Here is a 144,179-nt window from a genome sequence, read left to right on the forward strand (position 1 = left end):
CTTCAGACCGTGATTAGCTTGTTCAGGTGTGTTTGATTAGGGTTGAAGCTCTCCAGGACCGATGTTCGCCACCCCTGCACTACAGTATGAAGAAAACATAAAATTGAAATGGTAACATATAAACAGAAGTTCTTTCACCCAGAAAAGTAGTTACAATTTAGACTGATGCATTTAAAAAGACAAACTTCACAATTTCACTTTGAAACCCTCCACTACACTTGCCCCATACACTTACATTGTGGGTGTATCACGCATTCCTACTTCTACAGACTGAGTCAAAATAATTATCTGCGGTAATTTATGACAGCATGAAGCTTGCCCCAGATTATTCCTTTAATTTAAAATTGTACAATACTTCTTAAATAATTTATGTCATACTCTAATTTTGATTTTGAGCATAATAGGCTTTTCAAAACAACATCATAATAGATTTCTTCATAGGATTTGGAACTTTGGAATGGTTTCTTGACACAACTTACAACAGGAGATTTGTCTTGCGGTTTTTACCACAGTTTTTTTTTTTTATACCACATTTGATTTTCACGTCAGTTTCTCAGGCTGCATACATGTCATCACACACACATACACACTCATCAATGGAACTGCCCTGGAAAGCCACCATCGCAAAGTTTTCTCTCTCAATGGAAACCAGACCACATCGCTAACCATGACAGTGTTTGAAATGTACAAGGATAATATGCTTTCTTAACACTTAGAAGAGCAAACAAACATTGGTGCACAAACAAACAGACGAGTAAACAAATTATCCTCAGGAATGCCGCTCAAGAACGCAGCCACAAAGAAAAAGGATATCTTATTTTCTCTCACAAGCTTTCGCTCGTCCCATCTGTCCATGGCTAGAGGTACTCGTTCACAAACCTGCTGCTTTATGCAGCTTTTTGTGGGAGTCAAAGACATTATAGCATTACATTTTCTGAAAAACAAACTTGAACCCTGTTGTGCCTTCTCCATCTGGAAACGGTAGAGGGCTTGTCCGAAAGATAAAAACGATATGAATCGCTTCTGGCAACGCAAACAGACAATCTGGGATCAATTACAGGGACAGTGTTCTGAAAGTAAAATGGAGGAGGGGGTAGGAACCAAGAACAGACTTAGTGCTGCAGTCTCGTCCAGACACACACACACACACACACACAACTGCTAATGATAGCTGTGACCTGTAGTTTAAATAGTGTGTTTATAGAGTCTTGCTCTGGATTGGTTGTTCTGTGGGTAGTTGCGGACTCTCCCCGCATCACAGATCCTCACAATGATGTTCTGCAGGGAGTTTCAGAGCGAGGCATCACAGGCCAGCTGCATTAGTTTGTGGGATCGTTCTCGCTATTTTTCGGTGTCTCATCATCCATTTTTAATACGCACGTCTATAATTAAAAACACAAATATGTTTCTGTAAACTTGCAGATGTTCAGTGTGTGCGAATGAAAATCATTAATGCTTCATTGAAGCACTCACATTTATGCCTAAAAATCTAGGGAAACACTTACTCGCACTGATATACTTACACTGGTGCCACAAACTGTGAAACATCTGCCAGACAGCCCGGGAGCAGTGCATTCTGGGAGCAGCAGCACTTAATGAAAGGAATATGAATAGCACAAAGTAAAAACAGAGGGAAAAGGAGGAAAAGAAGAAGAAAGGAGGAAGAGAGAGAGAGAGAGAGGGAGACAAAAGAATCTAATGCAGTCCAGATTGTTAGGAGCGCTCCTTCCAGATGAGGCATAAGCGTGAAACCTGGAAACACAGCGACTTAATTTATCACGACAAAGATAGTTTCAAGCACATTTGGCACCTTGATGTTGGTTTGGTGCTGCCATGCTTTTTTAGCCTACTGAACCATAATATAAAAACAACTTATGTGTTTTTCCCTGTGGCATGCAGTGGAGATAAGAGTGACAATTTATAGTTATATAATGTCAAGTTACATAACAAACTTAATCTGGAAAAGTGTCAAGAATATTTTCCAGAAATGTGGCATGTTGCAGCTTAGCACCAGTATTTACAATTACAGTGCATGTTAGTAGCGTTTAATGGGCTGTCGTGGCCTAATGGATAGAGAGTCAGACTTGTAACCCGAAGGTCATGGGCTCGAGCCTCAGGCCTGGCAGGGAGTGAATAATCCACCCTCAATACCACGACTGAGGTGAGACCCTTGAGCAAGGCACCGAACCCCCGACTGCTCCCCGGGTGCCGCATCAATGGCTACCACTTCTCCGTGTGTATGTTCACTACTGTGTGTACACTTGGATGGGTTAAATGCAGAGCACAGATTCTGAGTATGGGTCACCATACTTGGCCACACACCACTTCCCTTTCCCCTTCTTGTTCCGTTTTAGAAAAGTCTTTAGCGCCATCTAGTGATAACATAGTTTACATATAGGACCACATTAATGCACTTATGCCTAAGGGAGTCCAGCTATGTTGGGGAAAATCTGACATATTATTAAGGTGGAAATGCATATTATGTTTGCAGATAATAAGTATCTTTTTATGTGTCTATTTATTAATGCATTTATTCCAGCTTCAATAGAAATACGCCTATTGTCTTGTACTTTATGCAAAATGTTGTGTGATTGTGTGACTGTTGTGTAAAGGCGGTTTATTTTAATTAGCGGTGTATGGCTGACCAAATAATTCATAATAATGAGCAAAATGCTGTTACACCACAAGACTTGATGTCTGAACAACTCCCCATTCGACCGCTCTGGTGTTGGTATACAATCCTATACTATAAATAGTAAAATATACTATAGGTAGTAAAACAGTAATGTTGTCAAATATTATGGCAATTCAAAAGAACTGTTTTCTATTTTAATATATTGTGTCACATTATCATTCAGAAATCATTCTGATATGCTGCTTTGGTGCACATTTCTTATCAATTTTAAAAAACATTAACCTTAATACATTTGTAGAAACTGTGATACAGTAAGTACTTTTTAAAAATAAATGTAATACTTTTATTCAGAAATTAAACAATTACTTTTTTCTTACAAACACACATGGATTCGCTACAGGAGGCCTTTATTTACCCCCCGGAGCCGTGCGAGGCACGTTTTATTACGGATGTGCGCACTTTATTTCACGTCTTCTGGATTTTTGACAAAAAGCACCCTCTTACCCCAATTATTAGGCTTGGAGGGGCCAGGACTATTTTTAATATAGCTCCGATTGAATTCGTCTGAAGGAAGAAAGTCATATACAGCTTTGAGGGTGAGTAAAACACAGGCTAATTTTCATTTTTGGGTGAACTAACCCTTTACGCACCAATAATAACTGATCATGCAAGTCAGCATGGTAAAGATTTCTGTGACACTGAAGTCTTGCGTAATGATGCTGAAAATTCAGAATAAATTACACTTTAAAATATATTCAACTGGAAAACAGTTCTTTTAAATTGTAATAATATTTCACAATATTACTGTATTTTTACCGTATCAAATAAATGCAGCCTTGGTGAGTATAAGAGGCTTTTAAAAACATCAACACATTTATTATTATACATTTTGTCTGGCAGAGTACCTATATATCTCCTGAGTATAATATAATTTGGCAAATTTTTGATAGTCCTAAATAAATGAAATCAAATCCTATGTATTATTCATTAACCAAATAGGCTCAGAAAGCATTATGCTATTCTAGTAAACACTCAAATGTATATGCAGGTAGCAGGACATCTTCCACCTGAAATTCATGAATTATTTAGTGCCTCATTAGCCCTGCAAAACCTTACATTAGCCCAATTAACACTACAGTGCACGAGCGTTAACATGCCAATCAACAGGTAATTTAACCAGAGCCGGACAGAGGTGAAGAACACGAACCACCCATGTGCTGTTCTGCACACCTGCACAGATAACTCATCTTGTTTAGATGTGTGGCGTACATTCTGATGCTGACAGAACTGCAGATGCTTGAAAATGCAGTTTTGCCTTTTATGTGGCAGCGGATGAGAGCAGTAGCGGGCTAATGCGGAGTGCTTTCAGAAATGAGGGTCATTCATGGCGAGGAGCAGGTTAAGATGACTTACAGACACAATGACAGGGGTATTGTTGTCACCACGGAAACCATTAGTTGCCAGGCAACTGACCTATCAAGGCAAGACTGTGAGCGTGTCAACTAATGATGGGATTCCAGCAGCTCAAGAGTGTTAAAATACATCTGCGTGATGTTTGAGTGTGTGTGAGAGCGAGAGAGAAAGAACCAACGAATGCGAGAAAGAAAGAAACAAAGGAAGGTGGGTGGAAAGCTGTGGGAAGAGTAAAGTATTGCTTTAAAAATGTAAAAAGATCAGAGATTGAAGGCATTGAAACTGGAAACATGCACAAAATGTGCTTTCAGTCATTGAGGAGAATGCATTTGAAGTGACTCACTTTGCCTTTAGCAAGTATGTTATGACTAAATGTCCATTAACACCAGTCTTTGTATGAAGTGTACCTGGCCTTGGAAGTGTTCCAGCCTTGAATGAGCCCTCTATCATCAGTGACACGTCCTTCGCTATTTGAGGACAAACTGCGGCGAGTGGCTGCCATTTCTCATTAAAGATACAACCACAGAACAAAGACAGAGTGGCAGATGTGATTAAAGCTCTGTGTGCAAACTGATCTAAACTAAATATTAATGGGGTCTATAGAGTAGACTTCCACAGAATCAACATGAAGTCCAAATGGATGCCATTTACTTTTTTAAATGCATGGATATTCATTTGTTCCCTCATTTTACCTGAACTGACTTCAAAAGAAGTAGTGCCGACGAAAGCTGATTGTGTGATAGGTTGTATTTAGATTTAGATTTAGTATTTTATCTTGCACATTGTGGGAAACTCTGAACTTTCTTTAAAACCAAGTTGGGGGAGTAAACATGTCAGATTCAATGAATGCAGCATCTGTATTGATGGTGAACTTGTTAAAATGTATAGATTTTTAAAATTACAATAAAACTAATTTGCATGTACAAAATAGCATTGTACTGTACAATAGCAATATTTTACGAATCAATTATTATTAATAATATTGCAAAATCTTATCACAGATGAAGTGAATAACATGCAATATTTGTCAACTGCACAGACGTTTCAGAAATGTTTTCATGAGCAACATAAGCACTTTTTATATAGGCCTACTGCTTAATACAGGGCCATCTGTTCAAGAATAAAGTTCAACATAAACGCATACTATTTAAATACCAATAAAGTGGGGGTATATTTATATGCTTTTATCAGTGTTTTTTATTAAATGTGACTCAATATATCATTGCGACTATACAGTAAAAAAGCTTTTACTGTTCTAAAAACAGATTACTGTGAGCAGTATTTTCTTTTTATTATTATTAGGCCTATGCAAAAATTATACAAAGGGTTGTACAAGCATATACAAGTCACAAACAAACATTCATAAGAATATGTAAAGTGAAACTTTCATGCCAAAATTACAACAATTTAAAGTAACAGAAATTTACCGCTTCAAGTCGGACTAATTTTCTAACCAATGGATGTTTTTATTTATTTTTTTATTAATGCTCAAAAATCAAGAATAAAACACATATAATACATATACAATAATACAACCATCAACATGATAAACAATAATAACAAAACAAAGTAGAAACAGATAAAGAACGAAAAAATGAAATAAAATTGAGACTTACATGTTATTAAAGAAAGGAAAAGAGTTACAGATAAAGTTGTTGAGGCTTTTTTGTTCTTAGACAACTGGATTAATGAAAGGTGTTGCTCAAATTCTTGCAACAAAGAGAGGTCTAGAGTTTAAATATTTGCATCTGTGAATGTGAAATCAGATTCACTACATAAAACTGTTTTCTTTCAGATTGTTCATACTCAACAAAACCCAACACTACATCTTTCCAGAACAGAATATATTCATCATAAATGTTACTTTTAATGAAAATTAAAACATCTTGCCAAAATTAGATGAACAACAGTTTCAACAGAGCCATCACAAAAAAAGCAACTGGAGGAAATATCACTTTTGATTTAGTAGAAAAATATGAGGAAGCATCCAGCAGATGTTACCCACAGCATTATTCCAATAAGCAGTCACAACCTAACCAATGGACGGTATTCCTGTTAAAAAAGCTGGTAACTACTTAGGCGTTGTCATTTAGAAAAATGAACAAGATAGAATTTCCCTGAATTTGAACCCTGCCTTTGAAAAGATAAAAAGAAAATGTAATCTTTGGTTATTAAGGGACCTGTCCGTTCTCTAGACTGACCTATATTGCTTCAACTATACATTTAGACAATAAAACTCTATTTAATTTTTTTATGGAAGAATCGTGTGCACTCTATTCATAAATCTGTTAAATCTTAAAAACGGTGGACTTGACTTTTTGGATTTCTCTACTTTAACACTCTCAAAATGAATTGGTTAAAATTTTGTCTGAATAAACCTTCTTTGTGGAATTTTATTCCCAATTTTATTTTTGATCAACTCGGGGGTCTTTCTTTTTTGCTAATGTGTGATTATAAAATTGAGAAATTGCCAGTGAAATGATCTGGCTTTCGTGCTCAAGCTTTGTTGGCTTGGAAACTGATCTACAAGCGCAATATCTCTCCCCAGCGTTATTTTGTTTGGAACAATCGTTGTATTCTGTATAAGCACAAAAGTATTTTTTGGAAAAGCTGGTTTGATAAGGGTGTTGTTTTAGGATCTCATTTGTTAAACACTCAAGGGTATCTTATGACTTATGAGGAGTTTCTGGTACATTTTCCTGTGACTGAATTTTCTCTTGTTCTCTCTGCAATTAATTCTGGTATTATGTCCTTATTCAGAGATGTGATATCGGTTGATATGCCCATAGTTAATCTAGCTGACCAAATATTGTTTTGTTGGGTTGCAGAACTACATAATACATACATAGTTCATAAACATACATAATAACATATAACATAATGGACTATAAACAGTACTAATGGTATTAGTTGATCATATGTTAGTGTTCACGATTCTGAAAACAGACATTAGACAACCAAACAAGTTTCTGACTAAATGTTTATTTAATGTTATAAATGAGTCAATGTAAAAATGTCTAAATTGTTATAAATTAATCTATTTAAAAATATGTATTCAATTAAATAATTAATTAGGCTGGCCTATGTAAAAAATCATTTGAAAAAAATAAATGAAGACATGTTTCGTCCAGAATGATTCAGGCATCAAATACATTTAACAGTCACTGTTTGCCACCTAATGGCATAATGTAACAATCTTTTTTTATTTTTTTTTAAGCGTATCTTTAGTTCCAAAGATTAATTAGGCCACTCGGTTTGATCGCGGCTGCCGCAACATCAGAGTCTATATCCGGATTAAAAACTTTCATCCCAATACTTTCATTATTATTTAATGTTTGCAACACAGAAATGTTTCAAACATAAAGCATATGATGAGCGCTGCTCTCTCTATGTTCTGCTCTGTCGGCACTGGTCAGGCCCTGTTGCAGGCTTTCTGGCCACTTGAGTATGTTGCATTGGCATTGGGTGGTCAGTGAGAGAGACCACTCTGATTGGCTGTTCATCTTAATGAACCAGTGCTGTCTGGAATGAAGAAAATGGAAGACTGATCAATATGTTTCATTCAAAATGGTAAGCAAAACAGTCTTAGTTTCATTTTCCCTATTTAAATTATGAATATATACTACTGCCACCTGTTGGTGTAGAGATATTATTTTTCTCTCATGGCCGTTGGCTGTAGTTTGACGATGAGTTCAACTAGTGCAGAACACACTGAAACTGAGCTGACAGATGCTCAACAAGGCCCAACGTTGGCCGACGGTCACTGCTTTTAGGTATTTTTTGTACTGTCTGATACATTTGAATCATGCCACAATTAAGCAGTTACAGGATTTAAGTCCAGAATATATTTGGTGTTTTTATAGTTACTCTAGAGCAGGGGTGTCCAAACTCGGTCCTGGAGGGCCGGTGTCCTGCAGAGTTTAGCTCCAACCCTAATTAAACACACCTGAAGCAGCTAATCAAGCTCTTACTAGGCATACTAGAAACTTCCATGCAGGTGTGTTGAGGCAAATTGGAGCTAAACTCTGCAGGACACCGGCCCTCCAGGACCGAGTTTGGACAGCCCTGCTCTAGAGCAGTGGTTCCCAAACCTGTCCTGGAGGACTCCCCTGCCCTGCACATTTTGTATGTCTCCCTTATCTAACACTTTAAATGATGGAAATGACCTGTTGGTATATACACAGTTATTTCCTCTCACTCAAGCTCAGAACATACAGTGGTGTGAAAAAGTGTTGGCCCCCTTCCTGATTTTTTTTTTTTTTGCATGTTTGTCACACTTTAATGTTTCAGATCATCAAACAAATTTAAATATTAATCAAAGATAACACAAGTAAACACAACATGCAGTTTTTGAATTAAGTTTTTTATTATGAAGGGAAAACTAAATCCAAACCCACATGGCTCTGTGTGAAAAAGTGCTTGCCCCCTAAACCTAATAACTGGTTGGGCCACCCTTAGCAGCAACAACTGCAATCAAGCGTTTGCGATAACTTGCAATGAGTCTGTTACAGCGCTGTGGAGGAATTTTGGCCCACTCATCTTGGCATAATTGTTGTAATTCAGCCACATTGGAGGGTTTTCGAGCATGAACCGCCTTTTAAAGGTCATGCCACAGCATCTTAACAGGATTCAGGTCAGGACTTTGACTAGGCCACTCCAAAGTGTTCATTTAGTTTTTCTTCAGCCATTCAGAGGTGGATTTGCTGGTGTGTTTTGGATCATTGTCCTGCTGCAGAACCCAAGTTCGCTTCAGCTTGAGGTCACGAACAGATGGCCAGACATTGTCCTTCAGGATTTTCTGGTAGACAGCTGAATTCATGGTTCCATTTATCACAGCAAGTCTTCCAGGTCCTGAAGCAGCAAAACAGCCCCAGACCATCACACTACCACCACCACCATATTTTACTGTTGGTATGATGTTCTTTTCTGAAATGCTGTGTTACTTTTATGCCAGATGTAACGGGACACACACCTTCCAAAAAGTTCAACTTTTGTCTCATCATTCCACAGAGTATTTTCCCAAAAGTCTTGGGGATCATCAAGATATTTTCTGGCAAAACTGAGATGAGTCTTTATGTTCTTTTGCTCAGCTGCGGTTTTCATCTTGGAACTCTGCCATGCAGGCCATTTTTGCCCAGTCTCTTTCTTATGGTGGAGTCATGAACCTTAACTGAGGCAAGTGAGGCCTGCAGTTCTTTAGATGTTGTTGTGGGGTCTTTTGTGACCTCTGGATGAGAGTTTGGCCGGTCGGCCGGCCACTCCTGGGAAGGTTCACCACTGTTCCATTTTTTTGCCATTTGTGGCTAACAGCTCTCACTGCGGTTCGCTGGAGTCCCAAAGCTTTAGAAATGGCTTTATAACCTTTTCCAGACTGATAGATCTCAATTACTTTCTTTCTCATTTATTCCTGAATTTCTTTGGATCTCAACATGATGTGTAGCTTTTGAGGATCTGTTGGTCTACTTCACTTTGTCAGGCAGGTCCTATTTAAGTGATTTCTTGATTGCGAACAGGTGTGGCAGTAATCAGGCCTGGGTGTGGCTAGAGAAACTGAACTCAGGTGTGATAAACCACAGTTATGTTTTAACAGGGGGCGGGGGGCAAACACTTTTTCCATGTGGGTTTGGATTTTGTTTTCCCTTCATAAAAAAAACCCTTCATTTAAAAACTGCATGTTGTGTTTACTTGTGTTATATTTGATTAATATTTAAATTTGTTTGATGATCTGAAACATTAAAGTGTGATAATAAAAAAATCAGGAAGGGGGCCAACACTTTTTCACACCACTGTACATGGTATGTCGGTTTGGTGCATCACAGCTTTTACAGAGCTGGAGACACAACAACAACAACTCCTGGAGACACAGCAACAATAGATGCCAGCCCACTTGTATAAGGGGGTTAAGAGATACTCGCAAGCTTAAACAAGTACTTATCGGTAATAACTTCCGGAGAGAAATAGCGCAGAAACTGGACAAGGGTTTGGATGTGCATTCTGATGTATGTATGCGCTAAGTGTTCATGTCAAAACTGAAGTATACTTTAGCTTTAGGCTTTACAGACCCTTGGACGTCACACACCCCTCTCCAGCATCCAACCCTACATTTTGTCCATTGAATACCCTGTTTCAGACAGATATATGTCAAATTATGGAAGTAAAATTGATTGCGAATAGTGTTTCACATTGACTTCAAAAAGAGACGTGACATCTGTGTCTTGATGTACGATCCCATATTTTGACATATGTCTGTAGAAACACAAATAGATACTTTGCATGCTAATAGCTACTATGTGAAACTTAAAATGAATAACCAAAGTGATGAAAAACTTATCCTCCAAATGTTGCCTGTGCCAATTTCGAGTAATACTAAAAAATACACTGGTGATACACATGATGTAGATGCCAAAATATTAGTCTGTAACTACTATCAGATTCTCTATGCTTAATATCTTCAGTTTTCCGTTGGGACTCGTCCAACCTGCTCTCTCTTCCTGCCGGTGGTTATGTGTGATGGAGTTATTTCATTTTTCTATAAAACACTGATGTGGGGGAAGCTCCAAGTCTCCAGAGAACTCCCCACCACTAACAAGCTAAATTAAACTCGTGAAAGACAAACAAGGCAACAAAGAAACACAGTTACTCACACATACAAGCTTCTCTTTAACCCACCTTAGGTCCTCCCAAGGCTAATTAAAAGCACTTCGTAATTACATAAGTCACTGATTTGGCTGCATAATTAGATGCTCTTTCTTCCAACTGCTCCTGTTGCACCAGCTATTCTCCTATGATTTGAAATATTGGTGGCTTGCGTTGTGCAGGTTTGATTATTTTGGGTTGATCTGATTAATACGTGACTTTGACAGTCGTAACCGTTTCCTTTCTGCATCAATCATACATCGCTCTTCCTTTTTTATCATTGCCTCACTCTTTTCCTCTCCTCTTGTTATCCAATTCCATCAGACTCGTGGAGGGTAAACCAATTTACATTCTTGTTTTGGTCTTCAGATCCCTGCCAGTTTCCATGACAACACTGCTTTCGCACTCTTTCTCCCCCTTTCTCCTCCTTGGGATCTTTCATTCCCCACTGTTTCACTCTCCTCCTTTACTCTTGACCTTCCTCTTCTGCCTCATTTTCGTTCTCTTTATATTCTGTTTGGTTCTTGCGTCTAACTCTCATTTCCTTGCCTAATTGATGCGGTTGCTGTCGTGGCACGCAGCGGCTGACGGTAACAGTGAAGAAGCGAGATGGGCAGGAGGGAGACGCATCCCAAACGTCTGTATTAAACACATCAGGCTCTCTGTGTGTTAAATGATCAGTGCCGGGAGGAAATGATTTGGGCGTCTCTCTGTCTCTGTTTCAAAAGGCTGTCTGGTCTCTGACGCTTTTATTTGCTGCTGTTTGCAGACCGAGGATCATTTTATACGGGCGATATAATTAAATAACTGCATGGATGATATTAATCATCACATTCATTGGATATGGGCATAAATTGCTCATTACTCAAGATTAAAAAGATGTTCTGTTACTGTTCCAGAAACCTTGTTAAGTAATTTTAAAATTAACCTCTTCCCCTTCCAAATCTTTTAATGTGCTTCCATGCATTTTCCAGAAATGTGACCATGTTTATCTAACATCATTACTTGGCTCTCTTGGGAGTACTTGATTCTGATTGGCCAATCATGCATTCTGTGGTCAAATATTTGTGTATAATGGCTGCTAAAATATTTCATTGACCGTTGTCCCAAGCAACCAATTTCCTACACAGCTAGTTTCATGTCTCTGGTAACACACTGTGGTCTCATTCTTCTCCCATATTACAATTATTTTAAATTAGATCAATATTTCATGTCAATTTCTGTATTTATTTGATAAGCAGCCATGCAGTAAGCAAGATGATGTCCATTCAGTTGGTCATTATTGGAAAATAAACCTCTTAAAGATGACACACAACCACTCTGTTGGTGTTTAATTTATGATAATGTCCACCTGACAGTACATTATTCCTTACTAGTAACGTTGTTTCTGTTTAGGGTAAGTTTAACCTAAGAAACACATTGGTTGCATCCCAATTCACATGCACTATTCCATTTTATAGTTGAAATATGTGAGTAGTGCGTTCACACCGAAAATTTCAACAACAAGAAGTGCACTTCAAATGCTGGGATGATGCACTTATTTAACCAAAAAAATGTGTGGAATGCACTTCATGCACTCAACAGTCACAGATTTCCTTTTAAACATTCTAATATTCATTCACTAGATGGTTGAGTACATCATAGTGTACAATATGCCATTTGGGGCACAACTACTGTCTTACAATTTTCCTCACCTTAATACCATCCCAAACCTGCACAGAAAAACAATGTACTTTAATTGTATTAAAAAAAAAAAAAAAAAAAAAAAATAATAATATATATATATATATATATATATATATATATATATATAGTAATTGTATTGTATGCACAAGATAGAAGGTCATTCAAGTTTGGGACAATATGAGAGTGAGTCAATTTTCAGTCACAGCAAAGTTAAAAAACTATTATACATTTTATTTTGTAAAGCGAAAAAAGAAAAAATCTGTCGTCATTTACTTAACCTCATGTCATTCAAAACCTGTATGACTTTCCTTCTTGTGTGGAACATAAGAGAGAGAGAAAAAAATTATAATTGAAGAATGTTGGTAAACATTATTGAATTCAACAGTTGGCAACCAACCATTGAATTCCAATGTATTTTTTTCCCATTGAGTTGCATATAATTAAAGTCAATGGGGACAATACTATAGAATTCAAAGGGAACCAATATTGTTTGGTGACTTGAATACCAACATTTTTCAAAATATATACTTTTATGTTCCACAAAAGAAAAGTCATACAGGTTTGCATAAGGTTGAGTAAATGATAACAGAATTTTCATTTTTGGGTGGACTAGCACTTTAAGGTATGTTTTCAAGCAAGTAGAGTGGCCTTGGGGTCTATTGGATGCCAAACTGAGCATGAGGGTTAAATCCAACGATTTTTACACAAGTTTGTATCTCTACATAGATTCTTACTGTCTTTTTTAGTCAATTTCATTCATCTCTCCCTCTTTCCCACTTTCTCCTCAAGGCTTGGCACTTGAGAGTGTAATACAACACCAGATTTGGAAGCCAAAGAGAAAGAGACCAGTTCTTTTCAGGAATACACTTTTGCCAGTGCAAAATATCATTCCTTTTTTTTTTTTTTTTTGTAAACCACTCTGTCCATTCAGCAGTGTTTACTACATAAATTTAACAGCATAATTAGAATCCCGAATTTCTCTAGGTTTCATCATGTATATGTGATTATAATGCATGTTTCCTCAGGGTAAAAAATATAAACACAACCAGCTCATAAAGGAGCTATTTGTATGCACACAATTAGATTAGCTTGCGCTTCAGTTTAGAGAGGGGTTGATTTCTCTGTGGTGCAACTTTTGGTGCATTTAGTGCAAGTCTGTCGGATATGAAACTATGGTTAATTCATTTTGGGATCTACATTTACATAATCAAAGTTTTGTTTTAGAAGATTTGTCTGCTTTGACAACCTAACAGTAAAATAGTAAATTCATCAGGGCTTCACTAAAAGCACTTTTTGGACAGTTTTCTGCACCACCAGAGGGAGTGCTCACCTGTGAAATGATGACTGAACACCCAGCGATGAGGGTCCTAATGTATCAGAGGGTATCAAGCCTCCCGGGGAGAGAGAGCGCTGATCTTGGCATATGCCAGGCAAGGAGTGATCTAAGAGATCTGATACATCTGATACCTCTGTTGTCAGGTCAGGTTATCTGTCTGATGTCTCAGACAAAGCAGACGTGAGCTTCATTCACCAAACCACAACTGCATAACTGTGTTCCTCAGTTTTAGTGAACCAATAAAGAAACATATTCTGATCATGCGTAGTCATAATAACACTCCTGTGTTATTAAAACATATATATATTTTAATGAAAGTAAGGCCATATTTCATCTGGCTTAAATGATCACGGCTATTTGAAAGGTAAAGGCAAACTGTTATAGTGGTAGACAAAACAATACATGGGCATAAGGTCATATAATAATTATATAGTAATGCTTTTTTTTTTTTACCACATTTATTATGGGATAAACGCTGTTGCATTGAATATAATTATCATTAAAAAAAATCTTATTTGTGAAATGATTTTGTGATATGATATATATGTGTGTGTGTGCACATATACATAATTGTAATATATATATATATATATATATATATATATATATATATGCATTTACATACACATATACATATATGTATTATTATTTTGATTTTGTTTGCATGTCCAATTTTATATATATATATATATTCATATTCTCTCAGTAAAGCCCTTTGTAAACTATCAATTTTATGATTTATAAAAATGTATGGTATTGTGAATAATATTTATTATTTTAATGTAAAAATGTGTGCTAACTAGACGATGGTGTATGATTATGATCTAATATGAGAGGAGCTATTTGAAACAGCAGGAAATAGTCCTGATATAGCTCTGGGTGAGTGTGTGTGTGTGTGTGTGTGTCACTCATATGTGTGTACAGTGAGTTGAGTAATGAGCGCCAGAGCTGCTGTCTGTCTGAGCGCCTTCTGCTACCTCTACACTACAGGCTGGAATATGCAGACAGCGTCTCCAACAGCGGAGTCATGATCTACCGTCTTCCCCGGGACTCATCTTCCGCTCGGAGCCGAAGCCAAACAGCATTTTGAAGCATCTGATATTTAACCAGCGGCTTTCCTTCGGGGCATCGCGTTGGTCGCTTAACACAGCCGAGGAGGATCTTGCGCAGTGGCGGCGGACACTTCGGGTGATGTCGGCTGGCCGTCACTCTTGACATCGGCCTCCGCTCGCAGACGCACGGCGGAATGGGGTAGGCAAGCTCCGCGCTCACGCACCCACACAAGCTCGGCACAGAATGCCGTGACAGCGCGGCGCGTCCTAATCGCCGAAGCATTAAACTGTCAGTCGGCTGCATGTATCGCGGCGCGTCTGTAGCGTAGCGCTCCGGCGCTGAACTCGCAGTCACAGCAGCAGCTGTAGGGGATCCTGGAGTTAGCCTCGCCTGCTAACTGCCTCTCTTCAATGCAATGGATGCTAATGAGCTGACGATAGGCTCGGAGTAACGTCGGGCCCGTCTCCATGTGACCGTAAACAGACACGAAAAGCCAGGAAAGACTTGTAGCTGCTGCTTAAGAGTGAGTTAGGGCGTTTTGATTGTCGTTTGAAGGTCTAGGTTGAGGAAAACGAGCTAGACAGCTACATTGTAGTGACTGATTGGCAGAAAGAGGCAGGCACTTGAAGAATGTGACGGTGAATGTGGCCGCTGCTCACCATCACGTTCATGAAGTCAATGGAAAAAAGCGGTTGTCTGTAGTAATACCGTCAGCATTAAAGATCGGATTTTTACTAAAGTGTGCTGCAGCTGACAGGGCATGCATACAGGACATTAGTTTCTCTTTGAATATTGTGCAAATGAGTGTTGTGCACACATACAGTGGCTCCACTTGAATGTCTGAATGTCCCCGCATCACAAAAAAACATATCAATCCGAGAGGCATTTACTGTAAACAGAGATAGCACTTAAGCACAGTTTGCAAGCAAAACATTACAGGAAGTGTTTTTGGCATGCATGTTTTAAATGATAAAATGTACTTCAGAATGAAGACTTACAATTATTTGGACATGGTCTACTGCTAAACATTAGTGGAACATGTTCTTAGTTAAATGGGAAGTTCATTTACTTAACATGTCGTTAGAAACCTGTGCTTGCTTTCTTCCGTGGAACAGAAGGAGAATTTTTGAGGAATGTACAGGTTGCTGCATTTCGTGCAGTGGATGGGGATTAGCTTTCAAGCTTCAAAAAGGAGGCCAAAGTATCATAGAAGTGATTCATATGATATTCCAAAGCCATATTACAGCTTTGTGTGAGGAGCAGACTGAAATTTAACTCCAATGGGCTGTTAACTGCTGTGATTGGATCATTAAGTCATTGAGCTGAAATCAAGAACCACGCTAGTCAAATTATTGAATGAATCATTCAAACTGGTTTATGAAATGGATCAACAGATTGATTGAAAATATAGTGATTTCATTCGTAAACCAGACATTTTCTCTAGGGAACTTTTGTGAACATGCAAAGGAGAGTCAGGACAGATGTCAATGACTACATATTTGTTATGTTACCTGTCATTATATGGTTTCAGAAGGCCTAGTTGTATGGGCCACTTTTATAGTACTTTATACTGTTTTATTTTATAATTTTTTATTTTTTTTGTAAATTTGGCTCCTGATCGCCCCAGTACCAGTGGGCCAGGACATGTTTCATGGAAGAATGTATCATATGGGTTTCTAAACATTGCCAGAACTTTTATTTTTTGGGTTATTCTGCTAGAACACCTGTGGGAACTTGAGTGGAACTGGCTTTAATTATCAATTGTTGCAAAATGATTTAGTGAAGTTTAGTTAAAGGGGCCTAGTGTTATTTTTTGGCATCACTGTAGCATAATTCACCTCGTTATATTATCAGATATTGTTGTGGAAAATCACATGATCGATTTATTGGAGAATCTAAAACAATCTGATGACCTTTCAAAGATGTAGTCATTTATCCTGACCGCAAGCTTTTTTGATGTTTGCATGACTTTGCATGACAACTAATGGTCTTGAAGGAATAATTCAACCATTCTGCAGAATTGGATGGGCCTGTTGAGGTCCAAATACAACACTATAAAACTAAGACTGGTGCACTACATTCCCATTTACTTTCCGACTACGCTCCATTCTATAAGCTATATATGAAACTTGTGAACCTCAAAATAAGGTTTATTAAAACCCTCATTGACTTTCATTGTGTGGAAATGAGTGTCTGGGACCTCTGTGAAATATATTCTGTTGGAAGGGACATTTTTTTCCCCCAGTGATACCATAGAACAGGGGTAGGCAACGTCGGAGAGCCAATGTCCTGCAGAGTTTAGCTCCAACCCTGAAAAAAAACCTCACCTGCCTGTAGCCCTAGTAATTCTGAAAACCTTGATTAGCTTATTCAGGTGTCTTTGATTAGGGTTGGAGCTAAACTCTACAGGACAGCGGCACTCCAGGACTGACGTTGCCTACCCCTGCCATAGAAGAACCATTTTTGGTTCCCTAAAGAACCTTTCAGCAAGCATTTCTTAAAATAACCATTTGTTTCTTAGTGTGAAGAACATTTTAATAAATATTCAAAATAACCTTTTTCCACTATAAAGAATCTTTTATCCAATGAAAAGATTCCATGGATGTTAAAAGTCATGCAAGTGATCACAAACTATTCATTTTTGGGTTAAAATATTCTTGAGTAAAATGGATTATTTGGTGAGAAAAGTGCACTGTGGGACTTGATTTAATCTACTGTGAATTGATTGGATTGCGAAAGTGGGGGCTTGATGACATCACACGAGAAGGTTAGTAGCTTCAAAGGCAGAGCACAATAAAATTGATTATTTAAAAAAAAATGAAATTATGTGTGCCTCTGAATCAGCAGTGTGTATTAAAAAATAAAATCAGCTTCATTCTTTATAAATGTTTGCGTCCCATTCAAACCCCGCACTAAAGGGTGCTACCCATGTTCCCCTAATTATTTTTCCTGTCAGATTTCCAGGGCCTCAGTGACGCAAGCTGATTAAGTTAGTGGTGTGTGTGTGATAGAGGCAGAGATAGTGATACTATGAGCTGACCCCAGATTAGATAGAGCTGATAATCTTGCAGTTTATCCTGATAGTTTTGGCACAGAGGTCTGTTTAAATTAATCACGTCTTTTCCCAATTTTTCCTCCATCACAAGAAACCGACAGACCGTCAGTAGTAGTCAGCAGTGTGAGCGGAGAGAGAGAATGTGTGAAGTGTATTCTGGCAGTTTGGCTGCTCTTTAGCCCACTGGCCACACAGGCCATTAGCTAGTGCTGTGAGCGTGATATCCTACCACGCTATTTTTAGAAGCTCACAGAGTTTGCAACTTGATCTGAATTGTCTTTGAGGCTCAAGGCTCACAGCGTGCTCTGCCCCACATTGGCTCAACACCTCGTAGACATCAGCGAGTGTTTTAGAGCGAACCGCTCGAGGGATCTGGCTTTAAAGTTATCTAGATAATCTACAGTGTTAAAGCTCCAGTTATGACATCACAGATGAGGGAAATATGACGTCAATTTCAAATTGAGGAGATGGTTCTTCAGCCGTGAATGGCAAATGTGCTGGTTTTGTTTAGAAAATTCACCCACCCATGTCTGACTCTTTACCCTGTAGCTTTTGCATAGTCACGCTGGAGAGACAGTACCGTACAGACATTATAGTGCATTGGTAGGTGTTTACCCAACATAATTTTGCGACAATTTGAGACATCAGTCCTCATTTGCAAATAATTCTACAGTTACATGACACCAATTCAATCTCATTTATTCTGCAAGAATATAGTTCATACATACATTGACTTGAATACATGCACATTTTTAATTTCTGAATTGAAATTCATTTTTGATAATTTAAGAGCATAAATTAAAAAATGCTAAAAATGCAATAATATATCTTATATTTGTTAAACAAATTTACCTAATATTATACTTAATATTTACAGACTTGATTAAGATGTGCACATGTATTCACAGTATAAGGACAATTTTATTTATTTATTACTTTGTGGTTACTGCACATAACATTTTTAGGATTAAATTATTATTATTATATATTTTTTTGAAAATAGTAAACACAAGTATAGTAAAGCACACGTATAAAATGCAAATATAAATGCAAGAGTTTGTTTTAAGAGCTTGGCTACGATTTTTTATATTTTTTTATTTATTGTGGACATTCTTATACACTGTCATTGACCTTTATGTGAGCAGTCAAGTTTCTCATGCAAACTTTCTGGTGAATTCCCCAAAAGTGTGTATGCAAGCAAATGTATTCCTACTCTCATTATAAGCTTTCAAATCTGGATCGTTCTTAATGTGGGAATGTGTGTATACAGTTACTTACTTAGCATAATACACACCCAAACCCTTTCCAAATAAGGGCTTTCCACATGACCTCTCCTGTACAGCCATTCAAAAGTCTCTGCAAACAGGTTTTTGAACACTCCCTCCATCTGTCATTGGTTAAACAAGCAGATAGTCCACTCAAACCCACACCATTGATTCAGTCAATGTTGCTGTGTCAGGCTAGATGGGATTCTTAAATAAACAGAACAATGTTTTGATGGCAGCACAGAGTCACAGTGTTTACATTTCTAATTATAGTTAATTCTATAAATTTTTTTCTATTATAATTTATATTTAATAGCCAAACCAACCTGTTGGCTGAGGTTTCTGCTTGATTGTGCAGTGGTGCATCAAGGAAACACAATTGTGTTTCTGTGTTTACCATATTTTATGAGCTCGATGAATGTGTATTGTTTGATGTTAATGAATGAATGAGTGGATTAAACTTCTCATTTCGTATGGATTTCCTTTGTGAACTTTGGGTTGCATGAACTTTCAATGAATGGACAGAAAATAGGTTCCAGTAAAAACATCTTCATTTGTGTTTTGAAGAACTTACCCTCAGACCAGCCAAGATGTAGGTGAGTTTGTTTCTTCATCAGAACAGATTTGGTGAAATTTTGCATTACATCACTTGCTCACCAATGGGTCCTCTGCAGTGAATGGGTGCCGTCAGAATGAGAGTCCAAACCACTGATAAAACATCACAAAAATCCACAAGTATACAAGACATTTTTGTTTACAATGGTTTTGGACAGGATCTGTGCATATATCTCTTGCACAGATCAAGTCCAAAAGATGAATTTTTCACTGAAGAAAGCGATGTAATGGATAGATCCTGAAGTATCAGTTTGAGGTTTTTGCTTCGAAGCATGTAGCCTTTCACTTCACAAGATATTAACTGTTGAACTGGTGTTTGTGTGGATTATTGTGATGTTTTTATCAGCTGGTTGGACTCTGATGGCACCCATTCACTGCAGAGGATACATTTGTGAACAAGTGATGTAATGCTAAATCTTTTATGTTGAACAAACAAAGTCATCTGCATCTTGGATAGCCTAAATATTTAGATCATTTTAATGTTGTTTTAGTGTTTTTTTTAAATCCCTATTTTAAAATCCCCTTTCTCAAATCAGGCTGTTCTGAGATTCCTGTCAGAATGACGTAGTTCTGTACAGGCCCCTCCCACGATAGTTGATTGACAAGACCGTCTTACCTTAGACCTGTCCTGAGTGAGCTGTCATCAGTCCGCCACTGTGTCGACTTCAATGCAAGGCAAGACAAGAACGTCTCCGATTAAGCGATTGAGGTATTTTGTTATTGGATGTAATAATGAATATATCAGTCATCGTTTACTCCTGACATCTGAGCCGCTGAAGATGCAGAGGATTAATGTTGCTTTCGCTTTGAAGTGAATGCGCCGATCCCCGATCTGCCTAAATGCGTCTGTTTGCCCGAATCATTCATGATCCAGCTTCATCTACAGAAGAAGTGAGCATAAGGTTTTTATGAATCTTTGCAAATTGCCTTTCCTAATAAAGTGCTAGTTAGCCAGTTTCGCAGCTGAAGTTTACAGTCTGCTCGTCACTCCACGGAAGAGAGAGGTGGGGTTAGCAGTGCTCATTAGCATTTAAAGCGACATGACTCGCTGAAAACAGAGCTGATTTTGACAGGGTAAAAAGGTGTTTTTTACACTACCATTGAGAAATTTTAACCAATGTATGTCAACTTGTGCAAAATGGGCATCCGATGACCCTTTAAGCATTGATGGTCTGCCTAATAAACCTATTTTACCTATATAATTATTTTGAATAAAAATGGCTCGTATTGCTACAAATGCATAGCATGAAAATATTATTATTATTTTTTTTATAAGACTAAAAATACGATCTGGCTTAGATGGTAATGGTCATAGGTTAAAATATATATATATATCAAATACATTCATATAAACTGAAATAAGTTCATATCAAAAATAATTTTATTTCAGAAAAATTAACACGGTGTAAGGTTGCTGACCTGTGCCCTATTCTAATACCACTTAATTTCCTCTGCTGCAGAACCAGAGCGGACCTCTTCATGCAGGCCGGTACAAACGTTTTACAGCCTAACATATGGCCTCTCACCTGAGACTGCGTGATACCACACTTCAGATCACCTCTGCTAAGGGACAGCGTTTGTTCCTGTGCTACCATCTGCTTTCATGTTGTTTGAAGAGTAATGCATCCTCTCAGGCACACAGACAGGTGTCCAGGGAAGGCATATTCACATCGGGAATATTAAAAGCAAGAACCACCGCAGGTCTGTGTTATGTCATATAACCATGAACGCACCACCACAGTATCACCTGGTCATAAGCAAAGTTGATTTTACGAGGCGATGACGTAATCTATCTTATCACAGGTCAGGCAGGAGGAAGGTGAAATGTTTCATCAATTGTAGATCTGTGTTTTGGGTCTGTTAAAGGCCGTTTGTAATGCGTTGGAAGGACAGTAAGATCCAGTGTTTGGAACAAAGTGTTTCTTATCGGGTCAGGTGATCTGAGCTTCCAGATGAGTTACAAGTCGCGGTGCTAAGGTGAGCTATGAAAGAATAATGTGATATCGAGAAGCTTTCAGCGCGCTGAAAACAACAGCACCCAGCTGTGAGGCTCAGAACACTCCACAGTCAACACGAGCCTTTTTTCCTTTAGTACAAACTCTTTGGCTGAATCAAGCTAGAACTTTGCCCTACATTTAAGGTGGAATGGAAATTACTCTGTGTGTGTGTGTACAAGATTCCTGTTGAGTTTGTTCCTGAAGCGCTGCAGTTGGCTGGATGGCAGAGTGTGTGTATACTGACTTAATTTAAAACTTAAATATTTAGCTTTATGCTCCAGTGATGAAGTGCAGTTTCTCTCATAAGAGCAAATTGACTGTATTCTTTCCCCTGTAATGATGATTGCTGGTACTCATGGAGTTAATTTTGATCTACAAAGAACTGGAATTGCGCAATGGTTAAAAGACTTGGTGTGTGCAATGCAAAAATGAGGTAGTACTTTAACAAAAACATGGTAACATTCATTTCCAATTGACCAAAATTCATCAAATTTGTTGTAATCATGTGAAAACAGCTTGCGATTCACAAAATATTAATAATAAAAAATAAAAATTGGTTGGATGATGTCAGATGGAAGAGATGTTTTGATATTTGGTCAGTAACATGGTGCTCTTGACCCAATTACTACTGCATTTATTTTTTTTTGTGATTGAAACAAAGCATATTTAGCATATCTAGAGACCAGAATATCATACAAACTGTGCAGTTGGTTCTTTTGACCCCCTGCAACATCCTGGCACTGTGGCAGTGACCTTTCCACAGGCAAACAACACTCACAATTTCTTCAGTTTTCTCTTGCATGTCTCATTTTCCTACATCTCTCTCTTTTTTTTTTTTTTTTGATGAACACTAGATCTACAGAACAGAGACTGTACCTCCATGTCTCTCTCACCATCTCCTGTCTGTTTGTGCTGCGGCTGCAATTTGCTCTTTTTTCCTTGCTCTAGTTGGCTGATGGCCCAGAGTGTGTTGGAATAGATACAACCCTTGACCCCCGTGCAAAGTGAGCCGAGCTCTTCCCTGTCTTTACAGAGAGAGAATGAAATAAAGAAAGCGAGCGCTCACCGAGGGACTGCACACACTGCTGTTCTGTGGCCATGACAATCTGTTTATGCTGTATGTACTGCCCACCCTCTCTCACTCTCTCTGTTTTTCAGTTCTCTTGGGGGTCACATGGCATGTGCTCCAAGAAACTCTGTTCCACGATGTGATCATTCTGTATACACCCAAACCATGCGTACATGTTTACCTCACACACTTTGTAGTCATTTTTGCATGTGGGTAAAAACAAATATCCTTACCAGGCCGATGCAGCAACACTGGCTCAACTAGTGGATTTGTTTGTCCAGTAACAGACAGGGGGAGTGTTTGGTACACATAAAAACATATGGCCAATTTTTGCCAATTCCATTTGGTGGCATTAGGGAAAGGGAAACACATTAATCACTTTACACAGCTTTAAAAAATAATCAATTTATGTTTTCCAGAATGAACAAAATAACTATTTATAAAACATTTTAATTTACATATACATAAAATGACATTATTAGTTATGCACATATTTGAAAAAATATATTTTTGTATTTTATGATGCATGTGATAATGCAAAGAAATACGTAGTTGAATCAGATTAAACTTAAAAATACTCTCATTATTTAATTACACAGTCCTTATTAAATTTAGCGGCCAAATAACAAGCATACTAAAGTCATTGTAATATTTTCATTGTTGCGTAATTTATATTTTTGGTTCATTTTATCATGCTGATTGCAATTACTTTGGAAATATAATGTGAATATTGCACTTGACGTATTTGCAAACATGTCTAGTTACATGATGAACACAAACCTCTTTGCTGATTTAATTCACACATGCACTGAAAAAAAAACAAAAAAACACTGTTTCCACAATCATGGTAAATCTGGAAACATCATGGAATTTTTAAGTGGTGTTTTGTAGGCATGGAAAGTAATAAAAACTTAAAATCCATGAACTTTCAATAATTAACATACAATGCATTCCTAAAAGAAATATTTGGCTAAATATTGCTAAAATAGTTTGCAGGTCATAGGGATGATTTCTGAGTGAATCAGTTATTTTTTAAGGAATTAGGTTCACAAATGAATTACAGTGATTCATTGGAATAAATGAGTGGGAATTTGAATAATTAAAATAAATCCTTATCCAGTAATAAAAAAAGAAACCTTGTTGTTTCAATCCCATATGCTTTTTTTCTAGTTTTCTCGGGAACACAAAAGCTGCTTTATGCAGTTCATGCAAAAACAGTTCATAGTGAGCAAAATTGTGTATTATAACTCTATACTGAGATGCATATGAACCAAACTATGCTACGGTTAGATGTGTTATGCCAGTTTAGACCTCATAATGTTTGTTTATGAGATATTTAAAATATTCAAAATTATTTTTTTCTTGACATTATCCTTGAATGAATAAAGTGTTGCTTAAAACATGATGCTTTTATATTCCACAAAATGCATTCAGGTTTGGGTCGACATGAGCGTGTGTAAACGATAACAGAATTTTAATTTTTGAGCAAACTATTCCTTTAACAGTTTCTCAGGCTGTATCTGTGAGGGTGCTTATATTGGCTTCTTTGCCTTTGATTGCTTCACTCCTCCTTCTTTGTTTCCCTTCTTCAGTCAGCTGCAGTCTGTCCTCCCTTCCTCTTAAATAAACAGTATTCTTTCACTTTGTTGTGGCATTGTTTCTTGGCGCAGGGGCACGGGCAGTGTTAAACAAGCCCGGCTGCGAGATGATTTCCCCCTGACTGCGTCCGTTCTCGTCATCATCATCCAGCCCGCTTTAGGTCTCGTGTTCTTCACTCTTCTCTCACGCTGCTTTCATTTGCGTAGTTGCCACATCAACCTGCCTAAACCCCCCCTACAGGCTGGTTTTTGGCTTTCACCTGTGCGAAGTCCCACAATGCACTGCACCTAGAAGTTATACACATTAGTCTCTAAAGTGTCTTTTAGATCTCCTTTCTCTTTTTTTTTGTTTTGTTTTGTAAATGCCAATCATGTTTATTACAAAATGATTACGATTAGTTTGCATTTGCAAATATCCTGGCATGAGGCATCCAACTGATTCTCAGAAACTGGAAGAGAAGCTTTCGGTAATTATAGATGATTACCAAAATGGCTTTTGAGAAAAGTAATCACCTGACGCTGAATAAGAAATTTGAAAGTGGTTCTAAGTTTTTGTTGATTATGTTATTTATCAAAGTTGTTCAGCAGGGTGTCTCGGATGTTCAGTACACACTTTCAGTCTCCTCGAAGGCCAGAAGCATTCTTTACAGAAGTACGCTAATGCAGATGTGACTGGTCTATGTATTGCAAGTACCGTTTTCTGGAGTAGTTTCAAAGTATCTATTTTACTTCCTCCCTAATACTTTGAGTTAAGATGAGTTGTTTCTTAAGTAGGACAGATTTGGAGAAATTCATCATTGCATCGCGAATAGATCCTCTGCAGTGAATGGGTGCCGTCAGAATGAGAGCCCAAACAGATGATAATAACATCACAATAATCCACTAGGGGTGCGCCGATCAGGATTTTTTTAGGCTTATCGCCGATCACAGAAAGCAGTATCTGTCGATCCGATACCGATCTTTTTAAAGCCTTCTTTTTATCATGTAGAATTATTTATAGTGATGATCCAATCAAGATTTTTAGACATTTATTCAAGGCCTGAATTTCATTTTTGAAAATGAATTCCCCTCTTAGGTGACTCTTGTGAGAGAGGATTTTTTTTAATTTGAGAGGTGGAGGAGGGCATTTTTTTTTGACATTTTCCAAAAATATATATTTATCTGACCTAGCACAAGCCTGATTTGTTTTGTTTACCTTACTTAGATACTCAAGGATTTGTTCACAACGTCTCCCAACTTTTCAAATTGAGTCATCTGAACAAACAATTTTACATTTGACAATATTGCACAAGTTTAGCATTGCAGCTTGAAAACATTATTTATTATTAAAATATTATCATTGTTTTAAATGTCACTGGCTTAATTTATGCTGCTGCTGCTGTTGTCACTGTCAGTTAGCTGTCATATCAAAGTTCATATTTTTACTGATTTAAATTTTGATGATCCTCACCATGTTTGAGAATCGAGGTACTGTATATGTGCATCTCATTGCAGCTTGTTTAATACATTTGTCTAGCAGCATAAATGTTTGCCTTTAGATTTAAGAGCCTATATTATGTGGAAGGCTTTGAAAATAAACATAAATCCAAAAGAAAGAGGGTTGTTAAACACGATTAGCATTGCTAAATGTTAAAAAAAATCTTTGGTTGCGCTAACAGATCTTTTAACACTCAGTAGACTGACTTTCATTCATTAGATTAACCAACGTTTTTAAGTTGTCGGTTCTCGGTTGCTAGTTGAGTTAACTTAAGTTGATTGTGATAGGTTGACTTAATTTTTTGAGTTAGGTCAACTTTTTTAAATTTTATTTCTTTTTTTACAGTGTGTGCTTTCACATGGGAGTCTGCTCCTGATCCATGGCTGTTTACTACAAACACAACATTTATCCATTATTTTGATTTCAAATCCAAACATTGTTACTTAAAATGCTTTTTCAGCATTGTGATTCTTTTTTACTTAGTAATACAATCTTTCATGCATGTGTTTAAATGCAATAAATATAAGAAACAAATTATTCAATGCTTTTTACTTTTGCATTTACTCCTATATTAAGTTGCTCAAGCAAGTGACAAAACATTTAAACTACTTTTCTTACATTCCCTTCAAAGCGAAAGTAACATTAATCCTCTGTATCTTCAGCGGCTCAGATGTTGGGACTTAATGACGACTGCTATATTCATTATCACATCCAACAACAAAACACCTCAATCGCTTAATCTGAGACATCTTGTCTTCCCCTGCACCAGAGTCGACATAATGCCGGTCGGATTGTTTACAGCTCACTCAGTTCACTCAGCTCACTCAGGGCGGGTCTAAGGTAAGACTGGAGGGGCCTGTACAGAACTACATCATTCTGACAGGAATCTCAGAACAGCCTGATTTGAGAGAGAGAATTTTAAAATAGGGATTTAAAAAACTGGGTGGATTTTTATCATTAGGATGGATGTGTACACACACTTCCAACACGCATTTATGTTCAAACAACTTGAAAAGTGAATTTTGCATCTGAGGACCCCTTTAAAGTTAAAGGTGCAATAGGACGTCTTGGAAAATGCTAACTTTAGCCTGATAGCACTGAACGCGAACGTCCCATCCTCCCTTCAAATCGCCGTTCAAAGCCACGCCCCCTGAACGCATATACAGTCGCAGAACAGACGATCAGAGACAACATTACTACAATACATCATGTGTCATTCACCGTTGAGAACTTTATAGCACAGTTAGTAAAAGTACTACAATACCAGGAAGGAAGATCAGGTCTGCACAGTGTATGGAACGAGCATTTTGATTGGCCTTCCACATAATATATAAATACATTTAGTCCACTTAACTGAATGATTGCTATCAGGATGTGAAGAGACTTTCAACCAGCATAACAAAAGAAGACTATCACCTATTGCACCTTTAAAATGTCTTAATGATGGATTTGTTTCTTACAAGCATGCAGCTTTTCACTTCACAAGACATTAATTGATGGACTGGAGTGGTGTGGATTATTGTGATGTTTTTAGCAGCTGTTTGGACTCTCATTCTGACGGCACCCATTCACTGCAGAGCATCCATTGGTGAGCAAGTGATGTAATGCTTAACTTCTCAAAATCTGTTCCGATGAAGAAACAAACTTATCTACATCTTGGGTGACCTGAGGATGAGTACATTTTCAGCAGACTTCTGTTTTTGGACGATTTCTTTAATGTGACTGGGTGCGCCATGTTGCCATAAAGTATTAATCTTTCAATGTGAGAGCATATTTGTTCATGGTTGTGAATGTGATGTAACAAGATCTTAGTTTAAATCAATCATTTTTGAATTTGCAAGAGAAGAGATCTTTAAAGAGTATGTCTGTGGTCCATCAAGCTCCTTTATTTCAAAAGAACAAGCAAGGAGAATACAGTTTAAAGGGAATTACCGTATTAATGTGTATCTAATCTATTCACATTCACAAATCCAGTGTTCAAGACTGTGACAGACCTTTTTCCCATGATTGCTCTGTTTTAGAGCTTCTCCCTTTCATTTTAGACCAGAAGATAGAGGTGATGATCATATTATGGCAAAACAAAGCTTCTTGTTACCCTTTTCATTTATTCATGTGCCAAGCACATTACAATTGTTTAATGTTACAAATAAATCTTACTACCCAACACTGTCACTGTGTTTTTTTGTTGTTTTTTTTTGACAGCGATTTGACTTTGACATAAAAACTTTGCATGTGGCCAAAAAGCGTGTGTGGAGCTGGCCTACTGACACAGCTGCAATATTTTATTTTTTTATTTTAAAGGGATAGTCATATGTTCATAGTTAAAAAAAAAAAAAAAATGGTCATTAATTACTCACCCTCATGTCGTTCCAAACCTGTAAGACCTTTGTTCATCTTCAGAACACAATTGAAAGTATTTTTGAGGAAATCCGAGAGCTTTCTGTCCCTGCAAAGACAGCAATGGAACTACCACGTTCAAGGCCCAGAAACGTAATAAGGACATCGATAAAATAATCCACGTGACATCAGTGGTTCAACCGTAATTTGCTGAAGCTACGAGAATACTTTTTGTGTGCAAAAAAAACAAAAACAATTACTTTATTGAACAATTTCTTCTCTTTGACACGTGTTCACGAGAGTACCTCGATGAACCATGTGCAGTCCTCTACTTGTATTGAATTGACATTGTATCATGTCATTGTATTGACATGAACGAAAGTCTTACATGTTTGAAATGACATGAGGGTGAGAAATTAATGACAGAATTTTCATTTTTGGGTGAACAATCCCTTTAAACACTTGACCACAAACAATTGGAAAAATGATTGGAATTCATTGGTCAAAATACTGTATCTGTATCATCAAAACCATTTCGACCAAAAAATCATGGAGATTACATTTTTCGGATGGCTTCCTGTGACGCATCAGCGAGGCTTCGGACAGTGAAATATTCAGAAGAAAATTAGATCAGTGTGAATGAGCGAGTTGTTGACGCATGCAGCCTGCAGTTGGCGTCCTAAAGTCTCAGCACTCCCAAAATGCACCAAGCCTCTCCTGGAGGACGGGAGAAAAGGCTCCGGTCTGATCCGGGTCACACACACGCTCTCACCTGAAGTCCTGGCGAATCCCTTTAGCTGGTGTCTTACACATATGACGGTTGCACTCTCGTAACCTTTTGTTCAACTCGAAACTGCACTGCACTCACTCCCACGTCAACAGGCGACTGAAAAACAAATGGCCTGTTGCAGCGGAGGAACAATGGACTGACTGAAGAGGGAAGGCACACAGCTGGACGGAGAGAGACTGAGAGAGAAAATTATAGACACTCTGATAGTGGGAAGTTTCTAAGTAAACCCTCTATTGTGATGAAAACAGGATTTTACAATCTTACCCTTTTTTACTAAATGCCAGACTGGGAGTGTTCAGCTCCATTATTTTCCATATTTACTCATCTGATAGTTATGCAACATTAATATTTTTAAGGCCGGAATGCACAAAACCATTCATTAGATTTCTGTGACCTACTGACCTCTAATACCTCTTTACCTAAGCAGACAGATTTCCCATCATCCCTTGCTAAAGGTACTACACTTCTCCATGGAAAACTTTCCATTTCTGTGCGGGGGTGTTGCTGTGTGATAGCTATGGAGTTTTGTGTGGTTTCTAAGATGTTTCAACTTTGTCATTAACTACAAATAATCAAAAGAAGGTAAAGCAAATGCTAAATGTATGTGAAACTAAAGACTGAAATATTTTAAATTCTTATCATTTTCATCTCTGATTTGTGTCAGTGTGGCGTAACACATCCTACCTGCAGATGACGATAGACTTTAAATGTTGAAAATGCACTCAAAGTAAACTTTTGTGGCTGACAGGCTGCAAACTGCCTGCAAATCGAACAGCCAAGCAAGGCTTTGTCCCGCCTCCAATAACCCAGTATTTTCTAGAATGGGTGAATGATGTCATGCAAAATTTGACCTCCCCTGTCAAATCACAGAAATATGTCAACTCTTATATCCATTGGGCCCTAAAACATTTCCAATGGCTGTTTTGTAGGGGAATATGGTTTTGCATTACAATGAATGTGGATTTAAAACTTCCTGTGGCATGTTTTGCCAATCCTAAATGTAAATTATTATTTTTCTTTTAGATAATTCTATTCCGCTGTTGATGCTTTTCTTATCTTAATTGCAAACACTGAAACTAAATTTATGGATTGGTCAGATAGTCGTGTCTAACCACCCACTATTCAATTAGTAAAGTCAAGTAGTTTAGCTGTTCGTACAGAATTAATTGCACAATAATAAAAAATGTAATGTAAAAAAAAAATGGGCTTGTTGCTTTTTTCCATTCAGTTATGAATCAGATTCACAGAACTTGTTTAAATGATTCATTCACAATTTTATTTTATTTTTGCGTTCGTCTTTGCCTTAGTGAGAGTACTGGAAAAATCTTAGAGTGAAAATATGATGAAAAATTTGAGGAAAAATATGTAGTAGATTTTGAAAACATGCATTTTTGAAGATACCTATCCAAAATATCAAAAAATTATATAATTAAAGATCATTCTGTTCATGGAATAAATAATAAATCTCAAAATTACTATTCAAAAACAAAGCAAAATTAACCTTAACCTGAAGTCTCTTGCTTCCTAGATATGCTATGCAGAAAATGCAAATCCAGTCATTCTTCTCAACAGGCCGTATACGATTACAAAGTTATTACGTAGAGTTCAGCATTTGACGAAACCCCAAACCCTAAGTATGAGCAATAGTGATTGTAATGCTCGCCTCAGCAAGCCCCGCCAACAAGTCTTTTGTGTATCATTTATAGAGCTGTCAAACATAATTGATGCTCAGTCAAATGTCAAATGCGATCCTACAGGCAGCATGAATAATGAGTTTGAACATGGTTTAAAACGTGTTTAATGGCTCCCTCTTCACACACTTCATTAGGGAATGAGCGGAACACATACCGAGACAGAAATAGAGAGCGACGGGGAGGGGGAAGTGTTCAGACGGTGTGAAGTAGTCCCCGCTGCAGAGGAAGGGAAGAAATGAAGGAAGGCGAGAAAGTGTGTTAGTCACCGTTTGTGTGCGAGAGAGAGTGGCCGTATTACTCAGACGTGGAATGAAAGCATGTTTGACTCAAACATTGGTGGTTTCAGCTGACGTGTGGGAAATTGGGTTTCGGCTCGGCAAGTTTCATGTTCAAACAAGACACGATCCCGACTCCTAACAATTATGCATCTCCGTCTTTCACTTGTTCTGATGAGTAGCTGTTCTGGCGAACGTTGAGTCATCAGTTGTAATCTGGGTGTGGGGCGATATTTTATACTATAGTGCCATTAGCATGCCCAATCCTGAGTAATTCGTTTTAGTTTTTTTGTTTTTTTTTCCCAAGAAATCAAAGTGAAGATCATCATTTACTCTCACTCATGTTGTTCATATAATTTTTTTTTTTAAATTCCAACAAGTTTCCAGTTGTTTATATTGATTTCATCCGTAGAATACAAAAGGAGACATTTTGAAAAATGTCGCTTTTTAATGTAATTATGATTTTGTTTTAATGGCTTTTTTTGAATGGCTTCAGGATGTGAAAGCACGATAAAAGTATCACATAAGTTTCTCTACGCATAGTATTTTTATATATTTTTCATCTGTAGAGTACAAAAGGAGACATTTAAAAAAAAATGTGATGGTCGCTTTTTAATTTGATTTTTTTTTTTTTTTTTTGAATGGCTTCAGGATGCAAAAGCACCATAAAAGTATCACGCAAGTTTCTTTGTGCATATATATTTCTTCTGACGCTGTAAGATAACTTTGTGTAAGAAACATGCCAAATTTTGTTAGGTATATCCTATTTTTAATCATTCTTTTGAGTCAAATCAGTATGAAAAGGTTCACTGAACTTGTTTTGATATATTTTACAATTCAGTAAAATACAGTTTTATTCTTTTGTTTTATTTTTCATTTTACCTTGCTTTTGACTATATAGAGAATTTTGAAAAAAAAAAATTTTTTGCACAAAAATAAAATATGAATGCATTCATGAAATAAATACTAATCTCAAACAACAATTATTGTTCTCGAGGTCAACCAGCTGACTCAGCTGTACCTATCAGTGAACAAATCAACAAAATCTTCATTTTTGGGTGCCTTAAACAACAAATTTCCACACCCAAATGTTTGACTCAGAATCATAGACTGAAATAATTTGATGTGACCTTTGTACAAAATAGGTCAGCTATAATAATAATCCCATTTGTTGTTGTAATTGAAGATCAGATCACCATTTCTGGGCTTGGCCGAGTGTAAAAGGCCTGAAGTGGAAAGACCTGATTGGCGGCAGTGAATGATCACTTGTGACCTGGACGTTCTTATGGGCTTTTAAATGCCAGTAGCAGGTTAATGATTAGAGCTTTCAGCATGGCTGTCGGCTTGAGTGTGTTTAACTCTCCTTTATAGCGCTCAGTAGCATGAGCAAAGGTCTTGCCATCAGGTGATGGAGTGGGATTAAAAGTACAGTGCCGCTGACCCTTTGAACTCTGTGCCAAATAGGAGACAGTTGACAACGCATGTGTACATAAACTTTCGTCACACTGACTAGCCTTTGTCTGTGATTTGCATTGATTATATATGAAGTGTGTGAGTAACAGTCCTGACGGAATCTGTTTATTTGCACAAAACCTGCGGTTTATTTGTGGGAAGCAAAACGGTTTACTGAAAATAGTTGGCAGAAGTTTGTCAAGGACATTTACCGGAAAATCATTTTGTTTGTTTTTCAACAGCCTTGTTAATGCCTGAAATCATTTAATGTTTTCATATTTATTTTATTTATGTATGATTTATTTATTTGCAGTGTTATTATATAAATCTGATTTCTGAATCGAGTTGGCCTCAAAACCTGCTTCAGTGCCTGATTACATATGTTTTCAAAATTCTTACATATGATAACATAAGTTATATATTTTAACAAATAATGTGTATTATATGTTGTCACGGTTTTCTTTTTTTTTTGGTTTGCTTATGTTTTGCAAGTTAACTGCTCGGCATACTAGCATACCGCTAGCCGATTATATGTTAGAACAAGATGGCACCGCGCATGGCAGCCATTGGCTCTCCAGTTGTTTTAGTGTTTTTGTTAGTTTTTCCTGTTGTTTGTTTGTCTAACACGATCAGTTTCACCATGGAAGAACTGCTGAACATTCGACAGAACACTCCAACCGGTTTTCGATTTTTCAGATGTTTTGCTGAACATAGTAGTCGGCGGAGCTGCGGCGCTCTTTAGACGCTTTAGGACGCGCATGACGGGGGAAGAAAGCCGGCGCGCTCGTGAAGCTCAGGCAGCGTGGATTTCGAATGCCGTTGCCTAGCATCCATTTGGCTAATCTCCGCTTTCTACCCAACAAAACGGACAAACTCCTTCTGCTTTCCCGGTTTAACAAGGACTTTTCAAACTCTGCTGCTCTGTGTTTCACGGAAACCTGGCTGAACGACACCATTCCAGACAGCGCCTTCCATCTGCATAATTTCACGCTGATCAGAGCAGATCACGATGTGGATTCAACGGGAAAATCGCGCGCCGGCGATCAATGAGAGGTGGTGTACAGATGTAATAGTGTTAAAGAAGATATGCTGTTCAGATCTAGAAACGCTTTTCATCAACTGCAAACCTTTCTACTCACCGCGGGAGTTTTGCTCGTTCATTCTCGTGAGTGTTTACATTCCACCGCAAGCGCACGTGAGCACAGCTCTACAGAAACTCGCTGATATGATCACAGAGAGTGAGCAACAACACCCGGACTCTGTTTTAATCATTCTCGGGGACTTTAATAAAGCAAATCTCTCCCGCGAACTGCCAAAATACAGACAGCACATCACATGTCCCACCAGAGACCGTTATATATTGGATCACTGTTACACAGCGATAAAGGACGCATATCACTCTGTTCCACGAGCAGCTTTAGGACTCTCTGATCACTGTTTGGTTCATCTTATTCCAACCTACAGGCGGAAACTTAAATCTGTTAAACCTGTATTAAGGACTGTAAAGAGATGGACTAATAAGACAGAGCGGGTTTTACAAGCCTGTCTCGACCTTAATGATTGGAGTGTTTTTGAAGCTGCTGATGATCTAGACGAGCTCACAGAGACTGTAACATCATATATCAGTTTCTGTGAGGATATGTGCATCCTACCAGGACTTATCTAACTTATAACAACGACAAACCGTGGTTCACTGCAAAACTCAGACAGCTCCATCAGGCCAAAGAAGATGCTTACAGGAATGGGGACAGAGTCTTGTATAAACAGGCCAAGTACACACTGGAAAAGGAGATCAGAGTGGCAAAGAGGAATTATTCCGATAAGTTAAGGATCCAATTCTCTTCCAGTGACACGGCTTCAGTGTGGAAAGGTCTGAAAGACATCACCAATTACAAGACACCATCCCCCAGCACTGTGGAGAATCGACAACTGGCAGACGATCTTAGTGAGTTCTATTGTAGGTTTGAAAAAACACCATTCACACCTCCTGCAACCCCCCTCTCCCCCACACCTGAACTGCAGATAAGAGATGACGTGCGCCAGGTCTTCAAAAAGAACAAGAGAAGGAAGGCACCAGGCCCAGACGGTGTGACACCAGCCTGTCTGAAATCCTGTGCTGACCAGCTGGCCCCCATCTTCACACAGATCTTCAACAGATCACTGGAGCTGTGTGAAGTCCCCTCATGCTTCAAACGCTCCACCATAATCCCCATCCCAAAGAAACCCAAGATTACAGGATTTAACGACTACAGACCTGTGACTGTAACATCTGTGGACATGAAGTCATTTGAAAAACTGTTTTTGGCTTATCTGAAGGACATCACTGGACTCCCTGCAGTTTGCCTACAGAGCAAACAGATCTGTGGATGATGCAGTCAACATGGGACTGCATTACACACTGCAACACCTAGATAGACCAGGGACTTATGTGAGGATCCTGTTTGTGGACTGATTCTGAATAGCCTAGCTGTATGCTAGTATGTTGAACAGTGTGACTGTTATGTCATGTTGAAATGACTAACAATGACTCCACGTGACATGATTGTATATTTCATGACACTGTTTTTTGCAAGTGACTGCAAATTTTTAGAACTTTTTCATGATTGAATCAGTTCCTGATGGTTCAAATCAAGTCCCGGCCTTCATTTTTTGTTGTTGTTGAACATTACATTTCACTTGTAAATACGTCATATTGTTGCAAATATAATTTCTGGTTGACAAAAAATATTATTCAAATTCATAGTATTATATGTGGATCTGCTCTCTAGACATTGGTGTAGGCTAAGCCTTTCAATAAACGCATATCAGTGCACAACGTGCTGCTGAAAAGAACGTCAATGCATCATCATAGGCCCCAATCAATATAAGTTTGTCATCCCACTGGAGAACAACTCTCATCTCGTGCCATTTTCTCAACCGAATTAAATCCGGCTGCAACGTTGACAAGGTTAAGTTGCAAAAGTCAAAGTGCTTGTTGTTTTGGAAACAAACTATTTGGTCCACCAGAGAGACCGAGTCTAAGTGGACAGCCTGGGACAGAGACAGCCGTCAGACCCTTTCATTCTTCATCTCTCTTCTTTCACCATTCCCCACATTTCCACTGGCGCCACGCTCAAATGTAGTTTGTTAAGCCGGGGCCAATGTCATAAAGCCTTCACTGTGTGTGTGTGTCTGTGTGTGTGTGTTGTTAACGTTTAACTCCTCTGTCACACACTTTGGTCACAGTATTGACCCTGTATTGCCTACAGTACGGCTCTGTGTGCATGTGTGTGAGAGATTTATGTGTTTACGCAAGTATAAGAGGGCGAGAGGTGTGTGTGTCTTAGGAGACGGCCTAGAATTTTCCTATTACTTTTCTCCTGCTCTCCTTTGGGCATTTGGAGCTATAAATATACCTCAGCATGCTAAAAATGTGCAACAGTGTACGTTGTGTGTGTTGGAGACTTGCTCCTAGTTTTCAAAACTGCATGTGTAAGAGTGTGGGCATTAGCATTAGGTGTTATTCAGAATCCAATGCGTTAAAATGCGATAAATATGCGTTTTGTGTGAATGGCTTGGTTTCAGTTTTGACATAAACAATATCATCTCCGCACTGATGTTCTCTTTTTCCGCAATATTTTGAATGAGCAGCGCCGCATCTAGTGGGTTCAACTGCATAGGCTAAAAAAGAATTAAAATGCAATGACACCTACGTCGTTATTGCATCTTGTTCGCCACTGATAAGGCAGCCTGACGTACACCTAAAATTCGAATGCAACGTTTTTACATTCGAATGTCGATTTTTATTTTAAATTCAACGAATATTCGAAATTAGAAATATTTTTTGACAGCCCTATTGAGAATGGGGAAAAAAAGCACATTAAGTAACACAAAGTCAATACTTGTGTCTCCTGACAATATATTGAGTCTGTGCAAGAAACTGAATATTATTTATAACATTATTGATTGTAATCCATAGCCTAAAGGCCAATTCACACTGCACAGACAAACGCCAACAAACTAGTCTGTTGGATCAGTGTGTTACCCCTGTTGGCGTTGGTTGGCATTGGTTGGAGTTTGTTTTCACCCGACTGAACATGCTTATAGATAAAGGATCATCCATTTTCTCCCCAGTCAGTGAGAGTTGGTTGGTGTCTGTTGGGGCAGTGTGAACATGACAGTTATTTTTCATAAGATTCTAAATCCAATGGCCAACTTGAGCTAACTTGTTTGTTGGAGTTTGTTGGCGTTTGTCAGTGCGGTGTGAATTGGCCTCTAATCAACAGGAAAGTCTGATTCTTTTCTGTGAGCTGGTTCTTTTGGACAGTTAGTTTCAGTGGTTCACTTCACTATTTTGTTTACATAATCACACAATGTGCTCAGTTCACTTATGCTCATATCACTAGCTCGATTGTTCTTTGGTCCAAGTCGGAACTGTTTCCTCAGTTCGGTGACTGTTGGAGAAACTGCCAGACGTTCAAAATTGAGGTTTGTTTGAGCAACTTAAAGATCTGTTGTGCTCAAGCCATGAACTGTTTCTGATGGTTCAGTCTAGTTTGGTGAACTGGATGAACTCGTTCACCAATAAGAACTGGATTAAAAGAATAATTCATTCATTAACCAGACACCACTTCAAACCGTTTGCATGAGGTGTTGGATTACAGGTAATTATGTTGAAAATTATGTTTAGTTTCTTGCATAGACCTTCTTGAGTTGCATCTTACTGCAAGGACCATGGTTTCTGCAAAAAATCTTCTTCACTGTTCCATTGAAGAAAAAGTCACCTACATCTTGGATGGCCTGAGGGTGAGTAAAAAAAAATGGTAGTTGTAGTAAAACTGTGGTTATACCGATCATAATCAAAAAGCCAACCCCCCCCCCCCAAAAAAAACCTGGTTAATACATTTTTACTATAATAAAACCATGGCTAATTTTTGTATGGGTGGGTACAGATTTGACCCCAAAATATGGCTAAGTTGGTACACTACACACACACTTGGAAATATCCATTCTGACTTTTATCATGCAAGTCGCCTGGACTTTACATGTTGGTGGTCTTTTAATGACATCATCACCCTTCTTGTTTGTGAACATCAAACATGTGCTTCAAATTTCCCCCCAAAAATCAATCATCTCAGACATTCATTTTGCTTCTTTCAAACACAAACTTGAATCTCTGGAAAGTTTCTCTAGCTGACATCAGTTTCATGTTCTCAATTCAAATGCCATTTGCGAGAGACAAACTCCCATTTTGAGCTCTTGTTTTCTCCGATCAGTCTCTTTCTGATTTGTTCTGGACTGTGTAAATGGGATCAAAGTGCCAAGCGGTAATAGCTGAGTTTTGAGAAGAAGCGGTTGAAAAAAAAAATCATGCTTTTCACAGGGTTCTCAGGGTCATTCTCTTAAGATGTTCTCTGTTTTTCTCTGTCTGCTTTCTCCCACATCTCTCTCTCTCTCTAATCTCTTTCTCTTTCACAAGCACAGTTCATTGGTCTAAGAGATGTGTGTTTGTGTTCTCTAAGACAGTTATTCAGACACTCTGATGTGATTGCTGCTTTAGAGACTCCATGGTTTAACACACACACAATTGGACAAATGTAACACAACTTTAATTTGTTGCAATTCTATCAGGTGTTTTAAGTTGCCCCTTACGTTTTGATCCCACAGCTGTTCCCAACTCCTCTCCTGTCCATTTCTAATTCGTATAACAGAGCTGATGGAAATGCTCTCTAATTATAGGTTTGTTTTTGCCAAATTTTTACGAATGCGCTTAAAAGATGCAAATGAATTGGATGGAAGCCTGTCTTTTGACATCAATGCATCGAGTATATCATAGAGCCTAACAATAAGAAAGTGATTCATGGGACGTTCCATATGAGAATGATGGATCTACTTTCTTTATTAGTGTGTAAACAGTTTAAACATACCTTTGGACAAATTCAAGAGTGCTTGAGGCCTCTTTAGGATACTGCAAGTTGAACACATAGTAAGCAGCGAAGGTCGCTGCCACTCCATTCAAAAGATTGTTGTGGGGCCCCATCACAATCGTTCCTTCCATGGACATCATCCGCTTGTCTGCGCTTAATGTCTCTCCTGAAATGCATTAACACAATATGATAACTAAAAGAGCACTAGAAAGCTGCACTACATAAAACACACACATGCACGAGTGGCGGTGTTGGCATGATGGGCGAAAGTACCAATTTTATCGGCTGGGAGACTTATGGTATATCAGCTGTGAGAACTTATGGTATTGTTTTTGGTAATTTAGACTAGGCTTTTTATGGATGCAATAGGCTTATATTGAATTATAAGCCTTTCCTTTCTTCTTTGGCATATATATCCATGTAACAACTATTAACACGGCTTAAAACAAGGAAACTTTCTGTGCCTGAAATATGTTCAGGGTGCAATAAAAAAAAAAGTAAAAAAAAAAAAAAAAGTACCCAATATAAATTTAGTTGCTATCCCCTTCAAAGTAGTCTCCTTGTGCAGCGATACACAGTTCTCAGTGCTCCTGGCTTGGTTGGAACGCTCCCTGGAAGCCTTGCTATTTAAGCCTATCCAGGACCATCTGAGACGTGTTTTGGATCTCCTCTACTGTGTCAAAACGGTGACCCAGTTTGAATTTTTTAAAACTTGCGTGTTTTCCACACGCTGTGAGTATTTGCGTTGTCACATTGGAGCACGCTGGATATGCCTAGATCCTGATCCCAGCTGAACTCCTCTGGTGTGACTTTATATGCAGTTTATTTTAGATACAGTCAGTTTACCTGACACATGCTCTGCTCTTCCTCCCTGGTTCGTCAAGCACAATAACGTTATAACATCTGCTCACAGTTATGGCTAACTTACAGATCAATACTCTGATTTTAATACGATTAAGACAATACTCTGATTAAGAGTCTCCCATGTAAACAGAGATTTCTGATTACCTTAATCCGACTAAAGTCGTAATTCGATTTGTGTTTACGTCGATAAAGACGTGGAATATTCCTATTTTAGTCGCATAATTGAAGTGCAGTACAGACATGTAAACACATTAATCACATTATTACCATTGTGTAGGACTTTTCAACGCATTTTGTGACAGGATCCACACACTGCAGGTCAACCGTTTGACGGAAAATAAAAGCTTCAACACCACCGTCGTCTGTATGCACGTACAAATAATTAACAGCACTTGAAGCTTTCATAAAATTAAAAAGGAAACCGTTTCACCTCCGTCGAGGTTCCCAGCGAGTAATAGATTTGAGTAGAGGAGAGGATGTTTACATATAACAGTTCAAGAGAAAACTGAAAATATACCACTGAAACATTCACCGTATTAATATATCCATAGACTTATGAAATAGATTTTACATACCTGAGACGTGTTCCTTCTTCCAAAAATGATTAAATACTTCTGGTACCGTTGGCGCGTAATTTCAAAATTCAAACAGCAGCGATCCCACAATGCTATGCGGTGGCTGTAAAATCATGCTTTTACAGTGTAGTTACAATAATATTACAGGACTGTCCGTAAATATCCCGTCATGCATTTGCATTTACAGTAAAAACATGAATACAATGCGTTGTTGTAAAATTGATTGTAAAAATTACATCAATTGCTAACAGTGTGGGCAAAAGCCAGCTGTGGCGGGTAATGCTGTCAAATCACTAGGCAATTTGGAGGGTTACTTTCCGTAAGTTATGTTCACGCCTTCTTGCATTTCTTGGGGAATTTGCAAACCAAATCTGTGCAGATTTAGTGCAAATACTGGACTCGTGAGTCATCATGATATATTAAATACAGCCTAATTTTGCAGCATCTGTGCATATCTATAGTTTAGTTGAACATGCCTGTGACCTGAAGCTGTAGCAAAGAGTTTAAAAATGACTTAAGACTCTACACCTAATGCGAGTATCATTTCTATAATAGCTATTCATTTAAATGTATGCTAAAGTATACATGTGTAAAGTGCTTTCTATCCCCCCCCCCCCCAGAAGACCTTAGCAACCACACAACAAAGCATACATAAACACTCAGAACACCTTAGCAACCACACAACAATGCTTAAAAATAGCTCAGAACACCTTGGCAACCACATAGCACTGCATAAAAAATTCCCCACCAAGAATGTAAGCCATAACAACAACTAAGTTTGATTAATTATTTTCATTCTATGAAAATAGGGAAATCAACACCACAACTACACGGCACCCATAACACAGCAGAGGATCAAAGTCACTGGCATTACTTGCAGAATTAAAAATGTTTTTTAACCAACTGATGAATGATAAAACATTTACAGCCAATCCGAATCAACAGCTTTAAAGAGCTTGAGCATTTAAAGAGACAAGACACAACTGCAGCGTGTGTTTGTAATGAACAGAATGTTATCGTCTGTTGTGTGAATGCTAATTGTAGGAGTTAAGTGGCATTAAAGGGATAGTTCTACCAAAAATCACCCTCAGGCCATCCATGATGTAGGGAACCTTTTTTTTTATTGAGTGGAAGTGTAAAGAAGATTTTTAGCTGAAACTGTGGTCCTGGTGATTTCTATAATGCAAGCCAGTGGCTACCGTCACTTTGACAGTCAAAAAAGCATATACAGGCCACACAAAATTAACACCTGTAGCTTCTGACAATATATTGAGGTCTTATGAGGTGAAAAGATCGGTCTGATCTTGGATTGCCTTAGGGTGAGTAAATTAATAGCAAATTTTCATTTTGGGTGAACTATCCCTTTAACACCCACAACATCATGGCGCTGAGTTTTGCACAGGTAAACTCCACTCACATTTTTTTCAGAAAATGTAGAAATCGAACTATTTTCGCATATCCGTTTGGTGCCGCTGTGGTACAGAAATGACACACCTCGAGAGAAAGAGAAGGGGAAAGAGTCTGTTATTTGAGACAGAGAGGAAGAATGGCGCAAATAAATTTATAGAGGAAGGAGAGGGTGTTTGTGAACGGCAGCTAGTGGAAAAAAAAGTTTCCCATTGAAAAGACGGTGGGGCAGAGGTGTGCTGGTGAGGGGGTGGGAGAGGGACTGATAATGTGTCTTTTTTGTTTTTGAGGTCAATAGCTTGAATGCCTCTGGGATGGAAATATGTGTGGGACCCCGCTACCCGTCACCGACACGCTTTACGTCTGACTTTTTTATGCCTGTGTATGTGTAATATGTACTATTTATGACTATTTAAAACTATTTATGACTGAAAAATTTGGATTTATTACAATTTCACGTACAAGCTTTTAGGCCTGCAAGATTAATCAAAATAAAACCGAAATTGCGATATGACTTTAAATCGTAAGAGCTGGGATTTAATGAAATAAATGTACAGTATGCACTGAGTGTGAGTGAAGCGTAGCACGGTGTTCTGATTGTAATGTAAAATAAAATGATTAGGTTGTTATTTTAATTTTTAATTTTTTACTTTATTGTATTATTTTTATTATGTACTGTAATCACAATATTTTGGCAAAATTCTTCAGCCCTAAGCACAGCAAATCGGTATTTTTTTTCAGTCACATGCAGTGGTTATCAGAAAAATCACAATTTGGTTCTTTCCCAATTCGTGCAGCCCTTCTAGCTTTTAGAATAAGGCCTTTTTTATCATTTGCATGAACGCTGGTGTCATTGGGTGTGCGTGTTTGTGTGTGTGTGTGTGTGTGTGTGTATATGAATGTCTCTTGTGCAACAGGTGTCAGGGTGTCCTGTTCAGACCTGTAGGTATGACATGTACCACATGCCTCTCCCACACAGTCTACATGACAGACCTGCAGTGACAGAATGGGAACTCCTTCAACACACACACACACACACACACACACACACACACACACACACAGACAGACAGACAGACATATATACACATACATACATGCATGCACAGAGCTCTGCAAGTTATGGACAAAGGCAGGTGGCTGCTGGAATTGTGTGTAGTTCCTCTTTCATTCACATGAGAGAAACCCAATCCTTCGCACATTTCAGTCTTGGCAGCTGTGCCGAGGTGTGTGTATGTGTACGTGCATGTGTTAGTTCTGGATCTACGTTAACTCTTGGAATGTGATCAGTTGGTGTCCATTTGTAAATATATCTTCAAGAGCCCCTGAAGTGGTTTGATGAATGCATTTTTTCTTTCTTGTCTTGACGTTAGGGCTGCATGATTCATCAAAATCCTGAAAACAAAATTGCGTAATAACTTAGTGTGATTATCAAATTGCAAAGGCAGCGGTTTAATTAAATATGTGCTGCATGTTTCATAGTGAAGCGTGGTACTGTGTTCATTTACTCGTGAGCAGGTTATGCTCCACTGCAGCGGTTCAGAACTAGTAGTAGTAATAATAATAATTATAATTATTGTTATTTAAAAGTCACATTGATAGATAATCTCAAATTTTTGGCTTTAGTGTGCATCCATACAAACAAGCACAGCAGACCTGTTTTTTTTTGCATTTTTAATAGAAATCCTAATTTTCTATTAAAAAAATACAAATAAAAGTTGGCATATCAAAGGGTTTGTCTCTTTTTTATATATATATATATATATATATATTATCCTTTTGCATTTAGTGGTTGTTTGCTTTTTCTAGTCTTTTGTAAGTTGTATTATAGGGAGGGATTTTCTCTTTCTAGACTAGAAAGCATTTGATTGGACAACAATGGACATGCCTCTTAGTGCAAGATGAGTAATCAGTCCACTTTCAGAAGTAAAAGACTAAATGTTAAATCTGTTTATGCTAAAGGTTAATTTAGTCAGAGTCTGCCAGCATATAGATTAGATCAGAGCCCTTTAGGATATTTAAGAAATATGTAAATGTATAAATATTAGTAGTAGATTGATATGCTTATGACTGTATGAACAAGAAGAAGGAGTGGGAAACAAAAAGAGAGAGTGAAAATAAGAACTGTTTGATGAAAAATGAGACCGTCTGGATATTATTATTGAAGGTGGGGAGTTTTTGTGGTTTCTGCTCACTGTGGGCGGAGCAAATTAATCAGGAAACTCACTTCTGGGCATCAGTGTGTCCAAACATCATTTGCAGCCTCCTCCTTAAAGGGACAGTTACACTTGTCCAAAAGGCTCTTTCTCTCTCTCTCTCTCTTTTAAAGGCTGTCATTTCTCTCTCGTCATTATGCTAAAATGTCTCATTATTATTAATGTTTTTGTGTGATAATGGGTCATAATTGAATTAAATTAAAGCATAATTAAATCTCTGTGGTGTGTGTTACAGATCAGTGCGCATGCAGTGAGGAGACGTCGGAATGCACTTGCCTGTTGGACCTTCATCCCAGTGAGGTGCGTAAATCCACAGCAAACCAGTCTTCAGTGTCCTGAGATTGTGTCTGCACTAAACAAGTACAAGGGCGGTCTAACAATATCCCGTTCCCGACGTCCTTTCAGAAAAGCATATCTGCTCTTTATTCTTATCAAGCACCGGTACAGCCTGCACTCGGACTGTTATGCACGCGCTGCACGCATGAACTAGTGCTTCGTTTAATTTGCGGGGTCTGTGCGCAGCATGTGCATATGCTCAGAGCAGGCTAGCCTACCAGTGGTGAATATATGGCCCGCAGACAGAACAGGCAGGTTGTCGATGAGTGACAGAGCAGAATAAGAATGGAGCAAAGTGTGGATGCGCTGTCCTTGAAGAACGTTCAACCTCGGTTTTGTTTATATGTTGCTTAGCCTATAATTTTAAATGACAGATGTCGAATTTATTTATTTATTTTTCTCTGCGACACTTCCTAGGCTACTGTGTTTACAGCAAGATGTTAAACAAATTTAGTATTTTGAAAAGACGAATAAAATTATAGTAGGCCATTTTTATACAACCTACATATTTTTTCTCTCTGCCACACTTGTTCCTAGGGCTGTATACCTTGGAGAACCTGGCGATACGATACATACCTCGATACACAGGTCACGATTCGATACGTACCTCGATACAGAGCTGTCTCGATACGATTTGACACAATGTGACACGATTCGATACGATTCAATAAAAATACATGGGCCAGAGCCAATTAGTTAATGCTGAACACATTTACTCAACAAACAGAACTCTGCATTTTTCTTCAATTTAATGAAGACAAAAGTGCATTATAACAAAGTGCATTTTGCTTAAATATTTGCAACTTTAAGTGCTCTGATTAATTGTACACAAATTGTATTAATCTGGAAATTACCACAAGTCAACATTTAACTTTCCAAGGGTACAGTCTGAGCTCACACAAGCACAAAATCTTCTTCTTCTTATTCTTAACTTCTTATTAAATCTTCTTATAATTCTTTTTTGTGACACCATGTACTGCCATAACATATTTCACTATGAAATCGCTTAAATGCTACATCTTGCTTTAACATTTTCCATGAGTTTTTTTTAAACTCGCGGGCGCCGCTGCGCCCCCTAATGGCTGGGCGGAGTATCGATACTAAGGGCTAGAATATCGATACTGTATCTTTTTTTATTATATCGGTATGTATCTAAGAATCGATATTTTGAGCACACCCCTACTTGTTCCTATATGGAGGACCAAACCTGCAAAAACAATAAATAATTACATAAATAAATCCACAAAAAAATACATAAATAAATAAATGTGCAAATAAATATATAAATCCACATATTCCTGTATAAATAAATATATAAATAATTAAATGTGCGAGAAAATAAATTAAATAAATTAAACGAATGTTGGGGGAAATAAGCCCCCCCCCCATCAAATGTTTATTCATTTTTGAATGTAGTTCCGTAATTATTTTTCCTCAGTTCAACATGCTAATGAGAGGGTGTCTATCAAGCATCAGAGAAGGCGGTCTTTATGCCACCATTGGTTGATTGTTATAAAAGTTCTGCGTTCGATTGTTTGCCTGCGCAATGCCCGTTAACGTAAAGGCAACTGACAATTCAGCCTTGTATGTATCGATACAGCATGTGTATGTATATATATATATATATATATATATATATATATATATATATATATATATATATATATATATACAGTATATATTGAGAATTCTAACTTTTATATGTTAGAGATCGACGGTTATACAGTCAGAATTCTAACTATATATTCATTGTTTGTATTTATGATTTCAGAATTATTAAACTGCCATGTGGTAATACCTATTTTGAATAACACAGCAAGTTTTGATAGTTAATAATTTTCACAAATGGATAAGATTGCAACATTTTAAAACCAAAAGACTAATAAAACTAATATTATAAAATAGATACTTCATAACTTTAACTCTACAATCATAATATATCCATCGTAAAGCCAGTATATACACAACTGCACATGAGTTTAACAAGAACTGTTATACCTCCCAGTCCTACTGTGTGCGTCTGATATGAATTGGGTAAATTTGACTGTATATTACTACTAAAACTGTGCAAAACAAACTCACACTCTTTTGTGTCTCTCTTTCTTTCTCTTTTCAGCTGTCTGTTTGCAGTCTCACTGACAGACAGACACAACGTATTGCTGCAATCCAACCCCCTCAGTTTCCTCTCCATCACCAGCCAATCAAATGCACTCTGAAAATAAACTCTCCAATCATGGCAAGCAAGTGACAAGCGGAGCCCAATCACAGCTCCCCAATGTAAACCAAACGCAGCAGCAAGGACCTGCTGGCAGCCAAGGGTCAAAGGGCAGTGGGTCTGGGAACCATGGAGTCAAATCCAACCAGATTTCTCCTGGAAACCCTGGACTGAAGAGCCTCAACCAATCAGGCGGTGGAGTTGGTGGGATAATGAAGACCAAGGCAAAGAGGGAAAGGAGCGTCTCCATGGACACAGGAGACCAAAGAGAGTCACTCACCCCTGTTTTGGAGTCAGATGCCAAAGGTAGGCGTAATGCTGCTCTCATCCTTAGACCGAATGTCCACGGGCCGCCCACAGTCCATAGACTGACTGTCTGATGCTTTATACATCAGATCCAATGTTAGCTTTACAGATTACACATATTAGTAATGTATTCTGACTACTTGATTACTTTTAGATTACTTTTGAACTAACATGTAAGAAAATATGTCTATTGCTTGTTATCAACATTTCCCAAACTCAGAAAGACCTGCGGGGGATCGTGAGGTGATGAAAAGCTAATAACTAATTCAATCATAAAAATGTCAAATTATACTAATTGTGTGGCCTCACCATTTTCTGAGTAATCACAGCTGACTAGTGGCTGGTGTGTGCAGTTTCAAAAAACTAGAAGACTTTCTGAATGTAAATAAGCGGTAGGATTTAGGTTTTTTTAGGAGGGAAGATTTAAGATTTACAGCATTAAAATATTTCAGCAAATCAGTACCTTATCAATAATTTTCTGCCATTGTGTAAATAAATAATACGTGGACATGTAGTGTATAAAAAAGTAACTGATCTGATTATGAGCATTTTAAAATATAATAAAATATAATTATTATTATTTTTTTTTTTAAGTGCAGTACTGGTCAAAGGTTTGGTCCAAAGCTGCATTTACTTGATCCAAAATACAGTGAAAACTGTAATATTGTGAAATATGATCACAATTTAAAAGAACTGTTTTCTATTTTAATAAATGTTAAAATGTAAAGTAATCCTGTGATGACAAAGCTGAATTTTCATCATCATTACTCCAATCTTCAGTGAAAAATTATTTTGTGGTGAAGTAAATACTACAGAAAAACAAATGTAATTTCTACATTAATTTAGTTCAGGCAAGAATAATAATAATTCAATATTGGTACTCAATTTAAGCTTGTAGAATTTAAAGTCTGAACTTATAAGTATATTTTACTTGGAATTGTTTGTTGTTTTTACAAAGACTGTTTAAGTAAATATCAACGTCCGTTGTTCCCATCATGCACTTGGGCATGAATAATTAAGTTTTTTTTTTTTGCTGTTTTCGAGATGTATTTATACTGTATTATGGATGCTTTTGTTGATATGTTAAGTAACTTGCTGTTTTGTTTTACTCAAAATGACCCATTCACACTATTTACTGATCGTCACTGTCATTGTGTATCATGTGCCACGTATTCAGGTCTCTGTGTTCATTTAGTTAATAACTATATTGAGTCAACATATTACCTTTAAAAGAATAACAAGCTGTCTACTTGCTTACATGCCTGATTGTAACTTAACGCATGCTTTATAGGCTATTTTTTTTCAGTGCTATGTTGTTTGAGTAAAGTTTACAAACCGTGAGTGAAATGTATTTGAGTATTGCAGGGTAAACTTAAAATAATTAAGTAGAAATTACTCATCAAACTCTACCTGGCCACGTTAAATTTACTTATTTCCTTTGCTAATTTTACATAACTTGGGCCCCGTCCACACGAAGACGGGTTTCTCTGTATACGCATAAATTGTTTACCGTATAGGCGATAGGCGTTTCGTCCACACGAAACCGGCGTTTTCGAAGAGTGAAACCGATCATTTTTGAAACCGGGTCCCAGGGTGGATAAATTTGAAAACGCCGGTTTCATGTTTTCGTGTGGACGGCGAATCCGTATATTTTCTGAAACGATGACGTCATCAGCCCACGTGTCGCCCCTAATCAGACATCGCTACGTCACCTAACAGCGACAACAACAACGACAATGTCAGACTACGTGCCTGTGTTCGTGCTGCATAACCTACTTATTAGTTTTAATGAGTAGTTTAACTAGCTCATTAGTTTTATTAACGCAAAATCTTCTGCTTTGTGTGTTAGTTTATATTCAGCGCGCAAGGTTTACGCACATGGTCCAAGTCTTCTTCTCTGTTTTTGTGTATCTCTGTGGCAGAATTACAGCGCCACATATTGGTCTGGCATGTGTACTACATCGTTTTCAGTCGTTTTCAGTGATTCCGTGTGGACACAGATATTTCCTGAGACGACTCCGTGTTTACGGAATTTGAGGCAAAAAAAAAAGATCAGATAGGGAGAAATCTGGCTTCGTGTGGACGTAGCCTTAGTTAAGTAGTTTTTACTTAATTCCGTATTTAAATTTTATATAAAAAATATGCGTGCAAAATAAACGAAGTTAAATTTACTTTTTTTTTCAGTGCATGATCCTTCTGAAATTGTTGTAATATTTATACTTTTTGCTGCTCAATTACTCATTCTCAATGATTTATAATGGTTTGTTTTATTATCAATGTTGAAAACTGTTTTTGCAGAGTAAAATTGTGGAAACATTTGTAAAATTATAAATTAGTTTTTATTTACCGTTTTGTTTTATTTTATTGTGAAGAAAAAGAAGAAAAAAAAAACTCTTACCCCACATTTTTAATCCTAATGTGTTATGTTTTCCACAATTAGGCAGCACACAGATAACAATACTAACGGCCAGTTTTACTAAACAGGACAAATTAGTGCGAGAGCGCAATTCCAAAACAGTGCCAAGGGGTGTGGAAATTTCTGCGGGTGATTTACTGACAATGTGCAAATTAAAGAACACAGGCGCAACATCTCATTTCCATAATGACCAATGAAATCTATCAAGCGCAGCACAAATTAGCGTAAAGATATGTTCGGATTCGGATAATGTGTTCTTTTGGCATTCCAAAAAAATTAATATGCGTTGAAAAAATATTCTCCCTTCTACCATGCTCTCTATTCTCTGCGGTGCCTCACATTATTGCTGTTTTTACTGTACTTTTGATCAAATAAATGCAAAAACAAAAAATGTTTAGGTAGTGTATATTAAAGGTGGGGTAGGTGATTACGGAGTGGCTAACAACAGCAAGCTAGCTTTGAAAGCAAGATCCCGCCCTCCCTGCAAATCACTCTGCAAAGCCACACCGCCACCAAAAAACATGAACGCACACAGGCAGACCAGAGACAAACCTACGACACGATGAGAGACGGTGTTGGTGGAGGGTATTCACACACACACATTCATACACATATCAGAATCAGAATCAGAATCAGAAAGAGCTTTATTGCCAAGTGTGTTTGCACACACAAGGAATTTGTCTTGGTGTTATGAGCTACCAGTACAGAAAGTACAAACATAGTGCAGACAACATATAATTAAGGTGATAAGAACACTAATGAAGAGAATATACAATAATTAAGAATAACAATAGTAATAAAAATAAAAATATACAGAAAAGAGACTTGACCATAGACAGAACTGTGAATGTGCATGTGTCCTATGTACAGATGAAGGTTTGATGGGTTATTTACAGATGTACAGTACCGGGGTGTGTTATGTGTTGTTAAGGTGGGATACGGCCTGGGGGAAAAAACTGTTCTTGTGTCTGGCTGTTCTGGTGCTCAGTGATCTGTAGCGCCGGCCAGAGGGCAACAGTACAAAGAGAGAGTGAGCTGGGTGTGAGGGGTCAAGAGTGACTTTCTTAGCCCTTTTCCTCACTCTGGAGGTGTAAAGTTCTTGGAGGCTGGGCAGAGGGGCACCGATAATTCTCTCAGCAGTCCTAACTGTCCGTTGTAGTCTTCTGATGTCTGTTTTGGTAGCTGAACCAAACCAAACAGTTATAGAAGAACATAGGACAGACTCGATGATTGCAGAGTAGAACTGTTTCAGCAGCTCCTGAGGCAGGTTGAACTTCCTTAGCTGGCGGAGGAAATACAGCCTCTGCTGGGCCTTTTTCGCAATAGAGTCAATGTGATTGTCCCACTTCAGGTCCTGAGAGATGGTGGTGCCCAGGAATCTGAATGACTCTACTGAAGTCACAGTGCTGTTCATGATGGTGAGTGGGGGGAGAGCAGGGGGGTTTCTCCTGAAGTCCACTATCATCTCCACAGTTTTGAGTGTGTTCAGCTCCAGGTTGTTAAGACTGCACCAGACAGCCAGCTGCTCAACTTCCTGTCTGTAAGCAGACTCGTCACCGTCCTTGATGAGGCCTATGACTGTAGTGTCGTCCGCAAACTTCAGGAGCTTGACAGAAGGGTCCTTTGATGTGCAGTCATTCGTGTAGAGGGAGAAGAGCAGTGGGGAGAGAACGCAACCCTGAGGGGCGCCAGTGCTGATGGTGAGAGTCCTGGATGTGAGTTTGCCCAGCCTCACTAGCTGCTGCCTGTCTGTCAGGAAGCTGGTGATCCACTGACAGATGGAGGAGGGCACAGAGAGCTGTCTCAGTTTGTCTGAGAGAAGGTCAGGTATGATGGTATTGAAGGCCGAGCTGAAGTCCACAAATAAGATCCTTGCATAATTCCCAGGTTTGTCGAGGTGTTGCAGGATGTAATGCAGTCCCATATTGACAGCGTCATCCACAGACCTGTTTGCTCTATAGGCAAACTGAAGAGGATCCAGCAAGGGTCTAGTGATGTCCTTCAGGTAGGCCAGGACCAGTCTCTCAAGTGACTTCATGACCACAGACGTGAGTGCGACAGGTCTGTAGTCATTAAGTCCAGTGATTTTGGGCTTTTTGGGGACGGGAATGATGGTGGAGCGTTTGAAGCAGCAATATGAGTATCAACTTATTGAGTATCAACAATATGATACTCAATAAGTACTGCACAATCAAACTTATTTTACTCATGTATCACTGTATCTCTCGATCAACAATCTAAAAAAAGCCAACACTTCTGGAATTACCCTTTCAACTGGAAACGCAGTAAAGATGAAACTGGCTGTTTTCAGCAACCCTAAAATGCCCTGACCTTTCTGAGCACTTCTGTGTGTGTGTGCATGCTTATATGTGTGTATCAGATTTTATGCTCCTGGAACAGCACCAAATGTGCAAGTGCTTGTGTTTTCCTGTTGGTTGTCCTGTTGTGTGTGTCGCTCTCTAATTGAGCGGGGGTTGAGAGAGACTCTGCGCTCAGACAGGAAGTAGAATAGAGGGGGAGGGAGACTCTGTGCAACAAGTTCCTGAATATAAACAGGTCCCTTACTGCACACATACAAGTTCCCTTATGTGGTTTAGTGGTCCTGACAAAAACATGTCCGTTTCACACCAACACCAAAGTAAAAAAATAACTATATAATTATTATTTTTTGCAGGAAGAACTGTAAGACTTTTTAATTTGTATTTTCAAGACAGTTAAGTACAGTTTCCCCCCCACATTCTCATTATTGTAGTTGGTGTGGAAGTTTTACTTTTTTCCCATTATTATTAATAGTAATCATTACATTTTCATTAAATTTCATAAATAAATGTTTGCTATGGAGTGCTGTAAAGGCATTACAAAACATAGGCCTTCTACTATGTTACACACACACGCACACATGCAGTGCCCTCCAAAAGTATTGCAACAGTGAAGACAAAATTGCTCTGTTGGCTGTGGAGTCAAGACATTTACAAATATGACTAAAAGATGAATATGAGACAAAACTACAGAATGTCACATTTTATTATTGGGTAATTCAACACAGATGTTTTACCAGCTAAGAAGTTCAGCACTTTTAGAGTTTCATCCCTCTATCTGATGTGAGCATAAGTATTGGAGCAGTTGCCTCACAGGTCTTTCTAAGTGATCAGCTGTGTCCTGTTGCATTAATTCTTCAGATATTAAAAGCAGGGAATGTGTCGTATCAGTTATATCCATTACTTCTGCATTCTGAATCTTGCATTCGATGATGACACACACAAACCAGGATGAAGACAAGGGAGCTGACTTTGAGAGAAAAGCAAGTGATTTGGATGCTAAAAGAAAAGTCGATTAGAGCTCTAGCAAAAACAAAGGGCATGGAGAAATCAAGAGTTTGGAAACCACCAGCGACACCAGCAACCAACAACGACCTGATCGGCTGAGAAAACAGCAGTAGTTGATGACAGACAAATCATAAAAGCTGTGAAAATGAATCCTAAAAGACGTGTCTGTAAAATCACCATCAACTTCCAGAAAGCTGGGGTGATGAAAATTCCAGAAAAAAAGGGAACTGGGAAAAAAAGGGATTCCAGAAAAAAGGGAACTGCAATGATCCCAAGCATACAGCCTCATCTGTAAAGCATGGTGGAGGTGGTGTCATGGCATGGGCATGCATGGCTGCCTCTGGAACAGATCCTCTCAACTTTACTGATGACTTAATGTATGATGACAGTAGCAGAATGAATTTGGAAGGGTACAAAACCATCTTGCCTACCAATATTCAAGAAAATGCCACCAGATTCATTGGGAAGTGCTTCATATTGCATCAGGACAATGACCCAAAACAGTCTGCCAGTTAAATCAAGGAATTTATAAGGGCATATTAAAACTCCCCAAAACAAGCAACAATTGGAATTGGCTGCATTAAAGGCTGGGAAAAGTATTTCAAAGGATGAGACCAAGAGTCTGGTGATGTCTATGGGTCACAGACTCACTGCTGTGATTGTGTGCAAGGGATCTGCAACTAAATAATAGCTTTTAATCTTTTATATCTGCCTTATGTTCAACTGTCCCAATACTTATGCTCACATCAATGAGTGGGATGAACTCTAAAAGTGCTGTTCTTTTTATTTGGTAAAACATCTATGTGTTGAAACGGCTAATAATAAAATGTGACATTCTGTAGTTTTGTCTCCTATTCATCTTTTAATCATATTTGCAAATGTCTTGACTCCACAGCCAACAGAACCATTTTGTCTTTACTGTTCCAATACTTTTGGAGGGCACTGTGTATATATAAATATATATATTTTTTTCTTCTTCTTTTTCCATGTATCCTATTAAAAGTAAAGACAAATTAACTTTTTTTTTTGTTAATAATACAAATTTGAAAATAATGTAAGTGAACAAACTTTTTATCAGTAGGTCTATGTTATTATATTTCATTGTTGCAAGAATAAAAATGTATAAAATGTAATTATTTAAATGGTTAAAAAATAAAAATCGCTCTTACGATGTTCCGAAATAATTAAATGTTATAAATAAGATTAATTAAAAAGGTTTGCCAGGAGCATCATGAAAGGAATCCTTAACCAAAATGAAAATTTTGTCATCTTTGAAGCCCTGTTCACACCACCAATGACATTTTTTTTCGCTGCATGTCAGCAGTTGCTATACAGATCGAATGCTAGTCTGCATTTCTAGTTCTAGTTGCCCTAGTAACAGTTATGAATGCCACTACTGGTAAGATGCTGTTCGGTGTCAGTCCATGTTAACCAGGCTTTATGCCACTGAAAATGAACATTCTGGAAGGAGAAAGTTAGATATAAAATGCAGCAGTGCATAATGTATTATATCAAAGATGCAAGAATCAACTCATGCTCCTTGGAATTGTGACTGTCACTGCCAGCGCGATTAGATTTGAGTGTGTGCAAGTGAATGAGACTCGCATGACTAAATTACAATAATGACAACTGTAGGTGGTGAGAATGTGCTTATTTGTCATGAAAATGTATATTATCTATGCAAAATATACCTTTGTATTCTTTCTTTTGATTTGGGTTGAAATATGACCAGAGCGTGTTGCTGACAGGTCTCATGAGATTCAGCCAAACTGCTTCTGTCCAATATAAAAAGTAATAACAGGTCTTCTCTTCCAGGATTGCGGAGGCGTGTTTTTCTTTTCACTGTGTGTGTGCCATTTCTTTTTGTTTGGTTCATTGTGCAGTTTTTATTTTATTTCCATTTGTCTGGTGCTTTGTGTATGTCATGTGTGTATTATAGAGAGAGAGATCAGGGGAAATAACGGGGCAATAGAGTGATTTTGAGAAACTGAGTCATCTGGGCTTCCTGTAATAGCACTGAAGCTCTTTTGTGTGTGCATACACACTCTCACACAAACACGCACACCTGTCTGGAAGGTAGAAGGTGGGGTTATTGTAGTTTTGAAAATATAATTTATTTTTTAAATTGGTATTATTAAAAAAAAAAAAAAAAAAAATATATATATATATATATATATATATATATATATATATATATATATATATATATATAAAATTGTATTAAATTCAAGAAAGTCTTAAATGTGTAACGTACCAAACCGTGACATCAGTTTTTTTTTTAGTTTTTTTTTAATTATTATTATGTTAACAAACATGCTATTTACAGGTGACAAATCAGATACAGAGTAACCAGGGTCAACAAAACATACATGACAGCCAACATGGTTTGTGTGAGTATGAGTGTGTGTGTGTGTGTGTGTGTGTGTGTGTGTGTGTGTGACTGGGTGTTGGGTTTGGAAGTATAACTAAACAAAATAATAAAAAAATTTAATAAATTAATCAAAAAAAAAAGTACAACAGTAATGATAACAGTAATAATAATAATAATAGTAACATTAATAACAAAAATTAGAGGATAGTAACCAAACCGTGACATCTGTGTACCGTGCCACCCCTAATTACTATTTATTGGAGTACACTAAAATATTTTTTCATGTTAATTCAAAGGAAAAATACTTCCAAAAATCTCTCTTTTTTTCCACAATAGTAATGATGAACGTTGTTAGTTTTATTTTTTGTTTGTTTTTCAATATTAAAAAAAAAAAAAAAAAATATATATATATATATATATTTTATTTATGTTTATTATTATAATAACTAAAAAAATCATAATAGCAATGACGGATTGTCAAGTCGTCAAAGTTTTTGGTTCAAATATGGAGGAATGCTTGATTTTACTTTTAGTTTTGGTTAAAAATAGCGGCGGAGAGAATGAGAAATGGGGGAAGTGAGAACTTTATCGTCTCTATCCAGCTCTTTTTCAGGGAAACTTTTCTTTCTCTTGGCTTTCTCTCTCTCTTTCTCTACATATATTGTTCACCCGATAGAAAAGCAAACAGAAAGGCATTCAAATGAAATGCAAGTCACCCATCCACTTCAGACCACTCGACTGCCACACCTGGAAAGGGCCAATGATTAAAGAGAAAGTAGACCAGAGAGAGAGAGCTGACTCGCTCATTTACGTAAACTGATGTCTGCTGGGAACAAATGAGGATGCAGAAAAGGTCAGCTCTTTATCTCTGCCCGCCGCCAACACGGCGTGCACAGGCCGAAGACACCACAACCTAACGCTGTGCTCTCTTTCTCTCATTTTAGCTTTCTCTCTCGCTTGTTTTCTCCCTCGCTGTGTCTGGTATTCAGGTTTAGGGGATGTTTGAAGGCTTTGGAGGCCTTGTGTCCTCTCATTCCGCTTAAATGCCAAAACGCTTCTGGAGTACTCTGTGTCTGGAGTTTGTGAGAATGCTATCCGTTTTAAATCTGCTTTTTGAGACATATTGTGGGCACTGGCTTATATCAGTGTGGATAGAAACCATACTGTCCTATATAAATATGTGTAATTGATTCTAAATATGTTTACATCACTGTGTCTTTGTGTTTTTCCTAATGGTGTCCAGTAGAGGGAGTGATGCGCAGCAAACGCCGGTGTGTGCTGGAGAGAAAACAGCCGTACAGTGGTGATGAATGGTGCTCAGGGGCCGAAACTGAGGAAGAGGACGAGAAACCCCTTTCTGCCACTCACCGTGAGTTCACACACACGCACACGCACGCGCACGCGTACGCGCACGCGCACGCACACGCACACACACACACACGCACACACACACACACACACACACACACACACACACACAAAGTACAGCCTGCCTGCCTGAACCTGTACATAAATACTGTCTTATAAACCTTAATGAATGTTTCTTCCTGTAGACTGTTTACACAAACGTCTGGTTGACGTCGTTGTTGTAAAAACACAGTGCTGTTGATCCAGTGAGGAAAAAAAAATTAATATATAGCTAAATGTTGTAATTCAGCATGCATTCATATATCAGAATTAAAAAACAAGATTGAACTGAATTACTATAATGAAAACAATTTAGTGTACTTGACCTTTTTACAGACTACCACAGTTATTATTATTATTATTATTATTATTATATAATTATATCCCCCATTATTTTTTAATATTTATAACACTATACTTTGTGTTATATTATACTGGCATTACATACAAAAAAATTAAAATACTGGGCTGGCTAATGGGTGTTTTTTAACACAACAGCTGATGGAGTGCTGGCAAATTGGACATCTTTCTCTCTTCTGACCAACACAATCAATACATTTTTTGGTAACATTTTATTTTAAGGACCAATTCTCACTATTAACGTGCATGCATATTGCTAGCGAGAAGAAAATATACTAGCTGGGACTAGCTGTCAAAATTGATTTATTTATGACCCCAGGTGTCAAACTGACACCTCTGACCTCCTGTTCCTGTTTTCTTGATGTCTGTTTCTTGATGTTTATGACACCCTATTTATGGCCATATGAAGAGAAGTGAAGTGACATACTGCCAAGTATGGTGACCCATACTCGGAATTCGAGCTCTGCATTTAACCCATCCAACGTGCACACACACCGTGAACACACACCCGGAGCAGTGGGCAGCCATTTATGCTGCAGCGCCCGGGGAGCAGTTGGGGGTTCGGTGCCTTGCTCAAGGGCACCTCAGTCGTGGTATTGAGGGTGGAGAGAGCGCTGGACATTCACTCCCCCCACCTACAATCCCTGCCGGCCCGAGACTCAAACCCGCAACCGTAAGTTCAACCCGAATGTTTGATGGAACAACCCATCCGAGATCATTGTGACACTTCATAACACATGGTAAAACAAAATGGCCGAACCACATCCTGATCACAATATGGCCACTGCCATAAGCAGGGTGTCATAAACATCAAGAAAACAGGAACAGGAGGTCAGAGGTGTCAGTTTGACACCTGGGGTCTGACACAGCTAGTCCCTCATATTTTCTTCTCTAGCGTATTACGTTTATATCGTACTTTTAAAGCACATATTAATATATTGCCTTATTCTGCGTAACCATATTTTAGATCCATTAGTCCAACCTTAACATTTACCTTACTAACTATTAATTAGGAATGGGAATCAAATGGAAACAATTAACAATTTAGTTGTAAGGTCACAAAAAGGAAAATTATGAAAGGGGACCATCTTGCCCCACCATATTATCTAAAGACCAAATTAATCCTAATAGTTGTATTTTTGGAAAATGTAACTAAATTGGTAAAATTGTGCATCTTGGCAATGTAATTAATTATAAATACCATAACCTAACACTCACAGAAAATTCTGTACTTTTGCATTTTTATTTTCTTTATTAAATATATTGCATCCCCATTTTGTATATACATACACACGTTTTCTCTCTCTCTCTCTCTCTCTCTCTCTCTCTCTCTCTCTCTCTCTCTCTTTCTCTCTCTCTCTTTCTCTCGCTCTCTCTCATATCTATATCCCCTCCCCCATAATACTTTTCTCTCTATTTCATCCTGAAGCGGCAGTAAGCTAAATCTAATGCCTTCAATTCACTCTCACTCACTCTTTAACACTTTGTTTAACATTTTCAAGCAACCTATTATTTTGTGGCAAGATGTCCCTGGGGCCCCGTCTTGAGGGGGCCATCTTACCCCCACCTTTACACTTCAGAAAAATAAAATAAAATACAAATAATATATATATATATATATATATATATATATATATATATATATATATATATATATATATATGCGTGTGCGTGCGTGTGTGACCCTGGACCACAAAACCAGTCATAAGGGTCAATTTTCATTGAATAAATAAGCTTTCCATTGATGTATGGTTTGTTAGGATCGGACAATATTTGAAACTATTCAACTATTTGAAAAACTGGAATCTGAGGGTGCAAAAAAATCTAAATATTGAGAAAATAGCCTTTAAAGTTGTCCAAATTAAGTTCTTAGCAATGCATATTACTAATAAAAAATTAAGTTTTGATATATTTACAGTAGGCAATTCACAAAATATCTTCATGGAACATGATCTTTACTTAATATCCTAATGATTTTTGGCATAAAAGAAAAATCAATAATTTTGAGCCATACAATGTGTTTTTGGCTATTGCTACAAATATACCCCAGTGACTTAAGACTGGTTTTGTGGTCCAGGGTCACATTTGTTTCTTTCTTCAGATCAAAGTTATTTTTTCTAGTCTACAGTGAACAAATACACACACAAACTTTTCATATTCAACATAATATAAACACACAGTTAATCATTTTCAAATATCAGAAGATTTTATCAATTCTACCTCAAAACTGTTCTAATGAAATTACTCTCACAAATACCATTTCTCTCATGAAATGAATTAGTGCGCAATTTATAAATATGCTGAAGTGAGTTTTGTCACCATCTGTGGTCATGAGGACAATTAAAGGTGGGTGGGGTCATCTTATACCAGGGGGCTTCTTCCCCCATCTTCCCCTATTTGTTGTAATTTCTGTTCACCACTGTAACAGTTTACTCAACCATGACGACTTTCACTTCTGAGAACCGCGGAAATGTGAATAGAGACTATTATGAATAAAGGTATATTAAGAAAAGAAAAAAGAAAAGTATGATTGTTGAAATATAAATAAACTGATTTATATCACACACAAATAATAAATACATGATAAAAAGTTCATCAAGACAAATTTTAAAGCGTGACCAGAAAATTAGTTTTATTAGCTTAAAGTTTGAATGTTGATAGACAAGTTAACAAAACTACTTTTATAAATGCACACCATTTACATCTTGGCCAGCCATCAGATGTTAAAACAGTCATTCGTCTTCCACTGCGACACTTCACACTTATACTCTCTGACTGCTTTAGTGTTGTCTTCAAAGCCTTACATTCTGTGTGTGTGTGTGTGTCTGAGTATGGTTGTGCATCTGTCAGTTGCTGACCACAATCCTGGAGTGTAAGTGCGCCCTGTGCTACCTGCTATTCTGTACCAGAGGGAAGCTGAGAAAGAGGCATTTGAAGACTTGTTGCATAGCAAACAAAAAACAGATAGAAACACAAACAGCCCCACTAATGGTTATGAACTGCACTGCTGCTTCCATATTAGTCCATATAAACATCAGTTTTTATGGCGCAAAAAAAAAAACATTCTGAAAGAAATGAAGGTATATTAAAGTCAGCCTTTGTCACAATTAACCTTCACTGTACAGTATATATAAAAAAAGGTTGCAATAAAAATGAATGGTAACTGAGGCTGTAAATGTAATGCCTTAACCTCATTGTGTGGGGGTTTGGAGAACTATCAGGAGTAAATTAAATATAACTTTAAAACTACTGCTCATGACTGACAATTGCCTACAGTTATTGATAAAACAGAAGAAAACTTGGGGCATCAATCAGCTGTATTGTACTTCTATTTGTGATATTATTCTATACCAGTGAGTTCACGATTACTAAACATGGGTTTAGTATGGTTTCTAAGGCATTAACTACAACTCATAGTGTCATTTGTATATGAAAAAGCAGTTGAAATATTATAAATTTAAAAGTGTATTGTTAGCATTTGACGGTGAACTTGCCATTTAATAATATTAGACGTATGAAACTGAGCTTTAAAAGCTATTGTCCCCTCTTGTGAAGTAAGCTCTGCCTTCCTTATCTGTGTATAGACATGTGAAGGTGTGTCGTGAAACATTACCCGCACAAGCGCAACACAACACCCCTAACAAACTCTGCATTGCCCTTTAAAAAAAACAAAATGTCCCGCTCTGTAACCTTGACTTTGAGTCATATCAAAATTTTAAAGACATTAAGATGAATCAAGGTTTCAGAAATTCATTTTGTGTGACATTCATGAGACAGAATGGCCTGTTTGTTTTTCATTTTGTACAAATCTTCAGTGTTTCATATCTGCCCACATAAATGTATGACGTAAATGCTAAGCCATCAAACATTCATGGAACTGAAGGTCTGGGAAGTTTTCTGTGGGATTTAGCTCCTCCTTGTGGTTTTTTGGAACATTTAGGTTATTGGATTGATATTCCATTATAATTATAATATTCTGACAGTTTTAATATGTATGATTATTTAAATAATAAATAATATTTCTTATGTATTTTATCAAAAAAATGTTTTTGCTTTTTATCTTCTCTTAAAATTATGGTTGGGCATACATGTTTACAAGTGAATCACTGCTTCCAGTGTTTGTAATGTGAAATGTTATTTTGTAAAAAAAAAAAAAACAACACTTGACATATGACATCAAGTGACCTATGTAAAAGTATAAATACTGTATGTAACAAGATACATTTTCTGCCATTACAAATATTTTACCACTCTTTTTTTTTTTTTTTTTTCCACAGGTGAGCATGTGATGTGTCCTAGTCAGGGCCACTCTGGTTCATCTGCCACAGGCCATGTTAGTGATCCAGGAGGTCCAGCACTAGTTGGACCTGGTAATCGCACAGATCTGCATCCTCGTCCCCCTCAGCAAGTAGTGTATGTCTTCACCACCAGCCTAGCCAACAGGTCAGTATGATCGCTTTGTTCAGTGCCAGTAGTCTCTGCAGCTTGACAGACTGTTTTGAACAAATGGGATATTTACCATACATTGCCATGTCTAAGGCGGAAATTTCTGTGAAAGCCACAACAAAGGAGTTGATTTATATGCACGTATCATCTTTGCAGCCAATTTTCCACCACACTCTTTTAACAGGTGTAGGAGTGTGCTTTTACAAGTCATTGTCACATGACTGAATAGAAAACTATTAAAATCATAGGAAACCGTTTTTCCCCCCTAATTTCTTTGTTGTTAAGTAGATTTAACAACCCTTTTTTATTTTCTGCAGTGCTGCAGAAGCAGTGATGCATGGCCACACAGACTCCATCCTCTTATATCACCAGCAGAATGTCCCTCGTACCAAGCTGGAACAGGTCTGTCTATATGTATAGGCACATGGTGTACCTACATGCCTTCATATTTTTGTTATATTAAGTTGGTGAATTACATGGGTTTGTTTATATTTGTAATCATAAGCCATGTGTGTATGCTCTTTAAATACTAACGTAGAGTGGAAAAATTGTGTCACAGCATCCACACTTGCAGGTGCTTGATGGCGTGAGGCACTGTATTTGTTTAAATGGCTATTTAAATCACAATGCTTATCTTTGTTCCTGTTTCTGCTTTGATGAGTAACAGTACAATTCAAGTCTTTTGTGATGTATTGAACTGAGATTAATAATGGCATTAACAGCACCCCTTTCTTTCTCTCTTTCCATTTTTTTTTAATCTGTCTGAGCAGTCTTCTGGCGTTGGAAAACACTCCAACCTGACAGAGCAGATCAGCTCTAGTCACAGTCCACCCATTGGCACACCAAACTCACAAAGTGGTACGCCCCGGCCAGCTTCTGTCGGTGGAGTTGTTGGAGGACACCTTCCAGGCACCAGTACTCCTTCTTCTACAGGCCATCCAGATGGTGAGCCAGCCCAAACCCTCCGAGGAGGAGGAACGTCAAACATCAACAGCCGCTCTGCAGTTCATTCACTGGGTCAAGGAAGTTCCGGCCCGCAGTCTGTGGGAGTTTCAGGACCAGACGGAGTGGACAGGCCAAGTACAATTGCCCACCATGGTGCAAGTGTATCTCCTTCGTCAAGTCCCTCCGCATTATCTGCACACCGTCAGAGCGAACCGGGCCAACGCGGAGGGCCAGGAAGCACAGATGGCCTCTCTAAGGAGCAGTTGGAACATCGTGAACGCTCTTTACAGACTCTTCGAGACATCGAGAGGTTGCTTCTCCGTAGTGTAGCCGGTGCAGGCCATGAGGAACCAAGAGGTCCTAATGGCAATCCTAATGGCACTAATGTTAATAACAATAATAGTAATGATGGAGGTAGAGGTTTGGAAGATGGTGAGAACTGTGGGGGGAATACTGGTAATTGCCATAGCAACAATGCTGGTATCGATGCTGGTATCCCTGGTATACCCCCTGTTGGTGGAATGAAAAAGTATGAGGAGCCGTTACAGTCCATCATCTCACAGACACAGAATCTTGGTGGGCCTGGATTGGATGACTCACTGATGGGCCCACACCATGTTATGCCACCACATTCCCACCACCTCTCCTCACCCTCAGGGTTAGACATGGGGCCCCTTCTGGGACCCGAAGGTGTAACACCAGAGCAGCTAGCTTGGAGGAAGCTACAAGAAGAGTACTACCAGGAGAAAAGGCGGCAACACGAGATGAACCCCCACCAACATCCCCAGCATTTCCGCATGATGCCAGAGATGGGCATGCCTGGGGGGCCTCAAATGCTAATGAGGGGACCCCCACCACCATATCATAGTAAACCTGGTGATCAACAGTGGGGGCCAGGGCCAATGGTAGGGGGAGGAATGGGAGGGAATTCACGACTAAAAGACATGCATCAGGAAGGTCCTCGAGGGCCAAGGTTTCTTGGACAGATGCGAGGTCCTTCAGGGGGTGGGGGTTACCCAGAAAGTCCTGGAGGAATTCTAGGTATGGAGGGGTTGGGGCCTCAAAGACCTCCAAGGCCAGGCATGGGTTGGCTAGACGAGATGCCTCCAAACATGGGTGGTGGAGGCCCATTTCATGGGTGCTATCCTCCAGGGGGGCATGGCGGACCTCCCCAACCCTTTCAGGGTGATTTGGATCGCCCCATAACACGAGAAGAGATGTTCCGCAGACTCCATAGATTGGACTTGCAGCAAATGTCCAGACCGCAACAGCAGGCGGGGCTTGGAGGCCCTAGGATGATGGATCATACTGGGGGACCAGGCTTCCCTAATCCTGGAATGGGAGGAGGCCCGCCCTCCCGTGGTGATCCAATGGACTTTCCTGGTTCTCGGACTATAATGGGCTCTCCTATTGGTGGAGTAAGCAGTGATGGTGGCCCCACAATGAGAGACATAGTTGACTCTCCTTTAGGGGGTAACCTCAATATGAATATGGGCATGAATATGAATCCACAGGGGCAGCAGTTGTTGGTTCAGAAGCTGAGGGGGGGTCCTGGAATTGGCGGACCGCTTGGGGAGATGTTGAACCCTGATGACATCTCCCGCATTAGGGCTTCACAGAATGGCCGGGGTGGTGCTAACAAAGGAATGATCCCTGGCCCAGATGGGCCTCTTCAGTTTCCCAACCAGAGCTCCTTTCCTGGTAGTCAGGGTGATGGCTCATATATGCAGCAGCCAGCCCCTGATATGTTTGGATCCGACCAGCCAGGTCCTCCCCACATGAGCAACACCTCAAGACTTAGTCACATTCCCATGAACCCTGGCTCAAGAGGTACAGACCTTGGTGCTCGACACCCTCCTGATCTGCCCATTACTGTTAACCCAATGGGTTCCCCAGCTATACCCCCATCTCACCAGCTCAAATCGCCCTCTCTTAGTCAAGAGCCATCACCCCTCATGCCTTCACCCTCTGCTGCAGGCCTGAAATCACCCAGCCAACTACCACAGAGTGGTCCAATTCACCCTCCTCTACCAGCAGCCTCTGGGGCTGGAACACCCTCTTCGACCTCTATCAAGTCCCCCCAGGTAATGGGCCCTTCTCTTGGTCTTCGCTCACCGTCTGGCTCCCCTGGACATCTTAAATCTCCAACCATGCCTGTTGCTTCACCTGGCTGGAATGCCTCACCTAAGACTACAATGCCTAGCCCTGGGGGGCCTCCTAGTGTCAAGGTCGCAGGCAATGGAGGTAGCAGCTCCACTGATACAGGTAAAGTTACAGGTACTGATACAGGTGCTCATTGAAAAACCCTGATTTTCAGGGTTTTGTGTATTTTTATGCTTTAGCTTGAATTACATGTTTTTTGTTTGTCTTTTTTTAATCTATATTAGGTATGTCCCTTCCACCTAGGAGTTCCAACTCAACGCCCATCAGTCAGCCTTCCAACTCTATCAATCCTAGTATGCCTTTCACATCCTCACCAGATGCCCCTCCCTCCCAGAATCCTTTATCCCTAATAATGTCTCAGATGTCAAAGTATGCCATGCCTAGCTCCACTCCGCTGTACCATGATGCCATCAAGACAATCGCCACATCAGATGATGAGATGCTACCCGATAGGCCCCTCCTACCTGGAATCAACATGTCAGGTACAGATTTTACAGTACATTTGATCACCTGTTTTAGAATCTAGAACTAACACTGCATAATTTTCTCCTTCAGATCATCGTTTGATGCCCTGTTATATTATTTTATCTTATTTTCTTTGTCTAAAAGATACGTTTAATTAAAATCATTACATGTAACCTTTTTTTTTTTTTCCAGTAGGCAACATGGGAAATCACCAGTCTACACAGATGCTCCTCACCTCGCAGGGTTCAATGGGACCTCACAGCGGTCCGCAAAGTCCAATGGGAATGGTTCTCCAAGCAGGCCCACAGCTATCCCACGATCCTTCTGGACCTATGCTTCCATCCCCTAACCCTATGGGAATGCCAGGAATGACCTCAGCAATAATGGGAGGTGGAGGGGGACCTTCAGATGGAATAGGGCCTTGTAATGTTTCCCCAATGCATCCCCAAAACCAGATGGGAGGATTCCCTTGCACGCAGGGACCTCTTCACTCCCCTATTGGCGGAATGGGGCAGCAGTATCCCCAGCGCCCTGAAGAGGTCTTACCACCCCAACAGATGCACCTTCTAAGCAAAGGCATGTCTCACCAGCGGCCTCTTCACCGACCAGACTCTTTTCCATCCATGCCCATGGGTGATGGTCCAGACCTGAGTGAGGTCATCAGGCCTACACATACAGGCATTCCTGAGTTTGATCTTTCACGTATCATTCCTGCGGACAAGCCCAGCAGCACTCTGCAGTACTTCCCCAAAAGTGAAGCCATGTCCCAGCCACAGCAAAATCCACACCAGGGCCAGTTGCCTCCACAGGCTTCTTCTGCTCAACTTCTTAAACAGCTCTCCTCATCTGGACCTCCCCATAGCAGCATCCCCTCCTCCAACCCCCATATTGCTAACCTACAGAACATGATGGCTGAGCAACAGCTGCCTCTACACCCCTCACATTCGCATTGTGGGATGCGTCCAGGTATGGGCATGCCTCAGATCGGCTCCAGGGGCATGGGATCAGGAGGTGGGATGGGGCCCATATGCCACCCAGGGCACATGATGGGCAGGACAGGCATGTCTCCACAACAACAGCTCCAGCAACAACATCACCATCATCAGCAGCAGGCCATGATGGCCAACAACCTCTTACAACACCCATCCCACCCTCCCCGTGGCATGCTGTCTCCACAGCAGCACCCTCATAATCTTATGGCCCAGCAGAATCTAATGATGATGCAGGCTAAGCAGCGGGGCATGGCTCTCCCTGGGGAACACTTTGGCCAGCAGGGAGCCCTCATGTCCCCTCAGGGGCCTATGATGGGACCTCCACATTCACAGTCGGGCATGATGGGCCCCCAGAGTCTTAGACAACGGAGCATGTCCCTGGACAGCCCACTGGGCTATGGGCCTGGAAGTATGGCCAACATGCCCTTTTAATCTGGCTTCTCTGAAAAACTGTAAAAACCTTGTTTCTTAATGGCTATTTCTCATTTGGAAATGTTTTGTATTGCCACTGACTAACTGTGGCAATCAGATGCTAAAAATATTGGTTTTAGTAATAATTTCTTGATGAAGTTGTCTTTTGATGAAAATAAAACTATTGAGGGTTATCATTACAGTTAAGTAACACAATCTGAAGCCATTTTTTAAGATAATTGTAAAATATGTATATTTCAGATCAATGTGTTTAATTGCAAAGGCAAAAGGAAAAAGCCTCTGGGTTTCTATGTTCTAATTACATTCTGGCTACCAAACTGTTGTGGAAGGAAATATAAAATATAGTTGCTGTAAATAAGATGCAATTTGTGCTTGTTTGCAATTGTTCTGTATACTGTGTTTTATTAGAAATCTAATAACAAATATGAAAAACAAAAATCAGTTCACTTTGTGTTGACCTTGTTTGATGTGTGTGAGGGTACATTTTTGAGTGATGATCACAAAAAAAAAAATCAGGGTATAGGATTATATCACTTTTATTTCCAATTATTTGTTACAAAACCATTTGTTATCTAGTATTAAATATAATCCATTCAAAACAATGCAAATCACAACAACATTTCATTTACTATGCTTAGCTTGGCTTATTAATGAAATTCAGTCTTTGACTAACAGATTGTCCAAATTGATATGATTTCAAGCTCTCACATTTAGTCATGTGCAGTGATTGGCTCAGGGTGCAGGTAAAGCTGTAAATCACAGATAGTTGGCGATTTAAAGAAAAAAAAATATATCCAGCTGCTATTAGATGTATTGGCTACTAGTTGTAGTAGTAACAGCCTCTGAAATGGATACCCTGTTTGAATTTGTGCGCTGACCTGACAGGCATACACGCAGACACTTTATCTTTGCAAGCAACTGCAGGAGGTCTCTTCGGAAACGGACCCCAATGAAGGCATACAAGATTGGATTCAGACAACAGTGGGAGAAGCCAATGCTCTCTGTCACTATTATCGCCTGATCCAGTGTGTTGCGAGTATGACAGCTCTCAGGCACAGCACCCAACACCACCAGGGTATGCATAAAAATGGTGATGTTATACGGTAGCCAACACAGGCAGAAAACCAGTGTAACCAGTAGGGCCAATCGAATTGCTCCCTGTTTCTCCAGACTTCTCTGGCTTTGGCAAAGAGTGATGATTACAGTAGTGTAGCAGTACCCCATGATCACCAGAGGCAGAAAGAAGCACAGTAGGTGTGTGATGAAGCGGCTGGTCAGCATCCAATTGTTTGCATGGATGGCATGGTTGTTGAAAGAACAAAATAATCTGGAAGAGTTGTTCTTGTCTTGCTCCACAGACAGGAACACCATATTGGGAATGGTCACAAATAGACACAGGAGCCAGAGCAGTGCACAGGTTAGGTGAACGGTCTTAGGTCGACGGGTCTGGAGACTGGGGATGGCATGCACAATGGCGAGGTAGCGATCAAAGCCGATGCATGCCAAAAGCAGACTCCCACACACCAGATTTAGGCGATTAACAAGGCCCAATAGCTTGCACAGGAAATTTCCGAAAAGCCATCCGGCTACCCCTTCAGTAACTGCAAACGGTAAAGTGAAGAGGAGGAGCAGGTCAGCCAGTGCCAGATGTAGCAGATAGATCTCTGTGATGCGCAGGTTCCTCCGCCGTTTTAGCAGAACGGTCAAGAGGAGGCCATTTCCTGTTAGGCCCAGGAAAAAAACCACACCATATACAAGAGGTTGAAACACGGTGTGAAACAGATGCAGTTGATTACTCTCATTGTTGCACATATATATTTTTCCATCAGAAGGCCCCTCTGTTACATTGTCGTCTTCGAAAGAGTAACCTGAAAAACTCTGAAAATAGACATTTCAGTTAGATCAACAGTTGATTTCTTTTCTAGACACAGCAATGTTTACAATAGATGCCCCCCAATAAATAAATCTAACTGATTATTATTATTACTTTGTTTAAAAGTTGCATCCTTAAATCTTATTGCTTAATCATTTGCTATTTATTTATTTAACTGGAAAGTGTTGCATACAAGTTTTATATCCACTTATCGTATTTACAGGAAGCGATTTAAAGAATCTCACTTGTTTTTTTTTCAGTATTTAAAACAAAATGAATTATTAATAATACAATTAATCATTATTTATTATAAACAATAACAACAACAATAACACTACTATAGCAAACTGTGATTAAGACAAAAATTATTCACAAGAAACATTCTAAAGATATTTAATGTGAGCTGTATTTTTGCTGTCGTTCTTAAAATGTACAATTCATTGGATATCGTATATTTATTTATTTATTACAGGATGCAAATTAAATTAATGATGACTACCGGTCCACGGGAAACATCTAACCATTAATTACCATAAATAAAATCAAACAACAACAAAAAAAAATGGTGAGAGTTCAGAAATACTCACATCAAAAACGACGGTCTCTGTTATTTGATTCATGTTTGTGTTGATGAGGGTAACAATGCTATTGTCTCAGAAGTGTGTGTCCTCCACTCCGGGCTTAAAGGAATGCAGTGTTTCAATGATAAAACCCCTCAGAACAACCAAGCCATGATTTACGCTCAAAACTCAAGTCTCAAGACACGCCTTTTTAAAATATACCTCCTCAAGGACACGCACTCACCTTATTTGAATTCTTTACGAAAACAATGAAAGAAACCCACACATTTCCTTTTCAGAACAAAACATCCCCCACCATCCTGCAGTTAAGATTTATACAGCACTAATTGGCCTAGGTTGAATATTTGCACTAAACTCTCACATTTTGATCTTTATTGAGCGGATCATTATTGTTGGAAGCTGCAGTGGTGACCAAATCTTAGCACCTAACTGTTTTCTCAGCAGTCAGACTTGGTTACACAAACCTAGAATTATTTTACAAAACTAAAAATTACAATATTTCTATTTCTTTTTTCAAATGAAAAAGTAAGGGGGGGAAAATCATTGCACTTTGGCCATGTATTTATCATGATCCAGATGTTTCAATAATAAATCAATTAATAATAATAATATTAATACAATTTTGCGTGATATAGCAGAAATGTAACCGATGAAAATATATTTTTTAAACATAGCAATAACATTTGAAAGTCAACCAACCATTTTTGTTCAAAATTTTGGAACGCCAAGTCAAATATGATTAATTATAAATATCATAAATCTGGACACTACATAACATCTGATAAGTAGGCTATAAGTATCGTGTCTTGCTAAGGCAAGAGTCACTTTCACTATAACTCATATTTGGGTGTTAGATGTCCCTTAGATGTTGCACTTCAACATATAAACCTCATAACCACCTACAACACTCTTGCATTTTGGCCGCGAGTTTTGCACGGACATGCACTGACTGCTCTCTCTTTTTTTTATCTTTTTATCTCTCTTTTTTATTTAACAATATGAGTGTTTGAAGCTTGTTGGTGTGGCTCCAGTTTACTATCTAGGAAAACAAAATCACTCAGAAATGCTTGATTTTACTCCCTTGTTACCACAATAATGTGGCTTATAACTATAACGGAACTATAAAATCCAGCTATCCATTTTCAAACAGCTTTTCCTGTAAAGTTAAAACCCAAATTTAGTTAATTGTGTGAATATGCATCAGTCTAATTGATAAGGGCGAGTCATTAAGACAATTAATTGAACCCCACAGGTGTCTCTATCAACAGATTCCTACTTTGTGCACACCAAACCTCTTCAACGCTTATGAAATAAGTAATAAAAAGTATGTTTTTAGGCTTCCAAATTAATGTCAGACAGCTTTAAATCACATAAATAGGCCTACATTACAACAAATGAGTCAAGCACAAACATGAAACTAATTAAATGACTCACATGTCAGGTTTCTGCCAAGATAAAAACAAGCTTAGGTAAGAATTAAACTCTGTTGCCATGTAATTATGATCTTTTTAAAGAAGTATAATTGTGATGATCTCATATATATACACCTACAAGGACGCACAAATGAAATTCAGTGCATATATAGCACATATAAAATATTTAACATGTAAGCAGCCGTAAAAATGCTTTTCCTAAATAATTATAATACGCGTGGTGTTTTTGTGGATTGCATGGGCTCTCATGTGACTGATTATGGGAGGGTTTAAAGTTGACTGGAAGCCATCTTACACACTCGCTTTACACCCCTAAATATGTCACTACACCTATAATTCACAAACACACACACAAAGATATTCTCAGCCACATGTGGTAAGTTTACAGAAAGTTAAGTTTATGTTGTACATTGTGAGATTTTAAATCGATTTAGTGGCTTCGTTGTAGCCGAGTGTTTACATATATTGTGGGGTCTTTTATATTTTCGGCTCAGTTAAGTTACAGCATTCAGGGAATTGCTTTAGTAAGAAGCACATCGTTTCTATCAAATATATTGTTGTTTATAAAAATCATTCTTTAGTCATTTAGACCGTTACTGGTGAATCTGAGGGTTTATTCGCGTGCGGCCTGTGTGTGGACGCTAAAGCTAACAAGCTAGCGCACGGTGCTAATGTGTATATTTTCTCACACAGTTTAAATATTACATTTTACCGACAACAAGAGCAACATGTTAAGATGGTATTTTTATGCGTTTCTTAATTTGTTAAACAATATCCTACTGTTAAAATTCACTCATATTAAGCCGTCAGCGGTAGCTGCGTAGCTAAACATTAGCATTAGCTGCGTGACGGCTAGTTTCACGTTGTGTCGAGTCCAGACGGGTGAAATAAGTGTTAACTAAATAACAACGGAGTTTCATTGAGATACATTGGTTTACCGTGAGTTTCGGGAACTGTGGACTCTCGGTTAACTAAAGTGTTATTTACGTTGTCTCTAATTTTAACCGGATTCCACAGCGGTTTAGCCAAAGTGCCACTGCACCTGTTTCAGCGAGGTCAAACTATTAATGTGTATGAAATATGTCTATGTTTTGTTTTTAATAAGCGAGGCTGTTTTTAAAATGAGGCCTAGCTATCATGTTGACTTCGTGCCAGGTGCTGCTGCCATCGGTTAGATATGACATTTATAAGGTTTGTGGTTTAGTTCATATGTACGGACCTGGACTGTTTTTCTCTAAGTCTATTCACAATTTTATTACAAAAAATATTTAATTTGACAGACTATTACTATGCCACTTCTGCCAGAGCTTTTCTTTAATTTCGTCTCTAGTGTTGACTCTTTAACATTACAATTTAGTGAAAATGTGCTGCTTTAATACCACGCATAAATTACTACACGCAGTATTAGTGATGGCTACAATAATCAGGACACATTTTGCCACTTTGAGATTGTTTAATAGTTAAACCTCATTTATAACAACTTTGCCAAACCTGTTGGCAAATATTTGCGATGAAATCACAAAAATAGTGACGTGTGAATCAAGTAAATATTATAAAGTGTGCTTTTATAATCTGCAATTCTGTGTATGTCTTGTTTGCTGCACACATGCACAATATTTATTGGTATTATAATATTGGCCAGCTGTGTGGGGTATTAGATTGTCTATTAAAATCTAAAATATAATACAATTAGTTTTCTAAGTGTTCTGCAAGAATGAGCTGTTGAGTTTTGAAAAGTTGAAATTTACAAATATTAGTAAAGTGCTACTGTTAATATTTTTTAATATTAGTCAATGCATTAACTAACAATCGGCAATAAACTTGTTACATTATTTATTACCATTTAATGTTAGTCAATAAAAACAGTTAAGATTGTTAGCTCAGTTCCATTCAATACTAACAGATACAACTTTTTAATTTGAATGTAAGTCCCCTCTGTTAGTTGACTAATGTTATGAAATGAAACCTATTAGAAACTTTATTCGTATTGGGATCCTTGCATTGTCTGAGAGTCTGGATGCAGGGTCTCTTGGTTTGTAAAGGTTGGGAAACTCCGGCCACATTTAATCGGCGTCAATGTAGACTAAAATTGACTCGTGGTTTTGTTTGACAATTCATATTATGTGCTTTTATGATGTTCTTTCTCTCACGCAGGTTGAAAACCTTTGAAATCATTGATGTTGACTAATTGGAGAGAAAGGAATGGACAGAATAATTGAAAAGATTAACACTGGCTTCCTGGCCCCTGGTCTGTGAAACTTTCCTTTTGCAGAGGAGGGATTCGCTCATTCATGGAAGGATAATTGAAGCTAATCTTCCTGCTTATATTATCTGTGACCTGTTGCTTGAGTGACATTGAGATGTTCCACAAGAGACTTGAATATTGAGGAACTGGTGAAAAATATTGCTTTAACTTTTTTGTGCGCTTTGGACACTGAGAAAGCTGTGGGAAGGACAACTTGCAATTTCTTTTTGCAAGCCCATTAAGATAAAGTATTATCTCCACTGTTGATTGTCACTCACTGTTTGGAAGAGAGATTATAGAAGTCATGAGTACAGCCAGAATGGAGAATCCAGTGATTCTGGGACTGTCGAATCAAAATGGCCAAATGCGAGGCTCGGTGAAGCCAGCAGGTGGTCCAGGAGGAGGTGGAGGGGGTTCCCAAACAACGCAGCCAACCCAAGTCAAACCCCCCAGCACAGTCAACAACGGCAACTCCCAGCCTGCACCCACAGCCAACACTATCATCAAGTAAGTCCTTGAGGGAAGTGCAAATGATGCTGCGAGTGCTGATTTAGTATGGTGATGATTGGGATTTGATGCCTTTCCCCCCTTTCAGGCCTGGGGATGACTGGAAGAAGAATCTAAAGCTTCCTCCGAAGGATTTGCGCATGAGAACTTCAGTAAGTCCATCTAAATACTTCTATGTCTCTTAAAGTATCCTCTGAACCAGAATCTTTCTCTAACGTGCTGCTTGTGGTCGTGAAATTTACAGGATGTGACGGCGACCAAGGGAAACGAGTTTGAGGATTACTGCCTGAAACGGGAACTGCTTATGGGCATCTTTGAAATGGGCTGGGAGAAACCGTCACCTATACAGGTAAAAGGCAGGGGGGAATAATGGAAATTTGATGGCAGATATTTCAGATTTGAATCACTCTTAAGGCCTTTCCACACTGAGCGCAAAAGAGCAAAATGAATTTTGGACGCGATGACGCGCTGGAATAAAACAACAGCTTCCTATGGATGCTTCCACACAGACCGTGAACATTCGCGCACCAAAAATGCGAATTTTTATTTTTTCGTCCAACCCGACTAATCTTTTCAGTTTTGCAAAGCGAAAACACGGGCCGTCCAATAAGATTTGAGTTAGGATCACGTGATCGGAGCAGCTGCTGTTGCACAAAAGGGTGAGAATGGTGGCGCTGTTTCGAAAACCAGTGTAAACAAACACAGACATACTGCCAAGTATGGTGACCCATACTCTGAATTCGTGCTCTGCATTTAACCCATCCAACGTGCACACACACAGCAGTGAACACACACACCGTGAACACACACCCGGAGCAGTGGGCAGCCATTTATGCTGCGGCGCCTGGGGAGCAGTTGGGGGTTCGGTGCCTTGCTCAAGGGCACCTCAGTCGGGGTATTGAGGGTGGAGAGAGCGCTGGACATTCACTCCCCCCACCTACAATCCCTGCCGGCCCGAGACTCGAACCCGCAACCTTTGGATTACGAGTCCGACACTCTAACCATTAGGCCTCGACTTCCCAGTGTAGCTTGATGCTAATTGTCCTAATTATATTTTAGGATGTAGCCTATTCTTTTAAGCATTATAGATAGTTTGTGTTTCTGGTGTAGAACGAAACTTTGTTAATCTTAATTTAGATGTTAAATCCATATACGAGACTCATATCTGAGGAAAAATGCATCGTTGGTCGGCGCCCCCTAGTGTGCAGGCGTGAATTAGCAGAAGGCAAACATTCGTTTCGCGGTCGGTGTGAAAGCAACATTCGTCGGCGATTCGCAACGCGCTCAGCGTGGAAAGGCCTTTAGAAAAGGAGATCTGATATACCTGGAGAAGTTTTTTTTTTTTTTTTTTTTTTTTTTTGAGCCAAGCACAAATACCATGTGCTATGAAATCACTTACTGTTTCCCTAAATTCTAGGGGTGTAACGATTCTGTATGTTTTCGTTTTCTCAATGTGTCGATTACAAACCCTGACAATGCATATGCGTCGATCTTGAAACATGTTTTTTTTTAATTGTTGATTGTGGCCAATAATTGATTTAAAGTGCTAAGAATTGAATGAATCAAATCAAATTCAAATTTTATTTGTCACATACATATGATTTGTCACATACATATGAATCGCGATTTCTATGTTCATACGCTCCACTCCCGCCTGTCACTGGATTGAGCTCACGCTCCGCTCGTAGCTCTCGTCATTAAACTGAATATACAAAGGAAACCACAGCATTAACAACAACCTTGAAATAAGAGTGCAAGGTTTCTGTGCATGAAAGTTGCCTTCATAGCAAACAGACATTGGGCACATTTTCTTTTAGAATCATCATTCGCCAATAGAAAGGAAAAGTTAAATACTAGGGAAAAGTTTTGCCAAAGCCGAACAAAATTCACTTTTTGACCCCCATGTATTTTGCTAATTTTTCACCATTGCATAGATTAAATAGCCAGAATTTGCTTTACTATTGTCTTTTTAAAAGAAAAAAAATAAATAAAACGATTTAAAAATATTTGCATAACACTGGACATTTTTTACCATTCTAGGACACATTATATGCCTTAATTTGACTTAAAATTGCATTGTCAGAAATCAGAATACATGCAATTTGTGCATGCATTTCAAAACATTCTGCAGTTTATTTACTAATTGTTTAAGGCTGTTTCGCAATTTCAAATAATACAGTAACCAGCAACCACTCCTTCCTCTTCTCATCGGAGACTTGTGATGCAGTACTAAACAGTCTCTCGCTGTCTGTGCTTGTAATGATTTTTTTTTTTCTTTTGTCTGACATTTTTTTGTTTGCTGGATTAGCACGCCCCTCTATTTGATCGCATAACATCGGCACAATTTATTTGGTCTTTTCGCTTATTTGGCTGAACACCGAGAGCTTTTTTTTATATATATTTTCAGTAGCCGAGCATTCAGTACATCCTATTAAATACTGTAGCATTTTATTTTATGATAATATGAAGAAACTTGCATCATGCAAAGGTGTGGTACAAAATGTTACCCTATAGCCTAAATTCACGGTATGCATTTGAGGATACTTGCAAAGACTGGGATTATGAAAGTGTCTTTATGTAATCGTTCAAGGACAATAAAGCAACAAAAAAATGTGCGCTCCTCTCACAGTGAAACGGCGACGGTGCTCGCATATAGCTCCGTTTCAACGGCTTAAAATCGGTTGTTTTAAAATTGCAGTGCTGTGTCCAAGCTACAGATGTAGTCCCTCGTTTAGGAACAAGCTCCTCGTTTTGTCCTGGCTGGTCGTTCTCCGTCTGGTTTTGTCTTCCTTTCACGCCCCGTGGTGGTTTGTAAAGATCGCAGTCATCCAAATGATGAAAGTATTACCATAAACCATGTATTTTGCTACACCACGAAATAAACGATAGAGCAAAATATGAAACGGTAGATTTTTTTTGTCCATGCAATATAAGTTGTCATATCGCACAGCCCTATATATACTTAATAAAAATGCCCTGCAATTGTACTTTTAGTAGCCTATACTAAACTGGTACAAAATGTGCTAAATTGGAAGTAGTGAAGTCCAACTAAAGATAATTATGAAGAAGATAATTCTACAAGTAACTGCAATTCCATGTTTTCAAACAGAGATGGTGACAGAGGCAAAACTTACGGACTGCAGCTTTAAGTAACGCTCATTGTGCGCGGGTAGTATTCCAAATAAAGTTTAATTAGAATTTTTATCAGTAAGTCTCGAGTGATGCAGTAAATATTAATTGATTAGTTTGAAATGTAGGCAATTTTAAATTATCCTTTTTACTAGGGTAAATTACTACATATGCTATAGGGGTGTAACGATTCATCGACATGGATCGATGCATTTATATCTGTAGTATAAATAGGCACATTTATTTTGCCACTGTCCACATTTTCACGTAATGTCCATCTATGCATTACCACCAACGTGTGCATTCTCGTTCAAACTCACGTCTCAGGACTCGATATAAGGACTGTCCAAAGGCACAAGGCGAGCATAAAAGACGCTCAGGATTGTTGGTGGAACAGTCGAGCGCTGTGTGAGAATTATTCTGCACACACGTCTGAAGCGCACACAGACAGCCGCGTCTACACCGCACGAATCCTAAATTGAGCTCTCCTCTGCTTTTTTTTTGCATGGTTGAATAAATGCATCACAATGCGTGTTTTGGCATATATACTAGTAAACCCAGTCGGTTAGGCATATGTCTTAACGCAGGGGTATCAAACGCAATTCCTGGAGGGCCACGGTGCTGCAGAGTTTAGCTCCAACCCTAATTAAACGCACCTGATCCAACTAATCAAGTCCTTCAGGCTCAATTGAAAATGACATGGTTTGTGTGTTGGAGCAGGGTTGGGACTAAACTCTCCAGGGCTGCGGCTCTCCAGGAACTGAGTTTGACACCCCTGACTTAACGTAAACAGTTGTCTATCAGTAAATTAAATCCGTGCTGCTTTCTTCTTAAAGTGAAAGCAAACTAATAATAAATCTAATACTGTCAAAGAAAAATACAAATGCTCAATGTTCCTGACTAAAACTGTAATATCAAAAATGATTCGTCTTAATTTATACAGTGAAGACTATGCAGTTATTTTACATTTGATTGCGTACTTAAATAAATTTTAGCCTGAGCTGAAAAACGCTGTTTATTGAACTTGTGTCAGTTCTATTGCATTTATTTTCTGCTATTGCTTGTAATTTGGTTATCTGTAGAAAAGTCTTAAGCACTGAGCCCATAGCAACCAGAATTGTTTTTCCAAATGTTTTTTTTTTTAAAGTGTATAGGCCTATTTTGTTGTTGTGAATGTCCCAATTGAGGTACAGGATGGGAATTTCAGATAAATGTTCATGTTGTATATTTTGGTTGCATTTGTGAATCAAAGATGTAGATGGTGGTTTAAAATGGGTATATAATATCGATCGATATACTCGTTAATCGTATTGTAGAGTTTTGAGGTATCGGCAAATATCGAATAGCTGGGTATGAGAATCGGTATCGTGACAAACTATCTGATTTACCCTAATATGCTATGTCATGCCATAGCATCATTAAACTAAACTAACATCTAACAATACATAAGGTTTTTTTTTGCCCTTTCACCATAAAGACTGCTGTGTAATTTGCCTCCTTAGCAATTATAGAATTTAGTGGAAGCATTTAAATAATCCCATGAATATACTTCCCATGAAGAATGCAGAAGTGAATCGTTCTGAATTATCAAAAATCATTCTTCAATTGAATTGAAACCTTATGAATCATGAATTGAATAAATTTGCTGTTTACCCAAAGATTCACAGTCCTACTAAATTCGGTTTTATTTTTCAGGATTTTATTAACTGGTAACTTCTATCGTGGTAATCAATACGTATGTCTTAATTGTTGAAATTATGAAATTTACATAATTTAACAGCACTTTAATATAATTTATTAGAGCCCTGTGAAGTGTTTTTCTGTAAATATTATACAAATACAAATGCATTAATTGTGGTAATCAAATGCATAAATCATGAGAAATTCTATTGAATTTTAAAAGTCAAATGAAAGTTTATCGATTCCCTTTTTTGTGCAAAGTGGTGCTCAACAGGTTTACTGTTAAAATTTAAAACATGGAAGAAACTGATTTTTTTCCTTAAAATCCTTCCTTTTTTCTCCTAAGTTTTTAGAATTTTAATTAAGTACACTTTGTACTTTTTTTTTTTTTTTTTTTTTTTTTTTTTTTTTTTTTAAGATGGTTGTCATGTAGTTTCTGTGTGTTTCGTACAATAGTTTTTATCAAGTGAAGGGATGTGGTTTTGAAGGGAATTCTCAGAGGCTCTGGAGAGGAAGTTGATGTGCTAATTCTCATAGTGAGACAACAGGTGCTGAAAACACTAAGCGTCACGCATACTTGAGCATGTGTAGTAGACGAAACCACGCCACTCATTCACACAGATGTGCAGCACATGCACATCATTTAAATAGCCATCTCCTAAATCAAAGTCTATGAATTTAAAAAAAAAAATGTTAAACTGTCACTTTAACTGAATGATAATGTTTCTTACAGAAACCAGCTTCAGACGGTTTAGGCTTTTTAACCTTTTTGTCTATTAGAGACCATACAGTTTCCATCCACTCTAAGGCAAGAGTAGATTGCATTAATCGGACCCATCTGCTCATTTCTGTGTTCTCACTCGTTCCTGCAGGAGGAGAGCATTCCCATTGCGTTGTCTGGGAGGGACATTCTGGCCAGAGCCAAGAACGGCACAGGAAAAAGTGGCGCCTACCTCATTCCCTTACTTGAACGCATTGACCTGAAGAAAGACAACATACAAGGTCTGTGACTGTCTTGGTTATGGCACTTTTACAAGATGATGTTGAGTTTCACAATTATAGGCCTTATACATGATTTCTCAAATTGGTTTGAAGTGACGCCATGCTTTAAATGTTTTCTGCAGCGTTGGTTATTGTGCCCACTAGAGAACTGGCTCTACAAGTGAGCCAGATATGCATTCAGGTCAGCAAACACATGGGCGGGGTCAAGGTCATGGCAACTACAGGTGGAACCAACCTCCGTGATGACATCTTGAGACTTGACGAAACAGGCAAGTGTTCATAATCTGGTGAAAAATGATTTGAACTACTTTTACATATACACTTTTGTAAACGCTGGATTTCACTGGATTGAACTTTTCCCTTTGTAGTGCATGTTGTCATTGCCACTCCAGGAAGAATTTTAGACCTCATCAAAAAGGGAGTGGCCAAAGTCAATCAAGTACAGATGGTCGTGTTGGATGAGGTATGTGAATAAGAGCTTTTAACTAACTGACTTAATTGCCATACCGTTATTCTCATATCTCTTGTGTGTTTTGCCCATGTTACCGAGTAGGCAGATAAGCTCCTGTCACAGGACTTTGTACAGATGATGGAGGAGCTTCTGAGCTATTTGTCCAAACAAAGGCAAATTTTGCTGTACTCTGCCACCTTCCCACTGAGTGTGCAGAAGTTCATGGTAAGCTCGCCGATTTCTTAACAAAAGATGGTAAACAAATGTATGCTTTTAAAATGAAATAAAAACAATGCATTAACGCATTTTTATTGAATTAACGTATTAAACTGAGTATGCAACTAACTAGTTACAAAGTTGGTAACGGTTAACACATGCAAAGTTATGATTCGCTGTTAATAAAAATATCTGTTTGGCAAAATTCATAATCACTAGGCTATTTTTATCAAGGTTTTAAACATGGTTAGTAATTTACTTTCGAAACAGCTGAATTTTTTTTTTTTTTTTTTTTAAGTGAATTTGTTTGAGCTTAATTGTACACTTATGATTTGAATTATTTCAAGTAATAAATCATGAATATGAACTACAATTTTAAGGAAGGCTAGAAGCATGTCACTCTAAAGGAGGGGGAGCCAAGAGTTCGTAACGAGATGAAACTAAAGCATCATTACGATTTTATTTATAGTAGTTACAAAGCCCCTAGAGGCTTCACTGTTTATTTTTGTGTGCGTGTATGGTGTGAAATGGAATGGATTGTTGCCTTTGCTGCCTAACATTGCAGAAAACACTGATCTGTGCTTTTTCTTCATTCATTTTTTTTTTTTTTTTTTTTTTTAATCCTAAGAAAGTCACTGTATGCAATTGTTCAAAGACTGTCATTATGGGTCAAAGTATTAATTTGCACTGTTTTTGTGAACAGAACGCCCATCTGCAGAAGCCCTATGAGATAAACCTGATGGAGGAGCTGACCCTGAAGGGGGTTACTCAGTATTACGCCTATGTAACTGAAAGGCAGAAAGTCCATTGCCTTAATACTCTGTTCTCCAGGGTAAAAACCTTACGATCCTTGTGCATTCCACACACTATCTGACTAAGAAAAGAAAATTAGCATTACTGTCCTTCTGACTGTTGGAGAACATGCAAACATCCTTTTTAATGTTTGTTTTTGTTTTTCAGCTCCAGATCAATCAGTCTATAATCTTCTGCAATTCATCACAGCGAGTGGAGCTCCTGGCAAAGAAGATCTCTCAGCTTGGATACTCCTGTTTCTACATTCATGCCAAGATGAGACAGGTGGGAATATAGAGGGCGTGTGGCATTACCGCACTGCTGTTGGCAGAATTTTGAAATGGAGCAAGTGTTTATGTAATGAATTCTGAAGGATGTGCAGGATTTATAATTTAAATGAGATCCACATATGAAAAATAGGCCAAACTGCTCTTATAAGTTTGTCTAGAATACAGTGCAAAGAGTGGCCACCACTTTAATGAAATGTCCCATTCGATTTCGCATTTAAATTTTGTGGTTATTGACAGGGTTGGGTATCGTTTGGTTTTTTTCGATACCGGTACCAAATCGATGCTTTTAGAACGGTGCCGATTTAAAAAAAAAATAAAAAATAATTACCAATTAATAATTGGATTGGCCATTAGCACTAAACGCGTCTCTTTCATTCATACTGGACGCCAGAGGGCGCCCTCGCACAGAAACATATCCAGTCACGGAAGTAGCGGAACTCGTGAAGCTCCAGGGATATGGACAAAGGAATTGCTATTGCTGTAACGTAGTAAACAAAAGATATAAACGTTATGAATGATAAAATAAATAGAATAAACACTCGACTGCGACAATGTATAGCATAGATTTTGTGAGACTTGTGGTGGCAGGTGACGTCACGCGTTACTTTGCATATGTCGTCATTGCATCAAGTTTGCATTCAGACGAGTTTTGGCACTTCAGAGCTGTTCTACTCTATGAAATGTCACATACTGTAATACAACTGAACGCCCAATAAAGCTGTTCACATTATATTTTCTGTTGTCATACATAAAACAAGTATAAATGGTAAACACGACCCATTAATACTACGTTAACCAGGAATTACTCTCACTATACTCCTTAAATCCTGATTTTTATTCGCAACATCCTCTGAAAATCAATATGCATTTAAATTGCACTAAAAAGTGACTATGCGGTGGTTTTGGCTATATTACCGTTGTCTCATACGTAAAGAAAACTATGCGCATATTAACAGATGAATTGCGTTCAAATTTAAAAGTCCAAACAGTCAGTAAGGGACAGGTGCTTGGAAACGCTGTTTTGTAGACAATAGATGGCGCTGTCCCAAAAAGTAGGGTCTTATGCAGTCCTAGAACTGCAGCCTCCGGTATTGCAGGAACATTGGGTTGTTTTTGTTCAGACCAATGCAAAAATTGACCCATGTTTTTACCCTGCAAACATGCAGAGCTGTAAATGTGAACTGGTGGATCGATGATAAAATTAATTATAAAAATCTAAACAGTAAAATGTTTCTAATTTATATAATTTTATTGATGGCTTAATATAATTAATACTTTTTTCTGAAATGTTTTCAAGGCTGAAATGTGAAGTGTATCATTTTATAAAACTTTGTTCTTGTGAAAACTTGTACCTGAACCGTAAATCATGCTTTTTACAGTTTAATAGTTTTCCATTGACATTGCCATACCCCGCTCATATGGTATTTGTGCAAGTCTTAAATTTGAGCTTAAAAATCCTTCAGCAACCCTGTGGGGTTACACCGCCTAAATGGTGCAGTAGTAGGCTATGTTGGCCTGTACACATACGCTGAGCAGCTTTAGACAGCGCTTCAACAGACGAAAACACACACAATTGTCAAAATAGTCCATTTTTGGGGAGTTACCTCATAAATGTAGTCTTAAATGGGTTATAAAGTCCTAAATGACCGTAAAGAGTTTGGAGAAAATGGGATGCGTGTCAAATCTGCATCGTGTGCATCAGGTTTTAAAAAGACAATGCTGCTTAAAGTAAAACCCGCTAAAGTCTGTCATTGATGTAAATCAAAGAACAAAAGAAAGAGATCACTCGGCTGCGCAAGTCGCTGATTAACTTTTGTAGCTTGAATAAAGATTAATCTATAATTTATGGATATACAATTTATAGTATGTGAAGATTGTTTAAAATCACATTTCAGAGACTATTAAATGTTAAAAATAATGGCTTTCAATTATACTGTAATGTTGAATGGCTATAATAGGTAAAATTGAGGGAAAATGTATTTAATAGACACCAGTAGCAGTATTGGTATCATTAATTATAGGCTACTTAGTATATTTTAAATATGTTTTTAATGTCATCTTTTTACTGTCTTTGTTTCTACATTAATTTGGAGGTTCAATGTGAAATTGTGACAATATAAATATGCGATTTAATATAATTACTTACAGAAAAATGGGTTTTTTTTTTTATCATTTGACATAACTAAAATCTATAAAAAGGTTAACATTAGTGCGTTCAATTTAATTTTGTAGGGGAATAACAGTTAAAAGCCATGGGCCAGATATGCTGAACCAAGACAAGGAGTCAGAAATGCGATTTAAAGAAATTTACTGAAGAAATATTTTGCCGTTTCATCAGCAGAAGTCAGCTTCAACACTCGCGATTGTTAGATTCGTAGGCCGCTCTGTTAGGGTATAATTGTTGAGGATTTTGAATTGTATGCAGAGGTTGCCAATTGCGTCAATGCATAAGTCATCAAAATTCTGATTGGTTCTAAAACCTAGATAAACTTACATTTACATTTATTCATTTAGCTGACGCTTTTATCCAAAGCGACTTACAATTGCTATATATGTCAGAGGTCGCACGCCTCTGGAGCAACTAGGGGTTAAGTGTCTTGCTCAGGGACACATTGGTGTCTCACAGTGGATTCGAACCCGGGTCTCTCACACCAAAGGCATGTCTTATCCACTGCGCCATCACCACCCCCATAACTTAGACAATTTCCACACATGGACGCAAGCTTGAAGCATATCTTCTGATGACTATTTTAGTGACAAGTGATCAGAGGTCCGACGCTATACATCTCTCCAAAGATGTTTATCTGATACGCTGGACATCGGCAGCGGAACGTTTGTCCTGGCACTGTCTGAGCTTCTCCCTGTACAGATGGATATTAGCACACATATGCAGAGAAACACTTATCTTACTTCAAGGTTGCCCTAAATCTTATCGGGTATGGTTACACACACAATGAGAGCAGCTTCTTAGAGTAGAAAGGCAGACTAAAGCCATAATCAACTTATTCTCTAACATAAATGTAACTTTTTGATTAATAATTGTTCAAGTAATATTATGAAGGCCATTGTAGATCTGCCATCCACTCCTTCAATTTATAATTTTATAGCCCCCCCCCCCCCCCCCCCCCCCCCCCCCCCCCCCCCCGAAAGAAATCGGGACGGCCCCCCACCCACTTGGCCCCTTAAGATAAATTCAGGTTTTTTTTTTTTTTTTTCTTTTTTTTTTTTTTTGCAAGTAAAGGACAAATTAAAAACAATGTAAATGTTTAGTCATTGTAGTAGTAATGACTACCTGTTTGTGCAAAAAGTTTCATGGCTGGCAAAAAACATTTTTGGGCGGTAAATATTCTCATCCCTGGCTATCGGCAGGTGTGGCAAAAATATGTCCTGTGATCCATATGTATTGAAAATCAATGATCCGTATATTACAATGATTACGGTAATGAGCCTTTTAAATAGGCACAGGTGTATATTTGGAAACCTGGCACTGATGAAAGTTTAAACCCGAAAACGTTTTGCACCTTCGTACTTTTTGCACTGTATTTGTGGCCTCTGGACAATAAATTTGAGTGCAGTTTGGCCTATTTTTTCCATGTGCGGATCTCATTTGTGTTGTTTGAACCATTTTTGAATCTATGCACTGCCAAAGGGTTTGCTGCACTCTAGTCTCTTCAGGATTTATAATTTAAAGTTTGGCTTTATAAACTAGCCATACTGTTGACGTTGTGAATTGTGTCTTGGTTAATGTTATGCTAATACAAGTTTTAATTTTCCTTTAGGAACACAGAAACCGTGTGTTCCATGATTTCAGAAATGGCTTATGTCGAAATCTTGTCTGCACTGGTAAGTACAGTTGAAAATATGGATGTTTAATTTATGATAGACACATTAAAGTTATTAAACTCAGAACTTGCTTTGACCATTTTTAACCCCTGTTTAGATCTCTTCACAAGAGGAATTGATATACAAGCTGTGAATGTGGTGATCAACTTTGATTTCCCCAAACTTGGGGAGACGTACCTCCATCGCATTGGCAGATCTGGTGAGTGTTTCTGCTCTGAGGTCAAGTACTATTGCGTTGGAAATGTCACTGTTTGGCAAGTGAAATGGTAGTCGTGTTAAGTGACATTGGCCACCTTTCCCCACAGGCCGATTTGGACACTTGGGTCTCGCCATTAACTTGATCACTTACGATGACCGCTTTAACCTGAAAGGTATTGAAGAACAGCTGGGTACTGAAATCAAGCCCATTCCCAGCAGTATTGATAAGAGTCTATATGTGGCTGAGTACCACAGTGAGAGTGGAGAGGAGGTTAAACTGTGAGCAGGAGAGGTGAGTTCAATGTTCAGTAACTCTAGATCAGGGATGGGCATCTTCGGTCCTGGAGGGTCACTGTCCTGCAGTGTTTAGCTCCAACCCTAATTAAACACACCTGAACCAGCTAATCAAGCTATTCAAGATCTCTAGAAAGCTACAGGCAGGTGTGTTTGATTAGGGTTTGAGCTAAACTATGCAGGACAGTGGCCCTCCAGGACCGAAGTTGCCCATCCCTGCTCTAGAGCTTACAATGTAAATGTTTGTTTTTTTAACAATGGATTTTCTTTTCTACCCCCTCCAGATCACCAATCCTTTGTCCCCTATCCCCACTTTTTTTTTTCCCCTTCCCTACTGTGTCAAGGAAATAGGGGATCTTTTTTTGTTTGTTTAAACCCATATATCTTCCGTCTGTCTGTCTTTTCCCCCACTTTTGTTTTTCTTGTTTGGTGCCACCACAAGGAATGTGATGTTGCGACGGCCCAATAATCGGGACTGACTCATGGCCCAATAAAGGACTGCTGCACCGATATTTTCATCCTGAAGACTTCAAATCACTTGAGGAGGGAAAGAGGGGACTTGAGGATTTATCACCCAAGAAAAAGACTACTCATCGCCTGCAAGCACATTCTCACCCCACTCTCTCTCTGTTCCCTCTGCTCCTCTTCATGTTTCTAGTCATTTGAAACAAGTGCCTTAACAAGCAGTCTAACTTGTTCAAAAAATAATAAACTGATTTATTAAATTTTTTTTTTCCCCTCCCCTCATAACTCATTTTAAGTCATGGTCTTGATATTTCTCTGGCTTTTGGCATTGCTCGTCTGCCCCCTCCCGTTTGACATCAGAAGAATAATTTTGCATTTGCCACCTGTAGATTTTCAGGGCGATGAAGAACAGGATTTCACAGCGGGAGAGAGGATGGGGGGGCATGTGCGATTTTGTGCAGTCTCTGGCGTACTTGACTATGGTGTGAAGAGAAGCCCCCTGGAGAACTGAGATTATATCAGTGGGCATAATGACAATGATGGGGCAAATGTTCCTGTGGCAAGCTTTCAAAAGTCCCACAAGGCTCCCAATGGCTTTTTTTCCCCTTCATCTGCTCATGGAACATACCATGCCTCTAGAGACCCATAACTCTTTCCCTCTCTGTCTTCAGTGGGTCAACACTAAGAGACTTGACTAGACTCAGACCAGCCTTTCTCCTTGGCCATGAGGACTCCTGCTTTGAGACGAATGTGGACATCTTTGTCTTTTTTTTTTTTTTTTTTTTTCTCCTCCCCTTTCCTCCTAATTTCAGTGCAGTTTTGCATTGTTATCGGGTAGGCACTCTGTCCTAAATGTGCCATTTATACAGATCTGGCACATTGTAAACATTTTGTAAATACTTCATTTTTTTTTTTTTTTTTTTTTTTAATGGATTGTTTTAAAACAAGCTAAAAAAGGCTGGATGACAATTTGAGGCGAATGTTAAAGCTCTTTTAAAAATCAGGATTCTGTCAGCACTGGGCGGCACTTATTTAGTTTATGCCCCCCCCCAAATGGGAAATAAGTTTAGCAGAGTTTAAACCTTTCCAGGCAGTGCACCACCTTTGTTTTGTTATATACAAATTGGTCTTTTTTTTTTATTTTTTAAATATTAAAAAAAAAATACTTTCAAAGTTGAGTAATTTTCGAAGCGTTTCAGCAGGTGGTGCAGTTGTTCAGATTTGCACTTGTTCACTCTAAATTATTAACTCCCATCCATTACCCAGTGTTGACAAAAGTTCCTGACATGGGTTGCTCAAATAAATGGCCTCATTTAAGGGTTGTGAAAACATGAGGCTTATTTCCTTTCCAGCCTTTTGCTTGTAACACTGACTTGTGAGGCACTCAGCAGAGTCCCCTAGCCTGGGTGACTCTAAACATAGAGGTAATTTAATATTATCATCATGTAATAGTGCTACTCGCTGCAGTGCAGCTCAAATTGGCAACGTGCAAAAATGTTGAATTTATAAGCGAGATGTGTAGCTGTTACATGGGTCTGTGTTTTTCTGCCACTGGCACTAGGATATTACTTTAAACAGACCTTTTGGGGTGGGAGGATTGAAAGGCTTGGGTGTTCGCATTGGAAAAATGGACAAAAAACATCAACTGGATGCCAAGACTTCTAAACGATGGACTGACAATGTAGCAGCAGAGACATGCAGTGCATCGTGAGTCAGCAGGCTTTTCTTTTTTTTTTTTTTTTTGTAACAAGACCATGTTCTTGAGATGCTGCACAGACTTGGAAGAATCTAAACCTTTGCAGTGTGGGTTGCACTTAAGTTTGAACTTTAGTTCAAGGGTTGGGCAATAATATGGGCTACACATGATTTGGGAGCACTTCCTCGGTTAGGACAGAGGTGTACAGACTGAAAGGGAGATTTTGTTTTGAGGAAGTATTGTGGTAGGGACAAGGGTATTTAACATGGGGTCTGGGTATTTCATGGGTGCTGATAACCAAATGATTAATTTTTTTCGCAGCGGAATATGTATCCTCCTCCCCAAACACTAATAGCCTTTTTTATTTATATTTTTTTGGGGGGGGATTGACAGGGGCTTGCTTGAGACACTTTAGCCCTTCTGCTGCTTTTTGAATAAGTTACGCGTTTTGAGCGTTGCAACTTTATGGGGTGGGAGGTTGGGAGGGATACGGTTTTGCCTTTTGTGATTTATTGGCATAGAATTTACTTAATTTTACGTTGGAGTTTAACATCACCAACGTCCCCATTTTTAAAAAGTAAAATACAGGTGAGATGTTTTTATTTTATTTTTTAAACTGATTGGCTTTGTCTACTGTGGCATGTTGCTGTTAATTTTCCCAAATACAATTAAAGTTTGTTCTAACTGTATGGTTAGTTACCAAATTCTGAGCAAAGGGTATTTATCCCATATTCTAGAAAATGCAACATTTTCCCAGTGACATTGCTTGAATCCATGCTTGTATTCTCTTCTCTATAGTACATACTCCATGGTGTGTACATCACCGGTATGATCCACTTTGGTTTCCTTGGGGGGATTTTAAACATCTGCCCAAAGAGAGGAGTATATGAGTTACTGGGATCCTTGGCAGCAGCCCAGTGTTTTTCAGTAACCACTTGCTGTGAAAATCACGGTTCGTTCCTGAGATGCTGTAAAGCAGCATGTGATTGGATGTGCTGTGGTCTTTGCCATGGGTGGTTGGGGTTTTGATTTGATTTTAGGTTTTGTTTTCTTTTTATTTGGAAGAATGGGGTGGAGAACATCTCGCCTGTTTAAGAATAGTTTTCCAAAGCATACAAAATTGTCATCTTTAAAATCCACTCATTCTTCAATGTTTGTTTGGTTTTTTTTTTTTTTATTTTTTTTTTTTTTTTTTTTACGTTTGTACTTGGGTGGGTGGGAAGGTTTCTTTTCTTTTTTTTTGTGCTGCCCTGATGTATCTTTTGACTAACACTTTACCTTATCCGTCTGTTCAGTGTTGGGAGTACATGAATACATCAGTCTGGGTTAGTGGGAGGGAGGGAAATGGAGATAATTAGTTTCAAAAATTCTAATAAACAATTTGGGAGTTCAGGGTAAGGAAAATTTGATCTGTAAACATAGCCCTTAAATTTGAGACTTATTTATTTTTTTTCCTACGTTTTGGCTACTGCGGATTAAAATGACCAACCAAATTTAAGATTTGTTTTTTTTTCCTTTTCAATTTAATTTCAATTGGCATTTTTCTCAGTGATGCTACAATTTTAAAGATTTGCGATGTGTGAAAATACAATGGTTAACATCTGTAATGGTTTTTGTTTGAAAATAAAGCTCACTGAAGTTCCATGTGTGTAAGGTGTCTTTTTACTGGGGTTCTCGTGACACAAATCCCATATTGTGTTGGTATATGAATGTAATGAAGTTTTAAACTTGTAAGACCACTTCTAGTAACAGTACAGTATTTTACTAGTCTCTAAACCTCAGTATCCAAACCAGTTTGTATCATTAGATGTCTGTATTTCCCTAAATACTGCTTGTGTAACACCTTCATGCTGTTACTAATAACAATGAGACCGCTAAGTACAGGCTAGTCTTATGCTGTTGAAACCGATTAATGGCTGTGGTATGATTTTAAACTGACCCCTCCCCTGATCAATGATAAACGGTTTTAAAACTCAGGAAAGTTCACTGACCGCTCATTTCTACCGACTACCAATAATTTAGCTCACCAAGATGCATTGGCGAATTCTGGTTAACTTTTCGTTCATTTGTCTCCTCTCTTCTGGGGACACACTCCTGGCACCTTGTGACAGGTTAGTTCCTACATGTACCTTCTTGACCGAGGCTTCTTTACTGAAATCTGAGCAGCTTTTCTGAATTATCCATTGAAATGGCTACATTTAATTTTGAGATTATTTGAGAAATACATTTTGACATCTGTATTTTTGTCATTTGATTATCAGAAATGATTTGTGAATTTCTTTATGAAATATGAGCTATGAAGATGGTCCTCACAGTATTATGAAAGACTTCTACAGCTACCAGATGGTATTCTCATTATGGCTGAACTTTGAGTCAATGACAAAGCAGGTGGAGTGTTGAGTGCAGAGAAGCTGAGCTTTGAACCTTCATCAAAGAAGAGCAGTAGAAAGAAAGTTATTGATCTTGGTTTTACGAGCTTAACCTGTGAGTGCCACACAAGAAGTGGGCAGACAAACAAACTGCCCTATTATTCTGTGCATCAGATGCCTGACGTGTTTTTTGCCACCAGTCAGATCTACTGCACTGGAGAAGTCCTGAGACAGGTCCAGATGGCAAAACTGTTTGATGATGACAAGTACTTTGTAGATATGAAGTTGACTACAGCTCCTGGTGAGTCAATTGTGTTTGATTTGTTCTGATGCCCATCTGAAAAGCTCTAGGCCTGTGACTTCCTGTACTCTCTGCTATTTCCCTGCTTACCTGTAGAGGTCGTTGTGGAGGCTTTTGCCAATCTGTGCTCAGGGTTCCCAAACAAGACTGTCCCATTCTCAGAGCTACAGAGGTTCCTGCAAACATACTTTGAAGAGCCGGGTAAGGAGTTTGAGCAGTGGACTCCTCCAGACTGGCATTCAAAGTAAGAACATTTTGAGTGGAATTGTCTTGGCAGGATAGTATGAGGATGGTTCAACCAAAAATGAAAATTCGGTCATTTACTGACCATGTTGATTCTAAACTGGAATTACTTTACTTTGACAGTGGAACACAAGTGTTCCAGAAAAGCCATTCTGGAACTGTATGACCTGGGGATGTGTAAATGATTACAGAATTTATTTCTGGGTGAACGATTGTTTTAAATTTGAATGTTAATGAAACCACAAGCATCTTTGTTCCCTCTTCCATAGACCAAAATTCTTGTCCAGGGTGTCTGACTCAAAATATCACAGTTGGGCTGAAGAACTGCACACTTTATGGAAGTCCCTTGGTCGAAAGGTAAATGTTGGTTTTCACTAATGTATAGGACTGTGTACCTCCAACTAATATTTATCTTCTTACTATACACATGGCTGTGCAGATCCGTGATGATGTCAGAGACCACCCAGAGCTGTACTCACAGATTTACACCCCACACCCAGTCATTGTGCCTGGTGGCCGCTTTAGGGAACTCTATTACTGGTTAGTCTCTCCCTTTATCTCATACATACAGACAAACAAACATAACCATAAACCTTTAAAGACAGACCTGTTGTGAGTTCGATGGTAGTCAGTCAATGGTATGTGCTTTTGCTGAAGCCATCTGTTTTCATTATTTCAAATCATTTTTAAAATAGTCATGTTTAAAAGTGGGATTAATGGTAAAAAAAAGAATATATATATATATATATATATATATATATATATATATATATATACATACACACACACACACGCATACATACATACACACATATACATATACAGTCATGGCCAAAAATATCGGCACCCTTCGTAAATATGATCAAAGAATGCTGTGAAAATTTATCTGCATGGTTAACCCTTTTCATCTTTTATTTTAAAAATTCACAAAAATCTAACCTTTCATTGGATAATAAGAATTTGAAATGGGGGGGAAATATCATTATGAAAAAAATGTTTTTCTCAAATACACATTGGAGACAATTATTGGCACCCCTAGAAATTCTTATGAGTAAAATATCTCTTAAGTATGTTCCAATTCATATTCACAATTTTGAGCGCTTTAGGGTGATTATGAACATGAAATTATCCAGCCATGGCTTCCTGTTTCACAGAAATATGAATAGGAGGGAAAACAAAGCACAAATTCCCTTAATCATCCATCACAATGAGAAAAACCAAAGATTATATTTCTGATGAGCAGCAAAAGATAATTGAGCTTCACAAATTAGTGAAGTGTCTTTAAGAAAATAGCTAGAGCAGTGAACATTACCATTTCCACCATCAGGGCAATAATGGTGGACAACATAAAATGTTTCGGAACTGCCTGGAAGAGGACGTGTGTCTATATCGTTCTAATACACGGTGAGGAGGAGAGTTTGAGTGGCTAAAGACTCTCTAAGGACCACAGGTGGAGAATTGCAGAAAATAGTTGTCTCGAGGTCAGAAAACCTTAAAAAAAAAAGTCAAACAGCACCTACATCAACCACATGTTGTTTGGGAGGGTTTCAAGAAAATTTCTCCTTGCTCATCCAAAGACAAACTCCGGCATATTCAGTTATCAGACACTACTGGAACTTCAAATGGGACTGGCTTCTATGGTCAGATGAAACAAACAAAAAAAAAACTAGCTTTTTAGCAGCAAACACTCAAGATGATAAATTGACGATAAAAAGATAAATTTTTACAGCAGCCTTGGATCAAATTCACCAAGGGTGCCGATATTTTTGGCCATGACTGTGTGTGTGTGTGTTTCATATTTCACAATAAACTTAAAATATATTGTTTCTATTGGTATAATCGATGAGTAGATTTATATTTCACAATTATGCATTGTTTTCTACATTTCTTTCTTTCTTTTTTTTTGTCTGATTTTGTTATACTTTTTTAGCTTCAAATAAATAGTTGTATAGATGAGATTCATCCTATGGCTTCTTGGCTTGGTTCATGGTTTATAATACTTTACAAAGACTTGTTTTAAAATTTCTATTGTAAAAAAAAAAACCTTCTGGAGCCAGCCTTGCTGAAAAAGTGGACGGACACTAATGCACTCTCTGTTGTTCAGTTTTTCTTGGTGACCATGCTGTTATTGGACACTTTTATTCATGAAATATATTTTAATCATGGCTGTTAGTGGCGTACAGTGAATTTCTACATTGGCATTGTTAATTGACAATTTATGCGTAATGCTGCATTCACATCACTAGGTGTCAGTGTATGTCCACAGCCAGCCCTCATGCTGGTGCACACATCATGCATGGATAAATATGATCAATATTGTCAAATCTGATTTCATGGTGACTTTAATAAACATAACAGCACCCTGACAACTACCCACAACACAATAGCATCATAATGATTAGTTCTGCAAAACCCAGTCATATTATCTTTAGAAACCGTAATAATGAAGGTGTTTTTGTTCTTCAGGGACTCATATTGGGTAATAAATGGTCTCCTTTTGTCAGAGATGACAGAGACAGCTCGAGGAATGATTCTCAACTTTGTGTACCTGGTGGAAAGGTGCACTTATTTCTCTTGATTTTCACATTACACTAAATAACAGATATTTGACTCATAAATGATTAAATGAAATTGATTATTCACCTTTACATAATCTGTATGTTTTTCTAAAAATGTTGAATTAAGTATGATTGCTTCATTTCATAATATTTAACTAAGAAATGCACAAGCTTATTTCTATTAATAATACAAAAGAACCTAAGTAAAACACTCACTGTTTTCCTTCACTTCAGATACGGCTTTGTGCCTAACGGTGGTCGGGTTTATTATGAGCGGCGTAGTCAGCCTCCCTTCCTTCCGCTAATGGTGGAGAGCTTCTATGAGGTCACCGGAGACAAAGACTTCCTCAGGTAACCTTTCCGACTAAACTGCCCTCCTGCAGGTTTGGTGAAATATTGAGGTGTTGCGCTGAACCGCTCTGAACAACACCTCTGCACCGCATGTGCGCTCTGTGTGTTTAGGAAGGTTGTGCCAGCACTGGAAACAGAGTACAGCTTTTGGATGCAGAATCGCTCTCTTGCTGTGGCGATGAGTGGACTGACTCACATTCTGAATCGATATAATGTACCGGTGGACAGGCCGAGGTGAGACAATTCATTAACACTATGCATTTTAAGAACATGTCAGGGTCACCACTAAATGCAAAATGAAATTTTATTTTACATAAAGAAATCTTAAGCTTCATTCTTGTTACTGTGATTCTCAATACTGTAATAAAGTAACACATCTGGATGCATTCCAGCATTTAAAGGGGTCATGTGATGCGATTTCAAGTTTTCCTTTCTCTTTGGAGTGTTACAAGCTGTTTGTGCATAGATAAGATCCCTGAAGTTGCAAAGACTAAAGTCTCAAACCCAAAGAAATATTCTTTATAAAAGTTAAGACTCGACCACACCCTCCTAAAAAATAGGGGGAATAGGGAAGTGGTGTGTGGCCAAGTATGGTGACCCATACTCAGAATTTGTGTTCTACATTTAACCCATCCAAGTGTACACTCAGTAGTGAACATACACCCGGAGCCGTGGGCAGCCAATGCTGTGGCGCCTGGGGAGCAGTTGGGGGTTCGGTGCCTTGCTCAAGGGTCTCGCCTCAGTCGTGGTATTGAGGGTGGAGAGAGTGTTGGTTATTCACTCCCCCACCTACAATTCTTGCCGGACCTGAGACTCAAACCCACGTCCTTCAGGTTATAAATCCAACTCTTTATCTATTAGGCCACGACTGCCCAATAAAACGCCCCATTCAAACAAGCCCCCACTTGTCTATGTCACGGTTTGGGAAGATTTGCATAACACCGCCCAAATGTACACACAATGAAAGAAGGAGTAACTGTTATTCTCGCTGTAGTATTGTTGCTGCCGGAGCCATGTCCTGGAGACTCTGTGTTTCGTTGTGAAAACGAAAGTACATTGTTTGGCCTTCCAAATGAGAACACAACTAGAAATCAGTGGTTAAGTTGTATTTACAACACTATTCCAGAACATTACAACGCAAATATTCGAGTGTGTGCAGCGCATTTTACGGCGGTAATTTTCCTGATCCCGGGAAAGAGTAGCCTACAATGTGAACACTATGAATGGCTGTGATGTGAACATTATAATGTGGGGCAATTCCAACATCGCACGGACAGTCTGGTGCTTATGACTCACAGCCTATAAGAACGTTTTGATATTTAAAGAATTTGCTACTGACTATTCAAACGCGAGTTTTGAGCAGTGTAGAGTAGTGCTTGTTTGGCGTTTCTCCAATCACAAATGCAGACATGGTGTTATGTTTACGCAGCACAGCGCAGTGCGTAAAAAGACTGTATGAGTCATTATAATCAGTAATTCCTCACTGAATGCAACAAATGCCTCGTTTATAGCTGGCTTTATTGTTTTAGTCTCGTCGCGCCGGGACCATAGACTGTAAAAAGGCCGGGACACGGCATCACAATACGGTAAGGGGCGTAACATTTCCGTCACACGCTTGAGGTATTCGGCCAATCACAACGCACCGGATAGCTGGCCAATCAGAGCACACCTCGCTTCTCAGAACGATGAGCTTTGTAAAAATTTCAGAAAGGCGGCGCATAGAGGAGCAACAATAATGTACAGTATGTGGAAAATAATGTGTTTTTTGAACCTCGAACCACGTAAACACATTGCATTACACCAAATACACAAAATAATGTTCTTTTAAGCAACATCATATGACCCCTTTAAATCTGTGACTCTCTGCAGACCCGAGTCGTACAGTGATGATGTAGAACTGGCTGAGGGCCTGTCAGCAGGTAGGAATCTAGGTGCTCTATTGAGGCTAAAATGCTAATATTTTGACTCCTTTTACCTATTAAAGGAGTAGTTCGCCCAAAAATGAAAATTTGCTGAAAATGTATTCACCCTCAGATCATTCAAGATGTAGATGCGTTTGTTTCTTCATCAGACCAGATTTGGCGAAATTTAGCATTGTATCACTTGCTCATCAAAAAATCCTCTGCAGTGAATGGGTGCCATCAGAATGAGAGTCCAAACAGCTGATAAAAAGGTCACAATAATCTACAAGTAATCCACATGACTGTAGTCCATCAATTAATGTCATGTACTGTAAAGCGAAAAAGTTGTAATTTTTTATTTCATACTGTTGCTCTTGGCTAAAGTCCTCTATCCATTAAATAAACAAACATGGATTTTGATGTGCAAGGACAGCAGGGGATGGATCTTTTTTGAAGGACTGGTATTTTGGTCAAGTGACAGTTTAAAGTTAAAATCCCTTAATTATGAATTTGCTTCTTACAAACACAGCTTTTTGCTTCACAGGATATTTATAGTGATGTTTTTATCAGCTGTTTGGGCTCTCAATCAGACGGCACCCATTCACTGCAAGTAAGTGATATAATGCCAGATTTCTCCGAATCTGTTCCAATGAAGAAACAAACTCATCTACATCTTGGATGGCTTGAAGGTGAATACATTTTCAACTGTTCCTTTAATATTCTGATGCTTACATGTACCACAACAAGATCATTAAAGGAGTCATATTAAAAGGTATTTTCTTGCATGAATATTCAATTCAAGTTTATTTGTATAGCACTTTTCACAATGCAAATCGTTGCAAAGCAGCTTTACAGAAAATTAAAGTTTCTACATTATATTTAGTAATAGCTTATCAATGGTGACTATCTTGAGTTGATGTATATTGATGAATATGAATATGGTCATGTATTACAGTGGCTCAGAAGAAACTTTGGATAGAATTGACATCTGGTGCAGAGTCAGGCTGGGATTTTTCTTCTCGCTGGTATATAGACAGCACAGGCAGAAACAACGGCTCCCTGAGCGACACACGGACAAGCTCAATCCTGCCTGCTGACCTCAATGCCATTATGTGCCGCAATGAGCGTCTGCTGGCCTCCTTCCACAGGATTCTGGGTAAAAGAGTAAAACACACTTCTGTGTATTTACACACACTACTAGATGCTAATTCGAGTTCACTTCGCGATTCAAACGAAGCCTATTTCACATGTTCTCCCTATCATTTCCTGTCCTATATTTACTCCTATCTTTACTGTATTATTACTGTATCATAAAGGATGTGTTTAACCCTGTCAAAATGTTAAATCTGGAACTAGAACTAGCAAACTTATCAATAAACTGTCATAAAATCATCCAAAATTATTCATTTGATTCCGTTATGGTGCACTATATCAGTCATCAACTGTTTTTTTTTTTTTTTAAGTTTGAATTCCAAGTAAACAATTTAATTCCCAAAAAGGTGCACTCTTTTAAACAAAGTAATACACTCTCAACGTTTCCATTTTCCTTTTTTCCTGCAATCTTTGTGTCGTACTGACTTTTTCTTCCTCCACATTTTTAGTAAATCATCATTTGTACTTAGTCATCATATAGAACAAATGTTTTGGTAATAATTTATGTCTGTCAATAATATCACCTTAGAAAGATAAAACACTTGGCATTTAAGTTAAGGCAGAAGATTTCACACAGGAAATGATCACTTTTAGTTAATGTATTCAGCTAATCTGCTGATGTCATTTAATTTAATAACTTCATTAGGCTACTGCCTAAAGGATGACTGATGGTCATCTGTCTTCTCTGGGCGCTGAAATTAGACATTTATGTAATTAGACATTTATTTAATATCCACCCCCCCCCCCTCGCTCTCTCTCTCTCGATGTGTGTGTGTATATACTGTGTGTGTTTTCAAAATGTCTTTATCCATTTTTTGAGAATTCTTTGATGAATAAAACAGTCAAAAAACAGCTTTTATTTGAAATAGAAATGTGTAAGAATGTAGAGTAAAAGTGTTTAGTCTCACTTTTGTTAAATGTAATGTATCCTCGCTAAATAAAAGTATAAAAAATTTACTGATCCCCAAACATTTAAACAGTAGTAGTGTATATTTGGCAGAAATGCTTTTAGTTCCCTTAGGTATGATAATAAGGCAGCAGAGTATGAACACTGTGGTTTGTGTCTTATATTAAAAGCACTCTGACATCTTTTCCTGTAGGTAATGAAGAGAAGGCAGTGGAATATGAGAAGGCACTTTCTGCTAGAATTAAAGCGGTTGAAAGTCTACTGTGGGATGCAGAAAGAGGAGCCTGGTTTGATTTCAGCCTGGTGAACGAGACCCGGCACCTGTCCTTCTACCCATCTAACCTGGCGCCTCTCTGGGCACAATGTTACTCTAAGCCAGAAATGGCCAATCAGGCTGTGCAGTACTTGACGGTTAGCCTGTCACTTTAAAAACCCTAATGTTTTATAGTGGGTCATATCGTAGGCAGGCGACATAGACGGTATACAACATATGCAATGCTTCCTTCATGCAGACAAGGTGCAGATGTCTCACCTCTGACCTAACTGCTTTAATAAGGCCTTCCATCCCCACAGTTAATTACAATTATAATTTCTCTGTATCAAATATATTCCCTCTTGATTAACACTACAATTTTTCTCCTTATTAATTTGTTTTGAATACAAGAGAAAAGTATTTTTAGGTTTCACAGGAAAAAGTGAGATCTCAAACAGTGGGAGGTTTTATTTCCCCGAAGTAAACTTCGTGCTAAACAGCAGATGGCACTCTTTGCACAATATTTCTACTTTTCACAAACCTTTCCTCATTCTGGTCATTTATTCTCTCTCTCTCTTTCTCTGTTTAGGGTAGTGGAGGTCTGGACTATCCTAACGGGGTTCCCACCTCTCTAAGGGAAAGTGGGCAGCAGTGGGACATGCCCAATGCCTGGCCTCCGCTTCAACACATGATTATAGAGGGTACGTGGTCATTTAATCTTGCGACGGTCACCATTGAAATTATATATATATTTGTATAGTGCTGTTCACAATGCACAATGATCGAAAGCAGCTTTACAGAAGGTCACAATGTGTGTGTGTGTGTGTGTGTATATATATATATATATATATATATATACGTGATTCACACTTTTACTCTCATGGAAAAGCCAGCAGCAGTGTGATGTGTAGACTTATGTGATGAGAGTGGGTGGGTTGTGTAGATCTTTGACCTATTACTAGAGCAGAAAGTATTAAATAAAGAGCTACGTCTGTAGGGCCGAACACTTTGCAACATCCAGGCTACTTGTAAGAATGCACGGTCATCTGGTCACCCTTCCGGGACTGAGAATGTGCAGGGTTTTGGTTAATGTTAACCGGTAGGCAAATCGCTCTCTAGGCCAGTAATCACGTTTTACTTTAGACACATAGTGGTGAATAAACACAGTATGTTATTACAATGTACAGTTTTCTTAATATTTAAAATTTTTTTTCTTTACATGTAGTTTTGTTCATGGTTTTTGAGAATGAGGGCATGTCGTGCAACTTTATTGCCATTTGCAGAATTTGGCTCACTTCATTTAAAAAATTTTTTTTCCCCCTTTTGTTTCACTGGGAACCAAATGATCAGGAGAGAATATGCCTGAAAAAATGAAACATTGTGATTCTATAGACAATAACAGTTTGGTTCTTTTCCAGTTTCTGACAGCAGTTTACTGCTTACCGAAGGCACAGGCTGGCTATAATACATGAGCATCAAACATACATTTTGCAGATCAGCCGCTTCAGTTATAACTTGAAGCAGTGCGCCTGAGGAATCGTCAGTCTGTTCAATGTGTGAACTAAATCACATTATTCCCTTCAAAATTCAATTTACCTGCTGTCACATCTTGTCTGTGAGTTTGGGAAGTGACTATTAAGATGTGATTAATGATGCTCAGTAGTTGGTGAATTTGCCATTTAAATCACCCACCCACTTCTCACCCCATCCATCACATCTTTGCAGGTCTCTCCGGGCTCGATTCAGCCCACGCTAAAGAGCTCGCCTTCAGTTTGGCCCAACGGTGGATTCAGACCAACTGGCGGGCGTACATCAAATATGAGGCCATGTTTGAGAAGGTGAAGTCCCCTGAATTCACTCTAGTCTGTGCTTAAAATCGCACACAATATATCAATATATCAGTGGAGTAATGTAGGGAATAGTACCCGATTTTGGATATAGCCCCATCCTACAGCTGGACCTTTATTAGTTTCTGCATTAGTTTAAAATCACCATGAAATCAGTCAATTCTTGATCATGAAACAACACAGTCACCAAGAAAAATTAAACCATAGACTGTATTAGTGGCCGCCCACTTTTGAAATGTTTGTATATTTTAAGTTTATTGCAAACATGTATTTATGAAGACTCCATATGCAAATACACACATTATGCATTTATTTTTATTTTTTTGCATTAAACTCGAAATATATTGTCTCTGTAGATATAATGTATATGAGAGCGTAGGAAGACCAACTTGATTACCTTATTTGTGGTGCTTTACCAGAGAGGCTGTTCCCTGCAAGCTTTTTGGCTTGATGTGCTGGCTGTGATTCTGATTGGTTGAATTAGCGTATGCCATCGATTAACAACCTCGATGCTCGTCTGTCGCAGGTCTGTCCTTAAATGTTTAAAAGTTAAAAAATCGATTTCGCTATGGAGAAAATTAATGACATTTTTAGTGTAAATGCTGCTTATAAAAATACATTTAAAAATTAAATATTACTTATAAATATTTTATTATGACTTGGGTATTCACTTAACTTCCTCACTGTCTGTCTCTCTTTTTCTCTGCAATTCCCTTCGCCCCTTGTCCTTGTTACAGTACAATGTCAACGGTGATGGAAAGCCCGGAGGAGGTGGCGAGTATGAAGTTCAGGTATTAATGGTCTGTTCATATTTACATATTCAAATTCATAAATCTGCTTTCGGAGCTAGGCACAGCGCTTCGGAGACATTTTAATCTCTGGAGGAATTAGGGGTAAATTAGAGCTCTTCGGCCCAGCAGAACCATTCTTGAAATGTAGAATCTCATTTTCTCCTGGACCCTGAGGACCAATAGAGTGTCTAGAGAAGGAACGGCAAATTAATAGAAGCTCAGATCACCAATTTCCAAGTTCATAGAATAAATTTTAAAAGATGTATCATGAAAAGTCTTTATATCAGACATTGACATTAGTATTGCAAGCTTTAGTACTGCTATTGCCGAACCCAAACGGAATGAAACTATGGCGAATGGCTCATCCTGCGGGGTTTATGCGACCGTGAATGATAACCCAAACCCTCCATCTTGTTCCTTTGTCATAGTTGGGATTTGGATGGACCAATGGGGCTGCTCTGCAGCTGCTTAACCAGTATGGTGATAGGCTGAACTCTGGAGGGAGTGTCCTGAGTGCCAGCGTTCTGATTGGACTCCTCTATCCCATCCTAAAATCTCTGTTCTGATCCGTGATGTCTGGAGGCTGAAGCAGTGAAAACATTAGAAAATCCCACATCTCCAACAGCTGAAGCTGAAATGATTCAATCAATGTCTATGTCAAATAATCTGACTTGCTTGCTTTTTTTATTTTTTTTATTTCATCATTTAGTAATACAATGTTAAACTCATCTATTAAGTATCATTTAATGGACCTGAGCTGACATCAACAATTAACAGTTAACAAAAGTGAATAAACACTGTAACAAATTAATCTGTCTTTGTTCATTTTAGTTAATGCATTAACTAACATTAACTAATGGGACCTTATTGTACATTTTTACCAATACTATATTTTTTAATAATTTGCTTTACACTCACCTGAAGACTGCATATTTTAATGAGATATATACCCAGAAGTAACTACGGTAAAATAATAACCCAGTCTGCAAGGCTGGTATAATTATAATATTATATATGATATAATCCAATGGAAAAATGTAGACATTGTTATATTTTTTCAGGTTCATTGTCTTCGGTAGAAATGAATGTCTCTTCAGTGCAGGATCAGAAGATTATCATCATGACCCAAACTGAGCTGACATTACAAATGGTAATTTGCTCTAATCCAATAAGAAGGCTTATTGCTGATCGGAACTTTGCACATGCTGTGTATGTGCATGCTGTAAAGTGTTTCTGTTTGACTGTGTGTGTGTGTGTGTGTGAGAGAACAAGTGTATTTTTAGAGAAAGTGTGTGTTGGTTGACATTTGCTTTGATTTTTAGTCGTTGGGTTTTATAGTTACCTTTTTCTTCTAGGTAGTGTGTGTGAAGGTCACAGACCAGATCTGAAGAATGGCCGACCTGTCAGTTTTTTTTTTTTTTTATTAAGAAAAGCATTTCCGAGAATAACAGAGGAAAGTGCGAAGATGAAGTGATTGTGATTCTGCAGGGATTGCTCATCGTCATACCAGTGGGAACACAACGGTGGATTAAGTGTTTTCATTTATCGCATTACCTATTTATTCTCACTGAATTTAAATCGCACAGATAGTTCGATAAGCCATGAAACACCATCTCCAGAGCTGCTTGCTAGGTCGGCGGGCTGCGTTATTTTGGTATTGTGTATTTTAAATCGGGAGAGGCATAACATTTCCTTCATATTTTAACATATTGGATAAAATATTAAACCGTTTTCATGACAGAACTTATATTAGTTTGTTTACTTGTATGACAGAATTACAATTGTACAAGTGAACGTGAAGTGAAAACAAAATGCTGTCTTGCAAGTATGTTAAATTATATTATACTATATAATTCTTATCCTGTTAGTCATTTGTAAAAATTGGTTGAACAATGATAAAAATGACTGCACTTTTAAACATTTAACCTAGAGAACAATTAAATGGGTGAAAAATATCCCACAGACTTACATTGCTGGATAGATCCAAGTCCATCCCAACCAACTTCAATCACATAGCAACAGACATTGAACACCTTAGCATTAGCATAGCAACACCCTACCACAGAGTAACATCATGGCAGCCATATTTGCACTAACAAGCACCAAGTTTTTCTTCTGAAATCGTATCATATTCACAATTCCATTTGGTGGCACATAAATTCCTTTAACTACAAACCTATGCTAATTATAACCAGTTGAAAATGAATTTTATGCCGCTACAGAGGTCAGTAGGCCAATGAGTGGTCCATTAAGACGTGTATCCATATCCATGTTATTAAATGAGGATCCTGAAGCCTGACGGCTGGTGTTACGTTTCCACGCACCAGTTGTCTGTGGTGGCTCACTCCTCAGTCAGCTCATTGTGATAAGTCACACATTATGAGCATCTTCAGCACAAGGAAAACCTAATCAGAGCGCTGAGAGGAGGCGGATCCATTTGTAAGGGAGCTGAGGAGGGGGACAGTTTTTCTTTATGGGAGCATTATTAGAGTAACGAATCCCTGATATGTGGGGTGAATAAGAATGGAGCTGCCTGTGAGGCACCATAACGCTTTAATGTGGTGAGCTCAAACCATGTCTGATCATATTGGTGTGTATTTGATTGCCAAATGGATCCTTTTATCAAAGATGGCCACATGCTGTTCTTACACAACAAAGCCCTTGATGTCAGCCATTGTAGGCTGTTCAGTGTAGAAAATTATAGATTACAGACACATAATGGCCAAACTAGACTAACATTTCTCCACCATGTCTAGTATTTGTTACGGAACAAGGCACTGTATGGATTGATGAATACAAAATCCTGTCACATAACAGTTCTTCCAGATAGACCGCAAAAGCATAAAAGACTCCTATTCACCCACTTTGAAAAGGAGGTGTGCTTAATTGTATTGAATGTGCACTTGTAGTGTACTTACAATCTTAGAAGTATACTTTCTAACTAAGTTAGAAAGTATACTTCTAAGATTTTAAGTGTTTTCTCTCAATACACTCCTAATTTGATGCTTATTCATAGTTAGTAAGGTAGTAGTTATGTAAGGGTTCTAAAATATGGTCCATGTGTTCCAGAGTAACCATGTGCTTTATAAGCACTAATAAACAGCCAGTATTCTATTAATATACATGCTAATAAGCAGCTAGTTAACAGAAGGTACGTCCCAAATCGCGTACTTATGCACTATTCTATGATGTTTTGTAGTATAAATAGTGAGAGTAGTGTGAAAATTCCAAAAATAAAAAGTGCACTTTAAATACCCAAAAAAAATGAAGTGTAGAATGTTGAACACTTCATGCACTCAACTCTCACAGCTTTAATTACGCCTCGAAGGGGGAGAACACAAAGGAAAATAGTTTGAAGAAAGTTTGTAACCAGGCTGTTTTGGGGCACCATTGACTTCCATAGTAGAAAAAAAATACTATGGATATCTTCCTTTGTGTTCAGGGATGAGGGGGTGAACTACCCCTTTAAGTGTACTTAAAGAGAATACACTTTCATGTCTCGTAATACCCTTAGTAAACTTTCAAAGTGCCATTTGTAATAACGTCAAATTAAAGATTTTACTTAAAACATTTTTTTTAAATATATTCTATCATGTTTTAAAGAATTTATTTTGAGTCGACTAACCTACTAAAGCACATGTAAAATACTTTATTATAATTGTTTACTGTAATATAATTTAATATTTTAAATGCAATTTTCCACTTACAAATTTAATATTATAAATATGTTTAAATACATAACCTACAAGTCCTATTAGAAATTACATTAAAACATATATTTAGTTGCGACAGGTGCTTAGTGTCTTTAAGTGTGCTGCAGACTATTTAATTTCATAATTACTTTTAAAGGGATAGTTGACCAAAAATGAAAAGTTGTTCCAAACCTGTGAGTTTTTTTGTTTTTTTTGTTGAACATAAAATAGTAGATATTTTGAAAAATATTGGTAACCAAACAGTTGCTGGTCACCACTGACTTCCATAGTAATGGGAGAAAAATACTATGGAAGTCTATGGGACCAGAAACTGTTTGGCAACCTGCATTCTTTTTTTCTTTTTTTTTTTTTGTTTTGTTAACAACTGTTTGAGTTTTATTTTGTGGAACAGTAATACAAAACAAAAAGGAGCTGTACAAATGTAAAACCCATCCCACCCCTTGGTAGATGTAAATAAATAAATAAAATAATAATAATAAACACATTAGTTAATATTAATAGATAAATAAGAACAAAATAATTTTTACAAATATTTTAGAAGAGACACAACATTAAAAGCTGAATGCCATGAATTTACAGTTTTCACGTTAGATCCATGTATACGAGAAGTAGAGAGTTCCACTGAGATAATGTCCAACAAATACACCGTCCAGGTTCATCTGTCCATTCTGTGAGGAGGATTCCAACAGTTGACTAGCAATTTTTTTGCTGCTGTGGGAGCAGCTAACAGTAAAGATCTTTGTTGGACGGACAAGGTGAAGTCCCAAAAGTCATTCATGAAAAAATGGTCAAACATATCTCAGTACCCAACAAATATGACAGGTCGTGTGAGAGCTGAGTCCAAAAAGGTGAAAGAGAGGGGCACTCCCAAAAAAATTCAAAAACATGCATAACACTCCTTGGGAACAGAGATTACAATTAGGAGAAGACGACAGATTCATATAAAAATGTTTCATTGGAGTCAAGTAAACCCTATGCAGCAATTTCCAATTAATTATTTGGTGATTAGGGTTTTTAGAAGACAATTTAAACATACCCCATACCTGACCGGAAAATAAAACATGCACATCCTCATTAAGATCTTTAGCCCAAACAGATGTGATAGATAAAGATTTGTATGAATGGTCAAGAAGAAAGATATAGATGACTGAAGCAGAGGAGGGAGATTCCTCAGAAGGAAGGATTAGTTTGTGCAAAGGGTGAACAGGCAGCTGAGAGTTCCAAGGCACCCCATACGCCCGTAGGGCCGATCTAATGTGCAAATACATAAAGAAGGAGGTGCCTGCCAGATTATATCGCATTTTAAGATTCTGGAAGGTTTTTAAACTACTGTCATCATAGATATCTCCCAGAGTGTTTACTTTATTATGAGTCCATTGCGCACAATGAAATGGAGTACTGCCTGACAAAAGGTTATTATTGTGGAAAACAGGCGAATGCCTATGCCATTTTGTAACTAGTTGTTAATGTCTTTCAACATCCCTCCATGTGGAGAGGAGATGGGTTACAATGGGACCAAACCGAGATTTACACTGCCTAAGCGGAACGCACGAAAAAAAAAGATGCTTCAATTTATACGGATAAACAATAGATTTCTCAATTGCTCTCCAAGAAACAGAAGCGTCAGGATCAAATCAAACTGCTAAAGGGCGGAGGGAAAAGGCTTGAGCATACAGTCTAAAATTAGGGAAAGAAAGACCTCCATGTAATCTACATCACTGTAAGGTAATCAGTTTAATACGAGGACGTTTCCCATCCCATATATACCGTGAAACACATGCATCTAGTTTATTCCAGTAGCCACCTGGTGGAGCGAGAGGAATCATGGAAGAAAATAAATTAATGCGTGGGAGAACATTCATTTAATCACCGATATACGGGCCTGAAAAGAAGTAGGAAGACAAGACCAATTTTCCAAATCTGAAGATACTTTGGCTAGAATACCATTATAGTTTTTTGAGACGATTTCCTGCAGGGAAGGAAAAACATCTATCCCCAAGTACTACAAGTTTTGAACCAATAGAATAGATATAGGAAGGGACATGGAATCAATTTTAGAATTGAGGGGAAGTAAACATAACTTACTCACTATATGAGGAATAGAATGTGACGGCTTCTCCAAAAACAATAAGATATCATCAGCAAACAAAGAAATATGATGATGAGTATTCCGTATATTTATGGGAGAAATAGTTTCAGATTGTCGGACCGCTTGAGCTAAGGGTTCCAAGGATAGGGCAAATAACAGAGGAGAAAGTGGGCAACCCTGACGAGTACCTCGATGTATAAAGAATGGGTCAGAGCGAACAGCACCCGTGAGAACAGTTGCTGCTGGATTGGCATATATAACTTTTATCATATTTATGAAACTCGATCCCAGACCCAAATGCTGTAGAACCGGCCATAAGTTCCATTCTAGCTGATCGAAAGCTTTCATCGCATATAATACAGCGCAAGGGAAGGACAAACTATTATTTGAATTAATAATATGATATAACCTGTGTAAGTTATCCGAAGCTGAGTGAGATTTAATGAATCCTGTTCGGTCATTATGAACTAGCTTATTCATAAATTTCTCTAGACGACGAGATGGTGCTTTAGCATATAATTTAACATCAGTCCCCATCAAAGTGGGGCCGTAACTAGAACGGGAAGTCGGATCTTTATCTTTTTCTAACAAGAGCGAAATAACAGCTATTAATAGATGGGTGAAATGAGCCTTGAGTAAGTGAAAAATGTATCATATCTAACATGAGGGGGCCTAAATCCGACCAAAACCTAGTATACAATTTGATTGGAATGCCATCTATGCCTGGGGATTTCCCCTTGTTCATAGATCGTATTGCTGACTCCAGCTCCTGAAGAGTGATCGGTTCAGCCAGGTAGTCCGAATCTGAATCTGACAGCCTAGGTAAATCAAGGTTGGACAGAAATTATGCAAAAGAGTCAGGGTCACCATCAGCAGAAGAAGTATAGAGGTTATAGAGGTAAAAAGAGTGAAAGGCAATATTAATGTCTTTTGGGTCTGTCCAATGAGCCCAGATTGGGATTTCACTGCTGAAATATTAGCAAACTTTACACTGTTGCGTAATCTTAGGGCTAAAAGGTGGCTTGGTCTACTCCCTTGAAAATAGTAATTCTGCCTGGATCTTTGAATCAGGAATTCTGCCTTGGATCTCCGTAATGAATTGAGTTCGGACCTAACCGCCATGATTTTACTGAGTGTATTGTCAAGTCAAGTCAATAGTCAGGTCAATATTATTTGTATAGCGTTTTAACAATGCAAATTGTCAAAACAGCTTTACATTGGCTTGATATAAAGCTGGGTGGATTTATATCAGCTTTACAATATTTAGACGGGGAAATAGTTTGTCGAAATAGTGTTATTGTCCTTTGGCCAGACAAAATCAGCAGTATAAATCTAGGCTAAAGCAGAATCAGATTGTGCAAAGGACTCATCTGGTTCCTATGGTCTTGTCCCGATGGCCGTCTTGGACACAGGGTCTTCACTGGGGATCAGTCTCTGGGGCTCATCTAGGTGTCCTGGTGTAGAGGGCATCTCTAGGTGCTGATCCACCATCTGATCTGAATACAGTCCATATAAACAGACTAATACTAGCGTAGATGCCATTCTTCTAACAATGTAACAAGTACATCAGGTGTTTTGGGAAGTGTTCCCGGTTCCGGTTGACCTAATTAATGCGACCTAACAATCCTTTAACGGATTTGAATTATAGAAATGCGATAGTGTATTATGTGTAAGCCAGGTTTAAGAGATGGGTCTTTAATCTAGATTTAAACTGACAGAGTGTGTCTGCTCCCTGAACAGTGTTAGGTAGATTGTTCCAGAGTTTGGGCGTTAAATATGAAAACGATCTCCCGCCCGCAGTTGATTTTGATATTCAGAGTTTTGAGATGGCAGCGGAGGTGAAGGACTATAATGCGATACGAGCTCACTCAAACACTGAAGTGCCAAACCATTCAGGGCTGTATAGGTAATTAGCAAGATCTTAAAATGTATACGATGTTTAATAGGTATCAGTGCAGTGTTAACAGAACCGGGCTAATGTGGTCATACTTCCTGGTTCTAGTAAGAACTCTAGCTGCTGCATTTTGAACCAGCTGGAGTTTGTTTATTAAACGTGCAGTTATTGTCTGAGAAACAACGCTAATTATCTCTAGTCAGATTCTGGAGCTGTGATTCCAGTTCTTTTTGTGTCGGTTTTTCTGAAGGAAAGCGGCATATGAAATTGAGTTATTCCTTATAAATCCTTTAACTGCATTTCAAAGTGTTAGAGGATCATCCACTGAACCTTGGTTAATTTCAATAAACTCAGCAAATTTATTTCTGAATTGACTGCAAAAAGTCCTGTAACAATTTAGGGTTAAATCGCCATCTAGTGGCACTGGATGGCCGAGGGATCAAAGATAATCTGCACAGATTTCCATCATGATCCGACAAAGATAAGGAACAGATATCGGCATTACGAACAGCTGAAGATAAAGAAGTAGAAACTAAAATATAAACAATTCGAGAATAGGATTTATGAGTAGCAGAAAACAAAGTGAAAGTCTTAGCAGAAGGGTTTAATAAACGCCAACTATCCACCAACGAGAATGAGGTTACATATTGCCGACATTTGTCAGAACACAAAGCTTGAGAGTGTGATTCCTTTGGTCCAGATCTATCTAGGATATGCAACATTACAGAATTCGTATCTGCACCCAATACAATTTCAAAATCTGAAAACTTCAAGAGATAGGCTGACAAAACAGAGAAAAATGTAGGGTCAGGAGTACAAGGGGCATAAGAAATACAATATTCCTATTCTCCACTATTGTTTTTATGTGTTATTCCACCATCTGTATCACAACCTTTATCTAAAATAGTAATATTTAAAGTCCTCCGAACCAATATTAGGACACCCTTGGTTTTAGTATCCGAAGATGAGTGAGACACCACTTCATAAAACTTATTACACCTGCGTATATCCTCCTCTTTCAAATGGGATTCTTGAACTAACACTATATCAATCTTTCTTCTTCGTAAAAAATCCAGAAAACCTGTACATTTGTGAAGGCCATTTAGGCCATTAATATTACAACTCATAATATTACAAATATTAAGGTCAGTCATAGGTATCAAACAGAATTACTGCATAATAAGACAAAATACAAGTTTGAAAATAAAACCAATTGAGTCTACCATTAAACCACCCCCTTCCTCCCCGTAACCATTCAAAAAAACAAATACATTCCCATGAACTATGACAGATCAAACCAAGAACAAACCTTGATCTGCCAGCACCCCTTAATATGGTCCGTGGCGTCAACAAAAACCTGCACATTACTGAAGCACCAACATTTGGCCCCATAGTCTCATATTGACTAGGTAGTATTACAACTAAAACAAATAAAATATCATAATCAGTAATCAATACTGTATGCACAATGACCTGTGAATTAAGAAGTGAACATTAAAGTGAACAGAAAGACACAGTCACCTAACCATTTAGAGCATCTCTTCTCCGATTAGACAGCAAATGTCCAGCTGGAGTTCACTGAGAGTTGGTGGATGAAAGGGATCTGAGAAAATTTCTTGCTTCTTCTGGGGAGTGTAGCATTTTAGGTTCACCTTGATTGAGAATGACCTTCAGCGTTGCAGGATAAAGGAGAAAATTCTGGATGCCAGCGTCTCTCATCTCCTTCCTAATTGGCACAAATGCACTTCTTCTTTTTGCAATGACCGGAGAAAAATCTGTAAAGAAAGACAGTGTTGCTCCATCGGAAGTTTTCACAGAGGCATGAAGTCTGGTGGCCCGCAGAAAGAGCTCCCTGTCCGTGTACCACAGCAGCAACCTGCATTCTTCAAAATATCTTCTCCTGGAATTAACATCATACAGGTTTGAAACAACATGATGACAGAATGTAGGATGAGCTATCCCTTTAAGTCAGGGGTGTCAAACTCAGTTCCTGGAGGTCCACAGCCCTGCAGAGTTTAGTTCCAACCCTGCTCCAACACACAAACCATGCAGTTTTCAAATAAGCCTGAAGGAATTGATTAGCTAGATCAGGTGTGTTTAATTAGGGTTGCATCTAAACTCTGCAGGGCTCTGGCCCTCCAGGAACTGAGTTTGACACCCCTGCTTTAAGTCCTACTTAAGCAAGTTCAGCAATTTAAAAAAGTGAGTTAAAAAAGTTTAATTTAGTAAAAATATTAAACTAGCATGCATTTTAATTCAAATGTTCATAGCATGCAATTACATATTTACTTAATTACAATTAAGTACTCTTTTTAAAAGCACGATAAAGCGTACTTCTATTTTACAACAGACCCTTATGATTTATATATCTTTGAACACACATGATAGTTAAATCTGTAAGAGTTCACAAATTACACAATTTATCAAAGTACACTACACAGTAAAAAGTAGGAACCTGAATTTGTAAAGACTTGTCCTCATTTAACACTTAAAAATTCCTATTTTTGAGGCGTTACAATAATAATAACCTAGAGATTAAAGATTTAAGTAAAATAAAGATTTCCAGGAGATCCTTTACTCTAACTGTGAGGCGCTGTGAAAACTAAGAGTCTAGAGCTGTGAAGATTCACAATTCTCGATTGAGAAGGTTGAGAAAGTCTCCTGGTTCTGACCTCTATCTGTTTTTATAATCTCGTCTGTGTTCCCACACATCCACATGGACCTCATTACATCCAACAGTGGCTCAAGGTTCTGCTACAGGAAGAAATCCCGCCACATCTCCCACTCAGCAGACCACACAAAGAGAGAGAGGAGCTGAGAAAGAGGTGGCTTATCAGGACAAACCAATCGCTACATTCCTCCACAGGCTAATCTGATCAATAGCTCTCTCTTTAAGCATGAATACGCGAGAGCTGCGGTACATATTCAGCTTACTAAAGTCTTGTGTAAACACACTTGTGCATGGCCGTTCATTTGATCACTGACTTTCCCTAAAGTGCTTTGACCTCAGATGTGTTTGAATAAACCTCACTGGCGCAGAGATATCAGGCAGAGCTGCATCGATTGGCCGTGGCCTCTGGACCATTTGGTATTCATTACAATGGAAGAATTAGAGGCGAGATAATGGCTGAAAAAGTAGATTCTAAAAAACAATTTTAATCTAAATACACGCACTAAATAAAGCCACATCGATCTGAAAAATAATTTGACTCTTTCAGATCGCTTTCATCTGCATCTCTTCACCCGAAGACTAGTGTTCTAAGTTTATCGCATTCATCATGTATCATGTATTAGTTCAGTTTTAGTATATCAATATGTTTGTGTTGTGGGCATTGACATGCATGGTGGCTGTTTTCGACCTGCTTTTCTCTTTTTGAGGCTTTTAAATTGACTCTGAATTGGAATCATTGATATTCCAAAGGCCACTTCGCCTCAGCTATTGCTTCATGTTAGATGAGCAAAACGTCAGGTTTGTGCGCCAATAATTAAGCTGAATGCAATGCATTACTTTCCTTTAAAAGTAACTAAGTAATGTAATTAGTTACTTTTTTTAGAGAGAGTAACACAATATTGTAATGCATTACTTGAAAGTTACTTATTTCATTTCTGTTTGAACTACATTAATCATTTTTGTTGCATTAACGGGTTGCATAAACAGGATAGTGGATTTTTCAGTTGTTAGCATGCTTTACATAAGACTGAATTTCAAAAGTAAATGTTGAAATAAAGTGTTGTATACAACCTGTTTATGGACTTTTAAAATCGTTTCCGTTGTATATGTTGTTTCATTCAGTTAACAATATCTGTGCTAATGTCAGAGCAGTGACATTATTAACCTCTAACTTACAATATGTGTTGTATTCGCATGCACATTAACGTTTTTGTAATAGCATAACTGAAAATAAAGATAAATAAAATAAAGATAAATTAATTTTGTGGATCCACTTCCTCTAAATAAAGAGTAAAATCAGTGCATCTGCTTAATTTATAGTTAAGTACACAATATAAAATATTAATACATTATATAAAATATTAAAACCATTTAATTGACTATGATGGTATAAACACTCACATTTATGTCAACATTTGCATTTAAGCAATATCACATGAATAAATACACATATAACATTAACTATTTAACTCGTAAGCTTGTTTTGGACATTCCTCTTGAGTGTGTTGATTTTCTTTGGATAGCCTGTTTAATTCATATTCACACTCATGAATTGAAATGCAGTAAATTATGCATTTTGCACAACCCCTCAAAATATTTTTGGGCTTAAAATGGTTGCCCAACCACTTCCTTTGCAGCCCCGCAGTCTTTCTGGGAACGTCTTGTGCTTATGATTTGGTACATTTCCATTGCCAATCAAATAAATTCATTCTGTTGGGATGATGATTTTCTCCATCATCAGTATAAACATCACTTTCAAGGAAAAATTGGCACCTGTTTATTTTTGCCACTCGCTGTTTTGTGCAAACCACCATGCTGAAATGTCACATTTAACAACAGCCTTTGACAAATGACAAAGCATAAATTCTGACGACAAAGTGGAAATTTCAGTTTTCTTGGAAAAGCACTCACCTCTTTAGCCTTAATGCCTTTAATGACCCATTATGGCCACTCAGCATGACGAACAGTGCTGGCAGTCAGCTTTTGCCCTTTGGCATGGTCAAAACTTTTTCAACAATTCAAGCTCTCCAGGTCCTAACAAACCTCATTTTAACCCATCTTTGGGTTCAGTATTGACACTCTGTGATTAGTACATCTCTATTTGTTGTTACAGCACTCATGTATTGCTGTGTCATGAAAGGATTTATGTTGTTTCTTGTTGTTTTTATGGGGCGCACTTCTCCAGCCGATAAAACAGGTTTATTGATGAGTTGGATTGAGCCACGTAATCTTGTGCAATTCCCATTCAGTGGAAGGTGACTGTGATTTATAGCTGTCTTTACCTGTTAATATAGGTTTGTGAAAGAGGGTGACTGTGCATTGTGTGCTGGAGAAGCTTCACTGTAGTGTGACAGACTGCATCATTTTCAACTTAACATGCTATGATAAAATATGCAATATTAGCAATATATTGTATTATTATATCACTAATATTATGTTATGATAATACAATATATTGCTAATATTGCATATTTTATCATAGCATGTTATATTGAGGGTCAAGTGTGTGTGTGTGTGTTTTTTTTTAATCAAAAGAAGACAGAATTAGAATAGAGAGTGCTAGAGTTAGAGGGACAAATAAAGATGGAAGAGATGTGTTTTTAGCCGTTTCTTGAAGATAGCTAAGGACTCAGCTGCTCGGATTGAGTTGGGCAGGTCATTCCACCAGGAGGGAACAGTTAATGAAAAAGTCTGTGAAAGTGATTTTGTTGCCTCTTTGGGATGGCACAATAATGCGATTTTCACTTGCAGAACACAAGCTTCTAGAGGGCACATATGTCTGAAGTAATGAATTTAGGTAAAGGGGTGCAGAGCCAGTGGTGGTTTTGTAGGCAAACATTAATGCCTTGAATTTTATGCGAGCAGCTATTGGTAGCCAGTGCAAATTGATGACGTGTGTTCTTTTCGGCTCATTAAAGATTAATCTTGCAGCGGCATTTTGGATTAATTGTAGAGGTTTGATGAAATTGGCCTGAAGACCTGCCAAGAGAGCAGTAGTCAAGTCTGGACAGAACAAGAGCTTGAACAAGGAGTTGTGGTGCATGATCTGAAAGAAAGGGCTTGATCTTCCTAATATTGTATAAAGCAAATCTGCAGGACCAGGCAGTTTTAGCAATGTGGTCTGAGAAATTCAGCTTATCATCAACCACAACTCCAAGGTTTCTGCCTGTTTTTGAAGGAGTTATGGTTGATGAGCCTAACTGGAAGGTGAAATTGTGATGAAGTGATGGGTTTGCAGAAACTACTAGCAGTTTTGTCTTAGCTAGGTTGAGTTGAAGGTGATGGTCCGTCATCCAGCAAGAAATGTCTGTTAGACATGCTGAGATGTGAGCAGCTATTGTCAGATCATCAGGATTGAATGAGAGGTAGAGTTGAGTGTCATCAGCATAGCAGTGATATGAAAAGCCATGTTTCTGAATGACAGAACCTAGTGATACCATGCAGACAGAGAAGAGAAGTGGTCCAAGAACTGAGCCCTGAGGCATCCCGGTAACTAAACGTTGCGACTTGGATACCTCACCTCTCCAAGATACCTTGAAGGACCTATCTGAGAGGTAAGACTCAAACCACTGGAGTGCAGTTCCTGAGATGCCTTTTCTCAATAGGGTTGACAGGAGGATCTGGTGGTTGACTGTATCAAAAGCAGCGGACATCATGGCAAATTTTTATTTTAAATAAATATATATATTTATATTGAATGTGCTTGTGGTGTACTTCATGTTTATAGTATGTTTAAAAACTAATTGGATAATATGATATTAATGAAATGAAATGCCACTTAAGTGTACTTAGAGCATATGTTCATAGTATTTTTTGTTCTTATATTTACATTAGTTTACCATAAATTTATGTAAATTCATTCGGTAGTACACTTGAACCATATTTCAAAGCACGAAAAATAATATGACAATTGTGAAATTATATATAAAGGTGTATTTGTGTGATTTTTAGGAGGATCAAAAACTATTAATTTCAAATAACTGCATTTAATATAAAATTGAACTATAATACATTTAATATAAACAGTTTTTTTTTCTTAAATGAAAGTAAATAGCTGCCTTCATATTTATATTAAGACAAAAATACACTGGAGAACTGATTAAGATTATATTAAATGTCTTCACCATGATGTTTAAAAATGTTCCAAATTCAAACTGCTGGAGCCACTTTGGCATCACAAAATGTCTTATTTTATATGCCATCTCTGCTACACAGTGCTTTCTCATTGTGTGGAAAATGCCATGTCAGAACGGATGCTTTGTATTGTAGCTACTTGGACTGCGGATGTATTGCGGTGTCTAATAGCAGTGTGTCCATCTCTGACAATAGCACACCCATCCCACTGCAGGAGACAAGTGTTGTCGAATCATACAGTAGAGGAAGATGCGTCAGTCGAACAGGAATGCAAGGGGGAAAGGGTCTGGGAGGAATGACAGGGAGGAGACAAAAAGCACTGCACTTATCACAGCTGCACAGATGGTGCGGCAGATGAGATGGGAGTGGAAGACGGACAGATAAGGAGGGATAGCAAGAGAGGGAAGAGATACGGCAAGAGAACGTGTGTGTGTGTGACAGCATACTTAAAGAATGGTGCATGGTTTAAAGCTCTTTGGGAACTGATTTAATCAGCATAGGCTCATTGGAAAAAAGTGCTTCTGACTATATTTTTGTGAAAATGCAAAAGCATACCTATACCATACAGCTAACTGCAGTTTCCAGCTGGAGTGACCACTAGTGGTAGAAAAACACCAAATTGTATCGCAAATTATGATTGCAGTGGCAGATAATTGATTAATAAAGACTAATTTTTGAGTCTTTGAACTGCATTTTTTCAGTTCCTTGTGCAATACTATATGTTATGACCTCAAAAAAATTTTTTCCATAGTGCATAATTTGTAAACATTTATACATTTTCACATTTGCATAATATAACAAGCTACATGTGTTTGGCTTTTCTGAAATGTAAACTTGCTCGGTACCTCACCTGTTACAGCCACACAAAACTAAGGTGGGGTCAAAACAAAAATAATAGGACAAAAATAATAAAAAGTGAAGTGTATAATTTTTGCATGACTAGAACCAGACAAAATACATAGTATAGGGATGACATTTTTGTAGGACAAAACCTAGAAACGAGTTCCTGTTCCATCATCCTGAAGTCAATGGGGTTTTTAATGGGTTCCGGTAAATGCCTGAAATAAGTGGATAACACAAGCTCAAGATATTTTCATGTTTTATTCTATGACATAAAATACCTCAATAATCGTTGCAACGTGATCTCATGATAATTCGTATGTATTTTAGGCACTAAAACGTACAATACTCACATATTGACTACACCTTAAAATGAATCCTTATGAATATGGAAATCGCGGCATTAATTTTATTATTGTTGTTGTTTTTAGTTGTCATACCAATGACCTTGTTTTCAATTGCATTATTAAATTGTTTAATTAATATTAAATTATAACATTTCGTTCTGTTCGAAAGACTTCACTTTAAACCCTTAAAATAAAAAATATTTCTGCAATCGTTTAACCTTTACTTGTCATGTAATATTTACTTTGTTTGCCATGACCCACAAAAGTTGTTTCCTCTGACATGCTGTGACTGACAATAGAACTATAATATAGACCAAAAACATAATTACGAAATGAAACATTATTTGTGCACTGTAATCCAAATCTTCTGAATCCACAAGACTGTGAGGAACAGACCCAAATCCAAGCCTTTATTCGACGATCTTCATCTCCATCCCGAGCAGCGAGTCCAGTGACTGTAAATAGCAAAGGCCGCGTGGACTGATGAGCTTGTTACAAATTCAAATGTTGCCTCTTCAAACGACAGGCTTTACTGCAGGATAATCGAACGCTCATTGGCTCTCGCCTGCATTCCTCACAGATTGTGACATGCTTCTGGTGAGGTGCGTTTGAATGATGCGTGCGCGCCTTCACGAGTTCATAGAGTGGATCGGGAAAATGATCTGGATAATATTGTCAGCAATTAACAACTTAAATTCTGCTCTGCACCTCACACAAACCTACTCTATTCCATCAGAGAGGACTGTGGCTGCAATGCACAGTCATTTGGATTACTTTTGGTACTGCTTTTGACATTTTTGCAATAAATAAACGATTGTAATTGTATTTCTCTGTCTGTCATGTTTTTCTTATACTGTACAGAAATAGTTATGTTTAGGTTTAGAGGTAGGAGTGGGATTAGCGACTATAACATATTTTTAATGCTATATTGTTACTAAAATAGTTATTTTCCTGCATATTTCGGTCAAGTGTATTTTATATATTATAAAAAAAAAAGAGAAGCTTTTACTTGTCTTGGAAATGGTGTTTGTGTGGCTAAATGGGACTAAAGTGGTTGTCGGGGACATTGCGTCATCACACTGAATAGGAAAACTCATCTACTAACTTCGTCTGGTTTCACAGCCTTGTTGTGTTTACACACTTGCAGTCTATTGTAACTCAAACTTTCAGAGATTAAAAAAAAAAAAAAAAAATCAATAAAGAGTTGTTGGAAATATTGGTGACATGTTTATAGTCTACGTTTTAGCTTTCTACTTCTGGCGATTAATAAAAGTGTTGTTCATAAAACACACCCTATTGGCTGAGCCAGAACTTCAGATGTTCCATCAAACAGAGCAATGTTTTGAAAGCAAAGTAAGCACACTCTTTTACAAGCCAACCTGCAGGCTTACTCATCAGCTGTCTCTTCAAATTAAACTTACTAAAAAATAAAAAAAACACACTTCACCTTTAAGCTGAAGAGAATGATTCAGTGGAACTCATGCCAAGATCCCAGCACATTAATGCAGACAAGGACAGATGGGAAGCAAAATATGACTGAATTATTCTGAACGTATCTGCTTTAAACTCTAAGTAATAAATGGAGCAACTAAGAATTGTCCAAAACATGATCTAGATCAGCAGGGGCTATCTTATATGAGAAACAGCATAAAAACGTAATCCATTATTCAGAGACTGTCTGTTTGAACGGAGCTGAAACTCTTGTGCTCTGCCGTTGTACTGGTTGAGCGGTGTTCATTCTTATAACCTCCTCTAGATGTCCAACAGATACTTTCAGTGCTGTAGACGTGTCCAAAATAGCGTACTGTCTGAGTAGGTCCTACATTTGAACTTGAATTTACTTTGTGACCATTAAAAAAGTACTGTATGTTCTAAATAGTATGAATGTGGATAGTATGAATTAAATTCAGACATACCGTGTTGTTACTATCACATGACCTACAGTACCAGTGTCAGCTGCGTCACTACACTGCTGTTTATAAATTCTGTCCCATGGCCTCATGGAATAGTAAAAGTGTCCATTGAAAGCACAGTTCAGAATCCTGGTGGAAGTTTCGAATACAGTGAATATGGACATACTCCTTGGTATTATCTTTTTTGCATATAGTAGGAACATATTCAGTTTTGGACGCAGTGTGTGTCTGGCTGAGATCTGTCTGCTAACTCTAACATAGGCTACACTGAGCAGGGATGATTTTTATGAGAGAAGCTGGGTGGTTTTTCTCAGTGCAAACCAGTGTTACCATTATGTTAAATGGTTGCTAAGGTGTTTTAAATGGTTATTTGTGCATTGCGTTATAGCTGCTTATTGGCCTAAATCAAAATTTAAATCTCTCTTAGATATATTGGTGTCTAAATATGGTTCAGATTCAATGTAAGTCTTTCATTGCACATTAGGCTGATTGCATAGAAAAACTAGATGATCATTTTAATCATTAGGCTAAGGACTTTATTGAAATCTCCAACCTTGAAGGTTTCATTCAAGCTCGTTTTCTATTAAAAATACATCCACGGATTCATCACACAGGTTTGACGTCATTGTTTTAGTGTTGTGTTAGCTTGGACATACTGATAAATCTTTTGTGTTTCATGGCAGAAGGTAGTGCAGGTTCAGAACAACGTAAAGGTGAGAAAATTATTAAATAAATTTTATTTCTGGGCGAACTGCTTCAAGAATAGTATTGGTCATACTAAAGCAGTAGCATGCATTGCTAATTAAGCCCTGAATAATTATTGGAAGACTGCACAAGAATAATTTAGATGACAGAAACATTCCTTGCCCTCTCTTTTTCCCTTAATGGCTCTCATTTCAAATGCAGAGTACCTCAGCAGTGAACTAAAAGTGGTGAGTCGAGCAGCTCTAACTGTTAGAGACCTGCCGCGTCCTCATGGGTTTGATTAACATGATGGCAAAGTTGTCTCGTCAGCACTACGCAGCATATGACTCCTCAAGTGTCCTCTCAGATTCGTCGAAATGATGAGCACCAGAGACACGAAAGCAACAGAAAGACGAAGGGCTCACCCACCTTGCTCTTTGATTATGTTTTAATCAATGTTGTCCAAGTGATAATCTCCTCGTCTTTCTACAAGTAGCCCTCCTCTTTTCCAAATCTCTTGAGCTTCATTAATTGGAGGTCTTAGCCTTGGTGGATGAACGGCGAAGAGGAAAACCGCATGTATTAGTCCCTCTAGCAGACACTTTTATACAAAGCAACTTACAAATGAGGGCAATGGAAGCAATCAAAATCAACAGAAGAGTGCTATGACAAGTCTCAGTGAGCCTAACACAGTAAAGATAAAGGTATGTGTTATATGTGTACATATTGTGTATATATATATGTATATATATACACACACACACACACACACACACACACACACACATACACAGCTTTGGAGAGCGATGCTAGTAAAAAAAAAAAAAATCAGCACCGATCCCGATCCTTGTTCAGGACATCGCTACTCTATAACCATCATATGCCGATGTGCCTGTCACTTGAGCTGGCTGTCCAAATGTTCAGAGTCGATACAGTGTCTATGAAGATAAAGTAGAGGCCTAGAGTTGTTGCACACTGATTTGTAAGTGATCTGTCACTAACGAACACGGAGCATTTACTTTGAGTTAGTTCCTGAATAAAAACTATCCCACTCATTTTTGATTCCTTTTGTTACCTCAAGAAACAAGAAAACAAGTCGAGATCTCAAGAAAACAATTTTTTTGGTCTGTGTAAATCAAAAGAAAATTAAGTTGTGATGACAGTAAAACAAGACTGGAAAAAATGGTCTATGGGCTCTTTGGAATTACGTAAAAATAATAGTCAGTAAACATCAATATAACAAATTTTACTGTGGAAACAATTCCAGACAAAGTGCATCAATTTTATGTGTACAACTTTATTGTACACATATTATGCAACTTTATCTGTACAACTGAATGAATAATTTTAAAAATGTAGTGAAAACATCAGTACATATATTGAACAGTAAAAAGTTTGTAGAACATTGTCTATTTCACTTTTAATCTTAAAATGCAACAACTACTACTACTTTTATTACTACAATACCGTTACAGGCACACATGCAAAAAAGTAAATAGTGGTTATGTTCAATTATTTTGAATGGGCACATGGAAAACATTAAAATGACTATAGCAGTGTGCACAAGGGTGTCAGACAGGAGGAAAGATTTTCTGAGGTTAGAGGTACCCTGTGAGATTTAAATTAAGCAAGGCAAATTATTAAGTATAAAAACAACAGTGGATTCTCACATACACTCTTAAAAATAAAGGTGCTTCATGATGCCATAGAAGAACCTTTTTGTCTAAATGGTTCCATAAAGAACCTTTCTGTTTCACAAAAGGTTCTTTGTGGTGAAAGAAGGTTCTTCAGATTATAAAAAGGTAAGGGAGAGATGGTTCTTTAAAGAACCTTTGACTGAATGGTTCTTTGTGGAACCAGAAATGGTTCTTCTACATGGCATTGCTTGAAGAACCTTTTGAAGCACCTTTATTTTTAAGAGTGTAGTTTCATTACAAATGCCAAATTATAAGGGTGAAATGATGGTCTAAAATATTTCAGGTGAAACATTGCACACATTCATGGTCGGTGGAACATGCGTCAGTGGAGAATGGTGAGAGGAGGACTGATGGGTACATTGGTAAAGCTCATACCTTCCTTTAGCATGGAGCTGGCGTGGGCTCACATTCACATGTAGGTAGGAATGACAGTGTGGAAAAAAAACAAAGATGCAGCTTAAGTAGGTTATGAGTAGTACTAAAAAAATGAGAGAGAGCGACTGAAGAAGTTGTGCAAAAACTTTTTAGTTGGCTGTCAAAAGTAAGTGAATATCCAACCGCAGGTGAAGCGCATTTTGCTCGGAGCTCACGTCTCAGGGGAATCTGTGATGTGCTATGCCAGGTGACAGCTCTACATTTACTGTCTGTCTTATTTCATTCAGGTAAATTAAGGTGAGCTTCAGGGCAAACATGTCTATCTGTGTGGGTGATGTGGTTGCTTTGGTGTTGTGTAGTGTTCTGATAACAAGGATGAGCAGCTGTTGAGTCAAAGCTAAGGAGGTCTATATTACCTGGAGAAATGTGTGTAAATAATCTGTCACTGATAAAACATCTGCTCCAGTTTAACGATACACTTGCAACGTCAGAATATACAGCCGTTTTTCAAGGGCCATCAATGGAGAATGATGCCTTTTGCCTGCAAAATGGAGTAGGTGAGCAGCAGGGGCTGACTGGCCCATGTTAACCAGAGAAACCTTGACCCCATGGTCCAGACTCCTATCTTGATTAACTATGTGAATAGGGATGAAGAGGTCTATGGGGAGCTGTGTGGAATCTCAGGGTCACTCTGGATTATATTAGTCATGAGGCTGAATTAATCACTCTTAATGAGGTTACACTCCACAGAAAGATGAATCTTACCGTCCTCTGATTGAACCTGGAGATTCACACAAACACAGTGGTGGATTTCAACACACTAAATACTTCTTTTTTAATCTTCTGGTTGCTGACCGTCTTCAGATGTCCATGGAAGGCGGCAGATATAAGCTTTACCACCTGTGTATAATGTCACAACCCAGGAATTTACTTGTCTAGGTCCAGTTTCTAAACCACTGCACACCATAATCCAGCCGCCAGAACAGCTGCTTCTAAAAGTTCCTTGAATATGTTCAAATATTGAGTTTATACATGTAATTAAAAAAAATATTTTCACACTGTTAATATGGGAAACTCTTGGTTAACATTTTTTTTTTTAATCCTTGTTTAGCCTATTTGCTAACCTTGAACCACACTGCCGGAAGCATAATTGTTGTTTCGCGTCAAACAGCCAATCATAAACCTCAGAGTCTCGAGCGATATTTCAGTAAATATGATTTGAACTATACTTAGTATGAAATAAATGTATTTTAAATACGACTTTTTTTTTACTAGGGTATGCACAATGCAAAACCTGATTGGGGTACCTTGATGCCAGACTCTAAATCAAGTCCAGTCTCAAATATAATAATTAAAGATCTCAGACTTGTTACACACTTGGGTAAAATTGCACTTTAAAGTAAACTTTTAAAGTATCCCTTTAACTTGAAATGGACTCTGGCAATTTGGATAAGCTGAGCCATGTGTAACATGAAAGATAAAACACTCAAACTGGATTTGTTTAGGACTTGGACTCGACAAGTGGGCACAAACCAAACACTAACCAGGCTGCGTTCCACTTTGTTTTTAGACATACACTTGCAAACTTCCCTGAGTCGTGGCCTAATGGATAGAGAGTTGGACTTGTAACTTGAAGGTTGTGGGTTCGAGTCTCAGGTCCGGCAGGAATTGTAGGTGGGGGAGTGAATAACCAACACTTTCTCCATCCTCAATACCACGACTGAGGTGAGACCCTTGAGCAAGGCACCGAACCCCCAACTGTTCCCCGGGCTTGGATGGGTTAAATGCAGAACACAAATTCTGAGTATAGGTTACCATACTTGGCCACACACCACTTCCCTTTCCCTTAATTTAAGCACTTCCTCTTGGGGGAATCCCTGCCACCATTTTGAAGTTTGTTCCACTTTATGAAGTCTAAACTTGGACTCTCAACCCCTCAGTTTTGACCGAGGAAGCGAGTCTACTTCATATTTACACTTCCACATACCATAATGCAACATGACTGTGATGTCACAGCAGATCGCGTTTAATTTATCCCCACCCCAAACAACTCTATGACATATATGTGATTAAAAAATATATATTCAAAAAAGCCCAAGCATACCTATATACATTTTCTTAAAGAAAAATATACATAATAAATCACCACCATAACGGATTCCAAGTGATCAAGGGCTTAGGTCACAGGGATAGGCAACTTCGGTCCTGAAGGGCCGGTGTCCTGCAGAGTTTAGCTCCAACCCTAATCAAACACACCTGCCTGTAACTTTCTAGTGATCTTGAAGACATTGATTAGCTTCTTCAGGTGTGTTTGATTAGGGTTGCAGCTAAACTCTGCAGGACACCGGCCCTACAGGACTGAAGTTGCCTATCCCTGGCTTAGGATGTTCCAGTTAAGCCCCTCAGCGAGCGTCCTGCATGTAGTGGGCACTTATGCAGTGCAATTATTAATGTACATGCGAGTCAACAAGACAGGGAATTTTATGAGGGAAGGGCATAAAAACAAAAAAAACCCCCGGAATGCAGCCCCTGACTACCTACACTACCTACTCGAATATACTTAAAATTCTGCATTCCACTTCATGCTCTGTTTCAAAGTATGAACAGAGTGAAAAAGACCTATAGAACGAGACGGAACCCAGCATTATAGTACTTGTAACCAAAAGGTCACGGGTTCGAGTCTCGTTACCGACAGGGATTGTAGGTGGGGGGAGTGAATGTACAGCACTCTCTTCCACCTTCAATACCATGACTGAGGTGAGACCCTTGAGCAAGACACAACCCTCAACTGCTCCCAAATGGCTGCCCACTACTCCGGGTGTGTGTTCATGGTGTGCTTGTTCACTACTCACTTCTGTGTGTGCACTTCAGGAGCACAGAGCACAAATTCTGATTATGGAACTCCATACTTGGCCACATGTCCTTTCCTTTCCTTCCTTAAGTGTGAAAAGTAAACATATTGGAACATGATTACAAACAGAACTGCCATGTTAAAATCCCTAGTTGATAAGTTTAATGACTAGTCAGCACACAACCTGAACAGTTATCAGAAAAATTAAAGAACACAGTAATACACATGCTGAAGCAGGCTTGTGACAGTAAACACACACAAGTACGTATGCTTATGTATGGAAACAGTCTCTCTCTCCACTGTTTCAGTGGCTCATGTCCTCATATTTGTACCAACGCCTTAACTCTGTATCCTCATTTCTCATTAAACTATCTGCTCCAGTGGAGTGTGTCTCTACAGCGGGTGGCGCACAGGGTTGTGAGAGAAGCATACAATACACAAGTAGAGCATCTCTTTATGGCGCTCTCATGACGAGAGCCCTGTTGCATATCAAGCCTTCTGATCTCCGCCAGATGATTTTTAACATGCTGAGAGGGAAGGCACCATTTACCTCTTACATTCCCACCTCACACCTCTGCATTGTTGGGAAGCTGGTGTGGCTCATTGACAACGTTGTCTTGGATAATAAATGTCAAAGGCTCAAGGTTTATGATGAAGTATATGATGATCTGTCTACACTTTAATTCATTTTCCGATTCTTGTCTTTTATGGCGTGTTCAGGAGACTGTGAAAGTGCTCCTGAATATTATGAGGCCTCCACGAAGGAGTGTTCCTTAAATTATTGTTCTGCCATCATTTACTCAATCTCACATCAGTCCAAACCTGTATCGTATTTGTGGAACATGAAGATTGTAGGCAAAGAATGTTTATGATGCTCTGTTTCATACAATGAAAGTGAATGGGCATGGACCATTATCGTGCTTCAAATATGATGTATTGTATGAGCATCCTAAAAGTATGTATAAGTAATCTCTACATATTTTTCTAATCTCTAGACAGAAATTTGATTTGCACTATAGCACTTCTTCATCAGTTACAAGACATGTGACAACTAATGGTGTTGAATTTCATTATTGAACCTACTGTACCATGAACCTTTGCTCTACATCTCCAATTGAAAGAAAGCAAACCATGTAGTTTTGCAACAACATGAAAATCATTTTTCATTTTGGGGTGAATTATACCTTTATGCTATTCTATCATGGGTTACACACAAAGCAGATTAATAAAGATAAACTGTTTAGCTTCAATTTAATTCCTACCCTTTCTTGTGACATTTCCTCAAAAATAAATAGTTGAAACCATAGCTTATTGAAACGACTTACACAGCAGGTGTTGTGACATGGTGTCCTCAACCTGTATGCAGAACACCCAAGGCAAGGCATCGTACTCTCATAAACACACAGTGTTCTTGTTGTCAGAATGTTCTTAATGCATGCAGAACCTGCCTCATTCACCATCTGTATTATTATGCTCATGTAAACTCTTGCTCAACTGTGTTTCTGCCATGTGCTTTCCTCAGAATCACAGAACAGCCGATCACACACACCTTACCATCTGCACACAGCAGGAGAGATATACCGCCAACCCCCCAGCCGCCACCCATCAGAGTGCTGACAGCTCCGTAAGAGAGCGGCGGGGATGAGGCGAAATAGGTTGGTGGATAACGGCGGGGAAAGTGAATTGCGTTATTGATTTAAATGTAGTCACATGGTCTCGTTCACAGCTGGAGAAGGTATGATAAAAAGCACAGGGGCTGCACATCAATGTCGGTCTGCTGGTTTCAGATTCTCTGCTCGTAAAATGTGCTGCAGAACATTTTGGCTGGATGCTGATGTAGGAAATGAGCCACAAATTACACCTAGACTTTGGTTTGATGAAGTGCCTCTGAAGTGCTGCCTTAAATGTTCAAAAAAAAAAAAAAAACTCTTTCCCCCTATCTTTCTCTCCGCTTACTAGCTTGTACTTATTTGAACAATGACTGAGACTTGGTGTTACGAGCACTTCCTCTGTCTGATTGCCTCTTCAAGATTAATCGCTTTTTGTATTCCCCAATAGTAAGTCGCTTTGGATAAAAGCGTCTGCCAAATGACTAAATGTAAATGTTTAGCTAAAGTTTGGAGTCTCGTGTCCTGGATGGAATATTCTAAAAGAAACTTGTGACGACTGTGTTCTTTCATTGCAGCATACAGTTAGCAGTTTGTTCTCTGTACTGTAGAAGCTGATTGTAAAAGGCCTTTCATTATTGAACCTGACCTTTTCTCTAGCACAAGGTCGGAGTTATTGTAGACTCATTATGTTATTTTGTCTTTTATAATTTCAAGCTGCATAAGAGGATAAAAGGCAACAGGGACTCAGTGTTTCATTAGAAAACTAAACTGAGACTGAGGTTCAAATCTAGGGGCTTCTACATTAAAAGTTTTGTCTTGGTTTTTGTTCATGTGAAAGTGTTATTGAAAACTCAGTTGGTGGAAAAGGTGATGCGGTTCATGTGAACTCTTATAAGGTTGTTCACTGATATGAATCTGATACATCTTAAATGAATAGTCATGTAAACATTACATCTTTGCATGCATTTCTCATAGGCGCCCCCAAAATTTGCCTTTGAGAAGCAGTTTGTTTTTATATATATATATCTCTTACAGTACAATGGTTGCAGAAAAAAGAATGTCATTTTCTCTCACTCTCTCTGGATGTTTGTGAATGGAAATTACCTAGTTACAGCGGTAACACCTACCATTACTACTCAAGGTGGTGCTACTGTTGAAGGCACAATCATACTCTTATACAAGCGCAAAGTACCAAACAATATTTGTGGTGACATTTGTACAAAATTATATTACGATAATTATGTTACTTAGTTATTTTTTATGTAAAGTAATGTGTTACGTTACTTTTGCGTTACTTTCACATTTCTTTTTAAATATGAGCAGGGCTTGATTGTTTTTAATATAAGAAGTTCTAATTATAGCAAATGTAAAATCCCTTTCACACCAAAAAAAGTGTAATGAATAAACCCCAGGCTGAAGGAAAATAAATTCACGTCTGTACAGTAGAACGTAGGAGAAGAAGGTTCAACACTCTGCCGCAATAAAAAACAATGAAGCACAATTAAGTCATTTTTGGTTATTAGTATGGTTGATACTGGATCATCAAAGGTCAGCAGCAAAGACATTGGTTAATAAAATGGGATTAGATACATTTGTGTTGTTTAACATATTTAACGCCTCTGTACTTCCGATTTCTCCCAACATGGGGACAGGAGAACTGTCAGTCAATAAATGGGAAAAAAGTAACTGCCGTTACTTTTTTGAAAAAGTAACTCAGAGATTTTCTTGTAAATTAAAAGTAATGCGTTACTTTACTAGTTACTTGAAAAACGTAATCTGATTACGTAACTTTTAGTAACTATTTAGTAATTTACGTAACCATTTTAGTAATGGTAATGCATTACTTGTAATGCATTACCCCCAACACTGCTGGTAAGTGGCGATAAAAGATTAATGTACATTTGAAAATTATGTACCACCTACTCTAAACCCTCCGTTAAACCTAACAGATAGTTGTAACAAAAGCAAATGAGTAAAACACATAGGCTGACTTGTAACTTTCAAGTGCAATAATGTATCAGGTGAGCTAATGAGCAATTTTACAACGTCAGAAAAGCCATATGGAGATGGTTATGTGATGCAATCATAAAATTGTTTAGTTTACAAGTCATGCACTGTGGAAAAAGTGTTTTGAGGTCTTAACATAGCATTATGCAACAAGGTTTTGGTGTTTTGCAAAAATGTAAGTAGAGGCACATTTTTCCAATGAGCCTATGTACAGTGTGAACAGAGAAAGGCAGTGGAAGGGAATCAAACTTGGGTTTTGACCAAGTAATCAAACTCATCTGAGAGTGTATAAGCACCCTCAAGGCAACACTTTGTGCCACTATGAGAGACAGCAGAGGAGCGAGCCATAGACCTGCCAGCAGTTTGTCTCCTCGTCTGTCTCTGTCCTGGAGCAATGGCATGGTGAGCCTGGCGCTTCTTGTGCAAGGGACGCAGGATCAGCATTAGACCTTCTGCTGGTCTGTCAGCAGTCTTCAGTCAAATCGTCTCACCAGCTGGCCCCACAGGTGTCTGGGAAATTAACCAGGAGAAAGCAGACAAACTGCAACAGTTCCCTTTCCTGTTTATACCACAGCCTTTTTTTTTTTTTTTGGATCCTGTAAGGACAGTTTGAGACTACTACATCAGAATGACCTTTTCAAAATGTCTAGTAGGAGGCCAGTGACTCAGAGAAACTCCACTTTTGTTTATCAGTCCCCCCTGATCAATTTTAAAAGAATCTCTCTTGCTACACTGTCAAATGGTGGACTATCTATTCTAGCCTCTTGGTGAGGAAACGTATACTTACTTAAAAACCCTGTCAAGTTTGACCATACACACATTTATGGAGGAGTGATAAGATCTCCATAGGAGTTAATGGAGGACTGTGAAAGGCGTCTGTGCTTGTGTCTCTGTATAGCAGCACTCAACGCTCTCCATGTCTGCCCGTCTCACAGTGTGAGGCTAAAAGTGTTTAACAGGAAAAAATAGTTACATTTAAACAGCTTTAATTTACCATGTTATGGTCAAGCATGTATTCAATTGTTTGTGATGGAGTGGCTAATGCACTTTGAACAAAGGCCTGGTGTCTCTGTAGAGAGGACAGACTGATCGCTGATGAATTCACTGATGGTCATGATGATTCAGCACTGCTGCAGACACACCGTTCTTTTTCTTTTCTTTTCTTTTCTTTTCTTTTCTTTTCTTTTCTTTTCTTTTCTTTTCTTTCTCATTTTGCTCTGCTTTTCTTTTTCATTTTCTTCTTTTTGTTGTTTTTTGACTTTTGTGTTATATTGTTATTTTTTTTCTTTTTTCAAAATTTCTTTTAATTTAATTTCCGCGTTCTAATCTTTTTTTCTATTTGTGCTCATTTTCATCTCTTTTGTTTCCCTTTTCTTATTTCTTTCCTCTTTGTCCTCCTTTTTTTTTTTTTTTCTTTTCTTTTCTTTCTGCTGAATTGAAGTTTCTAACCAGTATAATGCCTAGATTGGGGCGAAGAGAAAGTGAAAGCAAAAAAGTGAAGTTGATAAGTAGCCTAGGAATTGTGCACATATGTTTGATCTCTAGCCAGCGAAGAGAATGAAGAGTGGGAGTTTAATAAATGGTGATTGTATCCATGGGGGAATAACCTACTTATCACCTCTTTATTTCTCCTTTCTCATCATCCCTCTTTCCAACTTTCATCTAATCCTCCAGCCCTCAGATGGGGTTAAAATTGATCTTTATTTTCGTTGTTTGATCTCAGTTTATTCATCCTCTCACTTTCCTTCATACAGGGCATCTGACATCAGAGTGAACTCACTGATCTCTCTAGTGCAGTGCTTATGACGCCAAACCAGCTTAGTAACCTACAACTTTTCTTCGAGTTCAGACTTGTTCCCATGAAGAATGATAACTATAACGATAAATATATTAGTGTCTATAACATTGCTAAGATTATGTTTATTCTAAGCACGCACTGCAGTCTGTCATCTGATGCTTTAAGTACTCAAACTCAAACTTTAAAGTTGTCTTGGCTGTCAATATTTTTATCGTTCTGAAAGTGATTCCAATGAGATAGTTCCTTTATCTTGTTGTTGTTATAGTATTGTTGTAGTTATCTAGGTGTTTCTTTAGATGTGTCTTTATGATACAAGTGGTTTGATTTGTCTTTCCTATTACATCAGTCTACTAGTTTTGCATAACCACAATTATGTATTATCATCATTAATATATTGTCCAGTTTACAGCTTTTTTTGCTAGTCAGGAAACAGTCATTTAGGCAGGAAGGCTTTGTCTGACAAACTGAAGTGTTGGCAAGTCAAAAAAACATTTGTTTTGTTTTCACATGCCATTTAGATTTATTTGAAATAGTAATGCAGCAATAGACAGGGGGTAGAAAACGTTCAAATAATTGCAAAGTACTGTCAATCAATGAATGTTCAGTGGACAGTCCATTATTCTTGTCGGTTTCTTCATGAGAAGCTTTACCTCCTGCTTTAGATCTCAGATATTATTTAATAGCTGAATGTGCTTTTGTTTGTAATGAGAGCTGACAACCCAAAAGTCACTCATCCACTCTCCGCACACCTAAAAATCACCAAACCCTACATAATCATCTCAGTGCCACAATTCAAGAATAAAACCATTTAAAGTAGCACCAATGTGCCAGAGAACAAGCTCAACATGACATCTCAATTACTATTTTGCATAAACAGCAGCCTGTGCCAGCGATTTGTGCTAGCATGCCCAAATGAGACCGTTGATGAGATCGCTGTTCTGTGTGTTGGGTTAAACTGTGGGCTGCACGTATCGAACAAGCTGGAAACCCACTTAATCACAACCGGCCAATCCTCCTCATCGTCTACAAAATTGAGTCAGCTGTGAAATTAAATTGGTTTATTCAAAATAAAACATTCGATCAAATGAGCAGTAGAGACCACATCATTCACAAAGGGCTTAGATGCTTTTAATGTACTCTTGTTGTTTGTCTTAAAGGAACAGTTCATCCAAAAATTAAATTTATTTAATACTTAATTTTGATAGTCCACTTTAGACATTATACTAACTACATTTGCAACATGTCGACTAGCAGTCGTTGGAGTATTAGTCGACTGTCTGCTTCGTATCTGATAATATTTTATATACTAATAAATGGCTAATATTCTATTAATATGTATGCTAATTAGAAACTAGTTAAGAGACCCTAAAATAAAGTATTACCGTTTCTTCTTTGAAACAGATTTGGAGAAATTCATTATTACATCACTTGCTCACCAATCGATCCTTTGCAGTGAATGGGTGCCGTCAGAATGAGAGGCCAAACAACTGATAAAAACAATAATCCATTCGATTTCAGACCATCAATTAATGTGAATTGAAAAGCTGAATGTGTTTGTAAGAAACAAATTCATAACTCTGGAATTTTAACTTTTCCGTAGCTTCTGTCCAATATTCCAGTCCGTAATCCATAATAATGCTTACTACAGTAAAATGGTCCATCCCCTATTGTCCTTTCACTTCAAAATTAAACAAAATATTTGCTTCGAACTGTTTTGAACTGTTATAAATAGTACTTGAGAATTGTACTAGTCTCCTTTTCACTACAGAAAGCAATATAGAGCACATTAAAAGCAACAGTTTAAAGTTAAAAAAGTGTAAATGATGGATTTGTTTCTTATAGACACACTGCTTTTCACTTCACAATATTTTAATTGATGGTCCGGAGTCATGTGGATTAATTATGGATTAGTGGGATGTTTTTATCAGCTGTTTGGACTCTGACGGCACCCATTTGCTGCAGAGGATCCATTGGTGAGCAAGATATGTAATGCTAAATTTCTCCAAATCATGAATCTGTGAATGCATTGCAAAATAATGCTATTTTGTTTAAATAGATTAGGTATGGTTTTGACAAAAAGCAACAATTCCGCTTAGACGCAAAAGTTCAGCGTATATGGTTTAAATATTTTAAATTACCTGCATGCATGAATATATTGGTATTTTTATAAAGAGCATGTTCATGCATAACCTTTCCAGAGGAAAACCAATCTCATCCAGGCTTGGTTGAGTGTTGTTTATTTGTGCTGTTAGCAGTAAAATGTCAGCATATAGCCATCTCTCAGCAGCCACTGTAGTTACTGACCCCAATTTATGCATGATGTTGGAATCTGTTATTGCGACGTATTCAACGTTTTGTAAATCTTATGTTAGCCGATGATGTATTTAAAATTATAATTTTGGCATTCATTATACACATCTAAGCCTTAGGGATACTTTTATTACCAAGTCCTCTGATTGTTTTTCTCATCCATTACATAAAATAAGAGAACATATTAGGATAAATTCATTAAAAGTTGTGCTACTTTTAAATGCAATGGTCTCCAACATTGTATTATCATTGTTAAAAAAATGTTTTGTGAGTTTTGAAAGATTCATGTTATTAACAAATAAGTAACTCATGCTTCACAGTTTTTCATGGTCATGTTGGGCGACTGGTGACTTGGAATTAATTTACCTAAAGCCACAGATTTTGCAATTGTGGAAAATGTAGTTTCTACATAAATATACATACTGTAAAGGAAATTGTGCAAGCAGGGAAGTGTCCTGCTCTATACAAATTCTAGCTTCTACTTTTAACCACACATACAGTAAATTATATCTCTTAGCAATATTTTTCACTTCACCAGTCCATCACGTGTTGATAATGCAGCAATGATTTGATTGCTTCATCTTTAGAGTTCCCTGCTCCCTGAGACATGGAGAGAGAGCACGGCAGCAAAGTCTAATGAGACACATGCTGAGACATTTACATCTATCATCATGTTTATGAGACTAATTAAGTATGTAGATTCCTTTAAAAATGTCTCTATCCAATCTTGATAATGCATTATGGAACCACTAGGTAAAAAAGTTAAAGCCAGGGGAACTGTTGCCCATTTATTGGCACAGAGTTGAAGTTGAAATGATGAATTATTTGAATTGAAATAAATTTTTTTTTGCTCAAAGGAATTAAAGAAGTGGCTAATCTTTTAAGTTTTAAATGCATCGAAGGGTTTGCATCAATCCATGAAAAGTCGTGCATAAAATTTCGTCCTCTCATACGAATTATAACAAGGTTTAATGAGGTGTTAGAACATATAATTCTAACTGTGTAGCCATATGAACGGTTTACATTCTGCAGTTATTTTCTGCCAATGACACAGACCTCCCATGCAGAATATCTCAGAGGAGTAAGCCTTCTTTCTCTATCTGTGATTTCAAATGAAGCCTATCTTTCTCTCCAGGCCCCGCTGCACCATTACTTCGCTGATATTGTGAAGATACGTCTCAGTGTCTCTCCGCTAAGCAAGGCAAATAGCAGAGCGGGTCTGTGGCGCGTCACTCTAATGGTGCTTTCTGTCACTCTGACACCACTTCATGTCTAATCTTTGAGTTTTATTTTCAACTGCCATTAAAGTGGGGACATGTCAGCGGTAGCCAAAAAAAACACCAGCTGGATTGAATCGCCTTTTTTACATGGGAAAAAAGCCTGAAGATGTAAATGGGAAAAAAAATGACTAGAAGTAGCGAAAACGGCTAAATGTGTTGTGTACGAATGGCAGTCATTTGAACCTTGATATTCACCGTACTTTTGCCTATGAATATCAAATGTGAACACTTCAGCGGCACTGCTCAAATCTTCAGCCATTACTTCAGAATAATACAGACGTTAGCTTTCCCCCTCACTGGCCCTAGCGCTGAAGAGAAATCTTTCCCGATCGTATAAAATAATTTACCAACATAATTTGAACCGATGAATTATTCAATAGCCATTCACGGGAATTGCCTCACCATTCAGAGATTCAGAAGTCAACCGAAGTAATGACCTCAGTGTGGATGGTGTGGGAAAGTGTGACTCTTCACCGCAAGTGTAGTGTCAGGTGTATATGTTATAGGTCAATAACACTCATTATTTCCTTGGTTAAATGCCATGAATAATCCCATGTTATATTTAAATCTTTCCAGACAGCTGTTAGCGAGTGTTTCAGAATTCATAGAGAAATAAGGTGCTGCTATTTCCATTCTCGTCGTCATCGGAGATGTTATTTCCCAAAACATCTTTCTTGGAAACATGCACTTCTTTGATAAGACAGGATCAACCAGTCTGCATGTCATTCACACTGCCTATTTGGAAACACTTCATATGAAAACCAATATTGAGAACCGTTGAAAGACATCCTTATGTACAGTAACACCCTTCTCACACAGGTGTTGATGTTCGGTAAAAATTAAAAACAGTCAAATTAACACTTAGAAAGACCTCGAAACATTGGCTCAGTAGTTGAGTTATTAACAAAAGAGACAGATTTTTGTTTACAGTAAATATATGGATTTTTACTTTGTCTTAATATGCCATAATAATTCAATAACAATACGGCATAAGTTAGTGTTTTTAACAACAGGATATTTTGATGGAGTGCCAAAAACGTCCATGGTAAAATCACTGTGACACATTGCCTCAAGTCGCTTATTATAATAATGCGGTCTCAAAACATTTTTGCTGCTGCTGAGGTGGGATAAGGTTAAGATTTGGGTCAGGTTTTGTGATATGGTTAAATCTAAGGGTGCGTTTAAAGGTAGAGGTAGTGTGTTGTACCTCTACCCATTAACACACCCGCAAATTGAACAATTATTTAATTATAGATGCAACTCCAGTAATTCAAAGTTATACTCAATATTTTTACAATTTCAATTATTTTAATATATTATTATTTTTTTTTTTTTTCCTGTGATGGCCTGTGATTTGTTCTTGTGATGTAATCATTTGATCCAGTGCATTTATTGTGTCCATAAACATTCAGTCAAATGTTTGGAATAATTAATACTTTTAATTGTTTGTTTTTTGGAAAAAAGTCACTTATGCCCACCAAGGAGGCAAAACATAGATAAATAAATAAATACATAAAAACAGTATACATTGTTATTAAAATATTATTACACTTTAAAATTTGTATAACTGTAATATATTTCAAAATGTAATTTATTCTTGTGAATTTTCAGCATCATTGTCTCCAGTGTCACATGATCACTTATGTGTTTATGTGGTTGATGGACATCTCAAATTTAAAACAGACATTTTGCAATGGCTTTAAATGCAGCTCATCCAAGCAGATTTAAGGGTATGTTTACACAACAACAATGTAGTAAAAACAGAAAGATTTTCCTTTGCATTTTTGAAAAGTCTTGTGTACAGATGACAGCATTGTCAAAACGGTCCCTGTTCATACGAATCAATGAAAGCAATTAAAAATGCTGCATTATGCATGCCAGGCCAGTAGTTGGTGATGCCATGTGTAAAGAAACATTACATGCCTGTGCATATAACTATAGACTCAACATGTAATACACATTTTGTGTATTCTGTTTTCACAGATTTTTTTTGAGTGTGGAAGACTGTTTGAGTGTTTTTGACTGATTGTGATTGAAAGCTCTGCCCTGGATTAGGATGTTTTGGCCATCAGGATTTAAAGGGGAACCGGTGCTTTGATCATGTAGAGGTGACTTGGGTGCCCACAGGTGTAACCGTGAGTGCTTCAATCTCTTAAAGTGCTCACACCTCACAACTTTTAACTTTCTCTCTCTCCATCTCATTCTTTTCATCCCCTTCCATTTCCCTTTTTCTGGCCTTCCCCAGGCATCCTATTACCTCAGAATAAAACCATGAGCTGTCAACACACGGAAAGCTCAAATCTGTTTTAAAGCACTAACTTGTGCAAGCAGAGGACTGTGAGAGTAATACTAGCTTGAGGCTCGTACACTCTTTCTCTTTCTCTCTCCGTCACTGTATCGCTCCCTGGAAGCACCTCCCATTCCCAGAACTTATCTTTACTTAATGGGATCCTCTGCTAAAAACAAAAATCTCTGGAGTTATACTTTCATTTAAAGGAATAGCTTACATAAAAAATAAAATTCTGTTAGCATTGGTTACTCATTGGTCTCCCTCATCCATGCAATTACATTCAGTGCTGACTGGAGCTTCCGCATGTCAAATGACCATAAATCACCATAAAAGCGGTCCTTATGTTTTGATATATTGTTCAATAGATGATCCTCTCCTCCAGTGAGCTCTTACCTGTGATTCTGATTCACCAAAGAGAACTTTAGTAGTAGTTTACTTCAAATCAAAGCAAAAAATTAATAAATAAAAATAAAAAATACAAATATATTAATAAAATAAATTTTTACTTAAAAGTCACTTAAAGCGAGAACAATTTGTTATGGTTATAGACCAGTCATTGAATCTGACATATGCTATGGTATTACAACATGGTTTGGTAACCTGTCAGTTAAATTTGTCACAACTTCAAACCTGGTTAGAAGAGTTGTAAAAATAATTGGCATGTTGCCCCCCTTTTCTCTTCAGGAGATATTTGAGAAGACTTTGAAGAAGCAGAGACTTAAAAATCATTGTTGATTGCATCCACGTTCTTCGTAAAGAGTATGAGCTGATGCCATCGGGCTGGAGGTATGGGTTTGAAGGTTGAATATAGGTATAGTTTTTCTAAGAAATGAGAGAAATGACAGCTGTGTAATGTGTAGGATATTATCTAATTATATTGTGTAAGGCATTAAATGTAATTGGAAAACAGTAGGATTGCCCCCTAATACTTGATAAACCGTTAGTCGACCAGAACAGGCTTGGTCGACAAATTGTATTAGCTGCAGGTAAAAAATTTAAATCCACATTGGCGAAGTCACACGGATTGTTAAGGGCTGGTCTTTGTGGTAGTGCATCGGGCAGGGCATCCAAACGCTCAACTATATTCTTCATAGATCTCAAACATGGCTTATAATCTGAAATATTAGCAACTTTATTTGGCGGCTCAAACTAATGTTAACCTAGAGAAATTAGCGCTATTGTAGTGTCTGTGCAGAGTGTGGAAGCTGAACAATATCGCGCTCACTGCAGGACAGATGGAGGTGCCGGTGCGCTCACTTGCTCTTAAAATACTCGCGACACTCCTGGAAAACCCACCCTAAACACATCTTCACTGGACTTCGTCACACAATACAAAGTTCCACCAGCGAGAGGGAGATGAATGAAATAAATCGCTAAACAAATATATCAGAAGCTGTCGTTGTTTAGCCTTTATTTACAAACTTGAATTTTTTTTAACGTTTTTTTTTTTCTTTGAACAATAACATTTTGGGCTAAAAGTGTGTTGTAACGCAAGCGTTTCTGAACGTGTACAGAGTAAAATATTACTGAAAATTGATTAGTAATGCCTTACACAATGCCTTACACAAATGCCTTTAAAAATAATCCATTACAGCAACGTATTACTTTTGTAACGCGTTACTCCCAACACTGCTGGTTAAAGACTCTGAACGGTTTGTTTAGCCACCACCTTCCCTTCATCTGTCTGTTGTTCTCATCAGTGTTTACAGTACAGTCTATCCCTAAAGCATTTAATCTTGAGTGATGGCGTGATAATGTTTCCACAGTGGGAAACGGTAAGTCATGTTCAGACTTATAATGGGGCTCTTCTCTGCATCAGAGGTGTTAATCATTAGCACTTTGTGCATTCAGAGTATTCATCAAATGTGATATTTTAATGAGGTCATATAGTAAAAGACACTCCAATATCTCTGGATTTTTAAGGCGCTCTTACAAGAGATTGCTGATTGTCGTGGTAATTACCACCACACAGATTCACAGTTCGTGATGATTTCTTCTTGGCACCAGCCATCCACGACTTGGGCTCTTGACAACATTTTAATACAAAGCCCAATCAAGGCATAAACAGAAGCTCAGAGCTATCAAATCAAAAAGCTTTCATAAACCTTTATGTGGCTCTTGGTGCCGCCATCCGCAGTCCAATAGTGTCCTCATAACAAAGATGAAAGGAATCAAATTATAAACAAAGCTTTCAGATACAGCAATAAAAGATAAAATGATTTGTACTGACATCTTAAAAAGTCTCTGGCATGAAAAACCCAGCATGCAGCTAGATTAAGTTTGCACTTTAAATGCTAAAACATCTGATTTAATAGCCATGCAGGCCTGACATACGTGCCAATGTGGTCATGGCACTAAAACAAGCTAAAAGGAACTAAACAATGTTTACTGTACATTTTTGACTCTTCAGTCATTCTGCAATCTTACATTTTACATAATTCAATTTTGTTGAATATGCTGTGTAAACTTCAAAAGGGTTATGTACTTGCATACATTTTTCTGATCAGCTAAATAAAAATCCATGAGGACTGTTTATGAAAACATAATGTGTTATACTATAATACCCATATGTAGAGGTATATGTCATACTATAATAATAATTATTATTATTCAAATCAGCATATTTCTGAATTTCTGAAGGATCGTGGGACACTGAAGTAATTATTCTGAAAATTCTACTTTTCATCACAGGAACAAATTAATATATTGAATAAATTGAATAATTGAATTTAAATTGAATAAAATTTACATAGCTGAACACCAAGGCATTATCTAAAGGCAGGAGACTAGCAGCTGTGCCCTCATAGTTAGTTTATTAGTTTGGTGGAGTTGTTGAGTGGTCTCTACTGAATCGATCTCTCTCTAGTAGGGGGCACAGGCTGTAGGGGACAATATCTACGGCTGCTCTGCAGTGTCCTTCAGAGAATGGTTACCACAGCAAAGTCTGCAGGGGATTAATTATCATAGTTATAGAATTGTCTTGAGTTTCTTTATCTGCCCATCTCTTGCTCTTTCTTCTCCCTTGCCACCCACTCTCAGTCCTTCTTTTCACACTTTTCTCTTTTTCTTTTGTTTTCTTTTGATAATGTCAATGACAGAATCATTCCAATGAGTGATGCAGTGATGCACCCTAGCGCGATTTTAGAGAGTATCCACTGAACGTAAATAGCATATGCTGTTCTATGTCAGCTGCGCCACGAAGAGACACTTGCTGTCTATGGGAGGGTCAGAGAGCTCAAGGGATAAATAAAAAAAATCTTAATTTGTGTTTCGAAGATGAACGGAGGTCTTACGGGTTTGGAACAACATGAGGATGAGTAATTAATGACAGAATTTTCATTAATCCCTTTATAGGCATACTAATAAGCAACAACCCACATAGCAAACGGTCTTGACCCAAATGTGGCCTCAAGCTGGCACTGCTGGCCTCCTGTCAGCAATGGCATGTACCCATTCAGCCAGAGCTGGGTCATGTGTGGCAATGATGGCACGGCGTGGATCACGGCAAACAATATGAGGGCTAATTGTTCGTGGGTAGAGTGTGGCCCAGATCAGTCCAGTGATCATGTGGCCCAAATCAGGACAGACCTGACAGAATATTATGTGACCCATGAAAAACAAGATAAATAAAATATGATAAAATGATCACAGAAATTTTAATGAAGCGTAGTACTGTTTACATTTAATCTTTGAAATGGCAAGTCAAAACAGAAACATTATTAAAATTAAGTAAATCAGTAAATCAGTCAACTGCATTAAACTGCACTTGCTTATAATTTGATTATATTTCATATTATTATTCTCAGTACAAATAATCATAGAATCCTTACATATAGATAGAGAGAGATAGAGATCATGTAACCATTGTCATGTGATATTTATTTGGTTTACCATGGAACACATCATTTTATTAATATACTGTCATGCACAAGCATTAAATAAAATGATCATAAAAGTATTTTATTTTTATTCAAATCCTCGGTATCCATGTGATGCTTTGTGTGAGGAACAGATGCAAATTCAAACCATTCATCAGCAATATGTATCTCCTTCCTCTGTAGCTATAGTAACAATTAAAAAATTTGTCGTTAGGAAGTTTTACAACAAGTTTTATGGCAGCGATATCAAATGGTCATTGGGTCTCGCCGGTTTCATCATAGATTGCGACATGCCATGTTTCCGGTGATGCGTGTTTTGAACAAGAAACGCGCGCCCTCACGGAGTGGATTGATAGTTTTTTCAGCATTTAACAACTTTAAGTATGCCCTGCCCCTCGCACTAAACTATTATATCCTTCCAGAGAGGACTGTGACTGTAATGTATCGTCATTTGGACTTATGTGGTGCTGCTCTTTGACATTTCTGCACTAAATTCTTAATTACACGTGTCTGTCTGTTACGTTTCTCTTATAGACTGTATACTTTATACACTCACTCTTTATTGGTTGATTTTTTCTTTATAAAAATAAAAAAATTTCAATGCAAATTTTTTTTATTTCACAGTTGTTACATGACCTGTGGATTTTAAGGCTGATTTTCTATTCAGTTTAATTGTCATAGTTTGTGTGTACATTACCAAAACATTTCACGAAATGAATAATTATAGATTATAGAAAATACAATAATTTCAAATATTAATATTCTGTATTGGGTCTGGGCTATATAAGGCTCAGGTGTGGCTCAGATTAGGGGATTGGTACCAATAATAAAACGTTTTGGCCCAGTTCAGGGCCAGTTAAGGGTGATTACTGGCTGAGATTTGGGCCGGTAATGGCCCATGTGTTGCCCTTGTCTTTAATCCAGTTCTAGGCCACTTACGGGCCATCATCCTTTGTGGTACTTGGGCTGAGGGAAAAGCGATTGTGTGGCCTGGAGTTGGGCCAGAAAAGATTTGCTATGTGGGAAGTTAATAGTGAGAGTTGGTCCCTATACTCAAAGCCAAATATGAAAGCATGCAAAAAATATAATGTGGTGCATTTAACAGCATATTCAGATGAATGTGCAAGCGGTTGTCTGAAGATCTTAAAAAGTCATAAAACACCCTTCCACAAATTAGGGCCTTAAAGGGGTAATCGGATGCCCATTTAGGGACTTAATGAAAAGTCTATAACATACTTTGGTTAAAATGTCTCAACGGTAGTGTAAAAAAACACCCTTTAAACTATGTCAAAATCAGCTCTGTTTTCAGCAGGCCGTTCTAGTCCATGTTGCTTTAAATGCTAATGAGCTCTGCTCACCCCGCCCCTCTCTTCCGTGGAGCGACAAACAGGCTGTAAACTTCAGCCGCGAAACTTGCTAACTAGCACATTTTAGGAAAGGAGATTTGCAAAGATTCATAAAAAACTCTCATACTTGCTTTTTCTGTAGATGAAGCTGGATAACGAATGATTCGTGTGAACATGAACACACTTAGGCAGATCAGGGATCGGCGCATTCCCTTCAAAAACAAAAGTAACATTAATCCTCTGCGTGTTCAGCGGCTTAAATGTCGGGAGTAAATGACAACTGCTATGCTCATTATTAAATCCAACTACAAAACACCTCAATCGCTTAATCGGAGACGTTCTTGTCTTCCCCTGCATCGGAGTTGACACGATAGCAGACAGCTCTCAGCGGGTCTAAGGTAAGACGGTCTTGTCAATCAACTATCGTGGGAGCAGTCTGTGCAGAACTACGTCATTCTGACAGGAAACTAAGAACAGCCTGATTTGAGAAAGGGAATTTTAAAATAGGGATTTAAAAAAAAAAATAAAAATAAAAACTGGGTGGATTTTTATTATTATAGGGTGGATGTGTTCACACACTTCCAACACACATTTATGTTCAAACAACATGTAAAGTGTAGCAAATTAGCTCAAAAGGTAAACATTTATAATTCATTATAACTGGTTATAATTAATATTAAATATTTTGAATAAATCTTAGAATTAACTGTAGCAGAATCGATATTACAATTATTTGATCTGTCCGTCCACCGAGCAGACAATATAATCATTTATCAATTCTACGAAAGATTATTTTCCTGGCCAAGGAAGAATAGCTTTCCTACTTTATGCAGTACTAGCTGTAGTTTAGCATGTAGCAAGGAGCAACATTCAGTGACTTTGAATCGTGAGCAGCACACAGAGACAATCAATTGTGAATATAAGGGATTTAATAAATGAAACTATAGCTAACATACAACTAAACTAAACCAAACATATATACATACCAAATGAAGGAAAGTAAGGAAAGAAAGAGAGAAGAACAAAAGAATGGCAGTATTTCACATCAATTAACCACAGCCTAATGAGAAACATCAGAGAATAAAGAATCACCTTAAAAGGGGCTCAAACTTAAACACGCATCTAATTAGTGGTAAACAGTTTTTGTTGCTGAATAAAAACTTTTGACGAATATAAAAACTGCCAGAAAATCAAACTCAAGAGGAGAGTTTTGGAGAGTGTCCGTCTCAGGAAGAAAAGTTTTTTTGAGCCCCGATTAGTCTGAGTAGGGACTTTTGATAGTTCCTATCCACACCCACCTTTTGGGTGGAATGGCCAATCAGAGGCATGCATTTTGAGCAGGAGAAACTTTCTATGGCCGTTTCTCAATATGCGTACTTGTCTGTACTTGTGTTCTTGTGGACTTGTGAAACGTCATCAGTCGCTGCCGAAGTACTGTTCCAATTCAAAGTTCACATCTAGCCAAGTCCAGTTCAAATCCCCGGATGTGTTCTTGATCCGCCCCTTTTACCGAGGATGCATCGAGAGGTGACTTGTGCGGACTTGATACGGGCCATAACCCAGAATTCAGTTCGTCCTCCCGTCCTCGAGAGTTCGTTCTTCTGAGTCGAACTTGGCAAGTCCAAACTCGAAAGGACGGAAGTCCAGACTCTGCGAACTTGGTATTGAGAAACGGCCTTTGTCTCTGTTTATGTCACGAACTCAGCCTCTGTGGCTCCCTCCGATCACCACCAGAGGGAACCCTCACCTGAGTATTAACTCTGTCATTTGGACTTCATTTCCCATCACACCCCGTACCTGAGACTGATTACCTGCACAGGTGTTCCCCATTGACCGGTCTATTTAATCTGCTCCACCCTTGCTCTCATTGCGAAGTCTTGTTCTTGCCATGCAGACATTTCTGAGCGTTTAGCCTGTGTTTGATTTCCTGTTGCCAACCTGGACTGTTTACCCGTTTATGATAGAACTCTGCCTGCCTAATCTGACTCTGCCTGCCTTGCGGATCTGTTTTGTTATCTGTCTGCCGCCTGCCCAGACCTCTAGCCCGAACTCTGTTTATGATTCTGTCCTGCTCACGTGGTACCTGACGCCTGTGATTGACCTATGCTTGTATGACCATTCTTGTGTGATAATAAAGCTGCACATGGATCTTAAAGACACTGCCTCCGCGTTACAGTTTATGACCCATTTGCATTTTTTTTATTGCTGGTCTGGAGAGTTGCTGCAGTTTTACTTCAAAGCACAGTAAAAAATGTAGGATGCATTTCCCAATCACATAGTGTACATCATTGTTTGAGAAAGATCATTTTGATACCAAGAAAGAAACCTCTAGAAGATATTAAAGCAGAGATACACTCAAACACTTGAATATAGGCGTTTAGAGTCTAACTAATACAAATAAAGAGTTGTAACTAGGCTAATATAATAGGGGAACATACATTCAACACACACATATACCAGATACATTTATAACCACTTATATATGGCCTAAATAAAGAAACTATCTTTATGTGTGTGTGTGTGATGTGTATTGTGTTTGTGGAGGTAAGTCCACTGGTCTAGTCAGGCCATTGGTGCCTGGCAGCGGGGGTCATTTACTTCTCTTTGAAATGTGTTTGAAGTCCTAGGGGAGACCAAAGAGCTGATCTGTTTAGCATCTTCTTGATAGTGGGGGAAAACCATTGGCAATTTAACACCCATATAAATGTAAAATGTGGGGCCAGGTCTATAATTTATATGCAATTGTCAAAATGTTAAAAGGGTCTCTTAAAACATAAAGCCCCAACGATCATCACGGATCTTAAACAGATGTTATAAAAGGGAATTTTGCATCCGATGACCCCTTTAAAAATGTCTTATTACTTATTACTTTTGTTCATGCAACTCATTGTGTTCCTTAAATTGTCTTTACTTGGTCTTAAAAAGGTCTTTAAAAAAATCTCAAATTTACCTTCATAAAATATGCAGAAACCCTCTGTATGTCCATGACTTAAATGACAGAAATGCTTTGAGTATCCATCCAGTAGAGGCTTGTCATAAGTTCAAATTATTTTAATAGACAAATCGACCTTGGCACACAGTTATGATGGTCTGCAGGGGTCCTGATGATATTTTCTTTACAATTGAAGATTTTTCAAATGTTGTTTCAAGTGTTACTAGCATGCATTGTTTATTAGTAGCCTACTTATCAAGCACAAATTAATGCCTAATTCTGCATGTCCATTTTGTAAATCCTTTAATCCTACCCTATAAACTTAACAACTAAAACTAACTATAAATAAGCGGAAAATTAAGAGTTTGAGGCAAAAGTTATTTTATTAGTAGCTATTAGTTAGTTAATAGAGAGAAGGGTATCAAGACAATACAAGATAACTGATGTGCATGGCTGTAAAGTCCTGGAATTAAGAAAGAAAGAGTGTTTACACAGTGGTTTAAACAGTGATCACTATAAATCACTTTAGCTTTGTACTTGAAGAGGAAGTTAATTGCGGGCGATGGAGGCAGTTGTAATTTCTGATGGACAGCCGGTCTCTGTGGGCCTGTCGGTGCAGACAGAGGCGCCTCAGGCAAACTGGGCTGGACTTTGGGAAGTCGATAGCGGTTGAGAGTGTACCAGCGGGAGGCTACTTCCGTATCAGCGTCACACATGGATAAGTGGGTAAAGTAGCTCTTTAATCCAATGCCCTCGGTTAAAGTGGCCCTATCAAAGGCTCCTGATGCTGTTTGCCACAGCACGCTGTTTACTCCCCACTATATTTGTTGCACCTTTCAGCCGGGCTCATTATTAGGTCGTTGCCCACTAGCGCCGTGACTCCCAGACAAAGTGCTCCGCATTAACACCGTAATACCCACAGCCCCGGTCCCTCATGGTCCCAGCCAATTAATCCTAATATAATTAGAAAGTGGTGAGAAGCAAAGGGTCAGGTATTTATATCGAAATCTCCGGCTCCTCTCCAGTTTCTCCCCACAGCAACCTGAGAGCTCTTCTCCAGGCTCCTTTAAATATAAAACATACACTACTGTTTGGCTCCTGTTCAAGGATACGTCCTCAGCCCCTGCAGGGGTCCAACAAAGTTGGACAGAAATTAGCTGGTTATGGAAGAGCTGTGCGGTCCTCTTCCTCAGTGGAGGAATTTTTTATTTATTTACGGACACACATTTAGTAAAGGACTCAAATGGCATGTTGTACCATTAATGTTAAATGATGATATTAAATATTTACAGTGTGGCGCACAGATGCGCGGATGTATGAATAGCAAAATAAATTAACAGTCAAATAGCGCGTGGCATGAATTTATATGCCAATCGAGTTGCACAGGTGGAATTACCCAAGCCCGGCACCTGTACAGTCAGCACATAATTTATATTCCAGAATCCCATCTACTGCTTGAAAATTACACTGCTTCATTTAAAATGAACCTTTTATTCGTTGTGGAAGTGGGCTGATTTATATGCTGCTGATATTTGAGAGCTGTGCTGACTCTGTGTGGATTCGATTTATATTGACAGCGAGGAGAGAATATACTCAGGTGTGACTGACCTGGGTAGATGGGGCCATTTTGATACATCTAGTCCATCATAATGGTGCTAGTGGTGCTCAGCCAGTTGAACTGTTGTAATACTGTATAATTCCCCAAATAGGCATGCTCCCTCCCACTCGTTGTTTACAAGTGTTATGAGTTTTGAGAACATATTTTAACATGCAAAGCAATCTGATGAAATCATTTTGGTCTTTTTTAAAAGTTTTAGTTTTTTTATTTCATCTGAACATTGGATAAAGCCAGCTTGAATATTCTTGCTTTCTTTTGTTGACATATTTTTAGTGTTTTAGAGTAGGTTTTACAGAGGGATTTTGGACATCTCTGTTTATCACGTTCAAGTTGAGCTTTATTGTCATTCTGCTACATGTGGGGACATACAGTGGAACGAAATGTCGTACCTCGCAGGACCACGGTGCTACATAAATACAGACATACAACAATGAAGTAAAAAACACTATAAACCTATAAACCTATAAATCATGAATACGTAAACATCGTATCCTCGTACAAGCGTTGCATATATTCTTTACATATGTGATGCTCTCCAAAATGCTGCTATAGGGTGACGCAAAGGAGATGAGTTGTTGAATAAAGTCATTATTTTTGCATTCTTTGCTCACAAAAAGTATTCTCGTAGCTTGGTAAAGTTACGGATGAACCACTGATGTCACATGGATTATTTTAACAATCTCCTTGCTACGTTTCTGAGCATCCTTTTGGCGTAAAATGGACATACAGTACAGTAGGAGCTCAATCAGAATAGTGGTGCCATATCTCTGCGAGCGCACCCTGACGACGTACCATGTTGAAACAAGCTGTGTGAACTGGCCTTCTCATTTACCCTCTATCAGTTTCTCTGTTTGTCCATCTGTTGTGGGTTGCATGTGTGCGGGAGGTGATTCCTGCATGGCGCTGGGTGTGTTAAAGACTGCAGGGTAAGGCTCTTTCACAAAAGGGCCATGGTGACATCTGTTGCTCTGTGTTCCAGGCCAGCTACCCTCAATGCTGCCAC

At 38.2% G+C, this 144,179-nt stretch overlaps 4 protein-coding genes across 4 annotated transcripts; 3 read left to right on the forward strand and 1 right to left on the reverse strand.

The window, feature by feature from the left end:
• Positions 1–14,612: 14,612 nt before the first annotated feature.
• Positions 14,613–66,032, forward strand: LOC306888753 (B-cell CLL/lymphoma 9-like protein). The gene is made up of 9 exons (XM_079447187.1): positions 14,613–14,957; positions 43,587–43,651; positions 45,804–46,208; positions 55,565–55,690; positions 60,366–60,531; positions 60,852–60,936; positions 61,305–63,744; positions 63,867–64,124; positions 64,300–66,032. Exons 3-9 carry the CDS (start codon positions 45,893–45,895, stop codon positions 65,529–65,531), a joined length of 4,623 nt encoding a protein of 1,540 aa, XP_079303313.1. The 5' UTR covers positions 14,613–14,957; positions 43,587–43,651; positions 45,804–45,892; the 3' UTR covers positions 65,532–66,032.
• Positions 65,906–68,142, reverse strand: LOC306888754 (C-X-C chemokine receptor type 5-like). Its single transcript, XM_079447188.1, has 2 exons — positions 67,992–68,142; positions 65,906–67,409 (listed from the first exon to the last, which is right to left on the reverse strand). Exons 1-2 carry the CDS (start codon positions 68,022–68,024, stop codon positions 66,336–66,338), a joined length of 1,107 nt encoding a protein of 368 aa, XP_079303314.1. The 5' UTR covers positions 68,025–68,142; the 3' UTR covers positions 65,906–66,335.
• Positions 68,143–69,695: 1,553 nt separating this feature from the next.
• On the forward strand, positions 69,696–85,110 carry LOC306888725 (putative ATP-dependent RNA helicase ddx6). The gene is made up of 14 exons (XM_079447145.1): positions 69,696–69,794; positions 71,573–72,170; positions 72,259–72,322; positions 72,415–72,519; positions 77,852–77,981; positions 78,104–78,250; positions 78,350–78,444; positions 78,535–78,657; positions 79,352–79,480; positions 79,609–79,725; positions 83,510–83,573; positions 83,671–83,772; positions 83,879–84,063; positions 84,350–85,110. Exons 2-13 carry the CDS (start codon positions 71,968–71,970, stop codon positions 84,052–84,054), a joined length of 1,455 nt encoding a protein of 484 aa, XP_079303271.1. The 5' UTR covers positions 69,696–69,794; positions 71,573–71,967; the 3' UTR covers positions 84,055–84,063; positions 84,350–85,110.
• A 911-nt stretch (positions 85,111–86,021) lies between these two features.
• Positions 86,022–100,640, forward strand: LOC306888379 (trehalase-like). The gene is made up of 16 exons (XM_079446620.1): positions 86,022–86,237; positions 88,800–88,896; positions 88,993–89,140; positions 89,409–89,496; positions 89,579–89,679; positions 91,606–91,698; positions 91,932–92,048; positions 92,160–92,282; positions 93,918–93,967; positions 94,905–95,105; positions 96,202–96,419; positions 96,851–96,962; positions 97,987–98,099; positions 98,846–98,899; positions 99,328–100,049; positions 100,255–100,640. The coding sequence occupies exons 1-15, from the start codon at positions 86,226–86,228 to the stop codon at positions 99,463–99,465; spliced, it is 1,665 nt and encodes a 554-aa protein (XP_079302746.1). The 5' UTR covers positions 86,022–86,225; the 3' UTR covers positions 99,466–100,049; positions 100,255–100,640.
• Positions 100,641–144,179: the final 43,539 nt, after the last annotated feature.

The sequence above is a fragment of the Barbus barbus genome (genome assembly GCF_936440315.1).
Source record: "Barbus barbus genome assembly, chromosome: 22".
NCBI lineage: Eukaryota > Metazoa > Chordata > Actinopteri > Cypriniformes > Cyprinidae > Barbus > Barbus barbus.

What these genes read in the sequence shown, in the direction of transcription:
- LOC306888379 (XM_079446620.1), top strand. An exon ending in CCTCCAGACTGGCATTCAAA is followed by an intron (nt 89,141 to 89,408) that starts GTAAGAACATTT and finishes CCTCTTCCATAG; the next exon opens with ACCAAAATTCTTGTCCAGGG. An exon ending in TTTGTGTACCTGGTGGAAAG is followed by an intron (nt 91,699 to 91,931) that starts GTGCACTTATTT and finishes CCTTCACTTCAG; the next exon opens with ATACGGCTTTGTGCCTAACG.
- LOC306888725 (XM_079447145.1), top strand. Translation starts at nt 71,968, where the DNA reads ATGAGTACAGCCAGAATGGAGAATCCAGTGATTCTGGGACTGTCGAAT. An exon ending in GAAGAAAGACAACATACAAG is followed by an intron (nt 77,982 to 78,103) that starts GTCTGTGACTGT and finishes TGTTTTCTGCAG; the next exon opens with CGTTGGTTATTGTGCCCACT. An exon ending in TCGAAATCTTGTCTGCACTG is followed by an intron (nt 83,574 to 83,670) that starts GTAAGTACAGTT and finishes ACCCCTGTTTAG; the next exon opens with ATCTCTTCACAAGAGGAATT.
- LOC306888753 (XM_079447187.1), top strand. Translation starts at nt 45,893, where the DNA reads ATGCACTCTGAAAATAAACTCTCCAATCATGGCAAGCAAGTGACAAGC. An exon ending in TTTGGAGTCAGATGCCAAAG is followed by an intron (nt 46,209 to 55,564) that starts GTAGGCGTAATG and finishes AATGGTGTCCAG; the next exon opens with TAGAGGGAGTGATGCGCAGC. An exon ending in CTCGTACCAAGCTGGAACAG is followed by an intron (nt 60,937 to 61,304) that starts GTCTGTCTATAT and finishes CTGTCTGAGCAG; the next exon opens with TCTTCTGGCGTTGGAAAACA.
- LOC306888754 (XM_079447188.1), bottom strand. Translation starts at nt 68,024, where the DNA reads ATGAATCAAATAACAGAGACCGTCGTTTTTGAT. An exon ending in CAGAGACCGTCGTTTTTGAT is followed by an intron (nt 67,410 to 67,991) that starts GTGAGTATTTCT and finishes GTCTATTTTCAG; the next exon opens with AGTTTTTCAGGTTACTCTTT.